This window comes from Lemur catta, chromosome 11 (assembly GCF_020740605.2).
Source record: "Lemur catta isolate mLemCat1 chromosome 11, mLemCat1.pri, whole genome shotgun sequence".
Taxonomy (NCBI): Eukaryota; Metazoa; Chordata; class Mammalia; order Primates; family Lemuridae; genus Lemur; species Lemur catta.
In genome coordinates, this window is record NC_059138.1 from 19,879,850 (window position 1) to 20,024,028 (window position 144,179).

A 144,179-nucleotide genomic window follows, 5' to 3' on the forward strand; every position below is an offset into this window, starting at 1 on the left:
GAGACAGAGCCTCACTCTGTCACTCAGGCTGGAGTGCAGTGGTGCGATCATAGCTCACTGCAGCCTTGAACTCCTGGGCTCAAGTGACGCTTCTGCCTCAGCCTCCCGAATAAGTGAGACTACAGGCATGTGCCACCATGCCTGGCTAATTTTTAAATATTTTTGTAGAGATGGGGGTCTCACTATGTTGTCCAGGCTGGTCTCAAACTCCTGGCCTCAAGTGATCCTCCCACCTTGGCCTCCCCAAGTGTGGGATTATAGGCATAAGCTGAGGTGCCCAGCCCTAAGCAAATTTATACATCTCACTTTCCCCTAAGGTAACTTCATTTCTCCTCTAGCGAAATTAGCAGAAGAGTCCTGCTGACATTGAGAGGAATAAGACAAATTTGGCTACATCCTTTCAGACTTAACCTATTTTTAAAAAAGGTTCTGATTCGATGTAAACTGTGTAACCTTCCTGGTATGACCCAGTCTCCCCCACAGTCTGGCAGGGAGCAAGTAGATGCAGTCCCCCATGCCCTGTGACAAGACAGAGCTGGGGCTGGAATTCAGAACCCCAGATCCTGAGGGGCAGAGCCTCCCCTTTCCTTTTCAGAGAGCACCGCCAGATGTGACTCCACACATTCTGCCTTTTAGGAGCAAATGACTGATCTAGGCACAGAAAACACAAAGACAGAGAAGACGATTCCTGCTCACAGTGCAGGAGGGGAGCTGGGCCAGACACAGGTGGCGGCTGCAGTCACACAACAGCCACAAGACAGAGTGTGGGTGCACAAGCAGCCTGGCAAGGGCGACCTCCACTAGATGGGCAGCTGTGTTGCCCTCCCAGGGGACTTTGGCCTGCAATAGCCTTACAGGCTGGGAGGAAAGGGCCAGCCCCACATTCGGTGGGACAATATGGGATGCTGCCCTGAGATGGCAAAGCAGTGTGTTTACTGAAAAGAAATAAGCTATGGTTCTTCTTAGCGGGCAAGTGGATCAAAAGCAGGTAAAGCATGGTCGTGGGCTCTGCGGAGGCTTCCTTCTTCCCACACCTCAACTCCTCTGCCTGGCTCGAAGGGAGAGCGGAGAGGAAGAGAAGGGACAGGATACTCCGTCAGCACTGTCCTAGCTGAGACCTGGAGTAACAAGGAAAAGATTTAAAAAAAAAAAACACCTTTATTGAGCTATAATTCACATTTCATACAATTCACTCATTTAAAGTACATAATTCAATGGTTTCTAGTATATTCATGCATCCGTACCACCATCACCATAATTTTATAACATTTTCATCACCTCACAAAGAAATCCTGCACCCCTTAGCTGTCACTCCCCTCCCCCCCCACCCCCCACCCCTGGTTTTCCCATTCCCAGCTACTGATTACTCTCTGTCTCTGTGGATTTTCCTGTCCTAGACATTTCATTTCAAAGGAATCATACAATATGTGGTCTTTTGTGCCTGGCTTTTTTTACTTAGCACAATGTTTTCAATGTTCACGTATGTTATAGCATGTGTTTGTGCTTCTTTTCTTTTTATTGCTGAATAACATTTCATTGTATGGATATATCACATTTTGTGTATCCATTCATCAGTTGATGGACATTTGGGTTGCTTCCACTTCTTGGCTGTTACGAATAATGTTGCTTATAAACATCTGTGTATAAGTTTTTATACCAAAGAGGACTTTTCAGTTAGTCACTAACAAGCACTTATTTACTGCCTATTATGTACATAGCACAGGGGAGGGAGGAGGGATGCAGGAGGGCAGAGAACTATAAATATATAATTATTGTTCTCTGACTAATTGGGGAAGCCAGACTAAGCTTTCAAGAAATATTTAAGTAACTAATGATAATCATCATTAACATTTGAGTGCCTATTTAATTTGACAATCAGGCCACAGTGGTCAGCTCTGTTTTGTTGAGGACACTGAAGCACAGAGAGGTTAAACAGCTTGTCCAAAGTCACACAGCTAGTGAGGGGCTAAGCCAGGATTCAGAATGAGCTCATCTTGTCTCAGAGCCTCATTCTTTTTAAAAAGTGTGTAAAGAAATTTTCAAACACACAAAATTAGAGCAAATAGTACAAGGAACTTAGTGCATTCATTATACAGCTTCAATAGTTATCAGTATTGGCTGATCAGAAGCTAATCAAAACCATCAAACTGCAAAGTAACCAAATGCCAAAATGAATGGTAGCAGGCATAGTTCTGGTTATTCATTCCACATATATTTGTTTACCACCAACTCTATACCAGGCACTGTTCTAGATGGTGTAGATTCAGCAGTGAACAAAAGGGACCAAATCTTTGTTCCCACATGTTTATATAACAAACAACTATGTAATGCTGTATCAGATGGTAAGTGCTAAAACAAGAACTAAATGCAAAGGGGAAATAGAGCCTTTGCATCAGGAGAGAAATCTGGCAGTCAGTCACTGCTTTAACCAAGTGATCAACATTAACATCACTTGTAGAGGGACAACCTGATGTGATGTGCCTTCCTGTGAAGTGATACAATATGAAATACCCAGCACAACCTAGGGAGCATTGTATTTTTGCCCAAAATATTTATCTTGAATGTGTTGAGGCATTTAGACCTAGTTTCCAGTATATAGGATATACACAACATAGAGGAATAAGTAAAATGACACTACAAAGGAACAATTAGTCAATAAATAGACTATAAGACATTCCTCAAGACAATTGGCTTTGTTACTTCAAAACATCAATGCTGCAGGAAAGTTGGTGTGGGGGGCTGATGCAGATTATAGTAGACTACAGATATAAAATCTAAACACATTATTTGAAACTTCAATGGATTCTGGTTCAATAAAAGCTATAAAAGGGCTAATTATGAACATCTGATATGGACTGGAAATTAGATGATATTAGGGAATCATTGCCCATTTTCTTATGTGTGATAATGATATAGAGAAAAACATGCTTATTTTTAGGACGTGCATACTGAAGTATGCAGGACTGGAGTGCCTTGGTATCCGAAATTTATTTTCAAAAAGGTTAACAAAAAAACAAAAAGTACAAACACACGTACATGCCTACGTGTAAGTAAGGCAAATACTGCAAAATATTAACAGTTGTTAAATCTGGATGGTGGGTATTTTATTTGGGTGATCTTTCTATTATTCTCTCAACTTTAAAGTATATTTGAACATTTTCAAAATAAAAACCCAAAAAATTACCAAAAAAAAAAAAAAAAACCCGTAACAACCCAAAATAAAAACAAATGCAAGGTAAGGGCATAAAGATAAGTGGTGTATTCTTCTGTAATATTTATCTTACAAAAAAAAATAAATGGTGTGCCTTTTTAATAGAGTGGTCAAGGGATGCACTCTGAAGACAGGATCTTTGACTAAAGACCAGAGGGCAGAAAAGAGGGAGTCAGCCATGGGGATGCAGGGAAGAGAATTGCAGAAAGAAAGAACAGCAAGTGAAGAGGCCCTGAGGTAGGAACAAGCTTGGTGTGTCCAAGGACACAAATGCCCAGAGTGCCTGAGGGGGTAAGAGTGAAATAGGAAATGAGAATGAAGACGTAGCCTAAGCCCAGGTTCCAGAATCGAGAATTGAGGAGAATTCCTTCTGTGAATGGGAAGTGACTTGCACTGAATTATATTTTAAATATTTTAAAACATTTCTGTCTCACAACAACAACAACAGAATATGTGAGGCGATAGATAATTAGCTGGCTTTTTTTTTTTTTTTTTTTTTTTGAGACAGAGTCTCACTCTGTTACCCGGGCTAGAGTGCCCTGGCCCAACATGATGTTTTGATATATGTTTACATTATGATATGGTTAAAGCCAGCTAATTGGCTGAGCGCGGTGGCTCACGCCTGTATTCCTAGCACTCTGGGAGGCCGAGGTGGGAGGATTGCTCGAGGTCAGAAGTTCGAGACCAGCTGGAGCAAGAGCGAGACCCCATCTCTACTAAAAAAATAGAAAGAAATTAGCTGGACAACTAAAAATATATGGAAAAAATTAGCCAGGCACGGTGGTGCATGCCTGTAGTCCCAGCTACTCAGGAGGCTGATGCAGGAGCATCACTTGAGCCCAGGAGTTTGAGGTTGCTGTGAGCTAGGCTGATGCCACGGCACTCTAGCCTGGGCAACAGAGCAAGATTCTGTCTCAAAAAAGAAAAAAAATCACGTTGTACACCATAAATATATACAAATTTTATTTGTCAACCATACCTTATAAAAATAGCTAATAGCAGAACAATTTATATATTACTATGTGCATATACATATACACAAATACACATATATATAAATAATATGATCCATCTGTGCTTTAAGTAAAGACATATTTAAATGTAAAACCTCTTCCTGGCTCCTGGGTGAACAGACTGTAGGGTGAGGGTTGCAGAAGGCAGAGGGGGAGCGGAAAGGCCCGTCAGGATCCATTGCGGAGCGGGCGGGGTCTCGCATCAGCCGATGGTCTTGGGGAGAAGGGCTCAGGTTTGGGAAGTGTGTGGAAGGGGGATCTTGGGGAGCTTACTGACGACTGCATGTAGAGCTGAGAAAGAACAGTCAAGGGACAGTCAGAGGACGTGGTGTGAGCAACTGGCCGAGTGGTGGTGTCATTTGCTGCGAGGGAGGCACAGACTTTTCAGGGAACATCAATTTGGTTTAGAATGGCTTAGGTAAAATGTAGGTTGGGCCTTAAAAATAATGAGTTCATCAACACCATCTAGAGATTTTCTCATTTGAATTAACAGACAGGGTGGCACAGATTGCAAGTGGCATGGGCTTTGAGGTGGGGACCTGGATTTGAATGCTGTCGCTTTCATTTACTGTCTGTGTGACCTTGGGCAACTTACTTGACTTCTTTGAACCTAGGGTTTTTCATCTGTACTACAGGCAAAATAACATCTGTCCTGCCAGGTCGTTAGGTTATAAGTAACACACCTTGGCACAGTGCCTGGTGCAGAGTAGATAATCACTACATGAGGTTTCCTGCCACTCTATAGAGACTATTAGGAAGAATTAACTTCGTGAGCTTCCAAGGGACTGCTTTAAGCTGTTAATCTTTTGTTGCCTTTTTAGGTGCAATCTTCCTTCTTCCTTTTATTCATTCAATATTTGAACACGTACTATGTATCACATAGTGATCTAGGCTTTGGATGTACAACAGTGAATGAAATAGGCAAAGGTCCCTGTCTTCATGGAGCTTACATCCTGGTGGAGGAGGAAGAGAAATAGATAGCTAAGTAAAATACAGTGAGATGGTAGTAAGTCTTAGGGAGAAAAACAAAAGAAAAAGGAAGAGGAAGTGCTGGGGTAGAGTTGAGACTGCAATTTTAAGTAAGGTATTCAGGGAAGGCTTCACTGAGAAGGTGACATTTCAGCAAAGACCTAAAGGAGATTAGAGAGTAAGCCACGTGCTTATCTAGGGGAAGTACATAGCAAGTGCAAAGGCCCAGGGGCAGAGGCATGCTTGTTGTATTTAAGGAATAGCAAGAAGACCAGCGTGGCTACAAAGGAGTGATAGGAAACAGTAGGGTAGATCCTGTGGGGTCTTGAAAACCTGTGATGGCTGTGCTTTTACATAGAGTGAAATGGGAAGCCCTTGGAGGGTTTTGAATGGTGGGGAGATGAGATCTGCTTTATTCATGTGAGTGAATACAGGGGTTGAAGAAATGAACTTAAGTTGGGAAGTGATTGTGGTAATCCAAGTGAGAGATGATGGTGGCTTGATAGAGATGGTGAGGAAAAGATTCCGGATGCATTTTGATGGTAGAGCCAACAGGATTTCCTGAGGATTGGGTGTACAGGTTAAAGAAAGAAGAGTCAAGGGTCACAGTCCAAGGCCTTTGGCCTGAGTAGTTAGAAGAATATATTAGGCTGAACCAAATGAAATTGCCAATATTTGATGGCTGTTAACCATAAAAGGCAATTTCATATATTTCAACTTAATAATTCCTATTCACCGAGATGGGGAAAAATATGTGAGGAAGTGGTATCAGAAGTTTAAGGAGATATTGAACAGGGAGTTGTGTATATGCATCTGGAGCACAGGGGTGTCTTAGTCTTTTTTCTATTGCTGAAACAGAATATCACAGACAGAGCCCTCATGACCTAATCACCTCTTAAGGGTTCCACCTATTAATACCATTGCACTGGCAATTAAATTTGAACATGAATTTTGGAGGGGACGTTTGACCCATAGCGAGGGGCAGGGGCCCCATTAGGGAGTCGGTTAAAGCTTTGAGACTGGATGAGGTCACTTAGGTATTACCTGTAGATAACACAGAGCAGAGGCCTGAAGACTGAGCCTGGGGTGCCCAGGGGAGGAAGCAAGGAAGGACAGGCAGGAGGCCACAGCTGGCAAAACAAGGGCTCTACACAGGGGAGCTGGCCCAGGGGAGAGCTCACTCAGCGTAGGTGTGAATAATTTTCAACCTCACTCCCTCCTTGAGGTTTGGCATTAGGTAGTGTGTGTGTAGGGGTACATGACAAAACCTTCCATATATGACTAGCACTTTAGAGGTTGCATCATCTATTTGATCCAGGCAAAGATAGTACAGGTGCTATCATCCTGTTTTACAGATGAGAAAACTGAGATATAAAGGCTTGGTGACCTGCCCAAGGTTATATCAATACTAAGTAGATCTGGGACTGGAAGGGGTCATCTGTCTCTAAGTTCCATGCTCTTGCTGAATCATGCTGCATGTTCCTAAGCTCTCACTACTTCTCTTGGGACAAACTGTGACAAGGTTACATGGAGATAACTTGAAATGGGTTTTAAGCTTTTATTTCCACAGCAGCAAAGAAACTGCTGATACAATTACCTTCTACAAGGGTCTGGACCTGTGATCCCAGATGCCAAGAAGGCCAGTTCACAATGAACCACTTTCTTGATGAGAAATGGTCAAACAGAATCAGGAGGTCTTTTATGGGTGATTTTCACTCTTGATGGGGGCAGTGATAAATTCACTTTGGTTTCAGAGCTGTTGGGGTTAACAGGTAACTTCAGAGACAGAGCAGCTTCTGGGCTGGGCTCTTCTACTCATTCTACCAAACAACCGGTTTCATCTTACTCCCTCTTAGTGTTTTGCTCAAAGCATCATATTCTTTCCAAACTTGTTTTCTTGCCTTGGAGAAGCTGTTGCTGAGATGTGAGGCTTCATGGGTCAAGCTTGGCTCTGCTCTGGGCAGAGATAAACAGGCCCTGAATACATTTCCCAGATTGCAACACTCATGAGTCAGGCAGGGCCGGACAGCTGCTCCCTCACAGGCACCCTTTGGTTGTACCTGATAAGGAAGAACATCGCTCATTCCAGAGCACTGTCATGTGTGTACACACATATAAACAGACACTCCCAGGCCCCAGTGTTGTCTTAGAGTAAATTATTGACATTCTGAATGGCTGAAAGATTGGGAAAAAAAGTGATTGCAAACTTACCTTTGCTAAGAGGATCTCCAGTTTTTGTACACCAAAATAAGTCAAGCCAGGGCTGTCATTTGGTTCTGCTTTGGGCCCACTTTTTTTTTTTTTTTCTGAGACAGAGTCTTGCTCTGTCACCCTGGGATGGTAACTCACTGCAGCCTTAAACTCTTGGGCTCAAGTGATCCTCCTGACTCAGCCTCCTGAGTGCCTGGGACTACAAGCATGCACCACAGCTAATTTTTCTATTTTTAGTAGAGATAGGGTCTTGTTCTTGCTCAGGCTGGTCTTGAACTCCTGAGTGCAAGAGATCCTCCGGCCTGGGCCTCCCAGAGTACTAGGATTACAGACGTGAATCACTGCTGGGCCTGGGGCCACCTTTTGAACCTACCTGGTCAAAGGCAGGTTGAACTCTCCAAAGAAGAGGGAAGGATTGCAGTGGGGGAAGGAGGAGGAGGTTAGAATAGGGGAGGTAGGTTTATGAAGGAACAAATGGCAAAATGCCCAGCTAGAAAAGGTAAATCATAAGAATGTGAACATACCTTCATCACAAAGAGAGGGAATTGACACCATGACATCATGACATCTTCAAAAAAAGAAAAAGAAAAAAAAAAAAAACCCAAAAGTGAATGCCCTTCTCCTTAAATGATATGCATTGTATAAGGAATGGGACAAATGGAAGATTGACATTAACAATTATATGATAATACCACCACAAATAACACATTACACCTTGTAATCAACACTTCACATTACCTTTATGAAAGCCTGTAGTTTACAAGGGGCTTTTACATTCCTTTTCCGTTTACTCCATCAACCCACTCAAGGGTAGGGCATTATAAGCCATATTTTACAGATGAGAAAACTGAGGCTCAGGGAGGATATAAGCAATTAACTGAGGCATAATTAAGAGCTGAGAAGGGGCAGGTTTGTCCTTAAGTAATCCAGAGCTAAAACACTTACTAAAGACACAATAACTCCTCTTTAGGATGATTTCTTTTCAATGACTGCCCAGAGGGCTAAATCTTCATTGCATTTTTAGGTAGAGCAGCCCTACCTTCTCCAGTAGGGCAACAAGTTTCTCTAACTAAGCACTCCCCTGATTATTTTTGCCCCATACTTGGCTCACAGCAGTTACAGCATTGGTGAAGATTAAAGCACCAGGGAAAATTTCTAGGCTCTATCCATGCCCTTCTTTCTCAAGTGTTTCTTCCTCGACGTGTTCTATCTGTTCTGGACTCCACACACTCTGAGTTCTAGAAACATCTTTGGGTCCCCTAGGCTTGCCATCTGAGGTTGGGGAAAAACTTTGAAGGGCACTCAGACCCTCCCTTACTTGCACAGGACATTATGGAAGCACTTAACCCACCTGCAGTGGTCACGCAGGTGTTTTGGAAGTTGCAATGTCTATTGGAATCTTAAAGGCAGGGGTTCTCAAGCTTCAACCTGCATCAGAATCACCTGTGGAGCTTTTTAAAGACATGGATGGTCAAGCCCCACCCCAGGTTTTCTGAATCAGAATTCCCAAGGGTGGGGCCTGGGCATTCGTGAGCTTAACAAGCTCCCAGGTGACTCTCAAGTACACCAAAGCTTGGGAGCCATTATCTTAGCACTGTCTTAGAGTTAAACAGGTGAAGGACAGTGGGGAGCTATTCTGGGAGAGGAGGTAGTGGCCCAGAGAGCCTAGAGGAGACACAATCAGGAAGACAAATCTTTGCTCCGTCTTTATCTCCCTTTAACAAAGTGGTCAAATAAAGGGGGTTAGAAATCTCTTCATTCAGACATGTCCTCCTCCTGACAGATTTGCTATGTGCAATTTGAAAGAGCAATGCACTCCTTTTAGAAGCAGTTAAAATAGCCCATCTTTTTCAGAACATAGAAGAGAGGTTACCAAGGGCTGGAGGCAACGGGGAATGAGTAGTTTAGTGAGTACAGAGTCTCTGGGATGATAAAAAAAAGTTCTGGAAATGGGTAGTGTGATGGTTGCACAACATTGTGAATGTATTTAATGCTACTGAATTATACACTTAAATGTGGTTAAAATGTAAATTTATGTTACATATATTTATATTATGTATAAAAAATATCCTGCCTTTTTGAGGGATGGAATGATAGGAGCAAACAATGTTCAACTTTAGCTGATTGCTACTGTCTCAGGTGTGTGTGTGTAGGTGGTTACTTAAGGGGATTCAACGCATGTGGTCTGACAAAGTACAAGTGTATTCATGGGAATAGGGAATGGATAAAACTTTTGAAAAGAGTTGGCAGTAAAAATTTGATATAAATATAAGAGACGTCCCGAACATTCTTTACTGCCTCCTGTGCCTGGTTGACTCCTGGGTTCCATATCACTTCATTTGGAGGATCTTGTAGAGCAGTATCTCTCTCTCAAACTTCACCGTGCATAAGATTCACCTGGGGACCTTGTTAAACTGCAAGTTCTAATTCAGAAGATCTTTGGTGAAGCCTAGACTGCATTTCTCACACGTTCCCAGGCAATGCGGACATTATAGATCCACAGACCATAGGGGGAGGGCTGTGTAAATTTAGTCTTTCTTAGTTCACCATCATATCCTCATGTCCAGCAAAGTGATTAGCACATAGAGGGTGCTTAATAAATATTTACTGAATGAATGAGTATATAAGGTTAGCGTAGGAGTTTCAGGAGCAGAACAATCTTTGTTCTGAGCTACATATATTTAGGGTGTTTCTGCTTCTGTCATTCACTTTGGGAAATTACTTAATATTCTGTAGAATAAGGACATTAGTACTAAATTATTTCTGGCTTTGCCACCTGCTGCCTCAACTCTAATCCTAGAAATAGTGGCCGTATACACGTGGAGTGTAATGAACCCTGGCTTGTGAGCTCCGAGGAAGACTTGCTGTGGTCTATAATCCCTGTAAACGAATTCTCTTTCTCCAGGGTTCCCTGCAGAACCTGCTGAGGGGGGGATTTCCAGATTTTGGTGCCATTCTGAGTAATTGCTACCTTGGCCTCCTCCAAATGGAATAAACACCCTTTTTAACTGAGTGTGTGAGAAGGAGGGTCATTACTCTACAACACATGGAAGTAATAATGTTGCCATTATTTACTTTTATCGTTTATGATGATGATAACGACACTGGCAGTTGAGCGATTAAGTATGTGGGGAAGTTGGGGGAGGGGGCAGACAGGGCTGGGAAGAGGGCAGGAGAAAGAGGAACTACATCTCCCAGAATGCCCCGGGAAAGCCCACGGCGCGGCGACGCCCCACCCCTCGCCGACTGGGTCCGCCCCCTCCGATGACGTCACAGAGGTGACGTCACGGCGCCCAGAGCGAGGCTGGGGTAGGAAGGCCGACTGAGCTGGAGTCGTCCGCTTGTAGTGGAGGCTGCTAGGAGCCGGCCAGAGGGTGAGCGGGCGAGCTAGAGCAGGCAGGAGGGAGCGGCGCGCGGCGCAGAGGCGCGCCGGGGCCGGGCCGCGGCGGAACCACAGCCGGAGGGAGGCAGCCCGAGCCGGGCGCCGCGGGGTCCCCACCCCCACTCGGCCGGACAGTGCCCGGTGTTCCCCCGTGCGGGGGGCGGCGGCGGCGGCTGACGGGACCCGACAGGACCGCGGGGGTGTTGCCACCTCCACCGAGGAGCCGGCGCGGCCGCGGGCTCCTGAGAGCCGGGGCCCGGGGCCCGTGACAGACGGGCCGAGGAAGGGAGGGAGGCGGCGGCGGCGGCGCAGGCGACGGGGAGGCGGCGGCGGCGACACCATGTCATCCCCCAGTCCGGGCAAGAGGCGGATGGACACGGACGTGGTCAAGCTGTATCCTTCGTGGAGGGGAAATTCGGGCTGTGTGTGTGGGGCGGTGTGGGGATGCCCAGGGCACCTCCTGAAACCAAGCAAGGGCCCTGGGGCACTCCAGGCCACTGTCCGAGGCTCGCTTCCCTCCCCCCAGTGCCTACGGCGGCTCTTGGGCACCTCCCAGGAGCCGAGAGCTTTTTCAGCTCTGCTTTTATCTGCAGCACCCTGAAATACGCGTTGCTGCTCGCTCTTCCTGCACCCCCAGTGCCCGTGAGTTTCCTCCACGGCGTTTGGACTCCCAAGACGGCCTTTTTTCTTTTTGCAGGACTAGCCGTCTCACTCTCTTCCCCACCACCGGGCCCATCTTCAGGGTCTCTCTTTCCTGTTTGCTCGCTCTGGATTTAGGGACCCAAGGTAGAAATTCCCGAGAGGGAAGCCTTTCTCTCTTTCTTGAGATGTCCCCATTTCTTCCGCTCACAATGCTGCTTGAACTGGGGTAACTCAAGCGACCTCCTTTATCCCTAATTCCTTTCTATATTAGGAAGAGAGTAGCCTGCTCAGGGCCCCCTCTTCTAATAAAGAGCTCTATGTGTTTTAAATCGAAGAGTCTTGTTAAGCTTTATGGTCCCTAGAAGAACCCTGCTGTTTTTCTTTGCACTGACAAAGCCTATCCCACCCTTAGTTGTATGCGATGAGGACCCCCAGGCCCTCCAGCAAGCCACCCTCCATATTGTGGATATGACAGCTGCGGGGAGGGAGAGAAAGAGGAGCTCCTGGACAAAATAGCCACTGTTCTAGCCACTTAAGCAAAACTCCCTGTGTGAGGATAAGGTTCTTGGGGAATACTTGCCCTGATCTTGCCAAGTGACACCCTTTATTTCTACCCCTCCCCCCAACTTTATACACTCTGGAGGTTGCAGTGAGAAAGCTATAACTGATAAGACTCCTTCAAGGCAGTGGTTTTGGTTGGAGTCCAGACTGATTATTTCATGACCAGCTAGAGAAATTCGCGAAGGTTCCTGTGACAAATTGAGGAATTTTTTTTTTAAAGGAGTAATTTAGAGGGTAAGGGGAGCCCAGTGTTCTGAACAACTAATCCGTGGGAAGAGGGGGAAATTGGGGGGTAGGGGGTTGGTAGTGTGTGGAACTTGCAGTTAAAAAGTCCTGTCTCCTGTTTCTCTTTCTGCCGCATCCCCATCCCCCCACCATTTCCCCCTGTTGCAGGGTTTTGTTTATATAACTCAAGTTGTTTGGCTAAATTCTTCAGGTGAATTCCTTCTTTCTTCTATTTGTTACGTTTCTGATTGAGTTTTACCTCTTTGTAGAGATCAGTGATTATTGTCAAATACTCAGTTATGGAATTTGCTGAAGTTTTAAAGTAGTTTTTGCATATGGTTTGGAAGTGGGGGATGGGAGGGAAGTTGCCTGGGCAAGAGATTATTTTTTTCATAATCTTTTCAGAAATAAGGTGCTTTTCTTCTTGATCACGGAAAACTTGAATAGAAATTAGGAACGGTAGATAAACTTCTAAGTTTAGGTTTTGGAGTTTAGAATTTGTGGAGGGTGGAAGTGGGGATTGGAGACAGCAAGTAATAAAGTATAATGTACCAAATATATGTCTAGGCACAAGTGAAATCAACTCTTTATGAGCTGTTTGTGGCTGTGATTGTTTTGTAAATGTGTGAATGATACCAGTAATGTTGGCTTTTCATAAGGTTGCAGGAAAACTTGTAACTATGACTGTGTGTACATTTTACACAAAGCAGTTTCGGCTCTTATTTTTGTTTAGAAACTAGGAAATGACATGGTGGCAGAATCTGAGTTATTTTTATCTTGAATTGAGAGTTACTGTCGCACCGAATGCAAATTTCTACCTAATGTTTAATTGGGATGGAGTGGGGGAGAGAATTCCAGCTGTTTTTGATCGATGTCAGATTCTCAAATTATGTACATACATATATTTTTAAAAGACTGAGGATAAAGAGGGAGGCCTAACTTGACCTGATGCCTTTTCCATACAGTGCCTTTTGTTCATTTAGTAGTTGTGGCATCTAGAATGATAACCGCATTTAGGAGTCGGGGTGTGGGGGGGTGGAGAGGGAGAGGAAAACAGACAAAGAACAGCAGGGTGTCTTTTTTTCTCCCCCTAAGTGGCTTATTTCATAGCTTATTTTTAGTAGAAGATGAAGAAAGGCAAAGATGCATTGGCCTTCTGTTCTTTCCCCACCTTCCTTCTTTTTGACAAAAGAAAGCAGAGGCGCTTTAAAATCGTAGATCTCTGAAATAGAATAACCATCTCAAGATTTAAAAGCCAGAGGTTATCTTTGTTTCATGTTTGTTATTTTCTGATATAACGGAGTTTGGAAGTTAACATTTTTGGATTTCCTTTTGTGTGGGTGAGAGATTTTGTGGCCTCCTTTTTCTGTTGAATTCACATCAGTAGGCCCAAATGGAGCCAACAATTTTTGAGTAAGGTATATTTAGCAAAAAATTTAAAGAAAAATTCCCCAACCCTCTACTAAAATGAGTACAATTGTGTGAAAGGGACTGGGGGTGGGGTGGGGCAGGGGAGGAGGTTGAAAATGAAAGATGGTGGAGAGGAAGTAGGAAGAAAAGGTCTGAAGGAATGTACTTCTTGCCCCTCAATGCCCCTTGATGATTTCTTTGGTGTGGAGGCTGATAGCTGGTTTTGTTACAATCTCCTGTTTCAGCTGGTTTTTGGATGTCTCCTGAGCGTAATTATACCACCACAATTTACAGCCTGGCCAGGAACCTATATAGTAGGAAAGGAGAGTAGTGGTGTGGGGGTAGGGAGAGAAGAGGATGTGTAACTAATTGGCCACTGCCTTTCACCACCTCACTAGGTTCTTTTGGAGACACGTTTCTGGTTGCTGTTTGGAGTCAGTGATATTTCTTTTGTGATGGGTTGGTAGGAGGAGAGCTGACTCCCAAGTTATGCAGGGAGTGTGTGTTTTGCACCAATGCACTTAATAATCTGCTGGGCGATTATGTTCTGAAACTCTGACTCATTCATTGTTTCTCTTATCCTTTGCTAAGGGTTGTGCAAACCTCCCCAGGAGCCTAGGAACTGATTTACATTACTTTTGGGCCCCGTAGGAATGCGTCCCCAAACAAAACTTACAGTTAGCCCAAATCCTGTGGAATGGTCTCGAATAGTGCTGCCATTTGTTTGTTTGCAAAGTCAGGTAGATTGGTGATCCTGTGCTCTACTCCCAGCCTGGCAACCTTTGAGGTTTCCACCTCCAACCAGCTGATTATTTAGATTGTCTGAGAACTGGGACTCTGGTGACCTTAAAGCGTGATTTGCCCTAAAGGAATATCGGTTTAAGTTCTCCCTGGTGGAGGAACAAACAGCTCAGATTACACGGGTTTCCTTGTTGGTGGGGGTTACTCGTCTCACCCTGTTGCACAGCCCTGGAGATCCTTTTATCTGTGAACCAGTGGCCCCTGCTGAAGGCTGGAGCTGCTTGTTTTGGAAAAGCGTATGCAGGCAAAAGGCCGCAGGCACTGCTCCTCACTGCTCATTGGCCACCCTGTTACTACCCGGAAAAGGAGGAGGGGAGGAGCTACCAAACAGCTGATGGAGTGTATGACAAGAGTGTGTTTATATACAAAAGAGGTGGGGACTGGGGAGGGCCTGTGAGTGTTGTTACAGGACCAAGTGTGTTTCCAAGGGGCAAAAAGAGGAGAGAAAATCTGACCTGTTATAAAATAAATGTTCAGAAAAATTAAGGTTAAATCACAAAAGTGGATGTGATAATAATGGGGACTTGACATATCCCATGGTGTTAAGATTTTGGAATTTATAATACCAAGATTTCAAAGATTCCTTTTTTCAGAGAGTACGGTAACAAAACAGGATTCGTCACTTTAAATGCACTTAACTGATCCATATGCAGGGATTCAAAAGTATGGTAGAAATGTAAGCTTCCCTTACAAAAGCTTCAAGGGTGATGATAGAAAGGGGCAGCATCTTATACTAAGTTCATTAACGGCATTAGTGAATTTTACAGAATCATTGAGGTCTGCTTTAGGGTTTCAGAAGCATTCTATAACAAATTCAAACCCTCAAATGTTTGAGCACTCCCTTTGTGCCAGGCATGGTGCTTGGCGTTTAGTGAAAAATTCAGTGTAGGTGGTTGTGGTGCTTATGTAATTAGTTAAAAATTTTTTTTTTTTTTTTTTAGATCAGAAAGGACAGACTGTTTATGTTGGGTCAGCACTATATATATATTACCTTGCTTTTTGAGTAACTTACATTCAGAATGAACTTTTCAAGGACTTAGAAAAGGTTAAAGTGAATTTTATGTGATGGGATGTATATGGGGATCTGTACTCTTGTTATTTAAAAGATATTAAAAAACTAAAACATTAAAATATGTAGCCATTTGTCTTTGACTTCAACTTTGGTATTTTGCCGTTAATCAGTAGTTATTCCCTAAGTTAGTAGTCTTTGTTAGTCTTTAATTTGTGTTCAAAGTGTAGACAATTCTGTAATCTTTTAACTAGCTCCAGTGTCAGTTGAGAACCTGTGATTTGCCTTTTCTTTTCTGTGGCCTCTGTTTTAGTGACATGATGAGATGAAGTTGGAACAGTTTATGGTCTTCAAGCTGAAAGTTAAAGATTTGGCAACTCCCAGTGTTCTGAATTTGTCTTCCCTGCCTAGATTTTGGTGACAAATATAACATACTGGTACTTATTTTGGTTAAGCAGGAACCTACATGAGTAAGCATTCACAGCTTCAGAACATCTGATTCCTGCAGAGCAGTTCTAGTAAATTACACGCAAGCCTAAAAATTCAGCTTTTAGGGGAAAAAATGTTTTGCAGATGTGACCCATAAAAGTCCTTTCCGTATTTGTGTGTGTGTTAGAACAACCTGGATTTGTTGGTTTTTCTAGTGGTGCAATTTTCTTAGCCCCTTGATCTGCATTTTATATCTATTTTTAAAATTTGATGTTTGGTCTTTTTTTTTGTTTTTGTTTTTTTTTTTTGAGACACGGTCTCACTCTGTTGCCCAGTCTAGAGTGCCGTGGCGTCAGCCTAGCTCACAGCAACCTCAAATTCCTGGGCTCAAGCAATCCTCCTGCCTCAGCCTCCCGAGTAGCTGGGACTACAGGCATGCGCCACCATGCCCGGCTAATTTTTTTTATATATTTTTAGTTGTGCAGCTAATTTCTTTCTATTTTTTTTTAGTAGAGACAGGGTCTTGCTCTTGCTCAGGCTGGTCTCAAACTCCTGAGCTCCTATGATCCACCCACCTCGGCCTCCCAAGTACTAGGATTACAGGTGTGAGCCACTGTGCTTGGCTCTTGTTCAGTCTTAACAGATTTGATGGTTCCAGGAATCATTGGATTTTTAGGCATGCAATTTAGACCTTACAAAGCTTATAACGTAATAGTTTTTTATCTGTAGACCCATAGTGTGTGTGTTTTGGTAAAATAATAAACTTAGTTGGATTTTTAAAAGTAACATAATTGAGGAAAATATAGGTTATAAAAAGGGAAAGAAAACAGTCACCCATAATCCTATCCTTTAAACAGTGGTTCTCAAACTCAAGTTTGTTAAAACCAGGTCATGGGGCCCCACCTCTGGAGTTTTCTGATTCAGTGGGTCTAGGATGAGGTCTGAGAACTTGCAGTTCTAAGAAGTTTCCAGATGATGCTGATGCTTTTGGTCTAGGGACCACAGTTTAAGAACCATTGGCTTTAAATGCTGACATTATGGTGTTTTTTCCTGTCTTTTATTCTCCCGGGATATATTTTCAACCAACCTGTTGATCATACTGTATGTGTCTGCTCTGTTGCTTAGTATTTTTGCAACTTTTTTCCCAGTTAAAAATATCAGACATCTAGGACTCTGGCAGGCCGAGATGGGGCGGTGGGGGGAAATCACTGAAGGTCAGGAGTTCAAGACCAGCCTGAGCAAGAGCCGAGACCCATCTCTACTAAAAATAGAAAGAAATTAGCTGGACAACTAAAAATATATAGAAAAAATTAGCCAGGCGTGGTGGCGCATGCCTGTAGTCCCAGCTACTCAGGAGGCTGAGGCAGAAAGATCGCTTGAGCCCAGGAGTCTGAGGTTGCTGTGAGCTAGGCTGACGCCACGGCACTCTAGACTGGGCAACAGAGTGAGACTCTGTCTCAAAAAAAAAAAAAATCAGACATAATGAATAGCCCATGTAGTATGCCAGCCCGTAGCTGTGCCATTGGTCTAATTCTTTGCCATTTTTCTCTGATGAGTAAAATTGAAATTACCGTCTTTCTGCGTGAAGCTTTTCTTTGGGTTATTTCTATTTTCCCAAAATGGGATTATAGATCACAGAAGGTAAACATTTGGATTAAAATATTTAATTAAAAATCTTTGGGCCCCACACCCAGCATGCTCTTATTTTGTTAGGTTGTGTTGCAGTTGGTGTCATTTGGCACTGAAACAGCCTGGCATAGTGATTAAAGATGAATTCTCGTTTCTTTGTTTAAACTTTTATGCTTTTTGTGATAATGGTAACCCTTAATTTAGGTGTACTTTTGTACTTCTCAGTGTGCCTACTGGGAGTTGGTAGGTTAAGTGTGCTATGTTCATCACAGATAGAGCTGATTGGCAAGAGCTATGGAATTAGGTTTGGTATCTTGAATTCTTTTTCCTTTTATTGTTTATTGAAATATACTTGACATACAGTAAACTGTACATATTTAAAGTGATACATTGATAAGTTTTAACGTTATGTATCACCCATGAAGCCTATCACCACAATCAAGATAGGGAATATATTTATCTTCCATAGGAGTTTTTTGTGCCTCTTTATAATCCTCCCCTTTCTCCCTCCAAACATTGATCTGATTTCTGTCACTGTATGTGATTTTGTATTTTCTTGAATTGTATATAAAGGGAATCATGCAGTGTGTATTCTTTTTGTGTGTATTCTTTCACTGATAAATTTGAGATTCACTTGTTATCATTTGTTCATTTCTTATTGCTGAGTAGTACATTGTGTATATATACCACAATTTTAGGTATTCACTTTTTTTTTGAGTGGTCTTCAGTGGTATGTATTCGCTTCTTTTTTTTCTTTTCTTTTTTTTTTTTTTTTTTGAGAAAAAGTATCACTCTGTTGTCCTGGGTAGAGTGCAGTGGCATCATCATAGCTCACTGCAACCTCAAACTCCTGGGCTCAAGCCATCCTCCTGCTCAGCTTCCCAAGTAGGTGGGACTATGGGCTCTCACTTCGATGCCTGGCTAATTTTTCTATTTATAGTAGAGACGGGATCTCACTCTTGCTCAGGCTGGTCTTGAATTCTTGATCTCAAGCTCTCCTTCGGCCTCAGCCTCCCAGAGTGTTAGGATTATAGGCGTGAGCCATGATGCCTGGCCTTCACTTCTTAATGCTTGATGGCATTTAGGTTATTTCTAGTTTGGGGCTATCACAAATAAAGCTGCTGTGAATGTTTGTATGGACATATGCTTTCTTTTCTCCTGGCTAAGAGAAATAGCTGGATCATGTGGTAGGTATATTTAACTTTTTAACAGGTAGCTTGAATTGAAATTTACTGATGATGGTCTGTATTTCATACATAAGCAAAATGGTGACATTAAAGTGTTGTTTCAATTGTGTATTTTAAAGGAGTCACTTTAATTTGCTCCTAAAGCACTGATTTTCAACATACTTCTGTTAAAGCTGGTTTTGTAGCTGCTCTTCTCTCCTCTGCTATTTGAAATTAGTGAATTAAATTTTTATTGTGGGCCAGGTGTGGTGGCTCACACCTGTAATCCCAACACCTCGGGAGGCCAAGGTGGGAGGATCACTTGAAGCCAGGAATTTACAACTAGCCTAGGCAACATAGCGAGACCCCATCTCTACAAAAAGAAAATTAGCTGGGCATCCTGGTGAGTGCCTGTAATTTTTACTACTCAGGAGGCTGAGTTGGGAGGATTGCTTGAGCCCAGGAATTTGAGGTTACAGTGAGTGTACTTCAGGCTGGGTTACAGAGTGAGATTCTGTCTCAAAAAATTGAAATTTTCATTGTGAAGTATTTTTGTGGCTCTTTGAAATGGCACTTTAGGAATTATGGCAATGGTTGCTTTCTGAATATAAGGGCTATTTTTGCATTTGCTAATAAGACTATACCTTTGTCTATAGGTAAGCGCATTTTTCTTGCTTTTTGTAAAGTATTTATTTATAAGAATTTTTTTTAACATAACATTTGCTTAGCATCTCCAGTGAAGTTTACAGCAGTTTATGTGGGACACTCTGTTGAAGTCTAAATAGTATTTTCAGTTTTCATATAGAATAAATGCAGGTGAAAGGAATCAATAGCAACTCAGTGGCAGAACTGGAAACAGAGTCTAAGAGTTAGGATATCCTTTAATATACTTTCCTGGAATTTTTTTAAAGTTAATTTTTAATGAAATGGTGTTTTAAAATTTGTTTTTGGAATCTTATGAGTTACTTGATAGGTTAATTAATAGACGTTGCCATAATAAACAATTTAACATTGCTTTGTAATAGTTGTTACTGTCACATTTTCTGATTAACTGTAAACATTTGGATTTATATATCAGTGTTTAAAAAATTAACATCTTACTGGTGACAGCTGGAACTTTTCATTTGGCTAACAAAAAGAACCTGGTTTATGCCTGTTGTAGGTTGGAGTCAGTGACAGTATGTTCACTGGATAGGCTGTTTCAGTAGTCAGACACAGGGATAGTGCCCTGAACATGTAAATTAGAGTGTATTATTTTCTAATTGCCAAAGTGTAATTCAAGTGCAGTGTAGAAACCTTTGAAGACACAGAGAAGGCAGTTCATGCTTTTGAGTGGCTGGTATTGCATTAGTGGTTCTCAGCTGGGTATCACATTTGAAAAGAATTGTTGTATTTTTATGGACAGATACTATGGTGGTTGTAATTTCTTTTCTGTACCTCACCAGATGCTTGAGGACAGTGTCTGGTTGTTTGCAGGCTGGTGCTTGTGGTGGTATCTGCCTGTGCCCAGCAGAACCCAAATTCTCAAGAGCCAGGTGGGAAGCCCCACAGGGCAGCTGTATGCTTACGGGGGATGAAGGATCCTTTTTGCCTTCCCCTGCTTTGTAGGTATGTAGGGCATTAGGTAGACGGTGTGAATAGATGCTGCTGATCTTCTGACCTGGCCTTGCAGAGAAGTCCAGGAGGAGGAGGAAGGCTTTGTGAAGTGGGGAGGCTTGGCTGGACGTTGCCATCCTCAGGAAGACAGGCATGGCTGGTGGGTCTGACCCTGGACTCACAAAAGTGCCTGGGCTGTAGTGCTTGGAGGAAGCATATTTAGAGATTTAGGATATTGCTTAATTGGTTGGGAAATGGAATCTTTGTCTTTTGTTCAACCTCCTGGTTTCTAACTTTTCAACCATTTTTAGGGAAGCATTATATGTGAAAGGAGATATTCCTTACATATGAAATAATGTTATTAATGTCAAATTATGCATTTTCTTAGTATTAGGCAAACTTTTTTTCATATATCAAGGTTTTCTCATGTACACTTTCAAAGTTTTTTTGGATTATAAAATCTTAGTTGAGGTAACATAAATAGAAAACTAGATACAAAGTGTGCCTGGTTCATGTTACCTTACAGGCAATTGGGCATAGTGAAAAATAAGTTTAGTTGTTTTGTGCAAATGGTGCCAGAAAAACTTTGGTTATTTGGATTTTGTTTTTCAATCAAGATGACTTTATATTGGGTAGACAGTTTCTGAAAGGTTGATTAATTTAAAAATTCAAAATTTGGTTGAGTGCTTCCTTTGTAGCATTTATCTGTAGAAGGTTGATTCAGTTAGTCATGTCGGTAGAGATCACCAAGTGTAATATAGTTGGATATGTTGTCTCATGGTCTTATAGACTGCTGGATATTTAGTACCGTTTTGCTAATCCTTGAATCTAAATCTGTAAATAAATTAGTAAGCCTCCTTGGCAACAAAGCTTGACACTACATAACCCTTTTTATTTCACTCCAAAGGAAAGAAACTGGGTTTGTTTTTTTTTAATTAACAAATGGTCACTTTTGCTGGGCATGGTAGCATACACCTGTAGTCCCAGGTGCTTAGGAGGCTGAGGCAGGAGGGCGACTTGAGCCTAGGAGTTTGAGGCTGTAAGTGTACTATGATTGCATCTGCGAATAGCCACTGCACTCCAGCCTGGGCAACATAGTGAGGACCCTGTCCCTAAAAACAAATGTTAACTTTTATATGGCCTTAGGTTTTAGGTTCTCACAACTGTAAATTGTACTTGCTCAGATCACTAATTGAAACTAAGAGAGCCTACAATGAAATAATCCCATGATGTAGGTCTTGGACAGTTTGGATTTTTAAAACAAATTATTTATATTCAAATGGATGAACACAGGAGGGAAATGCATTTTAAGTGCTTGTATTTTCTGACAGGAAAATAAGTCTGACAGTCTCAGCTCTTTATCTCAACTTAGTGGCAATATTAATGTTGCTTTTGACAACATTATACTAATACGTAGAACACAATACATGTTTGGTAATAGAATCATCAAGTGAAAGGGGGAAAAAAAGCACTGATCTTGGCACCACAGTTTGGCATTATTAGCATCTGTTAACTTTACAAACCTAAATCATTGCATTCTTCACAACCACCTTCTTGATAATGAATAAAGGGAAAAAATCTTGTATTTTGCTCCTCTCTTCAGTTGTATCTTTAAAGATTCCAAACAAAAACAAAGCACCTTTATTTGTTTTGTGGTTGGAAGGAGAGGAAGTGGACCTTTGAGTGTGTTCTTTAGTTGAATTATCTGGATTGCTGCCCATTTCTCCTGGCACTAAACAGTGGTTCTTGAAAGCTGTCTTTGATTATCACATACCATATATTGGAGTATACCTGTGTTGTCTGTCATGCTGTCATAAACACTTAATTGCCTCTATCTTTTCTTTCACAGGCTCCTGGATTAGAATAGTTAGTAACCACATTCTTTTATCTTTGAGTAATTAATGTGGCTTTTCCCTTATTTGAGATTTAGCTAAGAGTTTTATAAGAAGTAAACTGTGATATATTAGGAAGACTGTATTGGTGGTTCATAAAGACTGTAATTTCATTTTCATAAATTGTGTATATTCAAGTCTATATGTCTGTTTTCTGTTAGTGTTCTTAGCTTATACTTTGATTTCTAGGAATTAAGCAGGACAAACTCACTGGCAGGAAAGTACCTTTAGATTAATTACACACTCACACGCACACTCGTCTCCCTTTGGAGAGAAGGTATTTCCAGACCCCTTACAGTATCTTATATTCAAGCTTAATTAAAAGTAGTAGGAAAGCAAAGTCTTTGTTTCTGGGAGTCTGAAAGTCAAAGTGTACTTGGTTTATTTTACTTTGTGGAGTTTGGCAATGATATATCAAACTTTATGCTAAAAATGTGTAGTAGTTTACAACTTTATGTATCCTTAGAATGTAAAAATAGCAGGCAACACCTCCAGTTTGCCTTAACTATGTCAGTGAAGTCAGACACCATGGAACTTTACACCTGAATTTTGTGTTTTTATTCTTTAGAGATCCTGGTCTCTACTTGGCTCTGATGAATTTGGTTTTTCTAAGCTAGTTTTATACAATCTGGCCAGTTTGTGAGATTCAGAAACTGCTAATGGACTGTGTCCTCGAGGTGGGAAATCTAGAGGTCTCCATCACGCAGCATCCTCCTATCCACTTCAGGCAAGGTAAATGGGAGTGGTCCCCTCGCATCAGGGGAGCTTGTTTGCAGGATTAAGTTTTAGCTCTTTTGCATCTTACGATTCAAAGAATGACTAATGAAATACTGTGTCTACTTGTACTTAGTCTCCAATGTTTTTGGTGAGCTGTTTTATATATATATACACACACACACTCAAGCCTTTGAACAAGATTATTTTAATTAGCAGACATACATGCTTTATCTTTTTATTTGCTTAGTGAGAAATAGAATTAGCAATCCTCCTACCTCAGCCTCTTGAGTAGCTGGGACTACAGGCTCTCACCACGACACTGGCTAATTTTTCTATTTATAGTAGAGACAGGGTCTCACTCTTGCTCAGGCTGGTCTTGAATTCTTGATCTCAAGCTCTCCTCCAGCCTCGGCCTCCCAGAGTGCTAGGATTACAGGTGTGAGCCTCTGCGCCTGGCCTGTTTTATTTCTTAAATGTCATTCTTAAAGTGTTTTGTCAGCTCTGATGAAGTCTGGTGGCATTTTATTATTTAAAGTTAAATTTTAGTAGGTATTAGACTCACATAGATTTTAGCATGTTTTTATATTAATATTTTGAGAAAACCTGAACTGCAAATAATAATAGTATTACAAAGCAATGGTTGCTTTCTGAATGTAAGGGCTGTTTGTGGGGAAGTTAATAATTGTATTCTCTCTACACAATATCATTTGTGGCCTTAACAGTTTAAGAAGTACTAATGCTTGGCTGTACTGCTTCAGATTAGGAGAGTGAACTCTGGTAACTTTGTTTTTATTATTATTGATAGAAAAAAATGGAGGTGAAGGTTGAAAGACTGCTTTTCATCTGTGACTTATAATATCAGTTTTACTAGTAGTCACATTTGCTATGTGAAAAATAAAAACATAGCCTGCTAATGTCTTAGCCAATCCTGTTTATGAATATAAGATTCATAAAAAAATAAAAATGACTTAGTAGGTTTTATTTATTTACTTTTTCAAACAGAGTCTCATTCTGTTCTGGTTCCTCTTTACAAAAAATAAGATGGCATTTCATCTTGTATCCTTATAAGTTGTTGGAATTGTATGTGCCTTATCAATAATTTAAAAATAAGCCCTGTAAAAATGTCCGATTTATCAGCATAGAATGGCAGCATGCTGTTCTCCTTCAAAATTTTATGTATTTAATTACTTAGATTATGTTTTGTTTTGTTAGATGGTAAACTAGGAGATGGGGATAATTAATTAAAAGAATATGCTTAGAGTCAGGATAGGGTCTGTTAGAGTTTGAAACAGTTCAGTACTTGAGGATTTAAGTATTTTACTTTCAGTACTCTTAGATATTTTAAATATCTAAGAAAGATATTGCAAGAAAGAAATTGCAAGAAATTTAGTTTCCAACAATTTTATTGATATTTAAACTTTGAGTACTTGTAGTGGGTCAGTTTTGCTTCATGTTAATAGCAATTTTAATTAGTCTTAAGACAGTTAAGCATACAGAAAAAACTTTAGATGCTTACTTTTTAAAAAGTTTTAATGATTTCATAGAAGAATGCTTGGGATGTAAGCAGCTCTGTTCATTCTGTTTTTTCTTCTTTTTTTTTTTTTTTGAGAAGGGTCTTGTTCTGTCACCCAGGGCAAGAGTGCAGTGGCATCATCATAGCTCACTGAAACCTCAAATTGCTGGGCTTAAGTGATCCTCCTCTCAGGTAGCTGGAACTACAGGTGCGTGCCACCAAGCTTGGCTTATTTTTCTATTTTTTTTGTAGAGACGGGGTCTCAGGCTGGTCTCGAACTCCTGGTTTCAGTGATACTCTCACTTTGGCCTCCTAAAGTATTAGGATTATAAGTGTGAGCCCCATGCCTGGCTTCTGTTTGTGTTTTTTTTTTTTTTCCTCTTAAGGTTTGATAGATTTTTACTTCTTTTTTTTTAAGGCTAGTCAAGTGAAGCAGTAGGATTTACTTTTTTTTAAATGAACTTTTTATTTTAGGTTTATAGAAAAGTTGCTCTAGCAAAGAACACAAATAAAAGAAAAAAAGAAAAAAGAAAAATTGCAAGGGTAGTCCACAGAGTTCCTGTACCTCATCCAGTTTCTCTTACCTCTGATACCATTTTATATGACTGTGGTGCATTTGTCAGAACTAAGAAATCAACATTGGCATACTACTATAAACTCCAGGCTGTATGCAGATTTTACCAGCTTTTCCCTGAGTATTATTTTCTTTTCTTTTTTTTTCTTTTTTTTTTTTGAGACAGAGTCTTACTCTGTTACCCGGGCTAGAGTGCCGTGGCATCAGCCTAGCTCACAGCAACCTCAAACTCCTGGGCTCAAGCAATCCTTCTGCCTTAGCCTCCCAAGTAGCTGGGACTACAGGCATGCGCCACCATACCTGACTAATTTTTTCTATATATTTTTAGTTGTCCAGCTAATTTCTTTCTATTTTTAGTAGAGATGGGGTCTCACTCTTGCTCAGGCTGGTCTTGAACTCCTGACCTTGAGTGATCCTCCTGCCTCGGCCTCCCAGAGTACTAGGATTACAGGCATGAGCCACCACCTGAGTATTATTTTCTATTCCATGATTCAACCCAGGATACTACGTTGTATTTAGTTGTCTTTGTCATGTCTCCTTAGTCTTTTCTGATCTGTGACAGTTTCTCATTCTTTGTTTTATGTGACACCTTGATGTGTTTAGGAGTTCTGCTTAGATATTTTGTGGAATGTTCCTTAGTTTGAGTTTATCTGATTTTTCCCCCCTCATGATTAGACCTCATATTAGTGAAATATTAAAATTTGTCCAAACTCATTGTGAGTTTTTGGAAAGAATACCACAGAGGTGAAGTGCCCTTCTTATCACATCATATCATGGGGTACCTGATACCCACATCATTACTGGTGATCTTAACCTTGATCCACTGAGCTAAAGCTATGGTTGCCAGGTTTCTCCATTGTGAAGTTATTGTTATTTTCCTTTTTGTACTCTGTATTTTGGAAGCTAGTCACTAAGTCTAGCCCACGTTCAGGGAGTTCAGGGGAAATCCCTTCCATCTCCTAGAGGGAGTAATCGTTTTTTACTTTTGAGTATAGCATATTGGTAATCTTAGTTATTAGTGGCTTTTGTACAGTTATATTTGATTTTGACTGAAGTGTAAATTGGTGCTGCTTTTCTGGAAACAAGATGGGATGTAAATAAATGAATATGTGATCTAAGAACACAGATTTGATGGATTTGTTTATTTAGCAATTTGCACGACAAATTTAATTTTTTGTATTTGGCTGATTTTAGCTACATAATAATGTGTGAAAATGAAGGCAAACTTAGGGTGAGTTGCAAACGTATTAGTTAAGAGCCTCATGACTCAAGAAATTTTATAATCTTAGAGTTTTAGACCAGGGAGAGACCTGTGGTTGGTTTAGTGGTAAAATACCATTGCATTCTGCATATCTTCCTGTTATTACTAGTAAGAGAGAAGAATAGGTTCTGATCAACTGCTAATTCTTTTTTTTTTTTTTTTGAGACAGGGTCTCACTGTATTGCCCCGGCTAGAGTGCGGTGGCGTCAGCCTAGCTCACAGCAACCTCAAATTCCTGGGCTCAAGCGATCCTCCTGCCTCAGCCTCCCGAGTAGCTGGGACTACAGGCATGCACCACCATGCTTGGCTAATTTTTCTATATATATTTTTAGCTGTTCATATAATTTCTATTTTTAGTCGAGACGGGGTCTCGCTCTTGCTCAGGTTGGTCTCGAACTCCTGAGCTCAAACGATCTGCCTGCCTCGGCCTCCCAGAGTGCTAGGATTAAAGGCGTGAGCCACCTCGCCCAGCCCAACTGCTAATTCTAATGAAGGCTCATTGCTTTGGCCCATGGAAGCATTTTATTCTCTTAAAAAAATGTATTTTCTACCATTTTGATACCGTTTCCTTTTTAGCAGTTCTATTTGTAGTTTCAATGAACATCTCGATATAAATTTTAGCTGACATTTTTAGCTAAAAATTCAGTTATGGAAAGATTGACTAAGTAGAACTTCACTTTTTCTTGACTTCAGAATCTTCTAAGCAATTGAAGTTACTCCTTTAAATGAGTAAAGTTTGACAGTGTATGCTGTGTTTTTATTTTGGCTCAATTTTTTTTTTGCCATTTTCTACTTTCAACCTAGGATAAACACTAACTGATTTTCATATAATTAAAGTCTTAAAGTGTATACATTGTTTTCTTTGAGCAGAGTATAGTTGAGACTGTAAATAACAGAAAAGTAGCAGTGAGGTATTAAAATTTGGCCTAACACATTTGGTTTCTAAGCTAAAAAGTTAAGCCAAAGTATTTATCTCTCAGGAGCTTCCTTAAAAATAGTGGGGAAGAAAGGCAGAAATTGAATATTAATGGCAAGTATTTCATTACATTTAAATACAGTGGTAATAAATTCTCTAATTTGAGACTGTAGAAGACAATTCAGAATTTATGTATCAATTCATGAGGACACCTGGATTTTTGTGTAGTATATAAGTCAGAAGTATTTGTACCCAGCTGTTTATTGGTTTAGTAACCTTGGTGGTGTATTTTTAAACCTTTAGCCTTAAGTAATGCCAGCACCTGTGTGTCCTGTAGGTGCTAAGAGTCAACAGTGTGGCACTTAAGGCCATCTTACTGGCTTGATAACTCCTGGCAGGCCTTCAACTGGTTCTTTTGTACCTCTGTTCCCTTTGTTCACCGGAGATTTGAGTGCCCTAGCGGGCTGCTTTTAGTGAACTGAACTAGTACTCTTTAAAGAAGTACTAACTTTTAAAATATAAAAGTATTTTTATATATAAAATATTAAATACAATTTTATAGTATCAAGAAGTATTATTTATAGTATAAAAAAGTAGGTATTAAAAATTTTTTATAAAACAGTATCTGACTTTTCCAGATCCACCTTTGTAATCTTTTCAAAAAAATCTCTTAGTTAAATCTTGTACTCCTGGCCCATTCTATCCTTAACTCCACCTTTTTTTTTTTTGGAGACGGTCTGGGCTCTGTCAACCGGGGTAGAGTGCAGTGGTATCATCATAGCTCACTGCAACCTCAAAAAACCCAGGAGCGATCCTCCTGCCTCAGCCTCCCAAGTAGCAGGGACTACAGGTTCATGCCACCATGCCTGGCTAATGTTTCTATTTTTTGTAGAGATGAGGAACATGCTCTTGCGCAGGTTGGTCTCGAACTCCTGACTTCAAGGGATCCTCCTGCCTCGGCCTCCCAAAGTGCTAGGATTACAGGCATGGGCTGCCTCACCTGGCCCTATCCTCAACTCCACCTTTCTTATCCCCTCATTGTGGTTTCAGTGAAAGTCTTTTTGTGGGGGTGTTTTTTATAGACCAGGTCTTGCTCTGTCACTCTGGCTGGAGTACAGTGGTTATTCATAGGCATGATCCTAGCTCACTGTAACCTCGAGCTTCTGGGCTTAAGCCTTCCTCCTGCCTCAACCCCTTAGCTCGGGTTACAGGGGTATGCCACTATACTTGGCTCATTTTTAAATTTTTTGTAGAGAAGGGGGTCTTACTGTGTTGTCCAGGCTGGTCTTGACCTCCTGGCCCCAAGTGATCGTCCTGCCTCAGCCTCCAAAAGTGCTGGGATTATGTGTGTGAGCCACTGCACTGGCTCAATGAAAATCTTGATATAAGCTGTAGCTGGTAGTTTTAACCAGAAATTCAGTTATTATGGGAAGATTAAGTGGAACTTTTTCTTCAGAATTTTCTAAGCAATTGAGATTACTTCTTTAAAGGAGAGAACTATACTTTGACAGTTTTTTTGGTGTAGGTATTTTTATTTTGGCTGATGTTTTTGCTGTTCTATAATGTGCTGCTTTTCATTGCAACATATTTTGCATTTATTCTTGTAGTATCCTTGCTTTGAGATGCTATGGCCCACTTTTTGTGGATTAAAAATCTGGGCCACCCGCATAGGTCGGTTGAACGTGCTAAGCTAAGATAGAGTAAGTTTTTGTAGTGATGGATCTGGAGCCAACTAGGATTTTTTTTGCTTTCATCCCTTGTAGCTTTGCATATGTAGTGGGTGCTCAGGAACCACCTGTTAAATGAACTAGGATAAATAATATACTGCTTGTTTTTCACCAATCCTTAGGTCGAATTCTATATGATGAAATGGGAAGCACCTTTGCTGCATACTGCAGGTATCCAAAAAACCACTTGTGTGACTTTGAGTTGCTATCTGAACTTGCTGCTTTTTCATGGAAATGCTATTTGTACTTGAAAGTATGACTGACTGACAAACTATGGTTATTCAGACTTGGGTATTTGGCCGACATTTTCTCAAAAATGAAAAACGTAAGCTTGTCACTTCAAGGAAAACTGACAGTTTATGTTGCCAGTGATAAAATTTGAGCTTTAAAGCAAAAATTAGAATTTTAGAGAACTTGTATCAGCCACCATGTGCTTGACAGTTTTCTGATACTTACAAACACTTTTGACATGATTTTTTGATGTTGTGTGATGAAATGTGTCAACATTTGGAAGATCTGTAAAAGTCAGTGAACCAATATTTTCCAAATGGCCAATACATGATAGAAAGTCATGCTGGGTAAAAGATACACTCAAAATGCAAGGTAGACCAGTGGATTTTAATGTAGGAGTAGAAAAGTTCATCGGTACAATTTCAGATTCCACATTGCATTTAGCCTTTAAGGAAACTACCACATATCAAATTTTGTTGTAATATCAATGAAGAATGTCCGAAATTATTTGAAAAGTCTATTAAAGTACTCCTGTCTTTTCTAACTAAGTTTAAAACATAGTCGACCAGATTGAGTGCAAAAGCACATATGAGAATCCAGCTTAAGCCATACATTAAAGAGATTTGTATAGCCTGGGCAATATACTGAGATCCCGTCTCTACCAAAAATTTAAAAAATTAGCCGGAAGTTGTGGTAGCGCACCTGTGGACCTAGCTACTGGAGAGGCTGGGGTAGGAGGATTGCCCAGGAGTTCAAGGTTATGGTGAGCTGTGATCATGCCACTGCACTCTAGCCTGGGGCAACAGAGTGAGACCGGTCTCTTAAGAAAAAGATTTGCAAAATCATTAAAAATGCCATGCTTACTGAATTGTTTGTTTTGGAGATTACAGTTATTTTTCATAAAAATTGTTAAAATGCTTAAGATTTATTATGTTTATATGAATTAATATTTTTATTTTCTCACATGGTAAATATTGGTAGATATAACCCACATTAAAAAAACTCTTTGAGTTCCTTGATTTCTTTGAAGTGTGGAAAGGGTGCCAAGACCAAAAAGTTTGAGAGCCACTATTCTAACAAATGTATGGTGGAAGAGAAGTAGTTACATTTTGATAAATTCTTGGACATGCTTTAATTGTACCTAGCATAATGTCTGTCATATTAGTAGGTTCCCCAATAAAATACTTGAATCAGATTGAATTGAATTATATGGTAAGCCATGTAAATATAACTTTAGCCAAGAAGGAAGAAGGAAAATTATTGTGTGAAGATGGCAAGTGTTTTTTTGTTATTGTTGTTTTTGATTTTTTAAGAGACAGGGTCTTGCTTTGTTGCCAAGGCATGAGGGCAGTAGCACAAACATAGCTCACTGCAGCCTAAACCTGGGCTGAGCGATCCTTCTGCCTCAGCCTCCCAAGTAGCTGGGACTATAGGCACATACCATCATGCCTGGCTAATTTTTCTGTTTTTTGTAGAGACGAGGTCTCGCTGTGTTGCTCAGGCTGGTTTTGAATTCCTGACCTCAATTGACCCTCCTGTCTCGGCCTCCCAAAGTGCTAGGATTCCAGGCATGAGCCACCGCACCTGGCGCTGGCAAATGTTTTTCACGTTAGTAAACAGTGTCAGGTCTACGTCATAATTTATAGATTCAAAGACATTTTTTTCCCACATCTTAACATCTTTGAGATTGAGATATCTTACAATTGGTGGTGAGTCAGTCTAATTGGCAGCTTTTTTATTTCTTGGTGTGTCATAAAATAATGGTGTGTCATAGACGTGATGAAATATGTTAGTGTCTCCTGTGTGGAGAGGAGAAGGAAACATTGGATAGCAGTTCAGTTCTTGAGCTACAAGATATGCTGCATTAAATGTTATTCTTATCAAGACCTGAATTGACTCTGGGCAGTTGACAGTGGGCTCGTTGTTGGAATATTTCATTCATAAAGTAATTTTTATTCTAAGCCATAAGACTAGACTTCAATGTTAGAATTCAGGCTTTTAAAATAAAATGTAAAACTCATATAAATCTTGTTTTTCTTTAATGTGCAAAAGCTTTTTGTTTTTCCATTTAATCATATTGCTGATTTTCCCATCCTTTAAAATTTTTATTTTTTTCTTTAATTATTTTAATTGACATATAATTATACATATTTATGGAGTACAGTGATATTTTCATACATGTATACAATGTGTACTGATCAAATCGGGGTAATTAGCATGTCTGTCACCTCAAACATTTATCATTTCTTTGTGTTGGGAACATTCAAAACCCACTCTGGCCTGGCGCCGTGGCTCACACCTGTAACCCTAGCACTCTGGGAGGCCGAGGTGGATGGATCACTTGAGGTCAGGAGTTTGATACCAGCCTGAGCAAGAGTGAGACCCCGTCTCTACTAAAAATAGAAAGAAATTAGCAGCCCGACTAAAAATATATAGAAAAAATTAGCTGGGCATGGTGGTGCATGCCTGTAGTCCCAGCTACTTGGGAGGCTGAGGCAGAAGGATTGCTTGAGCCCAGGAGTTTGAGGTTGCTGTGAGCTAGGCTGGCACCACGGCACTCTAGCCCGGAAAACAGAGTGAGACTCTGTCTCAAAAAAAAAAAAAAAAAAAAAAAAACCCACTTTTTTACCTTTTTGAAAATGTACAATAAATTGTTCCTAATTACAGTTACCCTGCAAGTGCTATAGAACACTAAAACCTATTCTTCCTATCCAGCTGTAATTTTGTATTTGTTAACCTGGCTATCTTCCTCCCTCTACCCCCTACTTTAGTAATCATTCTTCTACTCTCTGCTTTCTATGAGATTGACTTTTTTAGCTCCCACATGAGCTATTTGTCTTTCTGTGCCTGGCTTATTTCACTTAACATAATGTCTTCCGAGCTCATCCATGTTGCTGCAAATGACAGGATTTCCTTTTTTAATGGCTGAATAGTATTCCATTGTGTATATATATCACATTTTCTCTATCCATTCAGCTGTTGCCATCATTACTTTTTTCTCTCTCGAATGGGTTTATGTATGTATCTATGAGACAGAGTCTCACTCTGTTGCCCAGGCTAGAGTGCTGTGGCGTCAGCCTAGCTCACAGCAACCTCAGACTCCTGGGTTCCAGAGATCCTCCTGTCTCAGCTTCCCAAGTAGCTGGGACTACAGGCATGCGCCACCATGCTCCACTGATTTTTCTATTTTTTTTTTAGTAGAGATGGGGTCTTGTGCTTGCTCAGGATGGTCTCAAACTCCTGAGCTCAAGCTATCCTCCCGCCACAGCCTCCCAGAGTGCTAGGCCTCCCAGGTGTGAGCCACCGCACCTGGCCTCGAATGAGTCTATTTAAAGATAAGTTACTGAATCCTGTTATTAACATTGTGCCTTTGTTTTATTGTATAAAAAAGAATAGGACCATAATATGGAATTATAAAGATACTATATGAATAAATAGCATAGGCATCCTTGAAAGTTTAAAAAAGGGCCTTGGAAAAATACAGAGTTGAATCTCTTAGAGAAGGCTTCTTAGAGGATGCGGAATGTCATAGAGACAGGAGGTAAATAAGCAAGAGGGAGGTGGTCAGTGGCTTAGCTTGATTAAAGAATCAGAGGTTGTAAATGAGTCACTGTTAAGTGTGTACGTACTAGAATGTAGTGTGTGTGACCAAGATTATATGGGTTGCTGTGAGATTAACAGGCTTAGCTTTTAGCTTTTGATGATCTGACACTCTGGAACCAGTAGGGCCACAACTGATACATATTTGGGAATGTTATCATGTAGGCCTGCCTTCCAGAAAATGTCCCATGCCTTCAGTTTTGTTCATGAAATTTATCTTTTACCTTTATCCAGTGTCTTCTAGGTTCTGCTTTGCTGGGGGACTGGACTTACATGATAAAATTATCTTCTCTTCAGCATGAAAGAGAAGGAAAAAAGTTAACTTGCATCTTTTCACTTTAGTTAGTATCTTCAAACTTTAATTCAGAGGACCTAATTTGGGAGTTTGGTCATTATTGGAGGTTGGTAGAGGATAGGCAGTGTGTTGGCAGGAAAGAAGACTGCCTGTAAGACTATCCAAGGTTCTTGCCCTTGGTTTTGTGCTCAGTGGCCAGGAGACCTTGGGGCTTGGGTATCTGTCCTTATCTATCAAATAAAAAGTTGGCTTAAATGATTTTAAGTCTTTCCAACTTAAATATTCTGATTTTGTCTTTAGACATTTTGCGTTTAACTATTATTTGTGTGTGTGTGTGTGTGTGTAAATGTCAAAGACCTTTACAGCCATGTATATACCTGGTATTGCCTTCTAGAAAACAGAGAAATGAAAATTAGCATTGTGACATAAATTTAAAATCTTATTTTGAATCTTATTCTCTTTGCAGATAAATATGAGCAGTAAAAATAAATTGTGCAGTTGATATCTTTCTTGGTATGAAGTTTTACTAAGACTTTTTGGAAGTCTGAAGTAGAAAACCCTTAACATTTTCTTTTTTGTTGCTGTTGTCGAGACAAGGTCTCTCTGTTGCTTAAACTGGATGGAGTGCAGTGGCAGGATTATAGCTCACTGCAGCCTTGAACTCCTGGGCTCAAGCTATCCTCCCACCTCAGCCTCCTGAGTAACTGGGACTATAGGTGTGCACCAACACCCCAGCTACTTTTTTTTTTTTTTCCTACTTTTTGTAGAGACGGGGTCTTGCTACAGCGCCCAGGCTGGTTTTGAACTCCTGGCCTCAAGTAATCTTCCCACCTTGGCCTCCCAAACTACTGGGATGACAGGCATGAGCCACTGTGCCTGGCTTTGGTTCCTTGGTTTTAAGTGGGATGACAGATGGTCTTCACAGGTGTGTTTTATCACCGTATACAAATAGGTAATGCTTTGTTTAGAGTTGCTAATTTTAAGAATTAGTTATTTTTGGAGAGTGTGTCTCATGAGGATATCAGGTTTTTTTGCACCCCTTCCCCCTATTTTCAGTCTTTTTTATTCTTGCTGCATCATAGCAAGTATGAATATAGTTGAAAGTGCTTCCTTTAGAAAGCTAGAGTGCCTCTTGTTAATCAACAGCGTGTGTGGTGTGTGTATATACATAAATGATGATATGAAAAAATCTCTGGGCTCCCATTCCTGAACTGCCAGTACTTTTTAATAGGAGCTTTTGTCTTGCTTTAAGGCGTGAAAGTTGAGGCCTGCCAACACCTAATTTAATAGAAGCGGTTTTAGGAGACCAAATTGGAGACAGTTGTTGTATTTTGAAATTCTCCACGCTTTAAAAGAATAAATGTGAGACATAGCACAGAATAGTAAGCACTTGTGGGTGTGTGCATGTTTGGTATTAGCTCGGTGAGAAGTCTCACACTTGAGTTAATTTTAAGGAACGTATTCAAAGGTATGTTCACTGAGATGCAGGGGCAACACTGAGCATTGCTTGGATGCTAATTTTAATTTAGGAGAATCCTATGTAGGCAGATTAACTTTATAAAGTTACTGTTCAAAGTTTTAATTGTCTTTTCTAGCTACTTGATATTTAAATTATATACATCCCTCCATGTTATCTCTAAATTAAAGGCTTTTTATGGTTTAGGATTTAATCCAGGCAGAACTTTTACTGAGCAAACCGTGTTTGGGATTAAAAGAAGTAGACAGAAGCGTGTGTTGCCCAGCATCCCTGCCTGTGCCCATCTCAGAAAACTCTGGTGTGTTGGTTCTCTCAGCCTCAAGGTCTCCTGTTACCCACCTAGAGGCCAGTGGGGGGAGTTAGGGATGTGAAGGTATGTGCTCAGGGTAGGGGCTGGTATGGTTTTACTACTTTTTGCCTTTAGCAAATGTAATACATGTTAACACCTTGGCAGCAAAAGGGGGCTGGATCGATTGCATACAAGGTGACTGTTCTAAAATAAACGAAATAAACAGGCATCATCTTGAATTTGTAGGCAACATGTAAGACTAAGCAAATGGAACTTTTGCAGGTAGTTTGGCTATTAGCTGTGAGCATGCTCGGTGTGTTTAGGCAAGTGGACAGGATGTTCTCTGTGTGTACTGTATAACCTTGAAGCCTTGCATCTACTTCTGTCTCCCTACAAATGAAATCTAAAACAGAAAAGCTACTTTTCTTCCCCTTAGTTTTCAAAACAAAAGTAAGGCTTGTAAATCCAAACTAGACTGCTGCAAAGTGCGGGAGAGGCTCTCGTCCTGGATTTATTTTTTTTAGCAAGGATTTTTTTTTTTTTTAATTGTTAGAACTTGAGGGTGACACATGTTTTTTTTAAAAAGTGGTAAGAAAATACAAGGTCATTAACCACTTGTGCATATTCTATTTCAAATGGCTGAGAAATTTAAAGCAAATTTGTTAAGGTCTGTAGAAGTTGAGTGTTGATTTCTGTGGTAGATAAAAGCTGATGCTGTATCTGGAGAATATTTTCCTATTTTTCTTATATACCCTTTGAATTAGATATGTTTAATGGACAGGACTTGTGTAGTAAGCTGGTTATAATGCCCATTAAAACTTTGTGTTTAGGAAGTGAGTAAAAAAAAACTTTGTGTTTAGGATATTAGAGTCCTGGAATGAATTTAATTGTCTGCCTATAAAAAAAGCTAAAGTCATTTGAAGAAAAATTAACAGGTGCAGGAATATGAGCCATTTGAAAATTTAAAATGCATCTGAGAAAGCCTTCTGAGAGTCAGAGGGTTTTATGGATTTCTTCTGTCTTGGCTTTAATAATTGAACTTGATGTGGAATGTATGTTTTAGCTGGATAGACTTATGAGGCTGGTAAAGGTCAAGGAATTTTTTATTACAGATTGTCTTTGCATTGCATTTGGTCTGTTTCTATATCCTAAACTAATAATTGAAAGAAAAATCTGTGGAACTCATCATTTTTGTGGCTTTTGAGAGGAGGATGGGGCTCAGAGGTAACTGCATGCTGGGAGTTCTGAAAGACAGGCAGATTTGGGGTCTGGACCACTCAGCCAAGCCTGTTCCCTTCTGCTTTGGCCACAGGTGCAGGCAGGCTGTTTTACAAAGAGTTAAAGTTCTGCTTTTAAATAGGTGCCTTTCTGTTTCAGTGTTTCTTCCTGGTGCTCTGAAAACCATATGTGGAGAAAATAGTCTGTTCTGTTTGGAGGTTAAGGGTGTTGCCTGCCTGAAATACTATTTTATTAGTATTTATTTTAAAGTGGGAAGCGGCAGATGAAGAAACCGTCCCATTTAACAAAAGGGAGCCAAACCAGTGCTTTTTGTTTCAGGAAATGTGCTTCTACTACTCCTTTAGAGCTATGAAAGTTAATTTCACAGCCTCAGGGAAAGATGTTGCTTCCCCTAAATATCAGGTCTAGGAGAGTTGGAGTTGTCTTTGGTCTGTAACTTACACTGATAAAAAGCCTCCTTGAGTGTTTACTATGTGCCAGACACATTAATAGTAATCACTGCTGCCATTTGGCTACATCCCGTGTCAGGCCCTGTGCCTTTTGACACTTCAGATATCTTCCTCAATCCTCAGAATAACCCCAAGAGGTAGGTACTGTTTTCATATTTCATGTTTTACAGATGAGAAACCTGAAGCTTAGGGTCCAGTCTCATGCCAAGTAAGTTGCAGAGCTGGGAAATAAATTCTGGCTGTCCGACTCAGGCTTTGACTCTGAACTACGAAACTTTACATTATAGAAGTGATAATTTCCTGGACCATCTGGCAAGGAGGGTAGCCTTATATGATCGTGGGAGCTGGCTCAGAGAAGATAAGTAATTTACTGTCATAAGGCTTATGTTGAAACCAGAATTCAAACCTGGATCAGTTTGAAGTAAAAGCTTATGTTCTTTCCACTGAGTGTATCATGTGACCTCTTACAGTACATTACTGTAATATCTGATTTACAAAGATATTTTTATTTCTTGTGTTGGCTACCCTCTGGAGGGGAGTTGTTTAAAAAGTTGATTTTTTTTTTTTTTTTTTTTTTTTGAGACAGAGTCTCACTTTGTTGCCCAGGCTAGAGTGAGTGCCGTGGCGTCAGCCTAGCTCACAGCAACCTCAAACACCTGGGCTTAAGGGATCCTCCTGCCTCAGCCTCCTGAGTAGCTGGGACTACAGCATGTGCCACCATGCCCGGCTAATTTTTTCTATATATATTTTTAGTTGTTTGTCCAGATAATTTTTATTTCTATTTTTAGTAGAGACGGGGTCTTGCTCAGGCTGGTCTCGAACTCCTGACCTCGAGCAATCCACCCACCTCGGCCTCCCAGAGTGCTAGGATTACAGGCGTGAGCCACCACGCCCGGCCTAAAAAGTTGATTTTTGAGGTGCTTGTTTGGAACTCAGTACATTGTATGTTCATTGTACCTGGTTGTGGCTCTGAGGCTGTCTGACCAGAGCCCACTGGTACAGTTTATATATTTTACCTCCTTAAGCTGGTGATACCAACCTGGGCTCCAGTGTCTGCACCGGGTTCCAAGGGAAGAAGAGAAGCAGATAATGTTTCTAGTTGTTTCCAGATTCCATGTGTCCCTTTACAGATGTTGTCTTTTTCCATGTAGTTAACTATAAAGTATGGGGTTGTGATTAAGTACAGAGCCTCTGAGGTCAGACCTGGTTCTCCTACACACTCCTTACTAGATGACTTGAATGAGGCTCTTAAATCTTTCTAAGGCTCAGTTTCCTCATCTGTAAAATGGATGGGTGTCCTCGTGGGTTATTGTGGGGCTTGAATGAAACACAGGCGTTAGGTATTTAGGATGCTGTCTCGACATGGTAGGTGTTGAGCAAATGATGGTGGTGACTTCTCTGTCATCCATCTCTTCTGTTACCAAAGCTTTTTGTAGAAGTAAATGCTTTTTGGAGAGACTGTGGTGCAACACTCAGAATTGCATATAAGGTAAAGTTTGGGATTCCCTTTATTTTGTAGGTGCATGTAAACCAATAATTGTCTTCTAATTTAAATACCATATCCTTAAATTCTATGTCGCAAATTTTTATATACTTTAAAACCTTGACTTTAAATGGAAATACATTTGGTTGTGTTGATTGAGCAGAAATTTTAATGAATGACTTTGATGTTAAATTAACAACTTTCATGAGCCTTGTAAGTTTTCATTGAACTTTAACATAATATACTTTTTCTTTTCATTTCTCAGATGGAGAAACTGAGGTAGGAAGTATAGGAATAGGCTTTGCCCAAGGGTTATTCACTAAAGCATGGGTGGGCATACTTTTTCTATAAACAGCCAAATACAGATTGAGTATCCCTAATCTGAAAATCTATAATCCAGAATGCTCCAATATTCAAAATTTTTGAGCACTAACATGATGCCACAAGTGGAAAATTCCACATATAAGTATTTAACATAAACTTTGTTTCATGCACAAAATTATTAAAATATTATATAAAATGGAGCCGGGTGTGGTGGCTCACGCCTGTAATCCTAGCACTCTGGGAGGCCGAGGCGGGTGGATTGCTCGAGGTCAGGAGTTCGAGACCAGCCTCAGCAAGAGCGAGACCCCGTCTCTACTAAAAATAGAAAGAAATTATCTGGCCAACTAAAATATATATATAGAAAAAATTAGCCGAGCATGGTGGCGCATGCCTGTAGTCCCAGCTACTGGGGAGGCTGAGGCAGTAGGATCGCTTAAGCCCAGGAGTTTGAGGTTGCTGTGAGCTAGGCTGATGCCACGGCACTCACTCTAGCCCGGGCAACACAGCAAGACTGTCTCAAAAAAAAAAAAAAAAAAAAAAATTATATAAAATGGCCTTCAGGCTATGTGCATAAGGTGTATATGGAACATAAACAAATTTCATGTTCATTTTTTCATGGGATTCATCCTTAGTCCTCTTTTCACATAACACATCCTTTGCTGTAAAATGATTCATACAGTTGAGTTGTTTCCCACACTCCAGGTGAGTATAGCTGCCTGCCTTCCAAACATCTCTCCAGGAATATCCCTAAAACTTTACATGTCTAATACTGATTTCAGTACTATATCTTCCAAACTCAGACTACAATCTGTTTTTTTGTGCATGTTCACTCTGCTGTTGCCCAAGTGGGAAACCCATTTGTCTTAACTCCTCCCTCATCCTGTTTATTCTGCCCTCTCTACTCTTAGCGCCTTCTCTCCAGCTCTGCCATCACTCTTTGATTCAGGCCCTCCAGATCTTACCTGGACTGTTGCAAATAATCTCACAACTTTGGGGCTCCCTGCATCTAGTCTGTTTCCTTCCAGTCTGCCTTTCATTTTGCTGCCAGAGTGACCCTGTTTTTAGTACATCTGATGATGCTGCTTCCTGCTTAAACCCCTTAGTTGCTCTTGAGTGCCTGTGGTTTAAAGCCTAACCTTGGTATAAAAGTCAGTTTGATGGAGAAGCTGGTAGAAAGGTTAGCCTTGGTAGAAAAGTCAATTTGACAGGTAGTGTCTTCCTGCCCTAGGTCCAAGATACAGTGCTGTGCTTCCCCTCACTGCCAAACACTGCACTAGCTTTCTCAAGGGACAGTCCCTAACTGTTTCACAGAGTCCCTTTCTCTTCCAGCTTCTCTTCTATTTATTCTTCAGTATCCACCTCAGGCCTGGCATCTTCCCCAAAGCCTTTTTGAAACCCCTCCCACCACCCATATTTGTCTTTGACACTTCTGTCTTCTCTGTGCTTTAATCACACCCTTTGGTTTCCCTTCAGATACGCAGTTACCACTTTATGTAATCAGCTGTTGGCTTGTGGCTCCAACTCCCATCTCTTTCAAGCTGCTCCATAGAGGCTAGATCCTGAATCTCTCTCTCTTTTTTTTTTTTTTGGCGCTAAAATAGGATGGCATAGATCTTGTATCTTAATACCTTTATCCCCCCAGCCCCCAGAACTGTACCTTGTGCATTGTGAAGAATCGGGGGAGGATGGTAAATATTTATTAATAATGAGGTGGGACCACATGTACATCTTTTCTCTTTTTGAAGCGTTCTTATTTCTATTCTTCCAGGGCAATTAGAAGGCAAAGGAAAAGATCGTGGTAAAAAGAATGTTCCGTGAACCAGCCTAGGACTCAGAGCTGTCCTCCGTGCCCCCTCCCCCCTTTTTTTTGAAACAGAGTCTTGCTCTGTTGCCCAGGCTAGAGTGCAGTGGCATCATCATAGCTCATTGCAGCCTCAAACTGCTGGGCTCAAGTGATCCTCCTACCTCAGCCTCCAGAGCACCTGGGACCACAGGTGCATGCCACCACACCCCTGGCTAATTTTTCTTTTTGTAGAAACTGGGTTTTGCTCTTGCTCAGGCTGGTCTCAAACTCCTGAGCTCAAGTGATCCTCCTGCCTCAGCCTCCCAGCATGCTAGTGTGAGCCACCGCACTGGGCAGGGCTGTCCTTTGTATGTCCTGGCAGCTCCCTCCCTGGAGTGTTGTGGTTCTTCGGGATGGAGATCAGAAACTGGTGCTTCAGCAAAGTCTACATGTCTGATGAATACCTACCCCTTCCTCCCCGTTATCAGTGGGGTAGGGGATGTCATTACCCTGGTGATTTTTGTACACATATATTTCTTCTTTCCATTTCTAGTCATTTTTCCCACCTGCCATTTTCTCCCTGTTCCTTGTCTTTTGTATTTCTTCATGATCTTTCTTCCTGTGTCGTCTTAGTTCCTTTTCTCTGAGAGAGAAATGAGGTTTGAATGATGGTGTGTCTCATTTTAGAACTCTGAATGCATTTATATTTTCTAGTAGAATCATTGATATAGATGAAGATTAATATTACAAAGTAATAGTGTACTTCAGGGACAAGTGAGTTAAATTGGCTTTTATTCCTGAGAAGTTACATTGAGTTCTAAGCAACAGACTTAAGAACTTTTGAAACAGATTTTTTTTTTGCATTGGAGTCTTGCAGTATTGCCCAGGCTGGTCACAAACTCTTGGGCTCAAGCAATCCTCCCACCCCAGCTTCCCAAGTAGCTGGGATTACAGGTGCTCACCACCGGACCTGGCTTGAAGTAAAACTTAAGTCTGTTAAGGACTCACGGATCTGACCTGGCGTAGGGAACATCATCCTATACCTCTTGCCATACCCTGCTCCTGTCACCACCATTTCTTTCCTTTAACAGAGAGAAACCCAGGAGCTCTATCAAGGCAGCTTTCTTGGAAGCAATTCTAGATTGGCCCCTGGAAAGTGGGTTGGAAAATTGGAAGGGTGCTCATTTGTGTTTCTCTGCAGCTAAATCAGAAGGGTTCAAAACAGTTACTTGCTGTCATATTTGGAAGTACACTTTGCTGGTTTTGAGATTGAGCCTATGCATATAGTTAGCTGGAGCCTCTAAAGAGGAAACTTTTTATTCTTAAGTGACTGCTTAGTAATCTACATAACAAATGAACCATTTGCTTCAGAGAAGTGAAATAGGCATCTTATAAATGAATAGTTTTTGAAACTAAAGTTGTTAAGACAAAGTTCATCTTTTCACAGTAGGGTTTCTCCAGAAAACACTCTTTACTCTATTGAAATGCAGCTAGTTTGAACTAGGAAAGCATATTCCAATAATAGGCCCATGCAATTAGCCTTTACCATAATGGAATGAATGCTGGAATTTTTTGTGCATTATCGTCATCAGTTGGTGTTAGTCCCAAACCACATAATAGCTAGAAACCTTGATTGAGAGACACAAAGGTTTCTATCTTATTCACAGACATTGCTTTAGTTCTTGAAACTAATAAAACGTTAGGCTCTTAAATCTTAAACTTCTTTGATAATCTGATAAGATTAAGACAAGGTGCTTCAGAACTATGTCATTATTTTGAGTTAGAAGAAAATGTCGTGGGACTCTTTATTTAGTGCCCTATTCAAGCCAGCCTTATATAGAAATGACACAGTGGTGTGCTGGTGATTATTGAACAACCGCCCTCAGGGGAATAAAACCCTGGTTTGTAGTGTTTGCTGATTTTTAAGGTATAAATACTCCACCATGGCTGGTTTCAGGCTACCAATTTGATGTTACTTGAAGTTGGGCAAGAGATGTGTATAATCAGCTGGCTAGAATTAATCTCAGCTGCCAGATGATGATGATTTTACAGCCTGTTTTTTTTTTTTTTTTTTTTTGAGACAGAGTCTCGCTGTGTTGCCCGGGCTAGAGTGAGTGCCGTGGCATCAGCCTAGCTCACAGCAACCTCAAACTCCTGGGCTTAAGCGATCCTACTGCCTCAGCCTCCCGAGTAGCTGGGACTACAGGCATGTGCCACCATGCCCGGCTAATTTTTTCTATATATATATTTTAGTTGTCCAGATAATTTCTTTCTATTTTTAGTAGAGACTGAGTCTCGCTCAGGCTGGTCTCGAACTCCTGACCTCGAGCGATCCACCCGCCTCGGCCTCCCAGAGTGCTAGGATTATAGGCGTGAGCCACTGCGCCCAGCCTACAGCCTGTTTTTAAGCCTGTATTTTTAATGATCAGCTTATTCATGTTTATACCTTTGTTCTTTGTTTTTTAAAAATTGATCTTACAGGCCGGGTGCGGTGGCTCACGCCTGTAATCCTAGCCCTCTGGGAGGCCGAGGCGGGTGGATCGCTCGAGGTCAGGAGTTCGAGACCAGCCTGAGCGAGACCCCATCTCTACTAAAAATAGAAAGAAATTATCTGGACAACTAAAAATATATATAGAAAAAATTAGCCGGGCATGGTGGCGCATGCCTGTAGTCCCAGCTACTCAGGAGGCTGAGGCAGTAGGATCGCTTAAGCCCAGGAGTTTGAGGTTGCTGTGAGCTAGGCAGACGCGGCACTCACTCTAGCCCAGGCAACAAAGTGAGACTCTGTCTCAAAAAAAAAAAAAAAAAAAGTTGATCTTACTGAGATATAATTTATAGACAATAAAATTCAGCAATTTTAAGTGTACACATTTATGTTTTGGTGCATGTATACTCCACCACAATCATGATATCCCATAACCCCTAATATATACAGTTGCCAGATTAATTTTTCTAAAATCTTGTTTTGTATTGATCATCCATCTGTGCATTAAACCTTCACTGGCTATACACTATTCACAGGATAAAGCACAAAATTCTGTGGACTGGCCCTCTACCATCTTACTTTTTGTCTACTTCTCTGGCCTTATGTACCACAGTTTGGCTACACGAACCTCTTATTCCAATAAAACTGATCAGCTGATTCCAGGTACATTTCCTACATCTGCCTTTGCTCATGTCTGTACCCTGCCTACAATATTCCTGTCACCTCACATTCTTTCTTTATATATTCTCTCTCTCTCTCTCTACATATATATATATATACATATATATATATATATATATATACACACTTTTTTTTTTTTTTTTTTTTTGAGACAGAGTTTTGCTCTGTTGCACAGGCTAGAATGCAGTGGGTATCGTTGTAGCTCACTGCAACCTTAAACTCTTGGGCTCAGGTGATCCTCCTGCATCAGCCTCCCAAGTAGCTGGGACTACAGGCATGTACCGCCACACCCAGCTAATTTTTTTTTCTATTTTTAGTAGAGTTGGGTCTTGCTCTTGTTCAGGCTGGTCTCAACTCCTGACCTCAGGTGATCCTCCCACCTCAGCCTCCCAGAATGCTAGGATTATATCCATGAGCCACCGTGCCTGGCCCTAACATTCTTTCTTGTCTTGACTGCCTTGACTTGCCTTAAGAGTCTGGCTCAAGCCCCATTTTCTTACGTAGTCCAGTCTTCAGTGATTACTCCCTCATCTGACCTGTCATACCACTTGTTTAGCACTTAACTTGCAACTTGTATTAAAATCTCAGGTTTATTTTTATTTATTTATTTTTGGGGGGAGTTGTTTGGTCTTCCCAACAAAGTTGTAAACCATCGTAGCGTAGGAAATGTACAACTCAATTTTTAGTACTTTGTTTAAAGAACAACAAAAAACTTAATAAATGGCTTTTGGTGAAAATAAACCTTTAAGCAGCTCTTCTAACTCCTTGAGTCGCAAACTCAGTGGCCCTACGTCAGGGAATAGTGCTGTGCTGTATCATAGGCCTCCTACATACTGAAAGTTTGGTCTGTCCCAGATTATAAATGTGTAGTAATGTCTTTCAAAAACTAGTGCTAATCATTAAAATCCACACTGAAGATTTTATCTCTGCCTTGAAAATTCATCCAAAGGTAGTTAGCATCATGGACTTTGGACTTTTGGCAAGGATTAAACGTTTAAAGCGAGTTCCAAAAGAAAATTCTTTTTCTTTCAACCAGCTTTATTGCATTTTTTGAAGTACTGGGAAGAAATCAGGGGGGTGTATCTCATTGGTTTCCTTCCTGTCCCAGGAAGCCATATTATGATATATTCTGAAAGAACTTTTGTCTTTTTCAGTAACTCTGCTATAAGCAAATTGTTTTTTTCTTCATAAAACTTGTATATTCTCTTTCTTCAGAGTAGAGGAGGAGAAAGAAAAACTTGTATTTTCTTTGTGAAAAATTGCAGATATATTTGTTGAACGGTGACATTGAATGATAACCTAACAAATACTTAAAATAATTCTAGATGCCTATTTCTCAGCCTACCTTGGAGGTTCCTCTTCTTCCATCCATTAAATATTGGGTATATTCAGTGTTCCACAGTTCATCTTTATCTCTTGGTAGTTGATACTCTTTTCTTGACTAATTTCATCTATTAATATTACTGCCCAAATATGTGTTGCCAGAATTAAAATTTCATATCTGTGCCTGTCTTGGATGGCCAAATGCCTACCAGACATCTTCACTTAGCTGCTCTTCAGAGACCTCAGATTCAACATGTCCTAAATGGGACCTCTCTCTAGAAGTCTTATGCCTCCTCTTATTCCTCAATTCCTGAATGGTATTACTGTCCCCAAGTAACTCACACCAAAGACCTTGGAATCATCCTTGGCTTGTCCCTCTTCCTTTTACTTCTCTGTCGTGTCTACCTCAAACATTTTTTAAAAATCCTTTTAGCCTAGCATGGTGGCTGATACCTGTAATCGTAGCAACTCAGGAGGCTGAGGCAGGAGGATCGCTTGAGCCCAGGAGTTCGAGGCTGCAGTGAGCTATGATGATGCTGCTGCACTCCAGCCTGGGTGACAGAGCAAGACCCCGTTCCTTAGATCCTTTTGGGCCAGGCGTGGTGGTTCACACCTGTAATCTTAGCATACTCTGGGAGGCCGAGGTGGGAGGATCGTTTGAGCTCAAGAGTTCAAGACCAGCCTGAGCAAGAGCAAAGACCTCATCTCTACTGAAAAAAAAAAAAAAAAAATCATTTTTTTCCTCTCTGTTTAATTTCAGGCTAAGCTTATCTTTTGTTGGGAGCGAGGGGCTCCCCTCTGTTCTGAGTATTTAATTTGTGAACTAAGAGCAGGTTTATTACCTTTGCCTCATTAACCAAGGTCCTAAGTCTGAAATGTATGGAAAGCCAGTGTATAATTTTCAGTGTGTACCAATGTGTTCTCTCCCTATAGATACTTAGCTAGGAGCCCATACCATAACTGGAAGGTTTTTGAGAAGGAATCAGAACAAAAGCAATGAGAAGAATCCAGTGTATAAGGGTCTGGCATAATCTGGTGATGCTGCCATCTTGTAGTAGATCTGTTGTGACCAGAAAACTAATGTCTGTGAGCAAGGTTTTTTTTTTTTTTTTCTTTTTCTCTCCTGCCCAGTTTCTTCAGTGGCCCCTTGCCTACCGTTCTCTTTTTAATTCTTCTTGCATGCTTGTAGGATTGACCGTTTCTGTCAGATACCTTGTTTTTTTATAGGTCTGAATACATTCAGTCTGGCTATACTTGAATCTTTCCTCATGGGAAACCAAGTTTTCTCTTTGAGATGGCTTGTACGCCTCTCCTCAGTCACTGCGTGTTGATCTCAAGTTGAACTCTGAGGGGATCATCTCATTTCATGTGCTTGGACAAAACTTCACTGTAGCTGTCACATAAGAACAAAATGCTTAATCTCCCCTTGTATTTAGTCAGCATCACTACCTTCTGAAAATACCCTTTCCTCAGTTAGCATAGAAGTACTTTCAGTGTGTCTCCTTACCACCTCTGGGTAACCCTTTTATCACTTTGATCTTCCTAATCAGTAATTGATTGCTTGTCTATTTCTCTACTAAACTTTGTTTTGTTGTGTTTTTTGTTTGTTTTCTTGAGACAGAGTCTCACTCTCTTCCCTGGGCTAGAGTGCCATGGCGTCAGTCTAGCTCACAGCAACCTCAAACTCCTTGGCTCAAGCAATCCTCCTGCCTCAGCCTCCCTGGTAGCTGGGACTATAGGCACGCGCCACCATGCCTGGCTAATTTTTTCTATTTTTTTTTTTTTTTTTTTTAGTTGTTTGGCTAATTTCTTTCTTTCTCTCTCTCTCTCTCTCTCTCTCTCTCTCTCTCTGTTTCTTTCTTTCTCTTTCTCTCTCTTTCTTTCTTTCCTTCCTTCCTTCTTTCTTTTCTTTCTTTTTTTTTTGGTAGAGACGGGGTCTTGCTCTTGCTCAGGCTGGTCTCAAACTCCTGAGCTTCAAGCAGTCCTCCTGCCTTGGCCTCCCAGAGTGCTGGGATTACAGACGTGAGCCACCGTGCCTGGCCTTCTCTACTAAACTTTGAATGGTCTGAGGACAGATTCTCTTATTTTCAGATCCCACTGTTTAGTGTAGTCCCCGGCACCCATTCATGGTGTGTGTGTGTGTGTGTGTGTGTGTGTGTGTGTGTGTGTGTGTGTGTGTGTGTGTGTGTGTGTGTGTGTGTGTGTGTGTGTGTGTGTGAGAGAGAGAGAGAGAGAGAGAGAGAGAGAGAGGCAGGCAGACAGACACTAATAGGGTCTCTCTGTGTTATCCAGGCTGGAATGCAATAACATAGTCATAGCTCACTGCAGCCTCAAACACCTGGGCTCAAGTGATCCTCCTGCCTCAGCCTCCTGAGTAGCTAGTATTACAGGCATGGGCCACCATGCCTGGCCAATTTTTTAAATTTTTTATAGGGAGGGGGGGTTCTTGCTATGTTGCCCAGGTTGGTCTCAAACTCTTGGCCTCAAGCAGTCCTCCCACCTTAGCCTCCCAAAGTGCTGGCATTACAGGTGTGAGCCATCATGCCCAGCTCCCACTATCCATTTAACCAGCTTTTCTTGAGCACTTGGCTAGAAACAAAATAATGAGTCACGTAAGTTTCTTGCCCTCTTGGAACCTGAATTTTGTTGGAGGTGAGGGAGGATGTAAACAGACAATATAGTACCCATGGTGAGGCCCACAAGGAAATAGGTAATAGGCTGAGGTAAAGAATAATTGGGAGGTCTGCTGGGGTGTGTACTTCAGGTGATCAGAAAGGTCTCTGAGGAAGTGGCATTTAAGACATAGTATGAAGGATAAGAAGAAGCAAGCTGTCTATAGAAACAAGGAAGTCAGGGTGGGGCAGAAGAAACAGCCATTGCAAAGGCCCTGGGGAGGAACAGAGCTTGTCTTTCAGGAAATGAAAGAAGACCAGTGCGGCTAGAAAGGCAGAGAGGAAGAATGTGGCAGGGCTCAGATGAGTGGAATTAGACAACTATCGATATAGTGATTCGCATAGGTTAAGATTTGTTTGGAACTAGTACCGTCAGAACTTGTGATTCTAAATGTTTGTTTTGTACATTCTTTTTTAGAATATTAATATTCACAAATAATGATTGAAAAAGAAACCTAGAATTTCAGTCTTTGTGTGAAATGTATCTTACAGTTGCAGATACTTAGGACATTCCTTTCCTTGCCTGAATTTCTATCCCTAGACAGCCTGGAATATAGCCATGTTGAGAAATTTCTGTATCATGTTGAGAATTTTCAATCTTATTAACCATTATTATTTTCTACTGGTTGATCTGTGTTAGCACAACTGTTGAGATGAGTACTATTAATTTAATGCCACATCCTCATCTGAAAACCAATTCAGAATAAGCACAGCTGAGTCATTTAAGCTTGTATGAGTACGGTTTTTGGATTTTGTTGATGTTTTAAGCTATTTAGATTGTTTATAAATGTGAGGCTTCTCTCCTTCCCTGTGCTCTCACCCATTCTCTGCCCTTGGCTGCACTAGGTTGCATGTGCATTATTGGGGTTAATGGGAAGTAAAATACAGAACAGAGAGCCACAATGAATAGAACAGGGAGCTCTTACGAGCAGTCTGATCTCGGACAGTGTCGCAACCTGGCAGTGTCTTCATCTTGTAGTGGAAAAAGTATTTACATGGTAGGATTGTTGAGGATTAAATGAAGTAACCTGTAAGACACTAGCATATCTTGGTTGAGGTTTGATAAATATTTGGCACCTGTTAATCCTCAGCTACCCTGCGGGGTAGATATGATTGTCTCCACTTTTGTAAATGGGTTGGTGGGAGCAAGGCTTAAGGAACATTTCACCTGCCTTAGGCCTGTGCTTCCGGGTCACTGGGGAATCTTGTTAAAATGCAGATTCTGATTCAGTTAGTCTGAAACTGGGGTCCAGTTTCTGCTTTTCTAATAAGCTGCCCCACCTTGAGCAGGCAGACCCTAGGCTGCTTCCTTAGGAAATGGTGGAGGTGGTCCTCATGCCCTGGTTTGCCCTGCTCCAAAGCCTTCCCTGTCCCGTAGCACCTCTCTGACTCTCACCAGTGGAACCAGGGATTTTACTGAGAGACCTGTGAGTTATTTAATAATACCTTAGACTAGTAAGAATCTGAAGTGGTATTTTATTCATTCATACAGTGTTTACTTAGAACTTTTTATGTGCTCAATTCTGTTTTTAAAGGTCTACTTTGAAGTCAGGCTAGATAAAAATGGGTGAATGTTACTTAATGTTGTCTATTGGACAATTATTTGGTGTCTTATCACCATAAAGTTAAATGCCCCATATTCCTCTTCTCTCTCCCCTACCCTAAACTTGCTCCTGCCTTCTCTGTGTTTTTGCTAGAACAGTGTCATCATCTACCTCATATACCTGATTGGAAATGTCAGATGTTCTTGAGTCTTCCTTCTCCCTCACATGCAATTAGTCATCTAGTTCTTTCAGTTCTTAGAAATCTCATTGAAATGTGGCTTCCTCTCCAGCTCTCACCTTTCTGTGCATCAGCCTCACCAGCCCCTCCCACCAGTGTCTCCCCAAGGTGCTGCACAGTCTCACTACAGTTCATCTTCCTAATCTCAGCAAGTCTAAGTGTGCTGCATTGTCTCCAGAAGCTCTGTGGTTTTGATAGAGACGGCACAGATGGGGGGTTAAGAGCGCAGACTTGAACTACACTATCTGGGTTCCAGTCCTCACTGTACAACTCTGGCTGTGTGGGCCTGGGCAGGCTACTTCACCTACCCTTACAATAATAACTCCTGCGGCTGTTGTGAGGGTTATGAGTCAGTACTAAAGGCTTAGAACAGTGCTCAGCAGATTGTGAAGTGCTGAGGGCTATCTGTTTCTTAATATTTGTGACTAAAAAAAGGAGGTAGCAATTCAGAGAATTAGGAAGGGGCTGCACTAGCAGGGAAGTTTGGCCAAATACCATCTTTGGGGACAAGTTACAGGTTAATAATCCCCTCATTAGCAACTGGTATGTCAGTATAACAAGGACCTAAATATATTAAAGGTAAAAAGGTTACTTATGTACCTAACTCTTCTCAAGATTGAGGAATGTATTAATAATTTCAGCTTTGTAGGTTAGTAACTGAGGTAGATTAGACTAATAGATGTACCCTGTTAAATATGAGGATACTATTTTTGTAGTAGTAAAGATAATAGCAAATACTGAGCCTTTCCTTGATTCTGTGATAAGTTGCTATTACTCCCTTTTTACATTGAGGAAGCCAAGGCACAGAGAACTTAAATGACCTGCTCAAGACCATGTGGCAAGTAAATGAACAAGCCGAAATTCAAACTCATGAGCCTCCTCTCTGATCACTTGAATTCAGGAGTTATTTTATTGGGAGAACTCAATTCTTAGAAAAGAGCCCTCTTCCTTTGGGGAAGGAGAGCTCTGAAATTGGGTAATTTTGTGAAATTGAGAGGCGGAGAGGTAGTTGTTATTAGGGATTTGCTATCCTGTGTCTCCAACGTGCGACTCTTTAGTCCTGGATTTTTATGGTCTAGGTAAGGCTGTCGTTGAGTACTTTGTTTCCTTTCAAGTAATGTTAGTGGTTCCTTTTTAACAGTAAAATGAATTCTTAATTATTCTTGGGCAGACTGCAGTCAGTTATTGGTCCCTGTCTGGATTCCTCTGTTAACTGGCATGTTTGTGGGTCACCTTCCTTTGCCACCCAGCCAGTGTGGGAATGCTACTACCTGATCAAGTCAAAGGGTGAGAAAGGCAAATTTGCTAAGTAAGACACTCAAATACAAATATTCATCTTGAAGTGTTTAAACATGCTGAGACAATTCTGTCATTGTTGAGGGACAAATTAAGGATAAACACACTGGTTTCTCATTAGCTTTGTGTTTTGAGGCAGTGATTATTTCCTTGGGAAAAAAATACTGAAAAGGAAAAAAATAATCATATAATACTATGTAGCTCAGAAGTGAATAATATTTACATGGTCATGGTAGATATTAATTTGACCAACAATGATGATATGACTGTATTTCATGGATAGGGAGAGGGAATATGGAGGTGAGGTGAAAATCCTGATATTCCATTGTGAGAAACTCATTTGTTAATGTGTGAAACTAGAAAATCAAATAGTATATAAGAATGTTATTTATATTTTGAATTATCGTCCATATTTTGAACTGTTTTTGAAATATCTCGTTTAAGTAACTAAGGGTAAACTCTATGGCTTTTAGTAAATTGGAGTGTAACATATTTCTTGAAATATTGAATATCTGTTGTTGAGGGACTTAAATCCATATAATTCTTTTATGAGAACTCATTATTTTGTATGCTGTAATAGTATAGTAGTTATATAAGGAGCTATTTAAAATATCTGCTCTATCTAAGAAATAAACTAACCTCATATCCTATTTAGGGCATAGATTTAGAAGTACAAATACTTTTAAGTATGTAGAAAGGCAGGTAAGATAATTATTGCTTGTCGTTTGGTTAAGTGAGGTCATGTCAGACTAAACTTTCCATATTTTTAGCTTTTTCTGTTCAGGTTCTGGAGATAGGCGTTAACCTGAACAGAAAGTGAGGTTAAGTGAGATTTAATTGGTTAGTCTTGTCTTTGAGAGATTTAATGAAAGGTGCTTCTTATCTTAGTGCATTTTTGTTCATGAATCCTGAATACATAACAGGTGTTGTGTTAGCAAAGCAATAAGGAAGGTCCTCAGAGTGAATCTATGTGAAAGGCATGCATTTCCCTTGGGGGGACCTAGCCAGGGCTGTAGTTGGATGGTGAACAGCACTGAGCATGCCATTTGAGGTTCACATGGCAATGGGGGTCATGTTTAAAGGTGAACTCTGTTTCACTTTAAAAGTGTTAGTACCAATATTGGTGAGAGTATGAGGAAAACAGATATGCTCATGTTATGGTGGTGTGAATGTAACTGGATGCAACCTTTTTGAAGGATATTTAGGCACTATATATCAAAATTAGATATATATCCCTTTTGAATCAGAAGTTCCACTTCTAGAAATTGCAACCAGGTTCTTGAAAAAATATACCAAGAGACATGTACTAAGATGTTTGTTGTAACATTATAATAGCAAAAAAAACCTGACGACAACCTGCCTGTTCACTAATGGATGCTTAAATTATGGCATATTGATATTATAAAATCAATAATATTTAATAAATTAAAAATTTATTTTAGAAAGTTTAGATCTATTTGTCCTCATAAAGATGTCCTCCATATATTGGATGGACAGAGGTATTTACAGAACAGTTTGTACCTGTCTGTGTGTATGTGATGACATGAATGTGTGTATGTATATAAATATTTCCATGCGAAGTACATAAGCATTGGTAGTGTCTGGACAGTGGGACTAAGGTTGGGGGATGCAAAGGCTGGTTTAAGTCCCACATGTTTTAAAAGACAAAAAAGGCCTAAACTCAACACTTGATCTGATGAGGTTATTTAGTTGTATTTATTAAAAGGTACTCTCTCAAGTCTTTCAAAGTGGACTCTCAACTTACTCTGCCCTCTTGATTGCAGCACCAGCATGCCTCACTTGGTGGCACCTGAGCCTTTCGGTTCTACTTGTCCCCAGACACGATAGAGGGAAACCCAATAGTTTTGTCACCTTTTCAGTGTCAAATTTTCTTACTATATATACACCCACTGTTGTATATGTGACTAGATTTGTTTTCTCTTGTTTTGCTAAATAACTGATTTTTTTTCCACATTGTTCAATTATTCAGGGAGCGCTCCTTGTGAGAAACTTGGTTTTTCATTTCCTTCCCATACCTCATAACAATACAACCTTTATTCACTTACATTTATGCATATTTAAGTCTCAAACTTCTATTTATATTATTAGATTAGCTTCCATACCACTTATCACTCCTGTATCTCTTAATTGTTACGTGTTAATCATTTGTATGGGTCTTGAGCTAGCAGTCTTACTGGCATGGCACGCCACTTTTCCCTCTTGAGCTCTATCACCTGTTACTTGTATGATGCTGAAAATAGCTCTAACTGCTCTTGTTGTATCACATTGCACACCTAGTTACAGTCTACTTTTACCTCTTTTCTCTTGACTTTCCAGGGTTTTCTGCTTATTTACTCTTATTGGGGTGATTTTCTTATGGTATTTCTTTAAAAGCAATTTTTTTTATTTAAAATTTTCATTTGCTTATTTTCACTATGGACTTTAAAAAAACCAACATTCCAGTTTCTTTTGAAAGTTTTCATCCCAGTTCTTTGTAATTATTCATAAAGATCATAAATACAGGCAGCTTATAATAGCTATTTGAACATATCAAATAAGGTATTTGCCTATTAACTACTCTTTCATATAGTTTTTAACTAGAATTTCAATCAGGAAGACACTGCTATTTTCCATATCTCTTTATTTTTTTAAACACTGTTTATCCATGCTTTTATCAAACTTCCAATAGATAATTGGTATTGCCTCTGATTAGTCTTCCAAATGGGCAACAGAAACCTAACCCAGTTGAATAAAGGCATAGTCCTTTGTTTTGGGATGCAGAATTCTCCACACATAGGTCACATTTAGCATTCTATACAGTGTATTCATCTGTTGCTTTGCTTTTTTCAGTATAAAACCTTGACAGTGATCTTGAACCTGTCACTTCCTTGTGCATGTAATGCTTTAAAAAGGCCTAAGTCTGTGGTGGTCTCTTTCCCCTTTTAATTTTTATGAAATCAAAGTTGAATTGTCATTAAAGCCACTTAATATTTGGCACCTGCTATGCCTAATGAACATGAAGTAGTAAAGGAAACAGCAGGTGACAGCCATTCATGTATTCATGTTCTGAAAGAGAACTAGGGAATTGAGGGAGCGTGATCAGAGCTTTAGAGCAGTGGTTTCTAACCCATTTATATAAGGGCATGTGTGTTTTACCTTTCCCTTTCTCCTCAAGATTTATAGGCATTTATATTTGAATTTTAAAGAGTTTGTTTTAAGAAATTTTCCTTGAGATTATTGAATTCATAAGATTAAGATGAGGAATCATTGGTCTCTAGGATAGAAACTGATAATTAGCCAGTATACTGAAGGAAAGGAAGAGGAGCCATGTTATTTATTAATTCTTACCACCACTTTGCAGATGTAATGAATGTACTGTATGTCACTATGAAGAATGCTGAAGAAAATATTTCCTTGTAAAATGTCAGTATCTACTGTGAATGATTCACATATGCCTTGATTAAGAAAGTGAGTAGGGATTTTTAAACAGCTAAATTCCATTTTCATCGAGTGGCATTGCAGTCTACATGTCAGGTGTTAGAGTAAAAGCTTGTCTACTGTAAAAAAGGAAGTAATGTTCGTGAAGATTTTTCAGAGGAGAGAAGAATGTTGGAAACATGTATACCAAATGCATAGCTATTCCATCAAGCCATATTAAATTTAGCTTAGTTAATATTATTGAGAAGTTGCTTTGTGATGAGCTTTGTCTTAGGCACTGTGGGTGGTGCAGCAAAGAAGCATACAGCCCCAAAAAGAGGTAGAATGTTTTTAAATAGATGTTTTTTTTAGGGTTTTGCAGAGGGCCACCCAATTATTTGCATGTCTTCATATCATTTATGGGGAAATTATATGTTGTGACTTGGAAGTTTTTAAGGTTAGATGCTGTTGTCATCCTTAAAGTTGTGATTTGCTTTTTTTTTTTTTTTTTTTGAGACAGAGTCTCACTTTGTTGCCAGGGCTAGAGTGAGTGCTGTGGCGTCAGCCTAGCTCACAGCAACCTCAAACTCCTGGGCTTAAGCGATCCTACTGCCTCAGCCTCCCAAGTAGCTGGGACTACAGGCATGCGCCACCATGTCCGGCTAATTTTTTCTATATATATTTTTAGTTGGCCAGATAATTTCTTTCTATTTTTACTAGAGACAGGGTCTCGCTCTTGCTGAGGCTGGTCTTGAACTCCTGACCTCGAGCGATCCACCCACCTCGGCCTCCCAAGAGGGCTAGGATTACAGGCATGAGCCACCACGCCTGGCTGTAATTTGCTTTTTATTTCTATCTTAGCAGCCATCTGTGATTAGCTAGCCTGCCTTTGGAATGACAGAGTTCTTTCTGCTTGCTTCTCATATGAACAGTGGTTTCATCTTCCTCCATACTGAAGATTCGAAGGTCCAGATCTCCCGCACATGCCTCCCTTCTGTGCTGTAGCTTCCATGTGACAGGTGCTAGAGGCTGTGTGACAGTTCTAACTAAATGCCACCTGGGACTTTGGACACAACATATCAAGCGCAGAGCTTGTTATTTCCGTCTAGGTTTGCAGTTAACCAGGGAAAGATTTTTGTTGTTTAAGAAAGTAATTTTATAATTTCCTGAGAGCAGGAAAACTGGACATTTTAATTAAGTACCAGGTATGTCTGATAAGGTCCTACCTCATAAAAGCTTTCAAAAAAAAAATTTTATTTTTTATTTATTTTTTTTTTTTGAGTCAGAGTCTCGCTCTGTTGCCTGGGTTAGAGTGCCATGGCATCAGCCTAGCTCACAGCAACCTCAAACTCCTGGGCTCAAGCAATCCTTCTGCCTCAGCCTCCCAAGTAGCTGGGACTACAGGCATGTGCCACCATGCCCAGCTAATTTTTTTCTATATATATTTTTAGCTGTCCAGATCATTTCTTTCTATTTTTAGTAGAGACGGGGGTCTCGCTCTTGCTCAGGCTGGTCTCGAACTCTTGACTTTGAGTGATCCTCCCGCCTCGGCCTCCCAGAGTGCTAGGATTACAAGTGTGAGCCACTGCGGCCGGCCTCAAAAAGTTTTTAAACCATTTTTTTTAGTTGTGGTTTTCATTGTGGACTTGTCAATGTCTCTGGAGTGTCTCATGTCTTGAGAATCTTGCAGGTCTTTATTTTTTCTCTGCAGTTCAAAGTTGTATTCAAGTTTGCAGATTTTAAACTGAATGTTTGACTAGCTGATAAATAGATCTTTGACAATGATTGTTACCTTTCCGTAGAAGTAGAATGTAATCAGATATATACCATCTTCTGAAAAAAGTAAAATTTAAAAAATGAGACAAGAAATGAAACAAGGCTGGGCGCGGTAGCTCATGCCTATAATCCTAGCACTCTGGGAGGCCAAGGCAGGAGGATCACTTAAGGTCAGGAGTTCGAGACCAGCCTGAGCAAGAGCGAGACCCCGTCTCTACTAAAAAATAGAAAGAAATTATCTGACCAACTAAAAATATATAGAAAAAATTAGCCGGGCATGGTGGCGCATGCCTGTAGTCCCAGCTACTTGGGAGGCTGAGGCAGAAGGATTGCTTAAGCCCAGGAGTTTGAGGTTGCTGTGAGCTAGGCAGATGCCATGGCACTGTAGCCAGGGCAAAAGATTGAGACTCTGTCTCCAAAAAAAAAAAAGAAATGAAACAAAAGTAAATAATATTTTTATTACAATTTTTTTGAAATGTACACAAAATTAAAGAGTAGTATAATGAACCCGCATCACCCAGATTAAAAATTTACAGTTAGCAGTTTTTTCTTGTATGTCCATTTTTCTTTCTTCTTTCTGAAATGTTTAAGGGCAAATCCCAAGCATTGTCATATGACTCCTACACATATTAGCATGCCACTCTTAAAAATATTGATGTTGTCTTAAATAACCATGATGCCATTATCACACTTAAGAAAACAAGCAGTTCTTCCCCAAAGAAGGCACTGCTGGGGGGTGGGGATGGTAAAAAGAAAATAAGCACTTCTTTGGGAATATGATATATTTTTAATGTGCTGTCATTTTTACCTTTGAATCAAGTTATAACAGAGAAGCCAAGTTATGAAAAGTAAGCTTTTTTTTTTTTTGTTTTGTTTTGAGACAGTCTCGCTCTGTTGCCCGGGCTAGAGTGAGTGCCATGGCGTCAGCCTAGGTCACAGCAACCTCAAACTCCTGGGCTTAAGCGATCCTACTGCCTCAGCCTCCCGAGTAGCTGGGACTACAGGCATGTGCCACCATGCCGGGCTAATTTTTTCTATATATATTTTTAGTTGGCCAGATAATTTCTTTCTATTTTTAGTAGAGACAGGGGTCTCACTCTTGCTCAGGCTGGTCTTGAACTCCTGACCTCGAGCGATCCACCTGCCTCGGCCTCCCAGAGTGCTAGGATTACAGGCGTGAGCCACCGCGCCCGGCCAAAAGCAAGCTTTTGATTAACCTTTTGTGTTATTTAAGAGAAATATACTATTTAGTTTATATATGCCAATTTATATATGTGCATTTTTATATTACATCAATTTGTAATTTTCAGTTACAAATAAGCAAATGGACACTATTGCCATAAAATAGCAAAGCAGTGAAATGTGTTTACTAAGGAGATAATATTTTATTAATTGATAGCCTTCGATATTTTGAGGTGCTTAACTGGAATTTGAACTTCTTTGAAAATGTAAGTCTTATTTCTATTTTGACTATATTGCTTGCAAGATGACATCATTGTTTTTCCCTGACTCCCTTTACTTTTCTCTCTGCAACCATTTCTGCAACTGGGTCTTCTCTGACTATCTGACTTTATAAATTTGCTTTAAAACATATTTTGTTGGGGATAGGAGGCTGAGGCTTAGATTTCTTATCTTTCTGATACACTTTTTCTAAAGCCTATCTAAAATTATTTGCTATAAGTTATGACTCTTAATTTGTCTTTTAAATGTTTTTATTTGGGAGTCTCCTAGCAGAATAATACATACAGAGAAAAGCTAAATTATAGTGATGATTTTCCCATTTTTTAAAAATAACATTTCCTTGGATTTTGCCAATACTTACTTTGGTTTCTGACATAGAAGTTTCTAAATGAAGCATAACACTTGAGAAATCTTTCCTAAGGCTAGCATGATGTATAGTCAGCTGGTAGTAATGAATATGCTTGCTGTTTAACCTTATTTGTACCTGACTATGTAAAATTTTAAAAATATATGCTACTCTTTATCTCTTAGATAATGAGTTCAGGATGCCATAGTAAGCTGTCATAATTTTATGTTTTATGTTATATTTGCCTCTGCACAATACATTTATTTTGAAATGGCTAAATTAATTATTAAATGATACCTCCTTTACTCAAGTTGTTTGATAGCTTCAGCCACCTAAGTTGTAAACCTGCTAAATGTTGTGTAGTTTATTCACTGGAGAGTGTCTTCTTAGAATATATTTACCCCTTTTTTTAAATATACAATTATTTCATGAACTTTGATTATCTGATTTTTGTAGCCCACTGTAGATGCATTTTAAAGGATAGTAGCTCAGTGACATTTCCCAAATGTAGCTAAAGAACAAAGAGAAACTAGGAAAAGAACCTCTCAATGCAAAGACTTCACTGTAGCAGTATGGGCAATTTTCTATAGCAGGAGATAAGTATATACCTTACTAGTTCCTAAGGGCATCATTGTAATCCATAATGATGACCCAGCATCAAGAAAGGTTTGTTGTTGTTTTTTTTTTTTTTTTAGTATTCTGTTTAAGAATATAGAAAAAAAAATTGAATTCTTAAGATGTTACTGTAAAAAAAAGAAAAACCCAAAACACTTTTGAGTGTTGCTTAAGTAAATTGTAGTCATGTGGCAATTCATTTAGGCAGAATTGTATATATTTATTTTACATTAAAAAATATTGAGTTCCAAGCTGGACACAGTGGCTCATGCCTGTAGTCCCAGCACTTTGGGAGGATTGCTTGAAGCCAGGGATTCAGGACTAGCCAGGCAATATAGAGTGACCTCTGTCTTTACAAAAAAAAATCAGCCAGGCATGGTGGCACATGCCTCTGGAGCAGCAGGCTGAAGCAGGAAGATCGCTTGAGCCCAGGGATTTAGAGGCTGCAGTGAGCTATGATTGCACCACTATACCCCAGCCTGGGTGACAGAGTGAGACCCTGGTCTTTAAAAAAAAAAAAAAAAAAAAAAAATTGTGTCAGCTGGTGGGCTAGGTACTTTTTTGTATATTATTTAATCCTCAATGAGAAGAATGAGGTAGTAGCGCCTCACAAAAATTCAGTTGTTTTCAAAACTGAATTTAACATCCTCCATAAAAAAACTGGTTCCTCTCTCCTGTGTTTGCCACTAAATAGTATCACCTCACCTGTCTGAGTAAGGCTAAAAGTACACTCAGATCTCAGACTGGCAGCTGCAGGCTACAGCTATGTTGCATCTTCATTCATGTGTTCATTTTATAAATACTGATTGAGTGCTTACTAAATGCCAGGTACTCTTCTGGGCTCCAGGAACGCATCAGTGAACAAAACAGACAATCCCTGCCCTGTGGAGCTTGCATTGTAGTAGGAGACAGGTAATAAACTAAATAAAAGTAAAATATTAATAGCATATTACATGGTGGGAATGTAGGAATATGTGGTTGTAAATAAGATGGTCCCAGAAGGCCTCGCTGAGAGGGAGACATTGGAGAAGAGAACATGTGCTTTGTTTACATTGAGAAATTAGGAGATTGATGCAGAGATCTAGTTTTTTTTTTTTTTTTTTTGGTTTCTCAGGAAAACAAGACGTTCTGGCAACACTGGAGCTTTCTACTGGCTGTGCCATGTCTAGTGTGAGGCCTGTGGTATCTTCATTTAAAACCCTCCCATCATTCTTGACTTTTAGTTGAGGCTTTGAACCTTTCTCTTCTGCTTTTTTGATTAACTCTGTTTATTCTCACCTTCAGCCAGTCCTACACATGACACCTGGTTTATTTTTGTAAAGCACAGTTATATGCACTGTGGATGGAAAAACTGTGTCACTGTTAACCAGACAAAATCCATCCTTGAGGGCTCTCCATAATCTTGTTTTGGCCTACTTTCCAATATTTCCTGGGGTCTATTTATCAAAGTTAAAGTGTATTGTTCTCACCATGCCTGTAATCCTAGCACTCTGGGAGGCTGGGGTGGGCGAATCGTTTGAGCTCCGGAGTTTGAGACCAGCCTGAGCAAGAATGAGACCCCGTCTCTACTAAAAAAATAGAAAGAAATTAGCTGGACAACTAAAAATATATAGAAAAAATTAGCTGGGCATGGTGGCGCATGCCTGTAGTCCCAGCTACTCGGGAGGTTGAGGCAGGAGGATTGCTTGGGCCCAGGAGTTTGAGGTTGCTGTGAGCTAGGCTGACGCCATGGCACTCTAGCCCGGGCAACAGAGTGAGACTCTGTCTCAAAAAAAAAAAATGTATTGTTCTTTATTCCCTGGACCTCTTCTATGTTAAGTCTTTGCTTTAAGTGCCTTCTCCCATCTCTGTGGTGCAAATCACACTGTTAAGGAAGGCATTATGTAAATCTTCATTGCTTTCCCTACCTCTAGGCTAGAAGAAATCTTTTCCTACTCTAAACTCTATTAGCACTTTATGCAAACTCTTTGTATTTACTTTTTTTTTTTTTTTGGAGCCAAGGTCTCCGTAGAATGCAGTGGCGTTATCATAGCTCATTGCAACCTCAAACTCCTGGGCTCAAGCAATACTGTTGCCTCGGCCTCCCAAAATGCTAAGGTTACAGGTGTGAGCCAGGGTGCCAGCCTTCATCTACTTTTTAATGAACAGATCTTATGTTCCCTTGCTAGACTTTAAGCTATGTGAAGGCAGGCTCTGTTTTAAGAGTAGTATTTTTCTGCCTTATAGCGCTTATATGGAAGGTTTATAGTTGGTTTTAGCTAACCAACTCTGATTAGAAATAGCCTCTTGATCTTTTGTGAATTTAATAGATCCACACTGTATATTCTCCATAACTCCATAGCTCACATTTTACTCACCTATTAATTTATACATCTATTAATAGGGATCATTAATAGATTTACTCAATTTACTCATCTATTAATAGGAATCACTAATAGATTCCTAATAATTCACATGGAAAACTTAATAGTTTTGGGTGGGATACAGGGTACAAAACTGCTTGAGCTTAGAAGATAATGACACATGTATATTGTTTTGTTGATTGCTCTTGACATTGTATTATTGCCTCCCCCCATTGAGATAAATGAATTAAAATATGCCCTAATTCTTTTTATTTATATATATGTGTGTGTATATGTATATATATATGGATTTCATCACTGGTAGAAGCCTTTTCCCCTCCTCTTATTGCCTTTCATCCTTTTCTCTATGTTTCTCTGTAGCTTTTATTTCTGCTATTTCTGTTTCTCCTTTGAATAAAAAGTTTCCCCCTCTTAATGTGAAGAACAAAAAACTTTAAAAAAAATTAAACTCCTTATTGCAACTGGGAGCCTTTCTATTGGACATGACCATTTTCCCTTAATGTATTTAAACAAAAACACATCTTTAGTAATTATGTTGCCCAGAGGCTGTTTGTCATGGGTATATGAATACAAGCTCTTCTTTCCTCATTGTGGTTGGATTTTTCATAGACGTCCTTATGAAGCCACTTAAATTTGATTCATTCAGAATGTTAGCTGTTGATTTCCTATATTGGCAAAATATTCTTCTCTTTCAATGTAAGGTCTTTGTTAAATGCTGGATCACTTATTATATTTTTCTTTCTCACACTGTTGTACCTCAAGAAAATGTTGGATCGTTTCATAAACTATTAAGAGAGCCATAATAGCTAAGTTATTCAGAACCTTTATGCTCATGCAAAGCTAAATTTCTGATGACTGACTGCATTATTTTTTTAGAATTTTTATTATCGAAAACTTCAAACATAAAAGTATCAAGAACATTATAACAAAGTCCCCATGCACCTACCACTCAGATCCAGTAATTATCAACTCAGGGCCGATACTGTTTGTTCTGTACCTCTCCTACTCCTACCCACCCTGGGTTATTTAGAAGCAAATCGTAAATATTTATTAGTAAGTATTTCAGTGTATATCTCTAAAAGAAAAGGATTCTTTATAAACATATTCCCCCAAAGTATTATTTTTGTGATGTTTTCCATATTAATGGGTTAACAGACATACCATTTTTTTTTTTTTTTTTACCAAGAAAACTAGGTACTAAAGGTTGAGTTTCGGTTTCCCTAGAGTGATTAATCTCAGGGAGAGTTCGAAACGGACTAGTCTCTTTTTATTTTATTTTATTTTTTGAGACAGAGTCTCACTCTCTTGCCCAATCTAGAGTGTTGTGGCTTCAGCCTAGCTCACAGCAACCTCAAACTCCTGGGCTCAAGCAATCCTCCTGCCTCAGCCTCCCGAGTAGCTGGGACTACAGGCAACGCACCACCATGCCCGGCTAATTTTTTTCTATGTTTAGTAGAGATGAGGTCTTGCTCTTGCTCAGGCTGTTTTGAACTCCTGAGCTCAAGTGATCCTCCCGCCTCAACCTCCCAGAGTGCTAGGATTACAGGCCTGAGCTACCGCCTCCGGCCAAAACTGGTGTAAACGTATAGAGTGAGAAAGCCACACAACTTGCTGCTTACCTTTTGCACAGAAGCACCTTCATCCCAGTTCCTCCCCTGGACACAGCTCAGGGAAGGCACTTTTTATTTTATTATTATCATTAACTCATTATCCGTAAACATAGAAGACAATGATGTCTAAATCTTAGGGCCCTACTGTTAATGTCAGTCCTGTGGCACAGGCTTAGCCCTTGGTTCCCTGTATGGAAAATTTCAGAACTATATAAAAAATCACTTCTAAAATCCTGATAGACACATTTTGCCAAGAATGTCAGTTATCTCTTGACAGTTTGGCATTCACCTTTAAATATTAGATTGTGTAATCATACCATTCAGGGAAAATAAGGTGGGTGGCTGGCATTTCAAAAGTGAAATGGACTTGGGTACCTGGGAGTAATCATTATTCTGCTCAAAATGGTGATGCTAAAAGAAAAGGATTTTCTTTCTAATAGTGAATGGTTAAATGAGTAAAAAGCTGAGTATTTTGTGATTGAATAACTTAGACCAGAGGTGAGTAAAATGTGATTTATAAGTTTATTTAACAAATTTTTACCAGAATAGTATCTGAAAAATATTTCATATTTTAGAGCTTTGAAATGGAGAAAGTAATGAAGGAACCTTCTAGTGAGTTCCCATTAGTCTACCAGCCTGACCAGCACATCTCAGAAATAGATCATTATTTTTGTCATTTTAACCTGCCTTCTTACTGCCTTCCTTGCCCTTGACTTTGCAGCAGAGAGGAGAAAAAGACTTGTGACCTCTACCATAAATACACAAGGTAACAGCAGTCAAGTAATTTTATAGTTTTTGTGGCAAGTCATTCATTCGGTGGTGATGGAATGGCTTATTTTTAATGCAGTGTTTTTCTTTTGACTAAGTTTTTTTTTCCATCTGATTTAGTGTCTGTAACCATTCCAAGGCAGCATAAATTTAGCACAGCTTCTCATTTTACCAACTCGGTAGAAGTTTTAAAAGTTTTATTCAGTTTATATTTAGGTTTTCATATGAAATGGACTATAAGAACTCTTTAATTTATGGTATGATGTGTAATTTAAGACAAACCCGTTGTATCTGGCATGTAAGTTGTACTAGGGACCACGAGAAAACAGGAGGTTTGGAAAATCTTTGTAAAATAGATGTAAGCATGGACTAAATCCCAAAAAAACCACAAAATGAAAGAAACCCAGTTTTATTGCATCCAGATAAAGGACAGAAAAGATATCTTCAGTTTTCCAGAAGTAACATCCATAAGGATAACTCATAATTTTAAATGATTAAGAATAATTGCTAATAGATCATTGTCATTCATTGCAAATTAGTTCTGATAGAAAATGCTGATTCTGTGGATTTTTACATTATAAAATTAGTTTAGGACTTTCGTTAAACTCATTGAATCTGCTGTGCTACTCTATTCTTTATTATCCTTGCAAGTTTTAGTTTTGTTTAAGGGTTGGAATATCTTCATCTGTACTACTAAAGTCAGCTGATTTTTGGATATCCCACATTGAGTAGAGGCATACATTGGTGGTGCTCTCGTTAGGAAGAGAGCACTAGTGGACACTCATAGTAGCCTGTTGTATAATTGACTTATAAGCTGTTTAACCCGTTTCCTATTGATAAATATTTAGATTGTTTCCATTTATAAATATCAAAATTCCAGTAAACTTATTTGCACACGTATCAGAAACAATTATTTTTTGTAAGCTTTTTATTAAAGAATAACATACATACAAAAAGTATACAATTATTTTTGTAGCTCTGTGATAAAATCTGTGAAACTCATACATTTATGTGTATCAACTCATTCTTTTTTAAAAATTGCTGTGTATTTTTTGTTGGGTGACTATACCCCAGTTTATCCTTTTTACTGTTGGTAAACATGTGAGTTGTCTCTAAATTTTAACTATTACAAATAGTGCTATGAACATTTTTAAGCATGTATGTATTGGGTATACACCCAGGAACAGCGCTGACGGGCATAGTGGTATGCATATGTGCAGGTTTAGTACTGCGAACAGTTTTCCACAGTGGGTGAAACCATATCACACTCCCACTAGCAATGTCTGGCTATTTTTATAAAATAACTTCATAGAAGTAAAATTTGAATAAAAGAGTAAATTCATTTTAAGTTTTGTAGGACAGTGCTAGATTTGTCCTCAGAAGTCCTAATTCATACTCCACTGAACACTGAGTTTTATCTAGCTCTTTCATTGTCTTCAGTTTATAGTGAAAAAAATCTCCTTTTTAAATTTCTTGAATGAATTTTTACACCCTAATTTTGTCCATTTCAATTTTCTCAACTTGGCTATGTTGCCTTTTTTATGTTTGAGGTGTTTATATTTTTTTTCTTATTGCTTTGTTGTAATAACTCCTTATTTTAAAAATCTACATTTTGGCTGGGCGCGGTGGCTCACACCTGTAATCCTAGCACTCTGGGAGGCCGAGGCGGGTGGATCGCTTGAGCTCAGGAGTTCGAGACCAGCCTGAGCAAGAACGAGACCCTATCTCTTCTAAAAATAGAAAGAAATTATATGGACAACTAAAAATATATATATAGAAAAAATTAGCCAGGCATGGTGGCGCATGCCTGTAGTCCCAGCTACTCGGGAGGCTGAGGCAGTAGGATCGCTTAAGCCCAGGAGTTTGAGGTTGCTGTGAGCAAGGGTGACGCCACAGCACTCACTCTAGCCCGGGCAACAGAGCGAGACTCTGTCTCAAAAAAAAAAAAAAGAAAAATCCACATTTTTTTCTTCCTGGTTTATGCTTTGCCTTTGTCTTTTACGGTGTAGAAATTTTAAATGTGTGTGTGCTTGTATCTGCTAATCTCTTCCTTTGTGGTTTCTGGCCTTGGTATCATTCTTAAGAAAGAAAGCCTTCCCTACCCCCAAGATTATTTTTAAAATCTCTGTTTTCTTTAATGGCTTTATTGTTTATATTTAACTTTGTTTATTATAATTGGACTTGACTTTTCCTGACACAGGGTGCTTTTTTAAAGTTTTAAAACATTTTAAACATGTTGTACTTTATTATATTAGCATTAACTGGTTTATTTTGTAGGATGTCAGAGAGTGGCTGTTTGGTCAGGAAGAATTTAGTACACCACAGTAAGCATGCATGTGTCATTTGACCAAGTAAGAAATTAAGCCAATTTTCCTATGTGGATACTATTTGAATCCTTTTAGTGTATTTGTTATTAGTTAGTTTTCATTTAGAAAAGAATGAGATCAAATTAGCCTAGACTGAATTATCTTACTTAAATATCTCTTGTGGATACTATTCAAGGCTCTTGAGCAACAGCCTTGCCAAAAGTACATCTGGCTTCTTGGAGTCCATTCTTTGGCCTTCAGGAGGCTTGGAGTGCCAAGTATTTAATTTCAAACCTTTAAAAATACCATTTATTTTCTATTTAATAGATCATTTTAAAATTTGTTCCTCTTTTGTGTAATAGTGTATGTAATTAAAATGTAATGTGCACTGCTGATTGAGGAGCTGTTCGTAGCTGGTTTTCTTTTTTAATGTTACAGTGGGATTTGAGAGCTTCCCAAAGCCCCTGCCACCTATCAATAGAGTCATTATTGCATTAGACAACAAAGCAGAGACATACAACAGATTTTAGACCAGGAGCCCTCTCTACTAATATAGAATAATTAGGTTTCTGCAATTAAATCATAGCACCTTAAAGGAGTGAGAGACCCAGGGGCAAGTAAGTTTTTGAGTAAGAGGACACAGAAGTGTTATCCCTCTGTGGTTAGAGCCCTGGAGCACACTAGTACCTAGAGGCAAGGCTAAAGAAAGTGGAGTTTGGGGAGAGAAGGAAAGAGAAGATAAAAATAAATGAATGTCACAGGTGAGATTTAAAAAAAATTTTTTTTTGCTGTTTTTTGCATTTGGCAATACTCCTTATAGCAAGATTGTATCATTAACTATTTTGATTATTCCATAAGGCAAGGAGAAAATTGTGGGGCTTTCCTTAGTAAATTTATAATTTTAGGAGCATAGCATTTCCGGTTTAGGAGAATTTGTGTTTTGTTGAGTATTTGAATGTCTTAAGGGAATATTGGGTTTACGTTAAAGGGTTATTGGGATAGATTGAGGAAGAGAGGATACAGAGGGGAGAAAAATTGTAAGTGCCCATTGTTTATTTACCTATAGGCAAACTGCAGTCTTACACATTTTACATGTTTAACTCATTTAATCCTCAAAAGATCCTATGAAGTGATGGTGATGTTTTCCCAATTTGTAAAGAGAGAACAAAGGCTCAGGGAGTGAATATACATGATTTTGTGTGTTTAGGCTCACAGACCCAGTAAATGGCGGTGGTGGGATTTGAATGCCAGTCTCTGAATCCAAAGCTCATGCATGTTCTTTTCATGAGTGTATATTGCCTCCTAAACTACCAGAATTATTATGTATGTTTTATTAGTATCATACCAAATTATGGTAATACTTTAAATGGCATATCTTGGGGATGTCATCAGTAGTTCTTCCAGGTACTGTAAATTCTGTGTGATTTCCTTTACCATCCACCTTAGCATTGAGAGTAAACATGAGGTTACGATCCTGGGAGGACTCAATGAATTTGTAGTGAAGTTCTATGGACCACAAGGAAGTAAGTACATGTGTTGGTATGTGTTCTTTGATTCTATTACAATCTTTGACTCTCTTCCTTAATAGAATATCAGTGACAGATGGTGGCGTGCACAGTTTTTGTTTTGTTTTGTTTTTTTTGAGACAGAGTCTGACTCTGTCACCTGGGGCTAGAGTGCTGTGGCTTCAGCCTAGCTCACAGCAACCTCAAACTCCAGGGCTCCAACAATCCTCTTGCCTCAGCCTCCCGAGTAGCTGGGACTACAGGTGTGCACCACCACACTTGGCTGATTTTTACTACTTTTAGTAGAGACGGGGTCTCACTCTTGCACAGGGCTCAGGCTAGTCTCAAACTCCTGACCTCAAGCCATCGATCCTCCCACCTTGGCTTCTCAGAGTTCTAGGATTACAGGTGTGAGCCACCTCGTCCAGCCTGTGCACTGTTTTTGAAAAATAAGTTTAATTGAACTCTAGAACGAGTGAGGAAATCTCTTATCATAATAACTTTATATATAGTTGTCCCTCAGTATCTATAGGGGATTGGTTTCAGGATAACCTCTGCCCCCTTGGTCCAATACCAAAATCCAAGGATGCTCAAGTCCCTTATATGGAATGGTGTAGTATTTACATATAACCTATACACATCCTCCTGTATACTTTAAATGATCTCTAGATTACTTATAATATCTAATACAATGTAAATGCTATGTAAATGGTTATATTTTTTAATTTATATTTTCTATTGTTATTTTTTATTGTTTTGTGTTTTTTCCTGAGTATTTTTGATCCATAGTTGGTTGAATCCAAGGGTGTCAAACCCATCAATATGAAGGGCTACCTGTGCTTTTTTATCTGTATGTGACAGTATTAGACATGAGTAGTGAATTCTGGATTTTGTTACGAATGGCCACATGAATGGTTTCTGGGAAATGTTTTTTGTTTTTGTTTGGGGGTGGGTAAGAGGTTGATTGAGATAAGACGGAAAGGAACATGGCTTATTACTTACCAAATAATTGAATAGTGTTTAATACTTTAAAGAATCAAGTAAATTAGGGGACAGAATGAATCTTTGCTTATTTTCTAACACTGAATCTTTTTAAGAAAAGTATCATAATCTGAACGTAGGGCACCTACTGGTTGGTTACACAGCAGGTCCCTAACTTTTGAAAGAATTAATTCAAAAAGTTTTCAGAAGAGATTAGAATTTAATGTTCAATTTACACTCAGATTTATTTTCTATAATAATTTGGAGACACAGTTCTGGTGTTTAACATTTTTACTTTTATTTCAGCACCGTATGAAGGCGGAGTGTGGAAAGTTAGAGTGGATCTTCCTGATAAATACCCTTTCAAATCTCCATCTATAGGTATGTGACTACTTGGTTTCTCTCCTTAGAGTTTTAAAATCTAAGGAGGAAAAAAATCCTGCATTTTGTGGGAGATAATTAATTCCAGAAATGGCTACTTAATTAAATTTTTCCTTTTTGGGGGTTTGACTAATTAATCAGTGACTTTGCAGGGACTTCCATAGTGCAATAGACATTTAAACATACTCTTTGCGTGATTATAATGACTGTTACCTTAGGTGTTTCTCTCAGTGTCAGAGTAGACCAGTTTTAAGGCCCCCTGTCCATTCAGGCTGTTAGCAGGAAAGTAATAAACATATCTTAAATCTCATTTTGAATGCCAGATTGTTGGAATGAATATTATATAGGTCTATTCTAATTCTATCATTTAAAAATCCTCCCTAGATCCTGCTTTGTGTTTTTTTTCACTACAACTCTGGGTATCTCACAATGAAATGACCCTTTCCATTCTTACTACCCCCAATTTTTTTAACCCTCTCAACAGCAGAACAAAGAATAGAACCCTCAGTGGGGTTGTATAAAGAGGTACTTTTTCCTCACCTTCATCTTCCTTTTGCCTTAACTGGTAATGTAATTAACCTGTCATTCCCATGAAGACACTCAATGACAATTTAGGTATTTTAGCATCAGACTCTGTAGTGGTATATCTGATTGAAGGTTGACACCTTTAAATATTTTGAGATTGTAGAATGGTGGTAATTTAGTTAACTTAAGCCACCTTTTTTTTACTTTAGTCTATACATGACTTTAAAATATTATAAAATATTGAACAATTTTAAGTAAAAACAATAAAATTGTAATATATTGAGCATTCTCTGACAGACTGAGCCTCTTGTTCACAATTGCCAGTGTTCAAACATCTTACTACTGTGCACTGTCTTCAGAACTAATACCAGATGATCTGGAGTTTAGGCCACTCCTCACCGCAGCCCCGCTCTCAACAAAAAGTATTTTTTAAAAGAGGTAGACAAAAACATTCTGAGCTTTTATTCTTTGATTCTAGACCCCACATTTCTATGTAGTACAAATAGTGCAGAAAAGTCAGGATAGTCACAGACTAAGTCCCCATCAAAAGCAGCAGCCTCTCCCCCAACACCTAGCCACTTTACATGCTTCAGAGTAAATTTATGCTCTAAAAACACTGCAGACAATAAAAGAATAAAAACAAAAAAAAAGTAAGTAAAAAAAACAAAGGAAAACAAAGAAAAATTAAAAAAATAAAAATACTGCAGAGAAGCTGGGCATGGTGGTGAACACCTCTGCCCTAGCTACTGGGGAGGCTGAGGCAGAAAGATCGCTTGAGAGCCCCAGGAGTTTGAGGCTGCAGTGAGGTATGATTGCACCACTGTACTCCAGCCTGTGGTAGAAGGAGATCTCGTCTTCCTTTAAAAAAAAAAAAGTGTGTGTGTGTGTGTGTGTGTGTGTGTGTATTGCTACAGAGCCTCATATTAATAGTTCCTTCTTAGGCTGGGGAACTCTTAGTGTTCTTTTGAAGGATAAACTAGTCATTTTCTTGAGGACCTTTAGGTGAATTTTTTGAACCCAGTAATTGAGAAGACACTTTAGGGGTAATTGAATCAGAAATTTCTTCCTTGCCACAAGATCCTCGAAGTTTGAGAGTTTATGGGTGGTAATGTGGGATGGGCAGTGTGAAGTGTTGAGTCTTTGTGAGGGTCCCAGAGCACATCAGACTTGACACTTACATAGCCGGGGTAGCAGCCCTTTTCCAGGCTCCATTCCACTGTAGCACAAGGTAGGTTTCACTCATTTTGAGAGGACTTTTCTGTCATGTGGTTCCCTGTCCCCAGTTCATTCATCCCTTAACTTTATGGTATTTCTTTCTAGTCAGCCATTTTAAACTTTTATGTAGTTGAATGATGTGATCTTAAAGCCTTTACAGAATTTCCAAACCATATAGGTTCATTCAAATACAGTTCATAAATACCTGTTTACTTAAGGCTAAAAACTGGCATGCTAAGTCTAGTTTTGTTACCCCACATTCCTAGTCAGAAAGGAAATAATAGAGCTTGTGGAAACTAACAGTGAACTTACAGAAATACAGTTAGATATCTTGTAGAAATGTAGTCATTTCTCAACATATTTTTTAAACATTTTTCCTGGTGATGTGGTTGTTTCATCATAACTTTCTGAGTAAAAATATCTGAACTTTATTCTTTTTATATTTTAGTCCCATATAACTGATAAACTTTAGACACTGCTTATTTATTAACTGATGACACAAGCCTGTGCACTTTCTTAAATTAAGCATGCAGTATGAAATTGGTTGGGACAAATGACTAGGATAATTTAACTTCATAATTTTTCCTTTGCCTTTCTGTGTGTTTTCAGAACGTGGTAATGCCTACAAATCTGTATCTTAGGGACGTAGATTTAGTTGAAATATTTGTACAAGCTGTCCTTGTTTCTTCCAAAAGAAGATTGCATAAGAGAGTGTTAATCAGTTGTGTGGGGTGACCCATATTCAGGTCATTAACAATGGGATTACTATTGAGATGTGCTTTAAGCATTTTGGGAGGTAGTAGCTCTCTTAGAAAAGGCAAGGTTTCCTTTTTGAGTTGTATAGATAGTTGTAAAATTATACAGAAGCACAAGGAGATAAGATAAACCCAACCTCAACATTCTTTTTAAACCTTGCCCCTATTGTATCTGGGTAGGTGTACTGTACTTCCTTAGCCAAAATTTGAACTCTTAAATATTCAGCTGTGTAAATTTAGATTAAACATCTTTAATGCTTAGATCATGTAGTTTTTAAATATATGTATATTTCCTTTGTTTATTTTTTTGTGTGTATGTATATATATTTTAATTGTACAAATGATCCATATCTGTTGGAGCAATGTGAGAAAGTCCAGATGAGCTAAAATAGAGAAATTAAAATGTCTCATAATCTTATGGCTTAACAGCTATCATTATTTATATTCTGGTATGTGTTCCTTAAAATATCTCTCTGCGCATATTAAAATATATATTAAATGTAATTCGACATGCTTATCTTTGGTACACTCTCCAAATACAGTTTTAGAGGGTTTTCAGTAGTTACATGATTGCATGAGATATCCTTTTAAAAACAATTTACACCTACAAATGAAAGGATATCTTTTTCAAAATAATGACATAGTTACCTTGACCTCCTTGGAAAGAAAAGGAATATAAATAGATGACTTGGGAGGTTATGAACTTACTTTTACAATGCCATCATTGTTTGAAACACTTTAAACTCATCTTTGGGAATTCTCCATTCTCTTTAAATATCATAAATGATGGCAAATCTTGATGCTTTGTAATTGGAATATGAATTTTTGAAATGGCTAAAAGCCATTTAAACCCAGAGAATAAGATGAATGGAAAAACTGAATAGTATCAGTTGAGGTATAAAACTGACCCCCTGGGCACTTTGAAAGAGTAATTATAAAACTCCTTTAATCAACTGTAACATCATTGAAATATTTGCATAGTTTTCCAGAGAGACTGCTTTGAAATGAATCATATTTGAATCTTTAAGTTTTGATTTATTTAAAATTCAGACTTGCTCTTTTTCATTCAGAAACATTTCCTAGAGTACTTAGCAATACTGCTAGGTGTTATTGACTCAGTAGAGTGTGATGGGTCAGGGGACTGGTTATTAGAAAAGAGAAGTTCTGGCCCTGGTTCTACGACCATGAGAATGATACTCATCTGACCCATTGTTTCCACCTCTACAAAATTAGATATTGGAATTAAATGAACTCTCCATGTTGGATATTGACCTGTGTATTAAAACTAAGGGTATACGCCACTCTGTGGGACGTTAGGAAGGCCTATATAAGGTCTTTGCTAGCTAGAAGAGACAATGAACGTGAATAAAATACTACATATGCTTTGGTGGCACCGTTCCATTGTTTTTTAGGAGAGGTGTGAATCAGTGCCTCAATTTAGAAGAGAGTGTAAGGAGGAAATAGACTTCTAAAAGAAAGATTGTGTTTTGTATATTGAAAATATAGACTTTACAAAGCTTCAGAGATGTGAAGGTGCACATAAGGACTTTAGAAATACTCATTCCGAACCCCAAGTAATCTCCAGTTTGTGAAGATTTTTGTTTTATGCAAAGCAGTTGCTGTGGAGACCATCATAGTCCACACTTCTCCATGTTTGCAGTTTTTAGCTCTTATGTGTGTGCTCAGCTATTAAGGAAAAGGTTTCACCAAAGAAAACAGACTTGCAGTTACTGTGTGGGTGAAATAAAGATGAGTGGTATCATATAAAAAGAGGGTAATATTGGCTGGGCGCGGTGGCTCACGCCTGTAATCCTACCCCTCTGGGAGGCCGAGGCGGGTGGATCACTCGAGGTCAGGAGTTCGAGACCAGCCTGAGCGAGACCCCGTCTCTACTAAAAATAGAAAGAAATTATATGGACAACTAAAAATATATATATAGAAAAAATTAGCCGGGCATGGTGGCACATGCCTGTAGTCCCAGCTACTCGGGAGGCTGAGGCAGTAGGATCGCTTAAGCCCAGGAGTTTGAGGTTGCTGTGAGCTAGGCTGACACCACGGCACTCACTCTAGCCCGGGCAACAAAGTGAGACTCTGTCTCAAAAAAAAAAAAAAAAAGAGGGTAATATAGAGCAATTTTTTATAAAAATAAAACCCAGTAAGCATAGGATACAATATGGATTTATGTCTTACCCAAAAGAATGCAATTACAATAAGATAATATATGATTTATCAAATTGGCAGATAAACAGTGTTGGCAAAGAGACTACGATATAGCCAATCTACCAGTATATACTGATAGGTAAAGATTTTATATCCTTTGAATAACTTTACTGAAAAAATTTAAAATTCACAAAGCAGATATTCAGCAATGTGCACTAAGATTAATGTGTAAGAATATGTAAATTTCAGTGTTATTTATAATACTTAAAAGTCAGAAGCAAACTAAATGACGCAGTAAATGATAAAGTAGTTAAATGATAGTACATCTTAATAAACAAATGTTTTATAGCCATTACTTGTGTTTTAACACCATCTTTGAAGGAACACACAGGAAAATGTGTAAGTTTATATAGTACAGCTCTAACTTTTTTCCATGCAGATTTCATGTATGAATGCTAAAATATTGCTTGTATTTATTCATGCTGTTCAGTTAAGGGGAATTAAAAACATTTTTCTATAATTTCCAAATAGTCTACAATGTTTGCTTTTATTATAAAAGTTAATATTTTTAAAAATACTGCAAATGCATGTCTTTTGAATGTTCTGTCTGCATAACTGTCTGAGTCTCCACTTTTCCTGTTTTTCATTGTAGAAAGCCATGGCATTATCCTTGGCCAGAATTCCCACTGGTAGCTTACTAAGGATCTGTCTGACCCGTGTGCTTCCCACCAGCCTCCTTTTTTCCTTTATACTTTAACTATGTGTGTATGTAAGTGTACATACTGTTTTCCTTCCTTTGTCTTTCTGCTTATAGTTTAGTTTTCTGCATCTCGGATACCATCTTTACAAACACAACTGTTCTTCACTCCTTTTCTTTCTTCCCCTCTTTTCTCTCCTCTTGGGCCAATACCTCAAGCAGTTCTCAAACCTTTTCTTTGCTGACTCTTCCACTCCCCTCCACCCTGCCTTCATCTTTCTCTTTGTATGAATCAAAAAAGCCCCCGTTCAGAGATAATAGGAATATATTTGATAAGTCTAAGCCAAGGAAAAAGAAAATCATATCTTCTAATAAGATAAAGATATAAAATATTAGATTCAGGGCTTCTAGCTTCTTGAAAGTACCATGAAGTCCCCTTCTGTATCTATAGTAGTCTCTCTCAAAGCATGCTTACTTCACTTAAATACTAGCATTCATGATAAAATTAAGAAGTTGTCATTTTATCTTATATTTAAATGACTACTGGCTAATATATTAATAGAATTGTGTTCTACTAATTTCAGATAGAAACACAGAGTATTTTGGAATCTTTGTAAATAACCTTAAAACCAGCCTAGGGACCCTGTCACCATTTATAGTTTTTTAAAAAGTAGAAAACGATGTTGTAAGATCCAGCTAGCAAATCTAGAAACTAACTTTTGAAATGCTCCCAATCTGTATCCACATATTCTCAGCGAGGAGGAGCCTTTCCTAGGGGCAGGAAAAGTCATAGACAGTAACAGTAGTTAAAATACTGTGAGCTATACCAGTAGCCTTTAAAATTAGGTCAAACTATCATCTAAACAGGATGGTTAGGGTTGTCCTGTTCCACTAGACTAGATAACGTATCAAAGTCCGTTTTAACTCTGCCAATCTGTCATAGGTTCTTAACTGAAAGATACTCTGATAATCAATATACCATAATTTTTTTTAACTTATGCCAATTACTAAGGGAAATGATTTAATCTTTTTCATTGTCAGAATAGTAGACTGTCCTGGCATTATAAATTTTTTATTTCACTATGACCAGAAATTACTTCACACTATTTTTGGAGTGGAGTTTTATAATATGGTATGACTAAACTAACTATAGAACTTAGAATACTTGGCCATTTTATTTTGTGTCTTCCTAGATGGAAACATTGTATAATTGCTCCCTCAGGAACTCTTGTGAGTAACTTAGGTGAGCAGTATTTAGTCAGGGCTGGACAAGTTTTGGAGTAGAGAGGAGTATGTCATTCGTGTGAGGTTTTGAGTTAGTCATTTAACAAAAACCTATTTGCACCACTGTGTTTTCACAAATAAAATGAAGTCTTGGGCTGAGATTGCAAAATTCCATTAAGATCACCCATATACTTCTCTACTTTCTTGACCTTGGGTTTGAATTTAGTTCCTGTCTCAAGCAGTTATATAATTGCTACTCTGTGGCGATCTATATCTTTTGAGTTCCAATAAGGAGAAGCAAGGTTCTTGGAGGAAGGTTTTGTAAAAACATTGAGATAATGCCATGAGAATGTAAGCCATTGTTAAAAAGCTCTTTTTACTGGTGTTCTGAAAATGACATTTTTCCAGATACATTTAAAAATAATTATTTCAGGCAGCTGAGACTTCTGATATGTCCTACATCATTTCTTCTAATCAGTTCCACAAATTTATTGGATACTTACTGTGTGCTGGGCATTATTCTGGATTCTAGGGATGCAGAAATGGACAAATTGCTCTCGTGATGCTTACATTCTTTTGGGGGGAGACTATAAAGCAAAATTTAAAATGATAGCTTTATACAGAGAATTGATGGGGAATAGCTGTCTTGGATTGGATACTCAGGAAGGGCCTCTCTGACAAGTAAATTTAAGCTGAAACTTAAATTAAAAAATTAAAAAAAAACTTAAAAAGCCAGCCCTGATCTTCCAAGAACAGGGGTAAGAGCATTCCAGGCAGAAGTAGTTTTGAGTACGAAGGCCCCGGGCTGGTGAAGCTGGGTAAAAGTGAGCGTGATGGGGCCAAGTGGCAGGCGGGGGTGAGGGCGTAGGTAGGTCAGGTTAAAGGCTTGAATTTCATTTTCAATGTAATAGAAAGCTAATTGAAGGGTTTTCAGCCAGGAGTGAAAGGTCTGATTTTGTTTCTTTAATGATCACTACTGCTGTGGGGAAAAAGGGTGACAAGCAATGTAAAAGCTTCTGTAAGAAAAAGATGCTGGTGGTTTGGGCCAGGGTGCTGAGATCGGGAATCTTTAGTCTAGATGTACGATGCTCTGAAGAAATCTGGCTTCATTAAGGAAATCATATTAATACAAATGGGGTGGTACCTAAAGGAAGATGAAGGGAAGGTTTTGGGGGTTTTTTGTTTGTTTTTTATTTTTTTATTTTTTATTTTTATTTTTATTTTTTATCTTTTATTTTTTTTGAGACAGAGTCTCGCTGTGTTGCCTGGGCTAGAGTGAGTGCCGTGGCGTCAGCCTAGCTCACAGCAACCTCACACTCCTGGGCTTAAACGATCCTACTGCCTCAGCCTCCCGAGTAGCTGGGACTACAGGCATGTGCCACCATGCCCGGCTAATTTTTTTTGCTATATATATTTTTAGTTGGCCAGATAATTTCTTTCTATTTTTAGTAGAGACGGGGTCTCAGGCTGGTCTCGAACTCCTGACCTCAAGCGATCCACCCGCCTCGGCCTCCCAGAGTGCTAGGATTACAGGCGTGAGCCACCGCACCCGGCCTGTTTTTTATTTTTTTTAAATGGGAGTTTCTGAAGGATTTTTCAATGCTCATTGTAGGGAATTGTCTGGAAAGAGGGAAAGCTTGGTGATGCTGGGGTTCCAGTAGAGGCCGCAGGAGTGCTGCTCTGGGGAGGAAGGAGAAGGCTAGGTCAGAACACAGAGGCCTGGTGTTTGAGAAGAGCATGAAGGTTTGGGCAGGCTGAGGCAGGAGAAAGGAGTGTGTATGCAGGGAGGATTTTAGAAATGGCCATGGAAGTGGGGGAGTCCTGCCAGTTGGCTCCCATCTTCCCAAAGAAAATGAGCAAGGCTGTTACATGAAAGTGAGATCTAGAGGACAGGGACAGGAAGTGGGCGATGACAGGAAAATGGTAGTAGAAGTCATTGGAGAATGAGGGAACTGCTGAAGAAAGAGAGTGTAGGTGATGTTGAGTCCATGAAAGGTTGACAAGTTGGTATGTATTTGTCTACTTACGTCCTCCCTGCCAGCTCAGTAGATGTAAACTCATGAAGGCAGCCCCTGGGTCTGTTTTACTAACACTCCCAGCCCCTAACCACTCAGGGTCTCTTCTGCAGAGTATTTGCATGAATGATTGAATGAATGCCTACCTAGTGGCACCCTCAAGTCCACGTATAGCTCCTTATGGTTGTGGGTTTGCTAGGCATGCATTTTAGAGGAGAGAGGGCAAGGGATTTGCAGAGGATTGCTAGGGAGTGATGATGGTGATGGCTCTTAAATCTGAGGGTGAAGATAGGAGGGCTGGCAGCTGGGAAGAAAATGGAAGGATCAGTAGATTAGAGTTAACAGGTGAAACAATGGTTAATGGGGTGGGAAGCTCTCTGGCAAGGGTAGGAGACTGGTAGGAGAGGGGATGTCTGAATTTGTGATTGTGGAGGTGAAGCTGTTTGCAGGGATGACAAAGGTCAAGGTATGTCCTGGGGAGAGTGGAATGGAATATAGGAAAGATCATTGAGGAGAAGCTGAAGGAACTGAGAGGCTAAGGTGTCAGCAGTGTGGTAATGGGGAATGTCACCAAAAATGACAGGAATTGGGGTGGAGAGAAACTTGGGGCCAGGTGCTAAAGTTCTCAGTGAGGGAAGAAGCCAGTGGTCACGTTGGCCCTATTAATATGAAAACCTGCTGTGAGCAGCCTTTAGTGTGTAAATCCATTCAACATCATCTTGCTCTTAGCCAGAGTAAAAACAGCATGCTAGCTTTCCCACTCCCTCCCCCGGCTGCCACCTCTAAGGGTAAACTTGCTTTTGCATATGCTTGTTACTATCAGAGGACTTGTCCATTTCTTTCCTGAACTTGATTTATGCCAGTTTTAATTCTGCCTTTGACAGCTCATTATTATATAATCTTTCCATTTGCTATGTAAAAATTCTAGCAAACTTGCTGCCTAGGTTAGTTAGTTCCTACTTTATAGTGGTGACCTTTAGCTTTTGAACTGGTTATTCTGACATCTTTTTGGCATTAAATCTATTTCTTTCCCTTCAGAATTTGGTATCATAATGAAAACACGTGTTCTTGGATTCCTTTTTCTTTAAGCTGAAATTCTTTTGAAAACAATAAGAATAATGTCTCTTTGAAAAACCTGTTCACGCAGTTTGAGATTTGCTTATATTCCTTGTGTTAGTGAAACCCGTATTATTAGAAGGAAGTTCAGAGATTGTATCATCCAGTTGCCTGATTTTAAGTATGGAAAAAATGAGGCTGAGATATTTCATTACTAACCAGCTGCAGTCTGTCTTCTGGCTTCCAGTTCAGTGTTTTTATTTTTTTTAAACCATACCAAGTACAGTCAGAATGGTCTTTTTAATAATAAATATTATAGTAACTGTATTTTCCATTTCCAATATGATGGGGTTATAGGAAACGTAGTATCTCTAAATCAAAATATCCCCTGATGTTCTTGACCATTCCTAAAGGATTAAGAGGGATGTATAGGGCAGACATTTTCAGTTTTAAGATGAGGAAAGTGAGATGAAATTACTTGCCTAAGCTTGCTAAGTTGATACTGACATTATTGAGTGCTCACTGTGTGCCAGTTACTGCTCAAATGCTTTACATATATTAATTTGTTTAATCTTCGTGACAGTCCACCGATGTGGAGATACCATTATTTAATCTAGTTTTAGGAATAAGGGAACAGAAAGGCAAAGAGATTAAATAACTTGCCCCAAAGGCTCAGACAGTGGTACTTAGGCATTCTGACTGGAGCCTGACTTTTTTTTTTTTTTTTTTTTTTTTGAGACAGAGTCTCTCTGTGTTGCCTGGGCTAGAGTGAGTGCCGTGGCGTCAGCCTAGCTCACAGCAACCTCAAACTCCTGGGCTCAAGCGATCCTACTGCCTCAGCCTCCTGAGTAGCTGGGACTACAGGCATGTGCCATCATGCCCGGCTAATTTTTTTCTATATATATTTTTTAGTTGGCCAGGTAATTTCTTTCTATTTTTAGTAGAGACGGGGTCTCGCTCTTGCTGAGGCTGCTCTCGAACTCCTGACCTCGAGCGATCCACCCGCCTCAGCCTCCCAGAGTGCTAGGATTACAGGCGTGAGCCACCACGCCTGGCCTTGATTTTTTTTGTATTTTTTTATTATTGATATATCATAGTTGTACATACTTTTGGGATATGTGTAATATTTTGATACAAGTATACAATGTGTAATGATCAAATCAGGGCAATTGGGATATCCATCACCCTAAATGTTTCTTTTCTATTAGACCTGATCTTTTAACCACAATTGTAAGAGTGATAGGGACTTGAAATTGGGTCTTATGATTTCAATTTCTATACTATACTGGCTCTGACTGTGAAAATAAATACTGTCTATTTGCACCAGTGTGGTTATATGAAGGACCAGGCTATTGAAAGATCAACTGTGGAGACAGGAAAGAAGTTACAGTCTTCCAAAAATGAAACTATAGGAAAGTAGGCTGAAGGTTTTGGTAATCCATTAGGTTAGTAAAAGGGTTATGCTGCTGAAGGATAACACTTCACCTTTTCTTAGTTATAAATGAACTTTTCTTATCCATCCAGCCCATTCCTCAGACTCCATATTATCAGAGAAAGGAAGAAACAGAAAAGAGGACCCCTTGTTGAGTTTAGATCTCCTGAACACACACCACAGGATCAGTTCAGAAGTTTCCATGACACAGGGCATTGAGAGTGAGTTCCTTGCTTGGTTCCACACTCAAGAAGAGACCAACCCAGGTCCATCTCTCCTGAGTAGGAAAGGCTCAGCTCTGTGAAGAGACTTCTGCCCGGGTACAGGCTGCCACGGGCTGGGCCTGGCTGTCTGAGGTAAGATGAAAATCTGTCCGATTGTGCACTGATGCACACAGCTGGCGTACAGCTGTCACTAGTGAAGCTGGCAGCGTCCCCACCCTTACTCAGCTGAAACACTCCAGCTCCGGTCACCTCCTGCATGCTAGGAATGGAAATCCACGTTATTGCCCTTTTAAAAAATGTATGGTCTGAGATATTGCAAGGGAAGTTAAGGTTCAGTCTTCAATAAGTGTATTTTAAACAATTATACCTACTTAAAAAATAGGATTAATCAGTTTGGTTGTGAATAGCCTACTTTATGTAGGCATTTGTTCTGAAGAAAAAATATCAGAATGACTTCCTGCAGTCACTTACTGTTTTCTCACAGGACTTTTGTAAGTTTATAATTAAATTGTATCAGCTACAGCTGTCTGAACCATTTCAGTCCAGATCTCTGGGCTATAGCTACCGTTCTTGCCTTTGGCTCTTTTCACGTATTTACCTTAGGGTGGCTTTACCTTGTTTCATGAGTCATTTGTCTAACCTCTCATTCATCAAAATAATTCCAAGTGAAATTTCTGGATAGATGATTGGACCAGGGTATTTCATCTACCCACAAATTTGGTCATTAATATCCTCTCAAAGGAAACAAAGGCGAAAAAAAGGATGAATTTTTGTCTCATTTACTTACATATTGATCCCAGTATCAGAAGTTACTCAAAAGTGTATAGAACTTTGTACAGACCCCTTCCTCGGATTGAGCACAGGCTGAAATAAAAACCAGTTTTCAGCATGACTTGGCATGGTGTTATTTATGTTCTCTGCCAATTAGCCTGTGGGTCAAGAGATTTGTTATTCCAGAGCAATTGAGTATTAGAGTGGAACAAGCAAAAGCAAGGCATTTTTTTAATTGTAATCTATGCTTTTTGTTTTTTAAGATATATAGTTTTGTATCACTTAAGCATGATTTGGACTCCTCCTTCAGAATTATAAATCACCTAATTCTTCTGCTAAAAGATGTGGGACAGAGGCCCATGAGCATTTTAGCTGGATGTTTATTGCTATTGTCTGTCTCCCTTGCCTCTTTTTTTTAACAAGTGCTAGAGCTATGCCAGAGAATAATTGTCCAAAAGATTAAACAAAGGAGTTCTGAGTTTTATCTGGTCAGATCACTGAAATATATCATTAGAAGTGTTTGGTAGTGAATAAAATCTTAAATCATGTAGATTAAAAACGACTTGCTACTTCCACTTATGTTTCCATAAAAGCAGTTTTCAAAATATGTTCTCTTAAAATATCTTCAAAATAGTTCCTGGTTGAATGGAAACAAGTGTTGGGAAAATTCTTTTGTTGGAGACATATTCATTAATGTGATGACAGCCTTGCCAAAAGGAAGGAGACTGTGCCAGGGCCAACACACTCAGTCCTGAGAATGTTCCTTTTCTGAATTCCTGGCCTGTTCTTTCTCCATCTCTGCCCCTCCCCATCCAAAGTCCCATTGTTGGTATCGGTATCCTGAATGTAGATGGCTTTGCCAGAAACACTGCCCATAGCTTGTCCAAGAACAAATGTAAAGGAGATATGCCCCTTTTCGTTTATTTGCTTTGGATATTTTTCTAACTACTAAAAAAACCTGGTATAGGAAGAGATCATTTTAGTCTAGAAAGTATTTTTTGGTAGAGTTGGTCTGGCTGTGCTTATTCCTCAAAGTCAAGGTTATCAACTCTGTTTCTACATACTTTGAAATAGAGGATTTTGTGGCTCTTCATGATATTTTAGCATGTTGGTGGTTTTGTACTGTATTCTCCAGAATACTTCTGTATCTAAAAATGCTACCTTAGAGAATTAATTTCCTTTAAGGACTTAACCATTGGATATTTTCCCTTAAGTTCTCTGTTCTCAGAGCTCTGGCCATTGTTACTAAATTCTAGATTTTTAAAGCTGATAGAGCATCTAGAAATAAGAGTAGAGATTTTGGAGATCATGTGGTTCGGCTGTTTCTCTTTGTAGGTAAAGAAACAGACTCACAGAAGTGAAGTAGCTTGTCCAAGGCCTGCAGTTGATAATAGAGTTGGAGCTGGAATCCTTGTCCCTGTTTAGTACTTTGCTCTTTGTGGTCTGATTCTGCCCTCTGTCCCAGAATTCACATGGTGTTTTATTCTTAGCAGGGGCACTGGGGACTGGGTTCCAACCCATTTATTGCTAAAGCATGTGTTTACTAAGTCCTTTTTGGACCTCTCTGTTACTTATTCCTGGACTCAACCAAGCCAAATCTAGATTTAATTGAAAACAGTATAGAAACTATATTAATTCCAAATGTACTCTCCAGTCCATGTACAATGAGGGAAGCACCTTAATCTTTCATAGACAGTTTTGATAGAGATTTAAAGCTCTCTGTACCTCTCCTCTCCTCTCCTCTCTTCTCTTCTCTTCTCTTCTCTTCTCTTCTCTTCTCTTCTCTTCTCTTCTCTTCTCTTCTCTTCTCTTCTCTTTCAGGCAGAGTCTCGCTCTGTCACCTGGGCTGGAGTGCAGTGGTGTCATCATAACTCGCTGCAACCTCAAACTCCTGGGCTCAAGCCATCCTCCTGAGTAGCTGGGACTTACAGGTGCATGTCACCACACCCGGCTAATTTTTAAATTTTTTGTAGAGACGGGGTCTCACTGTGTTGCCCAGGCTGTTCTTGAACTCCTGGGCTCAGATGATCCTTCCACCTCAACCTCCCAAAGTGTTAAGATTACAGATGTGAGCCACTGTGCCTTGCCCTCACATAGCTATTTTCTTAAACCTTTAAAGTGCCCTGTCACATCAAAATTGAAGCTGTAGAATTCCCATTCCATTTTGTTTGGGATCTGCTGTTCCCATCTTTCTTTCCTCAGCACTGAGGTGCTATGAGGTGCTAAGGCTGTTCCTCAACTAGCCTTTTTTAGGAAACAAGCCATTTGTTAAAAACAAAACAAAACAAACAAGGATATGAATATATCATTGTTCGGGCACTAGTCTCAGTGGTTTCCCATCTCCCTCAGAGTGAAAGCCAGCGTCCCTAAAAGGGCATCAAATGCCGATCACCTTGACCCCACTCACTTCTGCTCCTCACTCACTTCCCCTCAGTGTCACTAATGTCTTTGCTGTTCTTCAAATACATCAAGCAAACTCCTGATGCACCTCACACCTGGCTGTTCATGCTATAATACATAGACACTCGTTCCTAGGTACCGAATGGCACCTCCTTCAAAGTAAGTCACCTTCTCAGGAAGGTCTGCCTGACCTTCTCTCTTAAATTGCAACCCTCTCCTTAGCCTTCCTATTTCTGTCCCCCTCCTTTGCTGTGTTTTCCTCCATAAACACTCACCACCTTCTAATGTAGCACTTACTTTGTTTTCTGAAGAGCTTTCCAGGTGATTCTTCTCTGTAGCCAGCATTGGGAACTTTTGCCATAGATGTTGCTTCACTGGGTGTTAGTTTTGAGAGTTCTAGTGGAGGCAGGATTTTAAGTATCAAGAACACATTTTGAATTCTTAAAGATAGCTTCAAGCAAAATCCTTTTCACATAGTAGAACCATTCTTGTGAATTAAACCACGGTGGCTCAACATTGCTGCCCACTCATCAGAAAGTTTCCTGGCAGTTGTGCTAGCAGTATATTCTTGTATATAACTGATCTTGAGGACCACACACGCACACCTTATGACCTAGAATCTTCTCATTTTTTTTTTTTGGTGGTGAATTGTATTTATTTATTTTTAAAATTTTTATATTAAAAAAATTTTTTTGGGGGGGGGTGGTCTCTGTTGCCCAGGCTAGAGTGCCGTGGCATCAGCCTGACTCACAGGCTGGTCTCAAACTGCTGGACTCAAGCGAGATGCTCCTGCCTCAGCCTCCTCAGTAGCTGAGATTACAGGTGCTCGCCACCATGCCTAGCTAATTTTTTTGTTTCCATTTCTAGTTGCCTGGCTAATTTTTTCTATTTTTAGTAGAGACAGGGTCTCACTCTTGCTCAGGCTGGTCTTGAACTCCTGGGCTCAAGTGATCCTCCCACTTCTGCCTTCCAGAGTGCTACCACGCTTGGCTGAATTGTATTATTTAAACAAGATTGTTTAAGATAGGAGACTTCAAATCAAATAGTTTTGCTGACCCTGCACTAGTTAAACTATGTATAATTAAGTGTATTTTAGAATGTTTGATACTGTTTTTTTTTCCCAACTATTAAAATTACACATTGTAGAAATTTAGGAGAGTCAAAAAAGTACAAGTAGAAATAATGGGAGAGTCTTTCAAAGATGACTACCATTAACACTTGTTTGGTTTCCTTCTATCCCTTTTTGATTGTTGTGATCCTAGTTCTGGTTCACGGATGGTGGTGGGGGTGATGGAATTTGAAAAGTACAATGGAGAATATATTCCCCCCACTAAGAATTCAGCACTGTTAACATTTATACATATTTGCTTCCAGGTTATCTATGTGCACACTTAAAAAAACAGCAAATAATATACAAGCACTCTGTCTCTTTTTGAAAGGAATATATTGTTAGATAAAGTCATTTTAACCACTATTTCTCATTCCCTTCCCTATTCCCACCATGGCCCTGTACCCTAACTGAAATAATTACTTTTGCAAGTTTGGTGTGTGTTGGTCTAGTATGGTTTTCCTATACTTGTTAAATAGGTAGTATTGCTTTGTTTTAGTTTATTTAAATGGCATCATACTGTAAAAATATCATTCTGCAACTCTTTTGTTTTACTCAGCTTTAGATTTATCCACGTTGCTACATATTGATCTAGTTCAGTTCTTTTGGCTGTGTAGGACTCTCAATAGATGGATGTACTACAATGTGTCCAATCCCATTGAGAGGGTTGAATTTGGTTCTTGGCTTTTGTATACAGTGCTGCTACAAATATCCTCATGGATCATGGGGTTGTCTTGGACATGTATGTTAATATTTTTCTAGGGTTATGTAGAATTTTTTACTCTGCTTTTTTTTTTTCTCTTAAGACATGAATATTCCCATCAGTTTATTACAATCTCTTCATACACCACATACCTCTTAAATCTAAACTTTGAAACATCTTTAATTACCTGGATGGAAAATTAATACTGGACACAAAGTTTTTCTTTTGCATCAGAGTAATTTAAACATCACATGGCCTCCCTTATAGTAGTAGATAAAACATTAAGCTATTTCAACACAAAACATTTAAAAACAAAAATTAGCACAATTAGTATTTGGAGCAGCTGAAGCAGTCACAGACTGGATTACCTCGGATTTTGTATTCTTAGCCCTGTTTTCTAATTCTCGGGAAGTTTCTTAGGTTTTTGGGGACAGCCTCTCAAGCTCCTCACTTGAGGTGGCTCCTCTGTTGCCACTGCTCTGCGTCTTTCCCGACTCTTCCTCTTACTGTGTGTACCCTGCTCTGTGTCAGTACTTTGTCCACATGTCAGTTATTTCTTCATGTCTCTTTTTTTGTACTCTGAACAAACACAATGCCTGACATGCAAGTGCTGACCAAATATGTTCTGAATGAATGAGAGGGAACATGGCGGGGCTGGGGTGAGGAGGGTGGGGTTCGTGAGAATCCCCTTAGTGAGGAATTTCAGTATATTGAAAGTGCAAGAACAGAATAAGGGAGTCCTAAAGGGAAATGAGGTGATAAGGATGACAAAATGACAGCTTTGACAGTGGATCTCTGCCTCAGAATCATGTCATATTGTCACATACACAGACTGACTAAATAACTGATTTTAGGTTAAGACAGAAGTTTTCCTTGGAATTTAAATAGCAGTGTGTTAAAGTGTGTACTTGTTTTTATAGGCATAAATTTGAAAAATGTAAATCCCCAACAGATATAGCTATCTTAGAGATTTCTTTTTTTTAATTCCTTGCCTCATTACTTCGTTGCCCCAATTTTAATCAAAACTGGGTTTCCCTGAATGAGTAGACTAAAGTTAAAGGAAATATTTTGGTCACTGTTCTTATGAAATCCTTTGTTGTTTGGAAGCAGTATTGCTTTAGCATTTCAACAGCCTCATTCATGTTCCGAACACAGTGGCGGCGTAGCTGAAGATAGCAGTAAATGAGCTTTAGAAGAAGTTCAAATGCAGAACCTCCAGATTTAGAGCTTGAACTGTAAAACTTTTAGAAGGGAGAGTCAGAGCGAAGTTTCAACTTTTATCATGACACTAGTTATAAAACAGTATTATAATTTCTCTTTTGGCAAGTACCTTCATAGCGCAGAAAACAATTGCTGTAATAATTATTTTGTATAAGCTGCATTGCTCCCGAAGTTTGCTCGCTTGTTAATAGATTTCTGATATATTTCAAGTAATTGGAGCTGCCAGGAAAATATAGTCTTATGAGTAACCAAAGATCTAAGGTTGAAAATAATGACTTACAAGTATTACCATCTTTTTCCACTACTGAAATATTTATTTCCAATACTGAAGTACTTTAATTGTTCTCTGGGTACTTTTTGCTGCTAATTAACATCTCTTTTTACAGGATTCATGAATAAAATTTTCCATCCCAACATTGATGAAGCGTAAGTAACTATTTTAAAATGTTTAAATTTTAGGAGCAACTGCTCTTGATTAGAGTCCCCCCCCATTATTAAAAAAAAAAATCTCTCAGTTATCTTTTTGGATTTTGTCAGAAGTTAAGACTATATGAATGGTCATGTAAACTGTAGAATCCTAGGGATATGATATTCTAAACCACTTTATTTCAAATTCTACTTTTATACTACTTAGTTTTTTCCGTTATCATGACTCAGCCCTTCATTTTTCTTGATACCCAGCTAATAGTTGTAGTATTCCACATCTCAGTTCTCTTTATATAAACACAATTTAGAGATCTGTTGTCAGTATACAGATTTACTATTTTCAGTGCTTATTTCTCAGTTCTTGAGAGTAAGGCAAACATGAATGACTGTAGTTTCATTTCAGTTAGTGAATTTTAATTACCACTTTCTTTCCTTCTAATATTGTATTAGTGATACTTTAAAATATTCCAGTGAACCAGTTTTGTACTTCCAGTGCTATTTAGAATACATGATTATTTGGGGTGCAGTTTTTATCATGTGTCATGGCACTAAATTTTGCTGTCTCTCACACACGTGCATATGAGGATTTTCTGAACACTGTTTGAGTAGGTTGTATGTGTGCATACATCGTGCCCCTTTGTCCTTTAATATTTCATTGTATCAGTCATCCTAACAACAAGGATGTTCTCTTATGTAACCACAGTATAGTCATCAGATTCAGGAATTTAATATTAATGCAGTGCTTTTTACCTAATCTACTGCCATATTCTAGTAATGTACTTTTTAGTGCTTTTTATCTTTTTTGCTTTTCCAGAATCACATTACATTTAGTTGTCATGTTTCTTTAAACTATATTAACCAGGAACAGTTCTTCAGCCTGCCATTATCTTTTATAAAATTCACATTTTTGAGGAATATAGATCATTTTATAGATTGTTACTTTACTTGGGTTTGTCTGATGTTTCCTTATTAGATGCAGGGCATGCATGCATTTCAGGCCAGAAAACCACCAAGTGAGATTGTGTCCTCTTCAGGGTATCATATTCGGAGGCACACAAGGTCTGTCTGCCCCTTTGTGTTCTCAGTGTTAATTCTGATCACCTAGTTCAGGTGTTGTCTGGTTTCTCCATTGTATAGTTACAATTTTTCCCTTTTAGTTTGTAAGGAGATGCTTATGACCTTGCAAATATTCTCCTCATAGTTTTCCCCAATTGGGGTCCTTTTCTTTTTTTAAGGATCTGTTGAAAGTATTTCTCTTGATAAATAAAATTAGTTGCCAGATACATGCAACTAACTTTCTAATTTTTAAAAAAATGCCATTCTTTCCATCTGTTTCAGGTCAGGAACTGTGTGTCTAGATGTAATTAATCAAACTTGGACAGCTCTCTATGGTGAGTTTGGCCATGGAATATTCTTTGGAGATGTTGAGACGCTGCCTAAAAAATGTTGTTTGGCTTTTCTTTTCTGCTTTAAGATGTTTCGTTGGGAATGGGAAGGGATTTTGAGGGACTGGATGGGAAAGTTTGATCAGTGAAAAAAATATTTTCTCAAGTACAAACTTCATTTTAGCAGTGGAAATTTAAAATAGCTTTGTGAGATTCTGAACTTAAGGTACCGTGATACACATATGCAGACACAAACACACATGCAAACATTTTATAGATGTTGTATTCAGAAGTACATTGTGTATACATATTTATATGTAATACTTTTTCATTTTGGAAGAACTCTTAAGAATGTCCCTCTGAAACAAGAGATGAATGATGTGGTAAGAAGTTTGGGGGATAATCTGTTTCAAAGGTCAAAACCTTCTTATGAAGTAAAGAATAATTTAGGCTACATTCAGTGCTGAAATTGACAACTCAACTCTTACAGTGAGTCAACAAATGAATTGCCCAACTCTGAAAAATACTATGCCAAATATCACAGATTTATAAGGAGTATCAGGCCTTCCCTACTTGAGTTTTTAACCTGGTTGGGGAGCTGAAAATATTTTAAAATATAGTCATCCCTCGGCATCTGCGGGAGAATTGGTTCCATGGCCGCCCATAGATACCGAAGTCCTCACATACGGACGTCCCTGCAGAACCTGCAGATAAGGAAAGTTGGCCCTCTGAATACTCAAGCAGAACCAGCTGATACGGAGGGCCAGCTGTGTATATTGGAAAAAACCCACATGTAAGTGGACCCGTGTCATTTAAACCTGGTTGTTCAAGGGTCAAGTATATATTTAAAGTTAATTAGGGACACAGCGAATCTGTTTATTCCCCCACATGTCTACATCCTCAGGCTTCATAGACTCCCTGCTCAGGTGCTCATGAGGCTTCCTCTGATTCTCCAGCTGGAAGTAACCTCTGGATACCCTTACATTTTATATCTTTTTTGTGGCCCACTCTTCACCTTGTATTTGTTGTTTACGCCTATATTTTTTGTGCTGCTAGATTATTTCCTTCCTAAAGGGCTGTCAGGTGCATGTCTGATTTGTCTGTAAGTCCTGGGACTTCTAGCACAGTACTTCTCACCAACATGTCTTCAAAGAATGAATGATGCAAGTAACAGTTGCTGAGAGGCACAAGAAAGGGAGGGACAGATCACGTAGCCTGGACTTAAACTTGTTGGAGAGTTCTGAGACCTTGTAATGGTCTAAGGTAGGTAAGCCATCTTAGTCCAGCCAGAGTTTGCAAATCACCTTTGCCTGACATCCTTGTACTAGGTTGGTAAACGAGAATCACAGAGCAAGGTTGGTCACCAGCAGCACACAGTTAAAACCCCCAACCACCCGCGCTTCTGCTGTTTAGGAATTATTTCTTCTACCTTGAATTATCTCCGCTGATCTTTGTATGGCTGGCACCTACTTTTCTCACCTCAAATATCACTTCTCAGAGAAGCCTCCTTTCGTGGCCAGTCCATCACACTCCTCTATAGCACAGCACCCTGTTTTAAATAAGCTTTAAAACTGGTATTTATTATTTATCTTGTTGTCTTGGCTTGTAAGTCCATGAAAGCAGGGACTTTGTCTTACTCGCTGAACACACACCCTAAAAGAGTACCTCATGTACAGTAAGGGTTCAACTACTGGCTGTCTTAATGAGTGAATTAATCATGTCCAGTGCTGTTTAACATGACAGTTTTAGGGAGATGATGGCTTATAAAGAGATGAGGCAACACAAAAGAACATACACACTGAAGTTGATTAGATGGATTCCTTTTAAGATAGTTTTTTTGGTAAAAATGTCTGATGGCAAGCTGCCTGGAATATCTGATGTAATGATGTGTTTTCTTAAACTACAGTCACATTTTAGAAATGTACATATCAAAATACTGCAAGCTGGTTCCAATTACAATGAAGTAAATTGGACTTTAGTTTCCCCTTGATCAGAAAAGCTTTGTGGAAGAGGTTTGCTATTCTCAAGTACCTCATGCCTCAGAACAGATTTTTTTTTTAAATAGTTTTATTATAATTCACAAACATACAACTTTTACCTATTTAAAGCGTATAATTCAGTAGTTTTTAACATACTCAGTTATGTGCAACCATCACCACTGTCAATTTTAGAACATTTCTATCACTTCAAAAAGAAACTGGTACCCTTTAGCAATTCCCACCCCACCAGCCCTGGGCAACCACTAATCTACCTTTTGTTTCTATAGATTTGTCTGTTCTGGGCATTTCTTAGAAATGTAATTACATAATATGTAGTCTTTTGTGACTGGCTTTTTTCACTTTGCATAATGTGTTTTTAAGGTTCATCCATGTTGTAGCGTGGATCAGAATTTCCTTTTTACGGTCAAATAATATTCCATTGTATGGATACACCACATTTGTTTATTTTTTAGATGGTAAACATTTGGGTTGTTTCCACCTTTTGGCTGGATAATCCCTCTATAAATATTTGTGTGTAAGTTTTTATGTAGACATGTTTTCATTTCTCTTGGGTATATACCTAGGAGTGGAATGACTGGATTCTATAGTAACTCCGTGTTTAATCATCTGAAGAACTGAGAGGGTTTTCCAAAATGGCTATACCATTTTACATTCCCATCAGCAGCAGGTGTATGAGGTTCAGAACTGGTTTTAAAGCAGAAGGCCAACATGATTAAAATTGGTCATATTTATATAATGTTAGAGTATATTCTTGTATTAGCTTGCAAAGCATTTAATAAGCAACAAGAGTTAAACCACATTGGTCAAAGTGAACTGAAAGCAGACTTCATATTACATGTACATGAGTTATTGTAAGTGTTTTATAATACAAGAGTGTGGACACAGTAACATTACAGGTAAGTGCAGAAAGCTGAGAAAAACTGTTTTCAGAGTATAGTCAAAAGTATACTGAACGTGGGAGAATTGTTTTGACATTTTGCTCGAAACACAAACTATTTCTCAAGAAAATTCAACATTTCTTTCATGGAAAAATTTAAAAGAAGGCAAATACTATACTAGTAGAAAGGGTTATTAGTTCACGTGACCGTGCTTTTTAGACTTATCTGGTCTTGAGATCTGAACTGAATTCTTTTTTTTTTTTTTTGAGACAGAATCTCGCTCTGTTGCCCAGGCTAGAGTGAGTGCCATGGCGTCAGCCTAGCTCACAGCAACCTCAAACTCCTGGGCTTAAGCAATCCTTCTGCCTCAGCCTCCCAAGTAGCTGGGACTACAGGCATATGCCACCATGCCCAGCTAATTTTTTCTATGTATATTTTTAGTTGGCCAGATAATTTCTTTCTATTTTTAGTAGAGACGGGGTCTGGCTCTTGCTCAGGCTGGTCTTGAACTCCTGAACTCGAGCGATCCACCTTCCTCGGCCTCCCAGAGTGCTAGGATTACAGGCGTGAGCCACTGCGCCTGGCCTGAACTGAATTCTTATTACTAACTTCTAAAGCTCTGGTGTTGAAGGTTAGTTCATAATTGGTGAGTTCTGAATCACTCCATTTCCTACAGTGATTCCTAAGAGAATCTTAGTTCAAAGGACAAAAAAAAAAAAAAAAATCTAATTTAATACTAACTAACTAATAGGAGCAAGTTGGCATGTTAACAAAAATATTCTACTGAAAGGAGGCTCAGCTTGGCACCTAAAACTTGTCTCAACACTGACTTCTACTATATAATATGGTGAGGAACGAGGAGTGGGTTGTGAAACTTCCTGCCATTGTGTGCCCCAAGGCATGTACTGTAGGTATACCTATTTGTAGTATAAGAACAATCCCCAATTGAAATTTCAGATTTATATTTATCATAACCTGATATTAAACAGTGTTCACATTAGTAGTAAATTTAGTCCCCTATCCCCTTACCACACCCCTACCCCCAAAATTGATTTCTGGTAACCCAGTTGACTCATTGCTTCTGTTCTCATCCTGTTTTATCTTTGCTAAGTGTATATGCAGTTTGTTCATTCAGAGTTCAAAATTGGTATAATTGTGGTCTAATCATCTAGTAATTTTTAATTTTATATTTAACTTTGCAAGAGAGCTAATTATAGTGGGGAATCTAATTAATTTTATAAAGATGGTTGTCATCAGTATGAAGTTATCTATCAAGTATGAAGTTATCTATTGTTACTCTTGTGACATTAAACAGAAAGTAGCAGGTGACAAAATTGATTCATTTTGGCTTCCTGTATGATAGTATCTTTTTTTGCATCCCTTCCTGCTCTTCCAGACAGTAATGATAAAAGCTCTGGAAAACTTAAAATGCAGCCAAGGGGATATGGATTTCAGTTTCAAAACAAATACAATTTTAGGGACTGATAGAAGGAGAGTTTGTTAAGCCACAGGTAGCTTTTTAAGCTCCCTATTTTCCAGTTTTCCTTTTTTCCTCCAAAATATATTTAATCCGTAGTTGCCTTATGAGCCGACACTCTTGGGGCTCAAGTACTTTTCTTGCAATACAGCTTTAATCTCCCTCCCATCCCATCGTTCTGGGCCATGCATGCTTGACCCCTACGAATGTGAGTCTCCAACTTTCCTTTTACTCATTCCTTGACTTGTTAAATTGCTTATATTGTGGATTAAGTTGTAGACAAGTGAAGTGGAAGACAATTTTCTTTAAAAATTGGTCAGTTTACATCCTCACCCTTAGGGTTGATAGCGAATGGGCTAGATACTCCTACTCCTATTTTGCTGGGGGGAAAGTTACTTCACCTGGAGTCATCTGGGGACTTAGTAACAGACAAATGAAATTGACTGCAACATGAGGAATGCTTCAGGGACTTTGAGATTAGGCAAGAGAAACAAAGTTTGTTTTATCAGACATTTAGAAAAATTTATAAATTTATTTGTTATCCCATCCCCCTTTCAGGAAGATACCCTGTGAATCTTCCCAAATAATTCAAATTTTAGTTGAAGATAATTATATCTTAAAATAATGCCTTATGTTGCTGTTTCTAGATGTTTTAGTGTAGTTACACAGACAAGAAATATGTGTATATGTCTGCATGGATGATTGGCCAACAACTCTTATTTGAACAGCTTGAGAACTCAGTATTGATCCATCCATGTTGGAATCACAAGCATCATTCTGCCTTTGGAACACCCGGATGTCATTGTGAGTCTTCTAGATAGAGGTCAGGGAGAACAGTTTCTCTCCAATACTGTGGGAGTAATGTCACCTGTCATGCATAAAGAAGAAAAATATTGAGTTTTGAATTTGCTGCTTCAGTGGTACTTAGCTAGCTCCATGACCAACCTCCTTTATCTGTCTCCTTGGAAAACTTCAGATGTATATTGATACGTGGCTCAGGAGTCTAACTAGTTATACATAGAAAAACAATGTCGTCTTAGGTTGAATAATTTAGTGGAAATTAATTAAAAATATCACATTCACTGGTGGTCAACATTAGCACCATGCAGTAGTCCAGGCTTTGTGGATTATGGGACATGAGCCATCCAGGGTCTGGCTCTGAAAGGACAGCCACAACTATGTTTTACTTTCTTTGGGGTTATTGTTTCCTTCTTGATTATATGGACTAGCAACGCTGATTTGTTTTCTGTTCCTTTGCTTATGATTGCTCTGTGTGGGTAAAGGTTTTCCCCGTGTATGGACACTTAGGCTGTAATTGCATGAAGTTATCTCTTGTCATTTTCTGACATTATTGACAACTAAATTATGGTCTAGTAATTCAAAACTTTATTAATGAGTTTTAGTATGACAGCAAAAATACCCAACTAGCTAATTACAGTTTAACTACCCTCATTTCTGGAAGGTTAATAACAAATCCTATTACCATGTTTTAGCTTGCAATCTCTTAAGGTAAGCAGGGTCATACCAGGTTTGAACTAGGATGAATGACCTCTGAAAAACACCAAAGAAAGCCAAGAAGTGTTTTGAGATTGACAAGGCAACAACAGCAGTGTTTTTGATGAAAAGGCTTATTTTCTTTCTTCTGATCTATGTAGCAGCATTAAATTTCTCCTGCAGCCCTCTGCAGTTTAAATACTTTCGGGGAAAGGAGCTGCAGTGAGGCAATGAATGGGAAATGATTTTTTAAGTGGATTTGGAATGCTTTACAACAGCCGGTGTTACATAACTACACATCTCAGGTTAGTAACCTGGTGATCTGGCTCTTGGCAGAATGCACCTGGTTTTTCTCCAGGTTTTAGTGCCCTACATCTTTGCACATTGCCCTTTTCCACACTTCACAGAAATACCTGTTTCTAGCTTGGAATACTTAAAAACCAAAATGCTGCCATTAAGTGAGATTAAATATATCTGTCATGTATATTGCAAAAATTCTTTGTGTGTTTAACTATTAATTCTTAAACCCTACAACCCTACCAGTAGTTCTATCTTTTTCGTTTTGAGAGGTGTGAGGAGGGGGAGGTGTTTTGCCTGCATGACCCTCTTCGTTGAGACCTTATTCTATCTTTAAACGATCCCCATGGACTAACATGAGAAGATAGCCGAATCTACTGAGTTCAGACCTCTTGTATATTTTATCCACCCATAAGACCCTCTCAGTAATTGTGCACATTCTTGAATTCACCTTTTAGCAGGTTGGTGGCAGGATGTATTATTCCATTTGCAGCTTGTTAGCATTCAGTAAACTAAGTACAGCGTGGCAAGCTCTGTGGCCAGCTGGGTCTGGGCCACGGTATCATAGGATGTCTTTGTGGTGGGCTGCTCCAGCTTGCCATATGTGTGCCCTCAAAACAGCTAGAGGTGTGGGTTTTTTCCCATTGAAGTTGGGTTCAATTTAGTTTAGAGTATGTTACTTTCAATCTCAAAACCATTTCTTCTTTGAAGTCTGCCTGCCTATCTGAGGGTATTCCTGATTGGTTTTATTGAAGTTTTCCTCAAGGGGCTGCCTGTCATCTTTTAGGGTCCTCTGCCTACCAGGTTTTTCATTTTTAACAACTGCTTGATCATGTGCAATGTGGGATTCTCCAGTTGATGAGATATATAGGTTTTTGACTACTCTTCCTTTCTTATAGAATTTCACTTTTTTAATGTTCACAGATTGCAGGCAGGGGAAAATCAAAGTAAAAAACTCAAATCTATTAATATTGCAACTCCTTCGGAGCTGGTAAAGTGGGTGGAAGGTAAAGATCTACTAATTAGCCCAAAATTATTAAGTAACCAAAGGAAATCTGGAAATCTTATTTGCCCTATTTCAATCTTACCTCCACCCTAGGTTGGCTATCTAGTTTTTATATATATAGTAGATAACACCCCACACACACCAAAAAAAAAAAAAAAAAAAAACTTGGTGAATGAATGAGATGAAATTTTATGGTTGGTTTTATTTTGAACACATTATAAATTTATGACTTGCTTGACAGTCCATGAATTCAGTAGTTCTTTATAAGATGAGCAAAAGTCAACCAGTGGAATTTTGAAAGGTCAGCAGCTGCTTTTCTCCAGTAATCAAGGATATGGATGACACGGTTAATTCCCTGGTGACCCCAACTTATTTGGCCAATAGTTTCAGTGATAAATGGCCGAAAGCATGGGGAAAGAGATCTGTGTAAGTCACAGTAAGTGACAGAGGGAATCATCAGTTCTAGACCACAAGAGTCAACTCCGTGTGACTTTTGTCCATCCTTTTACCTCGCTAGTTGTGAGCAGGATTATTTTCTCCCTCTCCTTTCAGCTCTGCTCCTTATTTGAATTACAGAGCAAACGCCTTAGAGAGTAGTGACTGTCTCTGTGATTTTCAACTTGGGAATCCAGGAGTGTCCTCCACCAGACAGGAGAGGAATGGTGAAATATGTTTGGAGAGCATGCTCCAAAGTATGCAGTGTTTTGAATGAGAGCAAGAGGAATTTGCTCTTTGTGTGACATGACCTAAGTGATTGTTTTAAGGAAGCTTTCTCTGATTACAAAGGTGAGAGTTTGGAGCATCGAAGGCCATTCAGGAGATGGCAGTCCTGATCCAGGGCTGGAATGATGTATTGGGCTGGACATTATTACATGTCAGGGGATCAGGGGAAATAGAAGGGGAATTAGAGACATTTTGGTAGGGCAAGTAATGAGTCTGTTAAACTGAGCCCATGTAAGAAAGGAAGAAAGCCTAACCAAATTCTTCCTAAGAGATTTGGAGCCTAGGTGGTGGAGTCAGTCCCTACCCTTCTTTAGGGAAAGGGAATGCGTTTTCAGGAGAATAATTTTAGGCATGTCAAGTTTGATGAGACTGAGACTGTGAAGGACCAATTAGAAATATGTACAACCAATTATAGAGATTTGGTAGTTATCAGCATAGACCTATTTCTTTAAAATTGTAAGATGATGGGCTTCCCAGAGTAAGAACGTGCAAAGCTAATTCTTAAAATACAAATACCACAGAATTCACACTGTTGTACAAGGGGCTGCTTTCTTCCCAAATCAGTTTTTTTTTTTACTTGTTTTTAATAAGGAACCCAGGGCATTGAACATCTGGAGGACAGGGAGTAGAAGTAGAAAGGGGGTGTGGGGTTGGGTGGCTTTTGAGAAGGGAGAATGGCTTTAATGATTCTTGGCACCTGGCAGTGACTACATTGTATGATGGTGGTATTTTCTGAGGTATAGCATTTATTTTTCAGTGTTAAATCTGAAGAACAAATGAAGACTATGCGAGTTAAAGTCTCTGAGCTGACTGCCTGCTTGCTAATTGTGGTTCCTGGTGGGGCAGACCATGTCAAGCTTTGGATGTCCATGGGATTTTACCTGAAGAAAGCAGCCTACTTTACAAAAATTTTCCATTTCAGTGTTCAAAGGAAATAGAGGAAAAAGAAATAACTTATGGTCACTGGTTCATAAACAGCCAAGAATAAAACATGAGATATGTGATTCATCCCCTCCTGTGTTTTCCCCATTAAGCCATGTACCATCTCACTGTGAATCACCTGGAGTAGGATGGCTTTACTTTAAGAATTGGTGCTTTTCTTCAGTGAGACTCTCTTTAATAAACATGTATTCCTTAAGGGATACAGGTAGCTACAGTTTCTACCCTTAGAAGATGTCATATATGTATTAATAGTTTACTCCTTTGGTGCAGTTTGAAGCTTATCTTACAGTCGTTATTAGTAATGTATGATACTTCCTTGTAAGGAACAGCAGTATTATACTTCTCTTTTTGCAGATGAAGAAATTGAGATGCAGAGAGGAAGAGACCTGCCCAAGGTCAAAGAGCAAGTCAGTGGAAAGCCTGAGATTAGACTTGTGGTCTTTTAGGTTTTTCATCTGTTGTTCACCACTGAGGAACCAGCTTCCCTTTTGCTGGAGACAGTTCAGCCTAATGGAATTTGCTCTGCCAGATGTCCACAATGTGTTAGGTGTTATCCTAAACCATCCTGCCACCACCGATTTTCCTCTAAAGCAGCTCTTTAGTGCCCCTTTAGAATGGATCTGCTTTTTTCTGCCTGTGGTTTGTCATAACTCCACCTGGAGAAAGTGATGGTGACAGCAGTGTGCAGAAAAGAAAGATGAAAGGATCAGGATAGGCTGCTCAGCTGCCAGACCCAAGGAACCCACAAGCAAAAGGCCTCTCCCTTCCCATTTTGTCTTTGGAGATAGAGGACGCTAGATAGTGTTCCCCGGCTGTACATTTGCATACAGATATCTATCACGTACATACAGATGCCAGCCAGGTCTAAATCAGGTAGGTATGAAGCCTCAGCAAGCATATTTTGAAAAAACTCCACAGGTAATTCTGATAGACAGCCAGGAGCTAGGCTCACCTAGGAACCACACTGCTCTAGACTGAGCCAGGTAAATGATGCTGCTTTTGATGAGAAATCATGATTTTGGTGATTTAAAAAATTAAATATGAATATAAATCATTAGCTCATATGCCTAAACTGAGGTATGAGTGTTAGAATATTAACATTAGTACTATAAGATCAGACTGAAGAGTAAGTCCTAATGAACCACATTTTGGTAACTGCTGATTTAGTCTAAGACAAAAGTAAGGACTGTTTGCTCATCATAAACCTTACTGCTCAGGATGTGAGGACTTCCTTTAAAAATTAAGGCAGCTAGAAATGGAGCCAGCTGACTATAATCTCTAGATTGAGTGACCTGTGTGTGTTCTCTTTTTTTCAAAAGTTGAACGTTAATGTTTTAAAAATTAAGATCTTTGAACTGGTACATGTTTTCATTAATAATTACAGGAGAAAAATGTTCATTATGATGAATTTTTCCAAAGATGAGTATGTTTATTTCATTCTTGGCTTATAATTTAGCTCTCTTCTGCCACGTATCTTCTTGAAAGAAGATTTTCTGCACACTGGAGAGATGCTCCTTTCAGGAGGACTTTCTCCCTGGTGACATGCTGCTTGCCACTTTCAGGAATGCTCTACTGCTTTAAAATGGCCATAGCTGTGACATCCTGGCCTCCTAAAGTTGTCATCTTCACCCAAAACTGGGCTATGTGCTTTTCCTTTTCTGCTCTTCTGTTTTACAGGTGTGATTCAGCACATCTGTAAAATGGATCAAAAGTGTGGTAACAGGAAGACAGCAGTAGACTCAGGAAGGAAGAACCAATAATTAAGGGTTCTTTTGTTTGGAACAAATGCATATGCAAAGTCACTTATTGGTAGCTTAAGGAAACTTAAAAGTAGTACAAAAGGGTATAAAATCTCTTCCTGTGACATATAAAACCCGTAGTTATGTAATATGTTGCCTGCAATATTTCATTAGCCCTGAAGCGCTTCTGAAGGAGAATAAAACCTATAATTTGTTTTCTTAAAGGTTTTTGTGGTTGTTTGATAGGAGCGTTCAGCAGCTAATCCTTTTGAGCAGCACCTGTTAATAGTGTGGCAGCAAAAGCCCTCAGCTCTCCATGCGCAGGCCTCTGAGTTACTTCCTGTGGTGGAGCCACTTGCAAACAAGCACGCTTGCCCCTGTGAAGTAGCCACACAAACACCCGAACACTCTCCGTTTAGAACCCGTCCTGCTGGCCTTGCACTTGTGAGAAAGGGAAACTTTGGGGAGGAGAGTGGTCATCTCTGGCCATGGCTTTGGCTCCCCTGCAAACGAGGGCATGCGATTTTGATGCAGAGATGTGGGGAGCTAGTGCCATCCATGAAAGTTGAGACAGCATTTTATCCATTAACAGAGGCAGCGTAGTGGGTAAGCCTGTGTCTGAAATCTAGCCTCATGGGCAAGTTACTTAACCTTCGTGTAAGAGATAGTAATGATACCTACATCATTGGCTGTAGTGAAATCAACAGCGTATATGCAAAGTGCTTAAGAGTGCCTGGCTTTGCAGTAAGTGCTGTGTAGGCTTTAACCTGCTGTCATTACTGTTACTATTATTACTGTTAATGTAACAATTCCCTGCTCTGGGGTCACATTCAATTTGTAAAACTCTTAATTTCCTTACCTTTTGGCATTTTCTACCACTGCTTTTAATAACTCACCCACCCAAGGATAAAGAAGAAAAAAACATTTTCAGACTTTTCATGTTTGATTAGATATTTCAAACATACACAAAAGTAGAAAGAGCATATTTATAGGAAAATGTTATTTTTAAAGGTAAAAGAAGTAAAGTGTCATTTGAAATGTGAAAAGTAGAAACTACAAGCCTATTGCCTTGACATCACTTTTAAAAATATTCTTATGCATACACAGTGTACATAGTTGTAATTCTAAAGAACATAACCTTTTATGACCTTTCTCTACCCAACATTCAAGCATAAGCATTTTTCTCTATTCTTTAGCCTTTACAAATAGTTTTCAGTGGTTTTGTACCATGAATAATTAATTGGTATGTTGAATATGTTGCTTCCGTTTTATAAAAAAAATTATAAATGAAACAGCAGTGAAAATCTTACTGCACAAAGTTTGGGGGTTATCTCAGAAGGTTGTATTTATTTTCTTTTCTTTTCTTTCTTTCTTTTTTTTTTTTTTTTGTTTTTTTGAGACACAGTCTCACTCTGCTGCCCAGGCTAGAGTGCTGTGGCGTCAGCCTAGCTCACGGCAACCTCAAACTCCTGGGCTCAAGCGATCCTCCTGCCTCAGCCTCCCGGAGTGCTAGGATTACAGGCGTGAGCCACCGAGCCTGGCCTTTGTTTTACTTTTTTGATTAGGAATTTCAGCATTTGTTTCCTCGTATGTGAGAATCAATAATTGGTTTTTTGGGACTGTTATGAAGTTAGCCATATGAAGGTGAAATCACTCCAAGTCTATAACTTCCAGTTAAAGGAAAAGCTGCTTTGTGTCAACATCTGTGCATGAGAACAGGATTGTGCTAGCTGTCATGGGACTTTTTTTTTTTTTGAGACAGAGTCTCACTCTGTTGCCTAGGCTAGAGTGCCTTGGCGTCAGCCTAGCTCACAGCAACCTCAAACTCCTGGGCTCAAGCAATTCTCCTGCCTTAGCCTCCCGAGTAGCTGGGACTATAGGCATGCGCCACCATGCCCAGCTAATTTTTTCTATATATATTTTTAGTTCTCTGACTAATTTCTTTCTATTTTTAGTAGAGACGGGGTCTCGCTCTTGCTCAGGCTGGTCTCGAACTCCTGACCTCAAACGATCCACCCGCCTCGGACTCCCAGAGTTTATGGCCCTTTCTATTCCATCATTCTCTAGACCTGTGCTGTCCAATATAGGATCTACTAGCCATGTGTGGTTATTTAAATTTATAATAAATTAATTTCCTCATTCACATTAGCCATATTTCAAGTACTCAATAGCCACATGTAGCTAGTGGCTATGATTTTCTTTGGACAGTGCACATATAGAACATATTCATCATTGCAGAAAGTTCTATTGAATAATGCAGTTCTAGATTATTCTCTGACTGCTCAATTCTTAACCTTATAATAATGAGAGCTGCCTCTTATGTGTAGAGTTTTCTTGAGCAAAGTTTGGCAAACTTTGGCTACTTGTTTTTATATGTAAAGTTTTAATGAAACAGCCACACTTGTTTACCTATGCTGCTTTTGTGCTACAGTGGCAAAGCTGAGTGTTGAGTAGTTAGGACAGAGACCATATATGGCCTACAAAGCCTAAAGTATTTTCTCTGACCCCTTACAAAAAGGTTTGCCCCCACCCCTTTTTATCTAGAGCAGGGTTTCTGAAACCTCAACACTGCTGACATTTTGGTCCTGATAATTCTTTGTTGTGGGTTCTATGCTGTGCATTGTAGGATGTTTAGCAGCATCCCTGGCCTCTACCTGCTAGATGCCAATTGTGGCAACCAAAAATTTCTCCAGACACTGCCAAATTCCCCCGGGGAGCAAAATCACCCCTGGCTGAGAACCATGAATCTCAAATGATGTGGCTTGGCAAAGCATTCCTGTCTAATACTGCATAAAAATGCTCATTGTTGGCCGGGTGTGGTGGCTCACACCTGTAATCCTAGCACTCTGGGAGGCCGAGGCGGGTGGATCGCTCGAGGTCAGGAGTTCGAGATCAGCCTGAGCAAGAGCAAGACCCTGTCTCTACTAAAAATAGAAAGAAATTATCTGGCCAACTAAAACATATATAGAAAAAAAATTAGCCGGGCATGGTGGCACATGCCTGTAGTCCCAGCTACTTGGGAGGCTGAGGCAGTAGGATCGCTTAAGCCCAGGAGTTTGAGGTTGCTGTGAGCTAGGCTGACGCCATGGCACTCACTCTAGCCAGGGCAACAAAGTGACACTCTGTCTCAAAAAAAAAAAAAAAAAAAAAAAAAAAAAAATGCTCATTGTTTAAAAAAAAATCTATTAAAGAGCTGAATAAATTAAAGAGTAGTTTTTTGTGCTACTCACTATACTTCAGCATTCCCTTCAGAAACAGGAATGTTTTATATAAAACATGACAGAAGTAGCTGGAGTAAGTTAGAGAAATAGAAGTCACAGCATCTCTGAAGTTAAGGGGAATGTGGGTTATGTTACACCCTGGCTCCAAAGACCTGCTTCCTTTATAAAACACTAGGTAACTGCACAGTGTGTGTGGTTTTTGCTAACTGTATATGTAGATGTCATCTGTGTATAGCTGGCAAGAAGGAAGTTAATAAATATTTATTAAGATGATTGTTAACAAATGCAGTAGATTGGTGTTTGTCTTAAGAATATTTATGGTTTTGGCCAGGCACGGTGGCTCACGCCTGTAATCCTAGCCCTCTGGGAGGCCGAGGCGGGTGGATCGCTCGAGGTCAGGAGTTCGAGACCAGCGTGAGCGAGACCCCGTCTCTACTAAAAATAAAAAGAAATTATCTGGACAACTAAAAATATATATAGAAAAAATTAGCCAGGCATGGTTGCGCATGCCTGTAGTCCCAGCTACTTGGGAGGCTGAGGCAGTAGGATCACTTAAGCCCAGGAGTTTGAGGTTGCTGTGAACTAGGCTGACGCCATGGCACTCACTCTAGCCCAGGCAACAAAGTGGGATTCTGTCTCAAAAAAAAAAAAAAAGAATATTTATGGTTTTAAGTGGCCCATATAGGTTCTTACTCTCATTATCCAGAATAATTTAAAAACTAGTTATATTTACCTCTGTTAGAAGTTAGGAGAATTAAATGTCAAGCCTATAAAATTATGTTCAGTCCTTTTAAGATTTGGCACTTGAATACTTTTCAGAGTGGGGTGTTTTGAAAGCTGAAGCAAATGGCTGTGTTAAGAAAATACTCATTTGTAGGAATATAGGGTGCTGTAGAGTGTTGCACAAGTTTTAATAAGTAATGTATATAGTATTTCTAAATTCTTGGTTTGGAAAATGGAATGAAATAGAATTGGAAAAATTGCCTTTCAAAGCGAATACCAGGTATATCTTTATCTAGTTCTTCAAATTAAAGTTAAATTTTTAAAAATTTTAATTGGTATTGAAATGTGTATATAATATAGGTCACATGTAATGGAGCACACTTTTATGGAAAATTATCCCCATGTAGTTAAATATCTAAGAAGGTAAGCAGTTTTGACTAAATTCAAGTGAATTTAAGATGAACGTGCCTGTTCTCAAGCATGATATATTTCTGGTTTTTTTGTTTTTTTTGTTTTTTGTTTTTTCAGATCTTACCAATATATTTGAATCCTTCCTGCCCCAGTTGTTGGCCTATCCTAACCCCATAGATCCTCTCAATGGTGATGCTGCAGCCATGTACCTCCACCGACCAGAAGAATACAAGCAGAAAATTAAAGGTAAGAGGGCAAATCATTTAACCTGGAGACAGAAGAACTTAAATCTGTTGGGCTTTTGTCATTAAGAGTCCTTAAGTTACTTGGTTCCTAATAATTTCTCAGGCCTAAAAAGAGACAGCTGTGGGCTGGAGTAGTGCTTACCAGCCTCTAGTGTTAGTGGTGGTAGCACCAGTTTTCTCCTCCTTTAGGATTTAGAATCCTGTTTTCCCATTCTTAAAATGGTTTATATGCTAATGAATATGAATTTGATTTAAATGAAAATAGCTTTTCAAAAGAACATCTAAAGGTCCATGTGAGTTTATTAGTGTTCATAGGGTTGTCCTTTTTACCTCCGTGTATGTTTGAGAACTTTCACAGTGAAAAGTCTAGGTACATAAGACTCTGCTACAAAGGAAAGGAATTTAAAGTTCGTGCAAATATACCTGCTCTTCTTAACAAATGGCAGGCATTGGTGTCTATTCAGTTTTAAGCACGACTTGCCCATCTGCATAGCAATCTAGAGTGTTCACTTCTTCAAATATATGGCCCTTCTAAGGTATATTTGCAAGAAATGGCAGCAGAGGCCGGGCGCGGTGGCTCACACCTGTAATCCTAGCACTCTGGGAGTCCGAGGCGAGTGGATCGCTGGAGGTCAGGAGTTCGAGACCAGCCTGAGCAAGAGCGAGACCCTGTCTCTACTAAAAATAGAAAGAAATTATCTGGCCAACTAAAAATATATATAGAAAAACTTAGCTGGGCATGGTGGTACGTGCCTGTAGTCCCAGCTACTTGGGAGGCTGAGGCAGTAGGATCGCTTAAGCCCAGGAGTTTGAGAGTGCTGTGAGCTAGGCTGATGCCACGGCACTCACTCTAGCCCAGGTAACACAAAGCGAGACAGTCTCAAAAAAAAAAAAAAAAAAGAAAGAAAGAAGAAAAAAGGAAATGGCAGCAGAAATCATTTATGAGAGCCTGAATATGTAGGTATGCACTCTTAAATGTGCAGGTATGAGACAAACAGGAACATTTGGGGTTATTTGTTGAATAATAGTTTTCTTTCTATTTTTCTCATTCTTCCTAGGTCTCTACAGGGTATAGTTTGGAACTTCTGCTGAGATAAAATAGAAATAAATTTGCTGTAATTAATTTACTTAGGTTTAATTCATTTACTTAAGTGCTTTACAAATTAATATCTAATTTTTGTAGCAGAATTACCTACATAGCCAAACAAACATGTATTTCAAGAAAATGGCAGTTTGAACCAGATAAAATTTTGTTGTGAGACTGCTAAAATTTTGACATAGGAATCACTTAACAATGTCTGCAAACCACAGATATCTTGGTGCAGAATATATTTCTATAGTTCTTATATTCATTATGTCTCAGCAGTTTAACATTAGCCCTATTTTAGTACTTATCTGCTATAGACCCAGTTACAAAGGGAACCAACCTACATATACCTCAGATTGGCCAGCTCTAGCTTCGGGAGTCCTAGCTTTCAGAAATGTTAATGTTGGCTATCAATTTTGTCTACCTTAGAAATCTGAGAAAATCTTAGCCATCATACCTGATCTCATCCCTGTTTCCTACTATGCCTTTACTTATTCCCACTCCCACTCCAATCTTTTCTTTGTTCTTTCCTACTGGAAATAAGAGACGTCCTGCCTTATTTTTCAGACTTACTCCCCCCACCAGCTTGCCATCTTGTTCCCCCAACTGTCCTCTTCCTCCCAGCACAGTGTTCTTCCTCTACCCCTGGCTGTCAGAGTTCTCCCCATTTTGGAAGCTTTTATATGCTCCTATGGGCTCCCTTAGGAGTCATGCTGTTTATTTCCTTTTCATTTTTAAAATTCTTGCTTCCTCACCTTAAATTGCTCAAGTTTATTTTGTTTTCCCCCCTCTGCTAAATCTGTGACCCATTTCTTCCCGATCCTTTGGACCCTTCTCAAGTCCCATTTTCCTGGGCCTCTCTGCAGCTTTTGTACTATAGCCCCCCACCTTTCTGGAAACTTTTCTCATTCCATTTCCTAAATGTGATCAGTCTCTTAGGATTTGGTCTTCAGTCTCCCTTTCTTCTTCTCCCACCCCTTGGGAAGCTTATTCATCTGTCACAGTTTCAGTTAATTCCCTCCAGCTAGAGGATTTCCAAGTATGTGTGTCGGGGCCTGACCTCTCCCAGGCTGCCTACTGGACATTTCCATGTGTGTGGTAGTTACCACAAACCCAGCTACCTAACATTACAGGTAAACGCATATATCCCTTCTTACCCTGAACATGAGTCAGCATTCATATTTAGTCATTGCTGTCTTAAATGTATATTTGAAAACATGTTTAAATATTGGACAGCCTGTAGCACTGGGCACCACTGGAGTGTCTGAAGCTGCCTCTTCCCTGCTCAAAGCCCTTTGCTGGGTGGCCTCTCAGCCTGCCATTCAGGGCTCTGTGGTGGAAACAACATCTTTGCCTTTACTCCTCTTAAATGCATCAATATGTGACAATCAAATTGGATGAGATTCAGGTACCCAAGTACATTCATTTCCTTTGTTAGTCATGGAAAGTTTCAAACCAACAGAAAAAGAGAGTAAACTGCCACATACCTACCATTCAACTATAGCAAAACCTTTACGTTTTGCCTTATTTGCTTCAGATTTTTAAAAAGGCAAACAGGTGCTTTCCTTTGTTGTTGTTGTTGTTTTTTTTGTTTTGTTTTGTTTTTAAGCAGTCTTCCTTGGAATGTAAGTAGTGCTCTCTTAATATTGTGTTTTAACATCCCCAGCCACTTTTGGTGAGGCAAAGCCTTTCCTCTGGAACAGCCTCTCCTAGGCTGCAGCAGACAGAAGTTAGGGGGCAGTGTGGCTGGGACTGACACCTGGGCCCACAGCCGATCCCCTTCCAGGACTGTTTTCCTCTGATGGCACTTAGCAGTTCCTGCCTTCTGTCTTCCTGTTTCTCTTCCTCATTAGTGACCTTGCTCTTCATTCTTCTATCTCCTGAATGGCCTTGTCCTAGTAAGCATTTGTTTAATATACATTTGTTTCCTTGAATATACTAAAGGTGGCTGACAGTATCAAAGGCTGATAGTATCGAATTATAGTGTCAAAACAGTGTCAATGTGCAGCCACTTCTGCAAAGGGAGAAGCAAAATAGCCCACCCATTAGAGGGAAAAATAAAATTTCTAAGGCTTTAATAAACATTCCTCTCACTCTAAAATGTAAATTCCTACTTAGTCATGGGCTACTTTAATCTCATTATCTCGGGATAAATGTTTGTTACAATGAATTTGAAGAGCTCTAAGTCACAAGTCTACAAACTTTCTGTATAGGGCCAAATTTGGCCACATGTGATCTCTATCACATTTTCTTTCTCTTTTTTCTAAACAACCCTTTAAAATATTTTTTAAAAATATTCTTAGCTAGGCCCTGCACTGGTTATTCAAATGTGGCAGGCCCATCTCCCCGTTCACCTCATCTTCCTATTGCAGTTAAGTCCCTGCACCTCCACAGGAGGAAAAACAAAGCACAGGGTATGTTTCGACCAGCTTGTCTTTTCCTGTTGTGTGTAGGCTATTAAACAGTATGCATTTAGAGTTTTTAGAAACAAGTTTGTTTACTCAGCAATTCTTAAAATGTTTTTAAGCCAGCAGATTTCAGCCTAGGCTGTAGCAGCATAAATCTTCAGGTAAATAATACATGGTAAAATCACTCAGAGGCTAGTTGTGTCTCCACATAGCAGCTCATTCCTGAGCAGATTGAGCAACGGTTTTTACCAGCTGCTTCAAAAACCTGACAGGCAGGATCTGTTTAGACTAAAATCTATTCCTAAAATAATAGACCTGGGCTGACTGTAATTATATAACTGCAAATCTAAAAATGATGGGGGATTTCCTTATAAATTACTATGGAATCATGACTAGTCCTGTTCTACCTGGGAGGTGAAAGTAAGAAGAAAGTGTAGGGTTCCCATTTTCCAGGCCCTGGAGTCCAGGACGGGGATAAGTTGTATCTTTCTGCATTGCCTGTACTCATAATCCCTTCCCCTGGGAGTCAAATGCATAAGCTCTGTTCCAAGAAGTCTCCCTGTGGGATTCTCCTTAGCTTTGGTGGCCACAATAGCTTCATCCTTGTCATCCCCTGGCGTTTAAGGTAAGTTCGGACCTCCCGGGCCTTGCCAGCCTGGAGGTGGCTGAAGCACGTGCCTGCCCACTCACTGCCCGTGTTCTGTCTCCTCGCCCCTGTGCAGAGTACATCCAGAAATACGCAACGGAGGAGGCACTGAAAGAGCAGGAAGAGGGCACCGGTGACAGCTCGTCGGAGAGTTCTATGTCTGACTTTTCGGAAGATGAGGCCCAGGATATGGAGTTGTAGTAGAAAAAGCACCTGCTTTTCAGAAAGACTATTATTTCCTAACCATGAGAAGCAGACTATAATATTCATATTTAAACAAAGCAATTTTTTTTATTACTAAACAAGGTTTTTATGAATAATAGCATTGATATATATATATTATATATCACCCTTTAGATCTTGATTTCTTGGTCATTTCTCAACCTGAGGTGCATAGCATATTCCCACATTCCACTTTGGTAGCAATATGCGGTCCGAATGCATGCATTCATAAGTCCACTCAGCCAAGTCAGCCTGTGTGCTGCTGAACTGTCAAAAGAAATAGCCGCTCTGATAGGTAGACAGGAGTAAAATAACAGGAAAAAGTTGCTTCTTTTATCGATGGTTCCAAAGAAACAAACCAAACCAACCAGCTCTTGGATGTGAAGATAGAATAGTGCTTTTTCAAAATGGAAAGGGAAAAATTGGGGAGGAAGAGGCCTGCCATGGGAGCGCTTAGAGCCAGCCGTGTAAGAATCAGAGCTGCTGCTTCCTGAATCCTAGGTGGCCCCATTTCTGTGGAGTAGCAGTATGAAACAGGGAGTTCATTGGAGAATTATTAAAACTTAAAACAATCTTTTTTGACTCAGATCTTAAATACATTTTTATGTCTATTCCTGCCCTTCACGCTACCAGGCCCTGCAGCCACAAGTGTTCTGCTTTGGGAAGTGTTTTCTGAACCCAATTCTGTTTCCTGGGGTAGAGCTTGTAATCCAGACCTTTCTTGTGAGGACAGGACAGGAGGAGAAAAGTGACTGGGACGATGCTTCCTCTCATCCAAAACACATGCAAAGTCACATCCTAATGCTAGTGTTTGGCCAGTTTGAGACCGCTACCCTGGACTAAGAGCTTTAAATGTGAGGGTTGTGGGGTTTTTTTGTTTTTGTTTTTTTTTGGTGGTGGTTTTTTTTTGGGGGGTGGGGAGGGTGGTGTGCGTGTGTGAATTGTGCTTAGACAGGTTGCAGATTTCATCTTCACCTACCAAGAGATGGCCTCCTCCTCAGACAAGCCTCTCAGTGGACCATGAGACTTGGGAGGAAGACCCGTCTGGGGGCTGCGAAGCCCTGGGTACTTGCATTCATGTTTTGGTTTTGTTTTCCCTTTTCCTGCTGCTCTTGGCAGCAGCCTGGTCATCATCTGCTTGTGGGAGTGGGAAATGGGTATTTTAGGCCCAACACACATTCTAAATTTAAAATGAATAATAATTGGAACAAATAAAGGTTCTTGTACCCAAAGTGACTCTACATGAGAAAAACAAACACAGCTTTTTTCAGAAAGTGACTAAGTAGGAAGAAGGGATTCAGAAATATATGTAGTAGAACAGGTCCTGAAGGAAGAAACTATTCTCTTCTGTGTATGTTAAGAGGAAATCGTTTCAAAGGCCTGCTGATGAAATGTTGACTCAGCTAACCATATGTCCAGGTGGCCACAGGGTTTGTTTCAAACCTGAGTGTTGCCTGCTGAATCTGAAGGGCAGTTGGGAGAAGTTTTAGACAGCAGCTCTGTATTCTTTTTTCGCTGCAACCGATAGGAGATGTAGTAGCAGAATTAGCGAATCCTAAAACCTTAAAGACAATTTTTGAACATCCCACTGGGATAATTTTTCTTTTTGATTTGTGTTTTTAGTTTAGAAGTGCTATATTCCACAAGGTTTAAGTCAATGAGGTTGGAAGATACCCTATCTTTTTTTATTCAAAAAGCACAATCAATCTTTTCTTTGAAAATCTATATAAAGTACAACTTGCTTTTAGCATGATTATTTTCCTAAATAAAAAGACAAAGAATTTACTTACGTTAGTTACGGGCATGAGGCAAAAGGTTTTCTTTAAAAAAAAAGTGCAGTTATGTAGGGCTGTGGTTAGTTAACCGTACTGAGTTATCTATCTAGCATCCGTGGCTTGTTGGAAGGGTAGTATTAACTATTTAACATGTAATGGTGTACTTTCACTCGTACCTAGCACGCTGTCTTCTCATCGCTTTGGGGGAGGGAGGGTCTCTGCTGGCACTGTCTAACCTGCTTACCCGCTGACTTCGCAGTGTGCTTGTGCTATAACCTTATTGTAGGTGCTATTTAGGGTAGGCTTAAAGTGCTGGGTGGTGATTTGAGTTCAAACAATAAAAAAATTGTATTTTTTCAATATTGTATAAACAATAGTGTTCTAATTACCTTTCAAAGAAAATAATGTCCAGATAAGAATTGCTTTTGATCTTGTCAAAAACCCGAGTAGACCCCAGTTTAGGGAAGGTATGTGAGCAGTGCCACAGTTCTGCCCCTCACCTAGTCCCACATTTCTCTAATGACAAGACATCTGCTCACTTGATCAGAGCTGCAGCACCAGAGAGCAGAGGTGCAGAATTCCCAAATGAAGACTTGCCGTGGGAGGCCGCAGGGGCTGAGCAGATCTGAGTGTGGCTGCAGAGAGAGTGTGCGTGTGTGTCCGTGTCCATCCAGGTCTGTGTGATGAAGGTGTGATTAGGCTTCTCTCTCAGCAGTGGAAGCTCCTATAACCGCTACCCACATCCCATTGCACCCTCTCATTCTGTGCAAGTCTGTCTTTCTGGGCACTAACCTTGGTCCCATGCGTGCTTTGGCTTTGGGGCTTTTCCCCTCCACTGGGAAATTAACTTTTGATAGGTTGAACAGAATCCCTTCTTATGCTTTTTGTCCCTTCCCTGCACCTGGGAGAGGTGGGAGTAGGAGACGTGTAGGTACAGAAGGATCTGAGAGAAGGCCTGGCAGTGAATCTGAGGACTCCAGGCCCCCCGGTAATAGATGGTAGAGTGAGTCTGGAGCAGGGGGTGTTTGTGACACCAAAAGCCTTTCCGAGTTACCCAAGCTTGTTGTCACTTCCTAACACTCAGAAAAACGTCCTGGGCAAAGGCTGAACATTCTTGGCTTTAGAGGTGGTAGTGGCGGTGGCAGTGGCAGTAGGTCAAAGCTGCTTCTGGCGGTTTCCTTTCCCTTTTTAGTACCTGTAGTTTTTGAACCCTACCTTGTGGTTTACCAGCACAGGCCATTCTTTGCTCCTGTTAAATGACAGCCCAAGCTCTTGCCAAACACCAACGGGCAGGATGGCTGCAACACAGCACTGTCCAGTCCACTGCTGTCCAGGAACCCCAGCACCAGGGCCTTGTGGGTCAAGGTTCAGTTGTAACCAATCTAGACACTGGCATTTTGGCTTTTTTGTCCTCAATCTCATTGCCCTCCTTGAGGTTACTGTGCAGTTTCAACCAGCATTTTATACTCATGAGATAATTATCAGAAGTTGCCATATAATCTCTCTAGTACCTAACATTTTTTTGTCCACTCCAAAAGCTGTTCTGATTGCCAACTGGCTGATCTAGGTCCTGAGGAGTGTCAGCTCCCTGAAGTCCTGGATGGCCTTGGCCTGACCTTGCTACATTAGGCCTCCCATTGGGGTGGCTGAGAATCATGACAGGTCCTCTGCTAGCCTGTGGGCCAAGTTTCTAGACACCGAGTTTCTGGAAACTAGTATTCGATTTTAAATGGCATGTGGCCCTTCTGTGTTTTTTAGTGACTCAAAAGTGAAAGCGATTTACAAAAGTTAGCAAGAGTTTTATTTCATCAACTTCCTAACTGGGTTCACAGCCATGCTGAATGAAATAAAATAATTTCTGATTGGGCACAAAGAACTACATTTCTTTGGACTTCTGAATCCATGTTCGTACTTTCTTTGGCCACTGAACACCTTGGCAATTCCATTAGGGACTGGATGGAGTGGATGCCCTTTGGGGAGAGGGGGAGTTAACAGCCCTCGACTGTGCAGGTTCGCCACTCACCTGAGGAAGGGCTAGGGCTCTTAATTTAGCAAATACTCGTCTTGGCTGTGGGCTTGGGAAGAAGTGGCCATTATTTACTGATTGTATTTGGTACATATTGTGTGATACTTGAAGAGATAAAAAGGGACTTGCCAGCCCTTAACTGAAATCTAAGCTTTTTATCGCTTATTTTTTCCTCGCCCTATCTCCTCCCTTCCACCTTTTTCCTTGCATTGTGATGATCTAGTGGGCACGTCTGTCAACAGGACAAATGCCTCCTCTGACTATAACCTCTTAATAGTTGTGTATAATGAAAACTGTAAACTTTTTTAAATAAAATGTGTATATACCTTGGCAAATGGCTGGACCTTGATCAATGAGATAATAGCCCCCATGATTATGCTTAGCCTGTTTTCTGAAACACCCTCCCTGTTCATCTGCCTCCTTTGAGCAGCTCTTAAGAGGCAGATGCCTGGGTTAGTTTGGGAAAGGAGTATCACCCTCGGGCAGTAGTAACTAAGAACCCCTGCCAGAAGTCCTGGCCTTGTACCTGGAACTCAGATAACTTCACATGACTGCTGGTTATAAACAAAGGGCCCATGAGGCTTCTTCACTAGAGCCTTGAAAACTCCTGTAGCCCGTCCCCATCCACCCCCCCAGCCCCCAGCCCCGTACCTAAACCGTTCTTGCTGAGTGAGGGGCGCCCCCAGGCTTGGAGTTTACAGGCAGTGCCACTTGCTGCTGGGGCCAGTCTGCCTAATCAGGTGCCCCTCTGCCAAGTGCCAGCCTGGACTGGGAGTGGGGAGGAGGGGCCTGGTTGCCTGGGAAGCTGATCACTGGATTAGACCAGTATTTCCATTCATTTCTAAAGCATTTGCCCACAGTGGCCGCCAGGTGGTGATGTTGCCCAGTTAGTCTAATGGAGACCTGGCAGTCCCCTAAGACTGCGGTCCCCAACTCCCGGCGGCCTGTTAGGGACCGGGCCCACCTGGGTCCGTGGAAAAATTGTCTTCCATGAAAGTTGGGGGTTGCACAGCGGAAAGTGAATGGGAGCTTCATCTGTATTCACAGCTGCTCCCTGCTGCTCGCATCACCAACTGAGGTCGCCCCCCTCCCAACCGGCCCATGGTGCCAAGAAGGTTGGGGACCGCTGCCCTAAGACACAAAGAGACTGGTTTTCCTTTGGTTGTGCGTTCTCATTTCCCCACCTGTCTTCCGCTGTTTTCTCCTTCATTCCCAGTTCCTTTTCTCCTTGCTCGCATCCCGATGTATTCTCCAGCTGGCCCAGCTCATATCTGCCTGCCAGAGAGAATGAGGGTGAGGCCACCTAGGACTGGGCTTCCAGTGCCTCCCCCTCCCCAGTGGCACGTCAGCCCTCACGCTACCCTGCTGCCTCCCATGCTCAGAAGCAAAAGATTCAACAGGTTCTTTGCAGGGGGCCTCACTGACCCCTCAGCCAAAGGAGTGACTGCCAGAGCTGTGAGTTCTATTCCCCACTCTCCCATTAACCTGCCGTGCCACCATAAGCTCCCGGCGGATCATCTTGTATCTTAAGAGAAGATGCTGTAGACTAACCTGTAAAACACCAAGGTTTCAAGACAGAGGGTTAGAGTTTTTAGACCCAAAGGGCTTTGAGAGTGTAGAGCACCCATTTTCCAGTCTAAAGGGGAATTAAGATGTACACGGGTCCCATGAACAGTCATCCTGTGTGTGTCACACACGGCAGCTGCTTTTAAACTGCCCCAGGAGGAGTCAGTGCATTCCGTGCTGCTTCCCGCCACCCCCCTCCCCTGTAATCTCACCTAGTGCGACTCAGGCTCAGTCCAGCTGCTGCCCAAGCGGCAGGTGTTGGGCCACTGCCTGCCTGAGGTATTATCCCTTTCCTGGGAATAGGGACCCCGGATTTCTGAGGCATATAGTCCTGGAAAAGAAAATTGCAGGCTCAGAGCCCTAGAACTTGTACTCAACTTCTCTTGCTGTCTCTGGAGACTGCCCTCCCCCGAGGAATGAGTGACTGTGACGCTGGACTCTGCAGTTTCCTGCTCCCCACCTAGAACCAGGGTGACAGATTTTTATGACTGCACAATCCCTGGGCCTGCAGAGGTCCTGGAGCCACTCAACAGACTGTAAGCAGCCCCGCTGAAACCAGGGCCTCACACTGCAGTGTTTGTGCACCCACTACTTCTTGAAACTGAAGAGTTACCCTGACCAGGGGTGTAATGTTAGAAGGCAAACGACAGCATTTCCCTCTGGGGTGTGTGTGTGTATGTGGGTGTGTATGTGTCTGTAATGAAGGATGTTTATTTTTCAAAAAAGGCTGGGCACTTCTGTGGACCTCAGCTCTTCAGAGCTCTTTGGAGGGCTCAAGACTTGGCTCCCAGGACCTGGTGTCAAGGAATTAGAGGTGGCAGGAACAGATCTGGAGTCCCTAAGAGAAAACTCGACCCTTCTGGCTGCTGGTAATTGGCAGTAAACCTGGAGAGGGGTTCATTGTTCATTGAGCCATAGAAGACTGTCGGTTCTCCTCAGTTCTGTAAACAGTGAATCAGGTGCTTGCTACAGTCCACAGTGTGCATTTAAAAGTGTAGAACAATGCCTCTAAAAGATGCATTTCTACAGATTTGGAAAGGATTATGAGCGGTAACATCAGCATTCCAGAACTGTGGATGTCTTCCATAACACCATCCTCCAGAGATGACCACTATGGGCAGGGACTGAAGAGGGTTGTGAGACCAGGTTAGGAGACCAGGACTTGGCCACTGTTGATGTTAACTGCTTGTGAGGTGCCAAGTGGCTTGGTCACACAGATAGTGACACAACCAATGTGGGAGCCCAGGTCTTCAGGCCATAGATGAGTGTTCTTCCCAAGAATCACTGTGTGCCCAGCCCTGTGGGCAACTGTGTCTGTGTGAGCCTCATGCCACCTGAGCCCTGCCAGGTGCCACCAGGCTGACGGTGCCCAGAGTTCACTCCTATGAGTGTGGGCTCTGAGGATCAGGGCCTTTCCCCACAGCATCCCCATTTTCACTGGCATCAGCGCCCCCAGCCTTGGGCCTGTGGTGCAGTGGGAAAATAAATCTCAGATCTTCCTAGTGCAGAAACAGAAATAGAACGCCATCTACAAAAGTAATTTAAAACCTTCTAGTAGCCACATTTTTTTAAAAAAAAAGGTAAAATTAATGTTTCATTTAACTCAATATATCCAAAATATTTCATTGTGTAATTCATGGTAAATGAATGAGATATTTTGCATCCGGTGTGCTTTTCACACAGCACATCTCAATTTGGACTCCAACTTTTCAACGTTCAAAGTGACATGTCCTACCAAAAAAAAGTTGTTTTGCAGAACAACTTACACTGCTTGTTTTAAAATTTATTTAAAATTATATGCCATGAAAAATTCGGTGCCCAATAGCCACATGTGTTTCGTGGCTACCTTTTGGACAGCGGGGCCCTGGAAGCCTCTCAGTACAGCAGGAATTGTTAGGAGAAGCAGGAAAATCACTAGAGCAAAAGTGTAACTTTCCTTGGAGGTTTAGGGCAGAACCCAGAAGCTCCCACTCCACAGAGAATATTCTGAGGTCTGGGAGGGCGGGCGCCTCCAGTCCGATCCCTGGGGGCGGACCCCCCGCAGGCTGCGAGCCAGTGGTTGTGTCGCCGCCCCCCACCCTACCCCCGACCCTGCCGGGGCCAGGGCGGGCTGAGCAGACGAGCTGACCCGCCCGAGCATGCACGCAGGACTAAGGGCGCCGCCGGCCCGGCCGAGCGGGCTAAAACCTAGAAGACACCCGTCAGGGAGCCCCTCTGGGTTGCACCTGCCCTCCGCGGGGCGCCGCTGCCCCGTCCACCAGGCGTGGACCGCTCCCCGGCGGACGCGGGGCCGTCCCCGCCTTGGCCAGCAGGGGGCGCGCGGGCCGCAGTCTCGGCGGGGCAGGGACTACCCGGCCGGCCCGCCGAGCCCGCGCGCGCGGACCCGGGAGACCCCGGGCGTCCGCCCCGCACTAGGGGTTGGGGACCCGCTGGGGAGGAACCGAGGCTCGTCAACGTGATCGGTGGAGGGGAAGAGCCCCCAACAGAAAGGACGTCCGGCGGGGGGCGCCGCAGCCGACGAGGGCGCTGCCGCTGTGCCAACCCGACCCCCGAAGCCCGGGCAGGGGTGAGGGGGAGGCCGCTCCGCCCCCTCAGCCCAACCCCAGCTGGCCTTTCGGGAAGGGAGGAAAGGGGGTCGTGAAGGCGCCGCTCACCGCTAGGAGGGGCTTCCTGGAGGAGGGGGCTTGGTCAGAGCCGGCTGGGTGGGAAGGAGTTGGGGCGGGGGAGGGGCTCTGGCTGACCGGAGACGCGGCGGGAAAGGAGGGGGAATGGTGGCTTTGGCCAGATCGGGCATCAGAGACACGAAGCACGGACACAGAGGACGGAGGGAGCGGCCACAGAGGCGGAGACCCGAAGCCAGAGGGCTGGGCGGCCGCGGGCGGGTGGGGGCCCCGGGCCCGGTGCACGTGGGCAGGAGGAAGGGCGGGAAGTGCGCCGGGGCGGTCACTGCCGAGAGGGTGGGGACGGCGGCCGCCCCCGGGAGCGCGCTCTCGCCTGCTCGCTTTCCGCCTGCGATCGCTTGCTGGGGGGAAGCCGGCGGGTGTGCTGGGAGCGGCCCTGTCTGTGGAGAAACCCACATGGCAGGAAGCGAAGCCGGCGAGAGCCAGGCTGCCGGCAGCCACGGGAGCGAGCTGGCCGCGGGTCCCCGGACCCAGGGGCGCCGCGAATGGCTGCAGCCAGGCCCGACGCCTGGAAACCGGAAAATAGATGGGAATACGTGTCTGTTGTCTGAAGCTCCGAAGTTTGGGGTGTAATTCATTACGCAGCAATAGCTATGTGATACTCTGTGACTTTGTGGAACCCATGTGTTATCCCTAGACTGCTTATCTCTTGTTTTATGCAAGATAGAACATTTCCAGCATATTTAAGCCATTGCTTTAAAATTTTTTGTTTTGTTTTCTGCTTATTACAACTGAACCTAACCTCAAGTGATTTGATTAATAAAGACTGGAAATAACAAGGAGGCGGGAAATTAATTTCTTGCTCTCTTTCCGGCTGCCATCTGAGCTTCGATTTCCATTTGCAAGGTCACCTCATGGTCCTAAATAGCTGCCAGAGCTCCAGAAATCATATCCCAAGTTTCAGGCAGCAGGAAGAAGGGGAAAATGAAAGGTGACAACTCTTTTTAAGGAATCTCCTTGGAAGCCACCTCCATCCTTCCACTTCCACTTCCTTGGCCAAATTGTGACACATGGCCACACCCGGCTTCATGGAAGTTGGAAAACGTACTTCTTCAGCTGAGCACATTGCCCCCTTGAATAAAATGGGGTTCTACTAATGCAACATGGCAACCTGTGACCTTGCATTTTTGGAACTTGGTGGCACAAGTCAGCTCTTAAAAAAAAAATTATGAGACAAATGGTGACATTTAAACAACGTGTAGGTATGTGGTGATATTAAGAAATTATCATTTTTTTAATAGGTGATAAAGGTATTGTATTTTATATGGTATTGTGCATATGTATATATTCATATATATATGTTCAAAACAACACCTGTTGGAAATATGTTTTGAGCTTATGGATGAAAGGATATGTCAGAATAATCTAGTGGTGGGAGGGGGCTGTGACAGAGGAAAAAAGATTAGCCACATGCTGACGATTGTGGCAGCTGAGCCACGGCTACACAATTCTTCATACCATTCGCTCTACTTCTGAATGGGTTATAAATTTTTCATAATAGAAATTTCTTTAAAGTTCTGCTTTCAAATAAAAGTGTTAAAATTTATATTCGGAAAATAGGAGTTCTAAAAAATGGAAATTCTATGACTAAGGAACAGAGGAGGTTTGCTTTGGGGACATACAGAACAGTCTCTGTCACAGTTTCTAGTAGCTGACCTCAATTCCTAACTGGCAGCGAAGGGCCAATTTTCCCATGATCTGATGTCCTCCAGCAGGCCGGGGCCCTGCCCTCCAGGCCATGCCACCAGCTGGACACCTCCATTGCCTGGTACTTACTGGAACCTGTGTGTGCCCACATGTGCACGATGCGCCTGGGGGGAAGGGAGAAAGGGTAACTGAAGGCATATGAGCCCCCAGCCCTGGTCCCACGTTTATAATTCATTTGAGCCTATAGTTGCAGTGCTGTTGCACCATACTCTATACAATCACCCCAAGACAGGAGATACATAGATGGCAAACAGTTCCATGTGTGTTCTTTCGGTGACGGGGTGAGGCCACGGTGTGCTGCGTGGAGGAGGAGGCAGGATAAGGAGAGGAGGCCCATTTGGCCAGAGGAGCATGAGATCAGGAGGCTCTGCTGAGCCTTGCTGCCACCTGTATGGCCGGGGAGACGAGGGAAACCAGGGCTCTGTGCCTATTTCTAGCCTGGGCAAAGGAATTGTTTGGGATAAAAAGGCAGACCACAAAGTCTCCCTGTCAACAGTGACGATCATAGCAACAGCAAAAGTGCTAATGTTTTAATGTTTCCGGGACCGAGCTAAGGGTTTAACTTACATCAAGGCTACCAGGCTAGTGCGATCACCCTGCAGGGGACACCTGTCATTTTTGCCTGCTCAGCATCTGTTCCCTCTTCTTCCAGCATCAGGACTGCAGTGGTACTTGGGGGAACTACCCCTCCTCACTTTCCCTCTAGCCATGGGCCTTTCTCACCTGGCGGCCAGTCAGGCGCCCTCCTCTGAGTTCAGAAAGGAGCGCGTAGCTGGGGCTTCTGTTGAAACCATTGGGAAAGGAAAGAGCTTTTTCTCTCTGGGGTTTCAAAGCTGATAGGAGGTGAACTTGGAGCCAGGCTGGGGAGAGTCTGCCGGAGAACCTCCCTGGACTTTTTTCCTTTCGGTGAAAACATGAAGCTCGTTTCTGTCATTTGCAACCAAGAATCCTGCCTAATACACATCTCTGTTATTCAGGTGAGGAAGCCGAAAGGTGTGGTTTTAAGCTTAAGGTTGTCATATCCTTTTAGAATCTGCGGTAGCCAAAACAGGACAGCACGCAGGCCCTATGCTGGGCCTTAGGAAAACAAATTTCTAAAAGTACAGATAAAAAAATAGGTTTAAGCCAAAGCCTTAGATAGAAGAAAGTGACCTCTAGTCAGAGATGGCCAATGGACCATACAGGTTGGCCTCATTCCCCCCCCAAACCCCACTAAAATGACAGTAAAGGGTTACAAAAAGGGGTAGGGAGTATAGCCCACAAAAACAAAAAGAAAGGAAGGGTAGTCATCAGCAAACAAACAACAGCGCAACAAAGACATTGTTGAAAACTTGAAAATAGATGTACGTGTAGTCACTAACTTAAATGCAAAACAAAGCTAAAAACAAAACAAACCTTTCTCATGAAAACCCTATTCCTAAGCCAGATGGGAGGGGAAATGAAGCACCCCAAGGCACACTGCAACCTTCCCTTCACCCCCAAAGATCAGCAGTTCCAGGTTCCAGGTTCCTCTGATGGGTAGGGTTGGAAATGAAGGGCTATAATAAGAGCAGAGGTTGAAAGCTTAAAGCACATTGGACATCTAGGGTTCCTCCCCAGTTCTGTGCACCCAGGGTACTGGCCCTCTCCCCGCTGAGCAGAAAACCAGACGATTTTGCTAGGGAAAGTGCAATTCAGAAGGATATGAGCACAGCTAAGGGGAAATTACCACACACAAAACCTGGGTTTAAAGTGAAAGTTAACATACTGAGCAGTAGGGTCACAATCTCCTTCCTCCCAGAAACCTGGCAGCCAGGCTCATTCCATACAGGCAGGAAATAGAAGGGTTTCTCTATAAGCACTCTGACCATTCGAGACATTGGTATTTACAGACACTAACATTAGGAGTTTCCCAATGAAATGGCACAGTCAGATTATAACTGGTGCAGGTCAACAGTTGACAAGCTCACCGACACACACAGCTTCTAATCAGCTTTTTAGTGACCTTTTTAAAAATGTGACTAGAACAAGATCTAACTATATATTAATACTATCCACAGGAGACATACTTTAAAAACACAAATAGGTTAATAATAAAAAATGGAAAAAGACATACAAACAGTAACTATAGGAAAACAACAGTGACTACACTAATATCAGATGAAATAGACTTTAAAATATGTTACTAGAGCTAATGAGGGACATTTTATAATGATAAAAAGGCCAATCAATTCCTAACTGACAGAGACAGGTCAAATGTCCCATGATCTGATATCCAATCAGGAAAATATAATAGTTATAAACATACATACACCTAACAACAGAGCCCCACAATACATGAAACAGAAAACAGAACTGAAGGGAGAACTAGACAACTCAACAATACAGTTGGAGACTTCAACACCCCACTTTTAATAATAGATAGACCTAGGTAGAAGATCAACAAGGAAATAGAAGACTTGAACAACAATACAAACCATCTAGACCTAGCAGACATCTACAGAACACTCTACCTAACAACAGCAGAATATACATTCTTCTCAAATGTACATGGAATATTCTCTAGGACAGATCATATGCTAGGCCATAAGACAAGCCTCAATAAATTTATAAGAATCAAGTCATACAACAAAGTATTTTCTCTGATCACAATGGAGTGAAATTAGAAATTAATAACAGATGGCCAGGTGTGGTGGTTCATGCCTGTAATCCCAGCAGTTTGGGAGGCTGAGGCAGGAGGAGTGCTTGAGCCCAGGAGTTTGAGACCAGCCTGGGTAAGGTAGCAAGACCTCATCTCTACAAAAAATAAGAAAAATTAGTCGAGCATGGTGGTGCACACCCATAGTCCCAGCTACTTGGGAGACCGAGGTAAGAGGTTGCAATGAGCTACGATGACGCAACTGCACTCTACCCGGGGTGAAAGAGCGAAACTCTCTCTCTCTCTCTCAAAAAAAAAAAAAAAATGGATACTGAAAGTAGCCACCATTTCAAGGGTGGGTGTGGAGTGGGAAGCCGTTTCTAGTATTCAACGTCTGTTACTGATGCTGACTTTGCCTTTGCCTTAATGAGACTTTTTCTCAAGAGCAATAACTCTAGTTAGAGTATGAAAGGGGCAAACTCCCCCCACCCCAATTCTACAATATACTTGAATTCTGAAACCCCAAGAGCCAAAGTACAGTTTCTAACACCTCCTTCACCCTCAACAGATACATAGATATGATGAGGAAAGGCCCAGAGCTGAAAGACAGGTTTATGGACCTGATAAGCGTATAGGAGGCTTTCCACAAAGCAGCTGTTCTCATTGTGCCTTTGCTCGCAGCTCTGAAGGTTTTTGTATCCAGAGGCAACACACCTTAAGAATCCCGTAGATGGGAGTGTGCAGGGGGAGCCAGGCATGGGTAAAAGTGGACGTGGAAAATATTTTAAATACGTATCTCCAGCTGCAGAATGGAATAGTAGATTGGGGACATGTGTGGAAACCAGAGGCCAGTGCCAAAATCCAGGCTGGAGAGACGGTGGCCTGGGCCAGGGTCGGGTGGTGGAGGGGGATGGCTTGCTATGGACAGGATGTGGCCTAGAGAGAACAAGCAGACTTAAGGATGAAGCCTGGACTTCTACTTGAGTAACTGGATGGTGAGAACTCCACCTGCTGAGATGGGAAAAGAGGCAGAGGAGGAGTGTGGGGAGGAAAGGATAACGTGAGTTTAAGAGGCTCCCTCAGCAAGTGGAAATGTCAAATAGGAAATTATACAAATAAGTCTGGTGTTCGGGGACAAGGCTTTATCAATACATCCACTTTGAGAGTCACTAGCACACAGATAATATTGAAAGCCCATGGAATTGAATGAGATTACCTAGGCCGAGAGATGAATATTCTCCTTCATTCCCTACCTACTTTATTTTAAAAACTTGCTTTATCTCATATCAAATATTTATTTGTTAAATTGACTTGCAAACTCTCCATTTTGTTTCATTTATTGAAGGTTCTGTTATTGCTGGGCACCATATTGTTTAAAATACTGCTATGGTTTAAATGTGTCCCCAAAGTTCATGTATTGGAAACTTAATCCTCAACAGTGCTGAGAGGTGGGAACTTTGAGAAGTGATTCGTGTCTCACGCCTATAATCCTACCACTCTGACAGGCCGAGGTGGGAGGATCGCTCGAGGTCAGGAGTTCGAGACCAGCCTGAGCAAGAGTGAGACCCCCCGTCTCTACTAAAAATAGAACAAAATTAGCTGGACAACTAAAAATATATAGAAAAAATTAGCCAGGCATGGTGGTGCATGACTGTAGTCCCAGCTACTCAGGAGGCTGAGACAGAAAGATCGATTGAGCCCAGGAGTTTGAGGCTGCTGTGAGCTGGGCTGACGCCATGGCACTCTAGCCTGGGCAACAGAGTGAGACTCTGTCTCAAAAAAAAAAAAAAAAAAAAGAAAGCGCAGGACTGGGAAGCCACCAGCATCTCTTCCTCCCTCCCCATGGCCATGCACCCTGTGGCCATCATCCCATCCATCCCACCATGGGCCTGGGACTGTGCTAAGCTCAGACGGGTAACACCCCAGCCCTCCTCCAAAGATACCCGAATGACCAGTAAGCGCATGCAAATGTGCCTGTCATCATCAGTCATTAGGGAAATGTGGATGGAAACCACAATGAGATACCACTTTACACACACTGGGATTCTATTATCAAAAAAGGAAAAGGAAATAGGTGTTGGTGAGGATGTGGAGAAATCGGAACCATGGTACTTGCTGGTGGGAACGTAAAATGGGACAGCTGTTGTGGGAAATTTGGCAGTTCTTCAAAATGTTAGACTTAACGTATAACCCAGTAACTCTGCTCCTAGGTCTGTACCCACAAGAATTGAAAACAGAGACTCAACTAGATATTCATAGCAGCATATTCTCAACAGCCAGAAGGTGGGTACAACCCATGTCCACCAGCAGATGAATGGAGAAACAGATATGATATATACATACAATGTGATGTATATATATTATACAGACACAGTTATTATTTGGCTTTAAAAGGGGATGAGGTTCTGACACATGCTACAACATGGATGAACCTTGAAGTCATTATGCTAAGTGGAAGACGCCAGACACACAGAAGGACACATACTGGATGATTCCACTTACACGAGATGCTTAGAATAGGCAAACTCATAGAGACTGGAGTAGAATAGAGGTTCCCCGGGGCTGCGGGAGGGAGGAGTGGGAAGTTGTTGCTTAATGGGCACAGAGCTTCTGTTTGGGAGGATAAAAAACTTTAGAAATGGATAGTGGTGGTGGTTGCACGTTTTAAATGTACTTAATGCTGCTGAATTATACACTTAAAATGGTTAAAATGGTACATTTTAAGTGTATTTTACCCCCCCAAAAAGAATAAAAATGTAAACTGAAAAGATGGAATATCTGATAAACCATAATAAAAGAATAAGTTGGAAAAGTAAAAATAAAATAAACTAAAAAGCACGTACCCTGGTGGGCAAGACAGACACAGGACTGGGTATCTATAAGTGCTGCAGGGAGGGCTTGGGTAGAGACGCGGGCAGGAGGGAGCACTCAGGGAGGGCTCCCTGGAGGAGGAGGCCTGAGTTGGGCAGGCAGAGGGGCAGGGGTTGGGGGAGACGCAGAAATGGGGGGTTTTCTGGCTCCTGCAGTGCGAGGCAGTGAGAGGCGGTAGGGGGCAGGCAGGCCGGGGTGGGAGGTGGGGACTTGATCCTGAGACTCTTGGGAACCATGAACAGGCCAGAGGCAGGGAGGGAGATGGCAGGACTCGGTCCTAAGCCACCAGGTGCAGAGTGAATGGCCTGCTGTTCTGCAGGCAGGAGCCCAGCTGTGGTACAGTTCAGGAGAGCGTTGCCGCCCTGGCAGGTGGCGAGCTGCAGGTGCATTAAAGGGCTTGTAGGTGGAACTGGCAGGGCCTGGTGGTGCTGGAAGTGGGGACTCAGATGACAAAGGTGGCTCTGGCAGCGGCGCAGCTGCAGGGAATGCAGGGGAGCAGGGTTTGGCCCCACTAAGGGGACCTGGTGAGAGGCTCTGGGGTGTGGAGAAGCCCTGGGGAGGCTGGGGATCCCCCTCCCTGCTGCGATGGCCTGAGCAGGGCTGGCCGGTGCTGGGGACTCAGGCTGCGCTTGCTGGCTGCCTGGGACGAAGCAGGCAGGGGGCCCTGAGCCTCCATGGAGGGAGTGGCCTGTGCAGGGCCTCTGAGCTGGGCTGCGATGGGGCACGCGCCCCTCCCCTCCCCTCCTGCCCGCTTCCAGGAGCCCAGAGCCTGGTGCACCATCTCTGCCTGGCGGGCCCTGGCACCCTGGGTGGGCCGATGAGGACGAGGCCCTGGGGGCAGGTTATGTCCTCGCCCTGGTCCAGGCTCTCAGCTGCCACCATCTGTCTGCTTGTTACCCTGAAACCCAGTTCTGCCTGAGGGTCCCAGGGCTCAGGGTGGTGATGCTGGCCAGCTCCAGGGACGGGGCAAGGTGGGGCACCGGGGCCAGGCTGGCCGGGTGCAGCGGGCCTCTGGCCTGACCCCTGGGCACCTGGCTTCAGCCAGTCCATCGAAACTCCAGGCCCTTGTGAAAATCTCACCAGAGACCACTCCGGCCACCCCACGCCGAGCCCCTGCCTCCACCCTCGGCTAACGCCCACCGTGGCCCGGTACGACGGCAGCCCCCGCGGAGGTAGGCGGCCTGCTGAGGGCAACCTTGGGCACACTCGGGGCCGCAGGTGGGTGAGCAGGAAGCGGACTGAGCCCTACTCCTTTCTGAGGGCCACAGCTTCTCTGGGCTCACACAGCTGGTCACCCGCACAGCCGGGGTGGGGTGGGCCTCCCTGTTTTCCCCCTGGCACCCCCACTTTCTCGGTGCCCTCGGGCTGCCGCAAGCCCCCACTTACTCCACCTGGGGCAGCTTCCCTTCCTCCACGGGCCATCCGTCCCCTCACTGGGGGCCTGATTCCTGGAGGTGCTTTTTCCTCCAGTGTGAGCCGTGTACAGGTAACGGTGCCTTGTCTCCCCTGCGGAGAATTACAGCGCTCCTAGGACAGACACTGGGGCCAGTCAGGACCTTCCCACCCAAGGGCCACTGCTGGAGACAGGCCACAGGCCCATGACAGAACCTGGGTCCCTCAGGGGATGTGCAGAGCCGCCGTGGGAGTGAAAGGGTTGCAGGCGGGTCCAGGGCAAGAGGCAGGGCCCGAACCCCTGCCCAGGGAGGGAGGAGGAGCTGCCTCCAGCCCCCGCTGGACGAGTGTCCCCTGAGCTGCGGTTGTGCCCACCCTGCTGTCCCATCTTCCCATCCTTCAGGCCTGCCCAGTCCAGGACCTTCCCCGCAGGAGCCCCTGCTGGGCCACGGCTCCTCTCACCACACTGTCCAGCCGGGCCTGGTCTGGCTCTGTCCCCCTACACTGTGACCCATTAGGGCAGGGACCAGGCCCCAGGGCCCCAGAACACCAGGGCCAGAGAGGGCCTCAGAGCAGACTCAGAAAGGCCTCATACCCCAGCAGGTGTGCCAAGACGCCTCCCCCCATCATTTCCTAACACTCCGATCAGGAAACCCCTGTAAGATGTGTCGGTGTGAACGGGTGATGCTCAGGGCATTGAGGGGACATAACTTGTTTGCTTTTCTCTTCATTTTGATGCAGAGACTGAGGATGAGGAAAAGCGGTGTCCAATGGCCCCACCAACACAGGGTGGAGTCTGGGGGCAGCGGGCGCCTGGGCTCGGGTTACCTCCCCACTCTGGAAACAGGGCGCAGGGCCAGGGGGATCGGTGGCCATTACTAATGCATGCGCTGGCTGTGGCCGAGTGGCCATCTCAGCCTCCCTGCTGGGGCCCTAGGAGGGGCCTGGAAGCCTTGGGGCCTGAGGTCGGCCCAAGGCCCGCTTCACGCCAGCCTTGCCCAGCAATGGCCCTGGGGAAATGCCAAGACTGACCTGGCATTGGGGGGGACAACCAGCTCCCCCAGTCTGAGAGCTCAGACCCGCAGAAAGGAGGGGCCGGGCAGCATCCCAGGTCAGTGCTCTTGGGGGACTTGCTCCCTGCCCCTGAGCCTCCTGGGACACGTCTGTGCCCAGCTGCCTTGCCTGGCGCTGATACCACCTTAGATTTGAATTTCGTCTTTGCAAGGGAAATGGCCTCGACCCTGCCTGGGCCTCCACCCTGGACAGCCCGAGGGCCCCTCTGCTCCTGGCAGTTCCCGCACGGGCGGCTTGCTTCATGCACCCAGACCCTTGGGCACAGTGGTTCCCTGGGCTGGGCCTCAGTTTCCTCACCGGGATCCCTGATGCTTTCGGTTTTATTGACACATCTGTCTGTCTGTCTGCCTTGCTGCAGAAAGGATTTCAGGTGCTGCGGTTTTGTACCTAGTAACCCCACTCCGCCCCGTGAGGTACAGAGGGCAGATTGCTGGCCTGTTTTACATGTGCAGTCATATGTGCTTGGGCACAGAGAGCTTAAACGACTTGCTCAAGGCCAAACAGAGCTCACCCAAGGTCACACGCTGGTCTCCTTATCGCCAGCCCAGGGTTCTTTCCACCGGACTCGTATACCTCCCCATGAATAATTTGCACCAGCTGGCAGTGCGGTCATCGACCACATCCCTCTTCTCACCTTTCTGGAACATCGACACCAGCCTCTCTGCTCTCCCCATGGCTGCTCTGCCACCCACTCCTGCGAGCTGGAAGGCCTGTGCGTTCCAAATTCTTAGCCAATTCCTTCCCCTCCTGGAAGGAAGACGGCCAGATCAGGTCTCGGTCCTCCTCAGGCTGGGGGTCTCATCCTCCCCAAGCTGCCTTGTGTGATCCTGATTAGAATCTCATTCACTCATGTCCGGCCTGAATGCAAACATGAGACATTCACACACACACACACACACACACACACACACACACACACACGTGAACACGCACACACACACATACACACATTCACGTTGCAAGAGCACCTACAATAAAACATCTGTAATTCATAATTTGACATTTGTGATAACAAGCAGGAGGAAATGTACCTTTGCACCCTGTATGCAAAAAAATAAAAGCATTGAGTAAATAAATAGCATGACTGAGAAAAAGCACTTATTCAACGTCCTACAGGAATCATCTTCACCGGGCTGGAGTGCAGCGACTACTCACAGGCGCCGTCCCACTACTGATCAGCACAGGAGTTTTCACCTGCTCCATTTCCAACCTGGGCCAATTTACCCCTCCTTAGGCAACCTGGTGGTCCCCCACACCTGGAAGTTCACCATACTGATGCAGAACTTAGTGTGGACACCAGATCAGCATAGCGCACTGCAGCCCAGAGCTCCCGAGCCATCCTCCCGTGTTAGCCTCCCGAGTATCGGGAACTACAGGTGTGTGCCACTGTGCCCAGCTTCTCTATTTACTTCTAAGGAGGGACTTCCCAGATATACTAAGTAAAACCAATCAATCAATCAATCAACAGGTAGAGCTCTTTTTTTGCGTCCTCTTCTTTCTTTTCCCTTCCCTTTCTGAACAGTTCATCCCCAAAGCCATGACATGGGCTGAGCGAGGAAAGCGTCCATGCTGTGGCACAGGTGGGAGCCGGAGCCAGATGAGGAGGCATCGGTGGGGAGGGGCGTGACCTGGGGGGTGAGAGCCGGAGCAGGTAAGAAACGCATCACTTGCCATCCTACCACCCTCTGCAGGGTGTCAGAGTCCAAGCGGGATGGGAAGGGCATCCGACGGGAGACCCACCCGTCACAGAGTGTCAGAGGCCAGACAGAGTGAGGATGGCACCCACACGGGAGGGTGGGCTCACATGGAATGTGAGAGCCCAACAGAAGTGAACAGAGCTTCTCTCCATCGTGGGGGCGGGGAGGCTGGATGGGAAAAGGGGGAGGAACGGTGGCAATGCAAGGCTGGTCACATACAGGGACTGATGGAATAAGTAGATATTTTAAGAAAACAGGTGCTGGTTTCTCCCTGTTGGAGAGGGAGATTCAAACACGGAAAAAGATAAAACTAGAGATAAACTCTGTGGAGTTGGAAGACTTGTGGGCTTTTTTTTTTTTTGTCATGAATTGTCTTAGTCTGTTTTGTGTTGCTGTAAAGGAATACCTGAGGCTGGGCAATTTATAAAGAAAAAAGATTTATTTGGCTCACGATTCTGCTGGCTGGAAGATTGGGCATCTGCTGACAGCCTCAGGCTGTTTCTCCTCATGGCAGAAGGGGTGTGTGTGTGTGCAGAGATCACATGGCAAGAAAGGAAGCAGCAGAGACAGGAGGGAGGAGCCAGACTTTTTTTTTTAACAACCAGCTCTAGCAGGGACTAACAAGCAAGAAAGCACCAAGCCACTCTAAATGCCCTTCCCTACTAAAAGGAACCAGGGCTTCCTGCAGCAATGGTTGATTCCAGATCTAAGGCAAGAAATATACAGATGCACCTGGGACATCTTGTCAAGCCAGAAGAAAGGAAGTGTTCAAAGAAACATAGGGATGTGTCAAAAGGATGCTCCTGCCCACTTGTACGGGCCCTCACTGGCTAAATCTAAGATAAGTTAGCACTAAAATAAGTAATGATAGTAAAAAATTATAATTCATTGGATAAAGTCTGAATCTATGCTAGTCTATACTGATATCAATAAACAAATTGGAAGTTTGATGAGGAACAGGATGTTTACGTGGTCTCAAAGCATTTCCACAGGAAATATGTATTAATAGCAAAGGGGACAGAAGCCCAGCAGACAGCTCGCTCCCTTACACCAGTGATCAAAGTGCACATCACCCTTGTGCGCCTCCTGGGAAGACGCACCGAGAGTGTCGCTTCTGTGATGTTGACGCAGGAGACGTACAACCTAAGGAATCTAATCACGAGGAACCACCCGACACACACAGACTGACAGACTGACGGCCACTCTGCAAATCGCTGCCCGTTGGCTTTCAAAGTGGCTGAGGCTACGAGAGGCAAGGAAGGACAGAGCACAGGCTTCAGGTTGGAGGAGACTCACGGGACTCGAGAACTGAACACGATGCTTGATAGGGACAGGTTTGGGACAACCGATAATGAATGGGGTCTGAGGACTTGGTGGATATCAATTTTAATTTCCCGACTTTAATGTTTGTATTGTGGTTATGCAGAAGAATGTTCTTTTTGTTTTTAGAAAATATAAAAGTATTCAGAGGTGCAGGGCACCATGTTGGCAACTGACTCTTAAATGGCAAAAAAGAAAGTTCTATCTACTGTACTTACAATTTTCTATAAGTTTGTAATTATTTCACTTTTTTGAAAAAAATGTAAATCAAGGTAGAGGAAAGTATGTACGGTATGCTATCCTTTATCTCAGAAAGGGAATATGAAAGCATATGTGTGTTTGCTTTAATTATTTTATGGAAGAAAAGACCCAGACATATTTTTATTTTATTTTTATTTTTATTTTTATTCCAGACAGATTTTTAAAAGGGTTCCGTAGGGGGGCTGGAGGTGGTTCGAGGGTGAAGGGAGTGGGGATTGACTAGACTTATTTGATGAACTTTGTTCTGTAGATTTGGCGATAGAACTGTGTAAGTATTTTACAAAGTTATAAAATAAAATGTAAACTTTTGAATAATAAAATATATGAAACAACCAAAATGTCTATCAGCAGTGGACTAGTTAAATAACTTACTACATTCATAAAATGAATATTATGCAGCCATAAAAAAATGAGGACATTCTTTAGGTACATGGACCAAAAAAAGCCCCCAAATACTGACAACACTGATTGCTGGCAAGGATGTGGAGCAACAGGGACTCTCGTTCATTGCTGGTCAGAATGCAAAATGACGCAGCAACTTTGGAAGACAATTTAGCAATTTCTTAGAAAACTAAACATACTCTTACCATATGATCTAGCAAGCATGCACCTTGGTATCCATCCAAGTTCAACATTTGTGTCCACACAAAAACCTGCACGTGGATGTTTGCAGCAGCTTTATTCATAATTGCCAAAACTTGACAGCAATGAAGATTTCCTTCAGAAGGTAAGTGGATAAATAGACTTAAAATCAGATGCTGGAATATTACTCAGTGCTGAAAAGAAATGAGCTATCGAGCTATGCAAAGGCATGGAAGAATGTCACATGAATATTACTAAGCGAAAGCCAGTCTGCAAAGGCTACACACTACTGTGTCATTCCAACCATATGACACTCTGGAAAATGCAACAGTAAAAGGATCAGTGTTGCCAGGGGTTGGGGGAGGGAGGGATGAACAGGCAGAGCACAGAGGATTTGGGGCAATAGAAATGCTCTGTGTGAGGCTTTCCTGGTGGGTACATTTGTCCAAGCCCATGGCACGTACACCACCAAGTGGGAACTCTGATGTAAGCCCTGGGCTTTGGGTGGTGATGATGTGCCCAGGCAGAAGCGTTGGCACCAGTCTGGTGGGGCCGTTGATAGTGGGGGAGGCTGCGTGGGGCCCGAGGGCTTATGGGAGATCCCTGTACTTTCTGCTCAATTCTGATCCCAAAACTGGTCTAAAAAAATTAGTTGTTAACAACAACAACAGAGAATGAGGTCATTCTTCAGGTACTTTGATGAAATGATACTGTGCTAAACAATGTATAGAGTCAACTGCATCTATGGAATGGTGACTATAACATATATTCATACTTGCTTGCATTTTAAAAACTCTGGCTGCAGATTGCAAAGTGGACAAGAGGGGCTGGAGTGGGCCCTGCCACGTGGCCATGCTCCCTCCTGCTGAGGGACACACACAGTGCAGGAGACAATGACAGCCAGGTCATGTGAGGCCGGGCTATTGTCATAGAACCTTACACTGAGTGGTGAGAGGTACCGGTGACATGCTAACAATTGTGCTGGGAATCCCAGCTTTCAAGTCAGGTGACCTAGGCCAGGCGCGGTGGCTCACCCCTGTAATCCTAGCACTCTGGGAGGCCGAGGCGGGAGGATCACTGGAGGTCAGGAGTTCGAGACCAGCCTGAGCAAGCGTGAGACCCCGTCTCTACTAAAAATAGAAAGAAATGATCTGGATAGCTAAAAATATATAGAAAAAATTAGCTTGGCATGGTGGCACATGCCTGTAGTCCCAGCTACTCGGGAGGCTGAGGCAGGAGGATTGCTTGAGCCCAGGAGTTTGAGGTTGCTGTGAGCTGGGCTGACACCATGGCACTCTAGCCTGGGCAACAGAGTGACATTCTGTCTCAAAAAAAAAAAAAAGACAGGTGACCTAGGGTGATTACAGAAGTTTGGGGAACAATATAGAATACTTATGCTGGAGTTTCAAGGTGGCGTGTTAGGGGGATAGAGGCTCGATAAGCCTCCTCTTTGGGGTTTTCTGTAGAACTTTGTTTGGGACAGGCTGACCACTATCTCCACAAACTGGAACATGCCCCCCAGGATCCAGCCAGGGAGGCTGGAGGGGCCACAGTAACGTCCAGAATCCTTTGCTGAAATTGTAACCTCCACACTGGCAAGAGGAACTGGCAGGAGAAATGAGCGAAATAACCCAGGAAAAGACTTTGCATCCATCACCCGCTTGTTACAAAGGATACTGCAAAAGGCACCCAGGGCCAGGTGTGCGGGAAAGGACACAGGACACGGAGCTTCCATGTCCTCTCCGGCACCGACAGCACCTGGAAGCTCATCAGTTCGTGTTGTTGAAGCGTTTTCACGGAGCTCAATACAGCTTAATCTCCGCGCCTTTCCCCACTCCCTGGCGGCGGTTATGAGGGGCTGAGAGCTCCAACCCTCTAATCACTTGGTCTTTCCGGGGACCAGCCCCACCCTGAGGGGACCCCCCATAAGTCACCTCACCAGGATAAACTTCGGAGCTATGGAAAGGGGCCCAACATGAAGGACAAAAGACACTCCCACCACTCAGGAGATTCCAACGGCTTTAGGGGAGCTCTGAGCCGAGAACTGGGGACAAAGACCAAATACGGTTCATGTTATACCACGGTGTCCACGAGGCCCCTGGGAGGAGAGGTCTGGCACTTGGGTGGGCAGGTGTGGGGAGGCAGGCTGTCCATCTGCAGTTAGTGGCAGCGGTGGGCGCTGGGGGTGTGAGTGACTTTCCAGAACACCAGCTGTAGCATTAGCTGAGGCTGCTGTAACAAATGACCACAACTGGGTGGCTTAAAACAACAGAAGTGTCTTCTCTCGCAGTTCTGGGGGCCAGAAGTCCAAAATCCAGTCATCGGCAGGGCCCCTCCCTCCTGAGAGAGTCTGTTCCCTGGGTCTCTCCTAGTTTGTGGCAGTTGCTGGCCATCCTCGCTGTTCCTTGGCTCATAGGCACGTCACTCTGTCATCACATTGCCTCCTCCTCTGCTGTGCCTGTCTCCTCCGTCTGTCACTGGACTTGGGGCCCACTCGGATACTACAGGACAAGCTTCCGGAGTCAAAATCCTTGACCTGATTACAACCTTATTTCCCAAATAAGGTCGCACTCACAGGTTCTGGGGACTAGGATGTGGACATGTATTTTGGGGGCCACCATTCAACACTCCACACCAACCTTTAAGGAGAGGAAACCAGGCAAGGACCCTGAGGATGGGAGCCACCCTACGGGGCCAGATGTGGACGGTAAGGGACTGCAGGGACCCACTGGGACAAGAGAAGGTGGGAGCAGCATTTTCACTTTGTTTGTTTTGATCCTACTTCTACGTCTTTGGGATTTAGCAAAGTCTGTTTTGAAAGTTCTAGTCCTCCTTGGCTGTGCTGTGAAGAACCCTGGTTCTTGGGACAGAATAATAAAGGGACCCCGCTCACCCCTGGGGCCAAGGCGGTGCCAGCAGCAACCCAAGTGAGAGGCTGGGGAAGAGGAGTCAGGCCGGTGGGGCAGTGGGCCTTCCCCGGAAGCCTCCTCTCCAGCTGAGCCGTGGAGAGCCGTGGAGAGCAGAGCTTCTGTTCCATCGAAGAAGGCAGCGTCCTTCACGCAAAGCCTTCAAGCCTAGGAAGGCTCTGGAAGCTGGTAGTGCCGGTGCAGAAGTAGGGAAGCAGGGAAGAGGCAGGGCTGGGTGGGGTTGGCTGGGACCGGGAGGGCAGAGAGCAGGAATCCAGACCCTGCCCCCCCCCAACTCCCTTGTGGCTCCTCCATGCCAGGCTCGGGCAGCTGTGTGCTTGTGCCGTGAGTGCGGGAGGAGAAGGGGGCCAGGGCTGGCCTGGGGCCAAGGTCCTCCCTCAGCTGCAGGCTGGAGGTGCGAGAGGGCCGGGCGGCTGGGGGTGCCATGGACAGAGCCGACACTCCACCTTCCAGAACGGCCCCCCGAGTCTCAGGAAAGAAGACGGTGATAGCGCCTGCCTGAGAGGCAATGGGGGGGGCAGGTAAAGTGGGTGAGTTGGGTGAGGCGTTTGGCTCGCACAGCGTGTGTGGTCACCGATGGCAGTAACTGTCCTAAGCACTGCCCTGGGAGATGCAAGCAGATGACGTGGCCGGTAGGGAAAGACTCTGCAGGGACAGAGACCCTGTGGCCGGGGTGACAGGAGCAAGGGTTTGTAGGTGGTGCTGGGGGGCACTGGCGCGGTGACCCATCTCTCAGAGGACCCCCCTACCCCCGCCTGGCACAGTGGGAGTTCAGGGGCCGGAAGCAGAGAAGCCCTCGGTGGAGGAGTAGCTTAATGGCCGTGCAGAGGAGTGCGTGCCCTAGGAAGGGAGGCCCCTTGCCTGGTTCGAGTGCTTTCCCCGAGCACTGTCGAGAGGAGATCTTACACCCTGCCTGGTGCTCAAGACGCCAGTCATCAGGAAGTCCTGCTCAGCGGCCCTCCTCATGCCCTCACGCTGGAGTCCTGGCAGGTGGCCCTCTGCTGGGCTGGGTGACATAGGCAGAAGTTCTTTTGGGGAGAAAAAAACCATACATCAGGATTGGAGGCTGCTGCCCAGCTCCCTGGTGACAACTACACGCCCTCAGCTTTGGGGGACAGGCTGGGGAGGGACCCAGCTGCTGCCTGGAGGAGAGAGGGCCAGTCAGTCTTGGAGCTCCATACCCAGCCTCTGTCAACTTCAAAAGCAATTTCCTTTATTGCTGGCGTCACCGGCTGGCACTCTGGATGAGGGCATTAATGCTGGGAGCAGGTGGGCACAGTTAATACCTGCATACGGCTCTATGTTCTCGCAGCAGTAAACAAAGATAACCTGAACTCTAAACAGCCGGTTCCAGGCGGCCCGCGGGGCTCCCGCCCCTCAGCAGATGCCAGGCTTGATAGTTTGGAAGCCCTCAGAGCCTTCCCGGCTGCTGAGAGGCAGGGCAGGTGGCATCGGAGATGCCAGGGCGAGGGCAGCCCTGCCCGAGGATCCCGTTGCTCCCCCAGCCCCTCACCTACTCCAGCATCTCACTGCCCCCCACACAGGGCGTCCCGTGTCACCACAGTTGCTGTGGTTATCTTGTGAGTCCTGGGCCTCTGGGCCTGGCTGGCGGAGAGGGACAGAGGCTCCTGGACACCCTGCCACCTGGCTCCCCCGTGTCCCCCAGGAGGGGCTGCTCTGGCTCCCTGCTGGCCCAGGGCTGGAAGCTGGGGGGCTCTCTGCTGGGTGGGCTCCTGGGGCCTGTGCTCAGGCTCCTGAGGCTGCTGGAGGGGGAGGTCCCTGTCCCTCTCCCAGCCCCACTCCCGTGGCTCTGAGGGCAGGACACTAGCGTCACTCAGCAGGCTCTTCCTGGGCTGAGGTGCAGACCCTCATGGGCGCCCTGCAGCTACCAGAGCTTCCGGGCCGCCTGCAGGGCTCCCAGGGCGGGCCCCACCGGCACCAGGAGTGGGACCACCGGTTCCTAAGGCTTTGCACCACCCACTCCGCGAGCTGACGGCCTCACACACGGGCTCCTTTTACTCTCCCGACAGCAGCCCGGTAAGGCAGGCGCCGTTACCCTCTTGACTCCAGCTGAGGAAACTGAGACTCACAGGCGAATGGTGGGGGCTGAGGGCACTGAGGGGCCCGCGTGTCCCACCCGTTGCCTCATTCGACCCCACACAGGCCTGAGGTAGGTGCTTTCGCCGTGCCCGGCACAGGTCAGGAATGGGGCACCTGGCGTGAGGCCAGCCAGGACACCGGCAGTCCACGTCCCGCGTCACCTCAGTGCCCTGCTGCCTGGCCCTCACAGCCAGGCACTGCGGGGGCCATATTTGAACCCCATGTGTCCGGCTTGGGACGCCCAGACATGGGACCTTTGACTCCTGTCTCAGCCCTGACCTCACTGTCAGCGTCACAGTCAGTTCTGGAAGCTCCTTCCCCACGCCCACAGCCAGCATCATCCCCAGGGGTTCCAGCTGTCTCCTCCCCCGCTGCTCCCCGCTGCGGTCCTGACATAAAGTCTGCTCCAGTCCGGACATGACGGAGGCAGAGGCTTGCTTTATGTCAAGGGCCCCCACGGCCTACAGAACCACGTGGAAAGTTCTCACCCTCCAAGACCTGCCACGGTTTCACTCTCCAGGCCTCCTGCCCAGACAAGCAAGGCTGTCACAGCCCAGGCCTGGGGGGTGGGGGACTGTCCCAGGGGCCGCAGGAGGGAGAAAACACTCTGGCTGGGGGTCAGGGAAGCTTCCAGTAGGCAGCAGCTTTTCGGATGGTCCTGAAGGATGGGTGGGCTGGGGCTGGGTCATGAGGGTTGGGGCAGAGGAGTCCACATGGGCAAAGCTAAGGCAGGAAAGCTGGGGCCAGGGGTCTCTGGCGGCAGGGGGAGTCAGCGCCCCAGAACACGAGAGGGACGCGGCCAACCCCCAAACCTCCAGGAGCAGCCTGGAAGCCCAAGAATGGTGGGGGAAGTGGGGTGTGTTGAGGGGTGCCGTCCTGACAACCCTCCCATGGGTGGGGAGGTGTCAAAGCACCCGAAGGACGACTGAGGGCCTGGATTCTGCTTCCATCACTGCCTGTTACCAACCTGCTGTTTCCCTGGACACGTCTTCCCGTCCCTCAGTCTCAGTGTCCTCATCTGTAAAGTGGGGGAGTGGGGAGCAAAGTAAACCGACAGTCAATTTTCAAAACCTTTTTAGCATTAGCACCTGGAAGCTTTTCTTTAAAGGAGGTCTTTCTTGGAAGTCTTCAGAACAATGGATAAGGCTGGGTACGGTAGGATTCACGCTTGTAATCCTGTAATCCCAGCACTTTGGGAGGCCAAGGCGTGAGGATCACTTGAGGCCAGGAGTTCGAGACCAGCCTGGGCAACACAGGGAGACCAAGACTCCATCTCTACCAAAAAAACAAAAACAAAACAAACAAAAAACCAAAGCACCCAAACAGATTCTTCTGGGTAGCACACCCATGGCACTCAGGCCTGAGTGTCCCAGCTCCCCTGTGGCCGCCTCCTCACCCCCAAGCTTTTTGCTGGGGCTTCTCTCACTCAGGCAACATGATCCTCCCTCGAGGAGGGCCCCTCTCCCTCAGGGCCAGCTGTGCCTCCTGGGCTCAGGCCCCAGCAAGCGCACGCTGTGGCTGAGAGCAAAATCCTCTCTGCTCCCCATTCCCGGCACTGGCAGGAGTTAGGGTGGGTCTGCGGGACCCCTCTGAGATTGGGTGGGTGACAGTCTCTGCCAAGCGCTTCCTCGCCTTTGGCTAATTATCGTGCAATAGGATACCGCAGATGGCTCCTGGCTAGCGGAGACAAAGGGAAGAAACATGTATCAAGGGTTTCCCATTTCTGTGCACCATGCTAAAAGCTTTACATGGATTACTGAATTTAAGCAGAAGATTCTCATGAGGTAGATCTGTTTCTAGCCCCATCTCGCAGATGAGAAAACTGAGGCACATAGAGGTTGTGTAACCTGTTTAAGGTAACACTGGCCAGGAAGCCAGCAGAGCTCTGGTCTCCTGTGCCTGTTCCAATGGGCCAGGTTCTAGCCCCTTCCTGGGCCGGGAGGGAAGCAGGGGTCCCTTCTGCTGCTCAGCTGAGGCCCCTGGGTGGGACAGGTCCAGTGAGGCCCTCTCCTGCCACCCCGAGTCGGTACTGCCACAGGCGGTGGGGCCTGGGAGCCCAGCCCCTACAGGCTGTTCCTGCTGCCTTCCCCTCACCCAGGACAGAAGGGATAGCATTTACCTCATTAGGGCCTGTGCCCAACTGCCCTCTGGATGGGCCACAACCTGTTTCTGGGGTCTTCTGAGAGAGTGGGGTGAGAGAGGCTGGAGCTTGGAGTCCTGGGTCTTTCCCGCCTCGAGGGGCACAAGGCCTGATCCCCCACACCCCACGCTCCCCCACGCCCCACGATCCCCCACCCTCAGAGGTCCCCCCTTCATGGCCATGTGGGCCCCTGGGGTGGGTCTGAGTCCTCAGCACCAGGTGATCGTAGCCGTGCTGGCCAGTCTCCTCGCAGGGCAGCAGGGGACGCGGAGGGTGGCAGGCGAGGGCCTGTCCGAGAGGCGGCAGAGGCTGGGAGGGCAGGTGAGGGGCAAGCCGAGGAGCAGAGAGATCACAGACAGACTCCGACAGGGCTCGGGGCACCCACCGGGCCCCAGCAGCTCGTGTGGGACGTGTAGCTGCAGGGCCTGGGGCCTGGGTGGGGCTGGCACCAAGGGAGAGTTGCCAGATTTTGAAATAAAAACACAAGATTCCCAGTCAAATTTGAATTTCAGACAAACAACAAATACTTTTTATTTTTATTTTTTTTTTTATTTTTTATTTTTTTTTATTTTTATTTTTTTTTTTTTTTTGAGACAGAGTCTCACTTTGTTGCCCGGGCTAGAGTGAGTGCCGTGGCATCAGCCTAGCTCACAGCAACCTCAGACTCCCGGGCTTAAGCGATCCTACTGCCTCAGCCTCCCGAGTAGCTGGGACTACAGGCATGAGCCACCATGCCCGGCTAATTTTTTTGTATATATATTTTTAGTTGGCCAGATAATTTCTTTCTATTTTTGGTAGAGACGGGGTCTCACTCTTGCTCAGGCTGGTCTCGAACTCCTGACCTCGAGCGATCCACCCGCCTCGGCCTCCCAGAGCTAGGATTACAGGCGTGAGCCACCGCGCCCGGCCAACAAATACTTTTTAAATATAAGTATATCCTGTGCAACATTTGGGACATGCTTATACAAAAAAATTATTCACCGTTTATCTGAAATTACAATCTGACTGGCGTCCTGCGTTTTACTGGCACCCCGGCCCCAGGGCCTGTTTTCCTCAGCTGCAGAGGGCACCTAATTGCCCCCTCCGGCCACTGACACCATCTCCACACAGCCGGGGGCCTCCTGGTCCTGTTTCACGCTAAGGTCTCGTCTCCACACCCCGTGGAGGCCAGGCCTTGCCCAGTGCAGGGAAAGGCTTAGCCCGACAGGACCCCTCCCTCAAGTGCCAGCTCGGACTGGGAAGCCGCTGTGCCCAGCGGTGCCGAACTGTCACCCTGGCCACCCTGTGCTACTGGAAATGTGCCGAGGAGCTCGGTGTGCTTCGAGACAGCCTGTGGGCTCCTCAAGGAGTGGGTGGCCCCTGCTGCTGTGGGACACGTGCCCAGAGGAGGCACAGGCTCTACGAAGGGTGTCCAGGACCCAGGCCTGGGGTGTGACCAGGGTGTGACCTCCACCCACCCTGAGGCAGCTCTGGGAACAGTGTAGAATGGCCTGGTGGAAGGGGGTCTGACCCTTTGCTGTAGCAGATGAGTGTCCTGAGGCCCAGAGCGGCTCTGGGTCCAGACCCCAGGCCCTTTGGCCCTCAGGGCAGTGCTGTCCTGTGGTGTGGAGTGCTGCCTGGCTACTGTGGCCTCTGGCCAGGACACGCTACTGTTCCCATGGTGGCCTAGCATCTTCTACTGAGCAAATTCTCCCCCTGCTCTGTCCCATTTGAGGCGCACAGCGCTGCAGACAATGCACGGAACCGTAACCCTGGGTTTACAGAAGCAGAAGCGGAGGCCCGGTGAGTCTGGCCCAATGCTGTTCGGAGACACGGTGGTGCAGCTCCAGCAGGACCGGAACCCATCCTGGCTGGAGGCACAATGAGGAGACCCAGGGCCACTTGCTGCTCATTCCTCAGCCAGACTGGGGCGGGACCCGGGGAAGCTGTGCAGAAGCTTGAGCTCATGGGCTCTCCGGTGGTGAAATAGATGTTTGTGTGTTTGCGTACAAAACCCACAAGGCCTTGGTAGGTCCCAGTTCATGCTCGAAGGGACTTTGCAAACTCATGGATGATGACAGAGGTGCCTGCAGCGGCCCCCCCACCCCACTCTGAGCTGGCAAGTGAGCCCCAGCCCCTCCATCTGCAAAGGTGTGAGCTGGCCTGGGAGCCAGAGCTCCCAGTTCCCCACTGCCTGCTTGGCTTGAATGGGTTGCTTCTGACACTCCCCCTTGCCTCAGTTTCCCCACCTGTGAAGTGGGTGGAACTGTGCTGTCATCTCAAGCTTGTAGGGGCCCAGAGTGATGCCCTGTTTGATTACAAAGTGGATTAAAAGTCTTGGTGTACTTGATACAAGTAATTCTATCCTGCACACAGATAGTTTCGTTGAAAAGCAGCCTCAGGTGGCCTTTCACCAGCCTCCCTGGCCCTCCCCGAAAGCCCCCGCAGAACGGGCTGTGAAGGAAAGAGAGAGAAAGATAATAGGCTTCTCCTGGCGTCCCTGAAGTATCGTTGTTGCTACTCATTCTTGCTGAGGGCTCCCAGGAAGGCCCCAGTCCATGCCCTGCTCCCCCCGAGGCCGGGAGCTGGCCTCGGCCAGAGAGGGCCAGGATGGCCCAGACAATGGGGCTGCAGGCCAGAGGGCAGGGTGCCTGCACAACACATGGAGACATTTGGATGCCAGCCACCTGGCCACAGCGTCCCACTCCAAATGCCACTCACACTGGGCAGCTTTGCCGGAGCCTGTGTCTCTTAATGCAAGAGAATCCCATGTAACACAAGCTCAGATCTGGCCTCAGGCCAAGACCTGGTCCCCTCATGTCCTCTGGACATTCAGGTGCAAAGAAAGCGTGAGCTGACCCAGGGGAAGCAGCCACACTGCTGGGAAGGCCACAGTAAGACTATTTCCTGCCACGCACATCGTAAGGGGTCTCTGGGACCCCCGAGGTTAGCACATACTGCTACATTAGCTCATGGTTCCGTGTGGTTTTGTCTCCCTCCGTCTGTGGCGGTTTTGCTGTTGTTTTCCTGCAAACAGCTCTTTTGCAGATGGTCTTTCATTGTCTGCTCCTAGGAGCCCTTCTGGAAGCAGGCCTCAAATAAACAAACCAGCACATAAATGAAATGTGTCCCGGTGGTTTTCAGGAAGTTGGACATTAATGGAGTAGCATCACCATCCCCACGATAACCACCATCTTCCCCTCCCAGGGGGCGGCAGGGAACCATAACGCTGCTATCAGGCCCCTGGTGACCTCGGCCAGTAGCAACCACAGGCTGCAAATGGCTGCTGCGTGTGGCCCTCGGCAGGCACAGGCTGGAATGGCAGGGGCTGGACTGCTGATTCAAAATGGATGGAAAGCGCCTGGACTCTATGCTTTGGAGCGGAGTGACTTTCTCTGTCGCTGGGGCAGATGCTAGCTTTGGAGACACAGCTCTAGAAAACGTTTGAAATTCTTAGCTTTGTGACCACCGTCTGTGACTGGCATAGTCAGCCCGGAGGGGCCGAGGCCTGTCTAGAGCCCAGGACCTGGGGCTGCCTCCCTGCCACCAGAAGCTGTAGAGATACCCGTACTGTCCTCACATACAACGGCCAGAGGGCCGGCATGGCACTGACAGACTCAGTTCAAGTCCTGGCTCCACCCATCCTAACTGAGTAACCAAATTATTGAACCTGCCGAGCCTTGATTTTCTTATCCATAAAGTGGGCATAATAATGTTAACCTTACACAGCTGTGGTGAGGAGTGTACTACACCCACCCAATAAATGTAACGTCCCTCCTCCTGGGTTTTACAATTAATTACAGTCCAGGAAAATGAAACCATGTCCAACAAATACCATCATTCATTTACCCAACACACATTTAATGATGCCTACTGTGTGTCAGGTGGGTGCTGTTAACACCTGAGCTCTGGCACACTCAGAGGTGGGGGGCTGAGTCTGGAGGCAGCCAATGCAGTTCAGGGCGCGATCTCAGCCTGCGTGGTCATGAGGCATTTTGTGTCTGGATTTTCATGATGGAAAAAGAAGGTACAGCAAATGCAAGAGGAGTCTTTGGGGAGAATATCTTGGTTTTCTAATCTCAAGACTGAGGGCAACCTTAGCAAGTCCCCTACCTGTCCAGGGGTCCTGCAAGTAAGGTCAACACCGCCCTGCTAAGAGAACAGTCTTTAAACGTGGCTCAGCTAAAACTAGTTGAGACTGGCTCAGGCAAAGGACAGGTGGCCTGAGTAAGCTCCTGCTGTCGCCCCAGTAGAATTAAGCAGGGCAGAGCTGAGCCCTTCAGTCCCAGCAAGAGAGGTGGAGGTCAGATGAGCCTCCCTATGGACAAATGGTGGAGCCAGAAAGTCAAGAAACTTGGGTTTGCGTCTCTGCTCTGTCCCTCACTGGCTGTGTGACTTGAACAAGTCACTCAATTTCTCTGTGCCTCAGTTTCCTTAGGGTACTCCCGAGAATCAGATGAGATGTGTGTGAGAAAGCTCTTTGCAAATGGCAAAGCGGCATGACGGGGGCTGGGGGCGAGAAGACCTGGGTCTGAGCCTTCATCTGCCAAGTGCCTCTGAGTGAACTTGGAGAACACACACCCCCATTACAACTCACATCTTCCGGCCCTGCGCAGAACTGATGGGAAAATGAAACGTGTTCAGGGAAGAATCCTGTAAACTGGGACCTGTTTGGCCTCAGTCAAGGCTGCTTGCTCCCTCGGCCCATCCTTGGCCCAGGTGCCCCAGGTTTCCACGGCAGCTCCAAGGGGCCCAGAGCCCTTCGTTGCGGGACATCACTCCGCATTTCCCCTTGACCCTCCGGAGCCAGGCCCTTCTTCCATCCCCCTGGAACCCAGCCACGCAGGCAACAGCACCTGAAAAGATGCTCAGCATCATTTGCCAGCAGGGAAATGCAAACAAAACCCACAAGGGGATATCACTACACACCCACCAGAATGCCGAAATTAAAAAGACGGGTGTGGCCAGGCGCGGTGGCTCACGCCTGTAATCCTAGCACTCTGGGAGGCTGAGGCGGGTGGATCGCTCGACGTCAGGAGTTTGAGACCAGCCTGAACAATAGTGAGACCCCGTCTCTACTAAAAAATAGAAATTATCTGGCCAACTAAAAATATATATAGGAAAAAATTAGCCAGGCATGGTGGCACATGCCTGTAGTCCCAGCTACTTGGGAGGCTGAGGCAGTAGGATCGCTTAAGCCCAGGAGTTTGAGGTTGCTGTGAGCTAGGCTGACGCCACGGCACTCACTCTAGCCCGGGCGAGACTCTGTCTCAAAAAGAAAAAAAAAAAAGATGGGTGTACCAGGTGTTAGCGAGGATGTGGAGCAACTGGAACTCTTGTCTCCCTCGTTAGCCAACAAAATGGAAATCAGTGGTATCATGTTGATAGTCTCAAATTGCCACAGTGGGAGTATTTAGACCTCAGAAACCAGCAAACCCTACAAATCAGGGCTTCTCCCCTTCCCCATACAGCCAGTTAGGAAGCATTTACCAGCACAACTTCTGATGGAAACATATGTCCACAAAGAGACTTGTATATGAATGTTCATAGTAATTTTATTCATAATTGCCTACAATTGGAAATAAATGTTGATCAACTGGGGAACAGATAAACAAACTGCAATAGTCCATGCAACGGAATACTACTCAACCATGAAAAGGAATGAACTACTGACACACCAGTGACTTGGATGGATCTTAAGAGCATTATGCTAAGCCAAAGAAGCCAGACTCCAAAAGCTATGTACTGTCTGATTGCATGCATAGGAAATTCTAGAAAAGGCGAAACTACAGCCGTAGAAGCAGATTATGGTTGCTAGAGGCCAGGGGTGGAGGGTGAGGGTGGGTTGGTAGGGGTAGGGGATTGACCTGGAAGGGGCCTGGGAGAACTCGGGGGGGGGGGGCATGGGAATGTTCTACATCTTGATTGTGGTGGTGGTTACAGGGCTGTGTATATTTGTCAAAGCTCATCCAATTGTATATTTAAAGATGATTAATTTTATATATGTAAATTATATCTCAACAAAGCAGCCCAAACAAAACAAAATAAAAAACTTACCTATCCTGTGTCCCACTCCTTTAGGTCTTTCTGCTAACATGTATGTGACACCAGTGAATTCACATGGTGCACACCCCAGTAACAATCTTAGAGAAAACTTTAAGAAAAAGTTTAAATATTTTTTGTAGAAATGGGGTCTCACTACTTTGCCCAGCTGGTCTCAAACTTCTGGCCTTAAGTGATCCTCCCACCTTGGCCTCCCAAAGTGCTGGGATGACAGGCGTGAGCTACCACACCTGGCTGAATCTTAGAGCAAACTCTTAAAGTAACAGTTCTTCTATAGGCCAATGGGGAAGCTATTCTGAAACAGGCGATGTACCTCCTCCTCCAAGTTATACTCTTCCAAGGTAAGCCCAGGCCTGCTGGGTCAGAGACGACAGGGCAGGGAGAGGCTACTCCCCCATTCAGGCCCCATCCCCTTCACTTTCTACCTTCCCTGGAAGAAGTCAGTAACCCATGGATGCTGACTGACAAAAACATTGTTGTCTCCCCCAAAGGCAGTGGAACTGAGATAACTGGGGTCAGTGAAGCTTAGAGAAAAGATGATGGGGGCGGGGGGCTTGAGTGCAGGGAGGGCCCAAGACCACGCCATCATTCGCCATGTGTGCTTGAAGGTTAGCATATGGCCAATAATGACCAGCTGTTCTCTGTCAGCTCCAGATGGATTCAGAGAAAAATGGGCTTCCTTGGTAGCAGGAAAGATTTAGGTGGGACATAATGATGAACTTCCTGAGAGAGTTCTTGAAAAAGTACACACCGTGTAGGTGAGTGAATGTGTGTGTACGTGCTTGTGTGTGTGTGTGTGTGTGTGTGTGTGTGTGTGTGTGTGTGTTCCAACTAGAGCAAAGGCATAGGGCACTTGGTATAATTCCTTTCTCTGGAACACTTTAGGAATTGGCAAGACAAACCTCACTCTGAAATGAGCCTGGGTCCCTCTGGGCTGGGGACAGAGAGATGGACTCAGGCCCTTTCTGTAGGTACCTCCGAGGGCAATTAGCTAGCTGGTCCATCAGCAAGACCCCAAACCAGAAGTCTGTGGAGCCAGATGGGTACTTATTTCCACAGCCTGGTCCCCTCCCAGACGGCCCTGTGCACTCTCCTCCCCATTAGAGCAGAAGAGTCTATCCATCACCATCGGGGCTGATGATGTCACTGCTGCAGGCCTCCACAGCACAGGAAGACTGTTCCAACCCCTCCGAGGTGCTAAATCATTCATGGAGCAGAGAGCTGGGTGGCAGGAGATTTACTGCCGAGGAAACACTTTAGGGACTTGTGGAAATCAATTCCTTAAAGAGACCCCATCAGCTGGTAGGTGGCCTAGGGCTGAGGCTTGGGTGCATGCTGGGGACCCAATGAAGTGGGGATGGGGGCAGCTCCCCAACTCTAAACAGAGGATGGAAGGGAGCCAGAGGCCTGGGGCCCACGGGAGGTCCATGGTGAGGGGAGATTCCCAATGCCCTGGGAGGGCAAGGGGGGAGAAGGAGGGGTGCCCAGACATCCAGGCCTGGCTCACCCGCTCCTCCTCTCACTCCTAGGGGGCTTCTGTGCCTGTCCCCACGGGGGCTCTGCAGGAGAATGAGACCGAATGAGGAGGATTGTTGGCACGTGTTTGCTGAGTCTGCAGGCTCTTCCATCTTGGACCACCCCACCCGGTCTCTGCTGGAAGGAGAGCTGCGGGCCAGCTTCGGTTTCTCTGCAGCAGAAGCAGGAGCATCGCCCAGTGTGCCTCCTCCTTTCTGAAGGAGAGTGTGCACTGCCTGAAGGCCCTCGGTCTCCGTTTATGATCCAGGATTCTAGGACTTGATGATTCAGCTCTTGGGTACCACGTGCTAATTTAATCAGAAGAGCATGTGACATCCAAGAGGAGCCTGGGATGTCTGCCGTCCCATGGCACGTGGCACAGTGGGAGCTTCGTGTCTAGCACAGCGGGCTCTTCTTGTCCAGGTGCAGCCCAGATCTGCCTGCATGTCCACAGCCACAGCACACTTCCTCAAGGTGTCTTGGAAGAGAAACATGCAGGGATGAAGGAAGACAGGAGAGGCATTTCCAGATAAGCTCTGGAAAAGCAGACACAACTCTAGGGCTTCCTTCCAGGCCTCACTTTGCAGATGAGGAAACTGAAGCCTAGAAGACACTCATCCAAGGCCCACATCAATGAGATGGGAAAGTGGGAAGAGGAAACCCTCCTCCCCAAGGCATACTGGGGAGTTTCTGCCTCCCTTGAAATGAGGGACGAAGACCATGCCCAGGCCTGGCCATTGCTAGCTAAAAGGAGGTAACACAGAGCTGGCAGCTGCACTGGAGAGAAAGATCTATGGCAGGATCTGGCCCCATTCTGCTGTCTGGCCTGCCTGAGCCTCAGTTTCTCCCTGCAGGGAGAACCCCCTGGACCCCGGTTGCCACTGTGACTGTGCACTGCTGTCTGTACAAGCCTTGCTCATTTATTAACCCAAACACATATTCATGGGGCACCTTCGAGAGAGTCAGGCATAGGATACAGCCGTGCACAAGGCAGATGTGGCCTCGCCCTCCTCAAGCTCGTATTGTATGTTGGCCAGGCTGTGGTAAACGGAATCGCCCCCAAGCCAGCCCACCCGAGGCTGGGCCCGGCTCCTACCCAGTCCGCAGGGAGTTCACCGCAGCTCCGAGTCCTTGATACAGGCTGCCTCCCTCAGGGCAGAACGCAGAGCTGCCGCGGGAGCTTCGCCCCCACCCAGGCCAGCCTCTCCCTCAGCAGCCCAGGTCTCAGGAGGGCGCACCAGCAGCAACTGCAGGATTC

At 42.7% G+C, this 144,179-nt stretch overlaps 1 protein-coding gene and 2 long non-coding RNA genes across 5 annotated transcripts; 2 read left to right on the plus strand and 1 right to left on the minus strand.

Annotated features, from left to right (window-relative positions):
• Positions 1–7,212: 7,212 nt before the first annotated feature.
• LOC123647760 lies at positions 7,213–14,328 on the minus strand. Its single transcript, XR_006738328.1, has 3 exons — positions 14,301–14,328; positions 7,929–7,972; positions 7,213–7,253 (listed from the first exon to the last, which is right to left on the minus strand). It is a non-coding gene; the product is annotated as an uncharacterized LOC123647760 (long non-coding RNA).
• Positions 10,696–108,763, plus strand: UBE2H (ubiquitin conjugating enzyme E2 H). Of its 2 annotated transcripts, XM_045565505.1 has the most exons (7): positions 10,696–11,179; positions 66,372–66,448; positions 67,718–67,792; positions 85,685–85,724; positions 87,063–87,115; positions 102,138–102,266; positions 106,483–108,763. In XM_045565505.1, exons 1-7 carry the CDS (start codon positions 11,127–11,129, stop codon positions 106,605–106,607), a joined length of 552 nt encoding a protein of 183 aa, XP_045421461.1. In that variant the 5' UTR covers positions 10,696–11,126; the 3' UTR covers positions 106,608–108,763. The 2 variants fall into 2 exon arrangements, with proteins under 2 accessions (XP_045421461.1, XP_045421462.1); XM_045565506.1 differs by lacking the exons at positions 85,685–85,724; positions 87,063–87,115.
• Positions 11,190–59,412, plus strand: LOC123647758. Of its 2 annotated transcripts, XR_006738327.1 has the most exons (4): positions 11,190–11,572; positions 28,977–29,025; positions 58,707–58,790; positions 58,993–59,412. It is a non-coding gene; the product is annotated as an uncharacterized LOC123647758 (long non-coding RNA). The 2 variants fall into 2 exon arrangements; XR_006738326.1 differs by lacking the exon at positions 11,190–11,572 and having other exon boundaries at positions 28,849–29,025.
• Positions 108,764–144,179: the final 35,416 nt, after the last annotated feature.

Coding starts and splice junctions, on each gene's coding strand:
- UBE2H (XM_045565505.1), top strand. CDS start 11,127: ATGTCATCCCCCAGTCCGGGCAAGAGGCGGATGGACACGGACGTGGTC. Junction 11,180..66,371: donor GACACGGACGTGGTCAAGCT/GTATCCTTCGTG, acceptor CATCCACCTTAG/CATTGAGAGTAAACATGAGG. Junction 87,116..102,137: donor AACTTGGACAGCTCTCTATG/GTGAGTTTGGCC, acceptor TTGTTTTTTCAG/ATCTTACCAATATATTTGAA.